Raw genomic sequence first — 121,853 nt, forward strand, 5'->3', positions numbered from 1 at the left:
AGCATTAGCATTTTGGGCCTGAATGAGTCAAGGCCTCTGCCTCACAGCTCAGCCCGAGGGAAAGCAGAGAGCCCAAGCACACAGACACTCAACACAACAAAAGTAGCCCAGAGCCTTTCTTCACTGTGCCAATTAGGGAATGTGGGACCAGGACTCCAGCAAAAATTCAGGCTCTTCCTATGACAAACCACTCTGTGCTGCATGTGACTGGGATTATGCGGCAGACTCCCATGTTAAAAGCAGCTCTTCAAAAATAATCTTCAATTCTCCGGCCTCAAAACACATTCACAGCCAGTTTATGGTGGGGCCAACACCTTCCTTTAATTCAAATTGTTCTTTCATACCTTTATTTCCATCCCTTTGTAAATTTTCTCTCCACCTTCTTTTTTTCCTCCACTCTAAAACATCATGTTTTTTGTTCTGCTATGAAATAGGTTCCCCAAAAGCCTTAGTAGCCTTCGCACTCAAGTGCTCCTGTTAATCTTTCTTGAACATCCTCCTTTTCTCCCCTCATCAGAACTGTACACCCTGCCCCAAGGAAAAGCCTTCCCAAAACAGCTAACACAGAAAAAGCATCAAGCATGTAAAAGAGCATCAAAGCTTCCTTCTGCGAGAAACAATTGGAAGCAGCCCAGTATCCGAGCCAGACTGCTCCCTCTCATCCCACCCCACTCCACACAAAACCATCAGGCCCAAGTTTACGGAGACATCAAGGCTGGGCTAACTCAGCTCCTGCAGGAGCTGCCAAGGCACTAAGGAGCCTCCCACTGCAGCCCACTTTCATGCTTGCTTGTGCAGAGGCCAACGCAACTGCGGGGCTGAAAGACCAGGGCCTTCACAGGCTCCCTCCTCGCAGTCACAAAATTCACGTGGTCCGCATCAGCGTGCCTATCGGCAAAAACCCACACAGATCAGAAGTCCCTTTTCGTTGCCAAAGCACCTAAGACAAAGGAAAAACTGAAACTGCAAAACATTGGGAATCGTTACCACTCATGATAGACCAGCAGCATATATTTTCTTCTCATTATCTTTGCAAGTATATTCTGATTTGGTGGACTAGGACTTGAACTGCAGTTCTGCTCGAATGGGGAACGTTTTCCGATTACGTATTCGCTAGCCAGCTAAATCATGATGACTAGATACAAACTAATATACTACAGAAGACTGGTAAGGCAGCTTTTTGCTTTTGACCCAAAGAGAAGAGCCTGTTCCATACGTTAGGGAAAGGTAAAACATCATCTGAATAGAAACAGGAAAAACATTTAAGGGCCATGTTCTATGCTTTTGAAAATATTACCTCCTTTAACCCTTCACAAAAGGCAGTTTCACCCTACCAAAAGACAGCTGTCCCCTAAAAGGCTTAAAAGGTTACAGAGCTTGATGCAAAATTCCCTGGTTTACGGTCTGCGTTATGCAGGATATCTGTGATCTCTGTGGAGTCATCAGGATTTTGAGTACTTTCAACATTTTCAACATTCTGGTAGCTCGGCTTTTGATTTACATTTGGATTTTGAAGAAAAATCTAATCTCCATACAAGAGGATTCATTTGCTGCCCAGCAAACTACATTAAATAACCAGAGCAATCGCACCATAAATGTCTAGAAGAGCCTGGATAGGCACTGAGAGGACAGAGGGATACACGAACCACCCCCTCCTCTGCCTCACTCTCTGCCAATAACCAACTTCAACAAGTGCACGGGAGACAAGGGCAGTTCTTCCTCTTTAGAGCAGGCTGAAATTCTGTCGTCAGCAGGGGAGCACAGGCACGGCCAAGCTCACGTGCTTCAAAACCTTTCTGCGAGGGCAAGTGAGCTGCACGGCTACCGGCCCCAAAGTGCTGCTGCCCAGGGGCACCCCGAGGTGCTGCTCCTTGCGACGATGGGTCCCCAAGCTCAGAGCGGCTCCCTGGTCCATCCTGCCGTGGCATCGAGTCAGCGCGCTCAGGGCCAGGGCATCGAGCAGTGCAATAGGAGATGGTGAGCAGAGCCCAGCAAGCATCAAAAGCAAAGGAGGAGGAGGACAAAAAACTTGCCTGCTGCCTCTCAGATGAAGTCCTGGAAGACACACGAACAGAGAGATGAGACCATGGGACGATACTCCATTGGGCAGAGGAGATACAGAAAGGGTGTGGGATCAAGTCCTAAAACCCTGTATTAACTTCTCTATTTACAGAAAGGGTGCAAACAAAAGCAGGAGAAAGATGAAGACCCAGGAATCAACAGGATTTTTTGATTTTACTGTTTTTAAATGACTGTGATATACAAGGACCAACATATGGTTGCAAGGGACAGTGTTCAGGTTTACAAAATCTAGCACTAAATTAAGTGGACTAAACTTATCAATAGAAAAACGTCCCGTATCTTAGTGATCCTTGCACTTAAGCATATGAAGGCAGAAACACTCAAAGGAGTGTCTCCATGCAGGAGTTTCAACCAGGCTGCATACGCAATTAAAGTCACACACGTATTTCAACCTCTACAAACAGCCTTATTACAATAAATTGTGGCCTCTTCAGCACACTGTGGATTTCTTAACCGTATTCTCTCTTTCTCTAACTATATTTCCCCACACACAAACCCTATTTTTCATTAAAATGAAAAAACTAAGTAATTGTGAACCACAAAGCCATCATCCACTTAGGACAAGTGGATTATTTACAACCTGCTCCTTACTACTGAAAAGCAACTAGGTTTTGAACACCAACAGGGTAGTACTGCTTTAACGTAATATAGGCCGTATAAGCCTCTACATTTTTCATATCAGAAGTAATGCATAGAAACAGGAGGAGGAGTTGCTTTACTATTTGTCCATGCTCAAGATATTTTGTATCCTCAGTTTAAAAGTTAACAAGTTTCATTTTTAATAGTCTTCTGAGTTGGTGGCAGTGAAGTGTATAATTAAATGCTAGGTGCTAAAATAAAATATGAAACTCTCTCTTAAATAGAAAATTTCTGTTGTCTTTTTCTTTGGTTATCTATTCTGTAAAAGAACACAAGGATATTTTAAATATTCACATTGTTCACATACAAGTAAAAACCTGCAAGGCATGTTCTGTATAAGAATTAACATGACTTTCCCCAAAATTAATTAGCTCCAAATTAAGCATTAATCCAAACACCACAGCAAATTTTGCTAATTTTTCTGGCACAGGTACTTTTTCTTCCAACATTCCCACAGCATAGACTCATATCAAATACTTGCATCGAGAACATGGAGACCCAACAGAAAAGACCAGCAAGTTCACTACCTGTAACTTTACAAGAAATATTGGACAAAAAAAAACCAAAAAAAAAACACGTCAGCAGGTCAAATACTTCCGCTTTGACACTTTTTGCCTTCCAGTTTCTGGGAATTCAAGTCAATTCATCACAAAGAATATATGGATAAACTAACATTAAATAGAATAACATATACAAGTTCAAAACTAAATAAAATGCAGCTAGTCATTACGTGAAAAGTGGCAGCATTACCATGCCATCAGCAGAACTGACTTCACCCATTAACTGAATGAAATAATACTTGCAGGAAAGTGCCCCAGATGATCTTTTGATTCTGCACCTGTTTTATTTAACTGCTCAACTGTTTAGCTGGAAACAAAAATTTAGAAATTGATCATATATTTGAGCACTGCCAGCTGTATCAAGCACCTTGATGAAATATATTTGTGTGTCATTAAAAAGTAGAAACTTAGTTCTCATATTATAAAGCACAATGTTCAGCATGTTGGAATACTTGCACCATAAATTGTACAAAGTAATAACGAGACAAAACATAGCCAGATATATGAGAATGAAACTCAGCTCTAACTTCTTTTTCACATCACTAGTGGTTGACAATATATTTGTGAAATACTTTGCAAAACCGGTAAGCTTGTAACATTATGATGCACAGCAGCACACCATTTTACTTAGCACATTATGTAGCAGGCCGTTTTCAAGCAGTAGTATATAATATTGAAAATGGACACTTTTTTTTTTTTTTAATACAGAAGAGAAACACTTTTGTTTCCCTGCTGATAAAACTTAACCTTTAGTTCACCAACATCTAGAGACCCAGGAATTGCCACACAACCAGGTCTGTCTGCATTATACAAGAAAAAATAGGTTTAAGTGAATACAAAAATCAATCATCTTTTAAGTGTTGGACCTCCACAGCCCCAAGTATCATATCAAGTATACTCTTATGAAGAGATTTATTACTGCAAAAATAAAGAGCAAAGCAAGAGAAAAGCAAGTTCCTTGCAGAAAGTATATCAAAAGACAAGCACAGCACAGGACAACCTCAAGCGTTATTAGAATTGCTCCTGTTTTAATGATCTAAGATCTCATTTACAGGAAGAAAGCTGGAATCGATTTTGAAAACCACAAACAAATTTTAATAATGCTGTCCAGTGAAAGCTCTGCAATACCAAAACACAGATCAATCTGTGACCTTGAAAGCTGGCAGAACTGAAGCTTGCTTCTGAGAAGTTTTTTTTAAATAAAAGCACTCACAAGCATCTATGCGTTCATTAATTCCAAGATGATGATTCACAATGACACTGATTAAGGAAGAAAGTCTTATTACAGCTTCCAAATCAAGTCTCCTAGTTGCATCAAGGGGAAACAAAGTGACATGCCTGTTACCTTTGGATTAGGAGAGAGAAAGGGGGATTGTTTGGGTGAAAGACATAAGAAAAATTTATCCAAAGCATTAGGTGCAAAACAGCTTTCAGATTGCTGTAATGAAATTTTTGAATGGGTGATGTTCTTAGCAAACAACGCCTGCTCTATTTCGATTGAGCCATTTAATTTTACTCTACCACTGGGGGAGATGATAAAAAAGGTTAAAGTATGAACAGCCTCAAAGACAAATTACAAATATAAACTAATCTGACAAACAATATAATTTTAATATTTTTCTATTAAGCTTACCTGTCAAGTTTTGTATGCCAACAACATTTGAAAACTTACTACTGCAAGATTTGTTTCCACTGAAAGCAACAAATTTAAGTATTGAATAATGATGAGTCAACAGCAGTCTAAAAAATACGTGAATTGTATAGCGAGAAACTGATCCTTTATCATAAACTGTTCTCCCACATAAGCCTGGGCCCTGGAGCCATAAATCTTAATTCTCCTCCTGCTGTAGCTAGTTACCTCCCACTCTACAGAGAGCTACGGTCAAATATTATGCAGCACATGCTGACAGATTTCACAATTTTGAGCTACTTAATTAATCACTTAACTCCTGTGAATATCTTATGTCAAAAGGTAAGCAGTGGGGGGAAAAAAAAAAATACAATACACAGATTTCTTCTCATCTCAAGTTGAGAAAGAAATTTTTCAACAGAAAGTAAACTGGGGCCTTGCTTATTACTTAAGGAGAAAGTTTGTGTTAGCCAAGTTGGGTCTCCAGGCCTTTTCCTGTCCTAGAATTGCTTGGTAAATGCCTCCCCCTTCCCCCCGCCCCAAATCTTCTTGGCTATGGTACAAACACCTATAAAACTCTACAGGAAGGTGAGGAAATTTCAAGGTAAAAGCTTAGGGTGTTGTTTGACAACAGACATTTCAACCATCTAGAATCATCCAAGAAATTTTAGCTTCGAGGAGATTCATATAGCAGCAAAGAAAACCCCCACATAACTAAACAAACAAACAAAAAAAAAAAAACAAGAGAAAGTGCTCACAAAAACAATTATATGCTTCCAGGAAAAGAACAGGACTAAAGAAACACATGGCGACAAACTGTGCTAATATATGAAGAATGATCAGGTACCAAAGTTTAAAATATTTTCCAGTAACAGTTCTCATGGTACCCTTAGTAATTCCCAAATGACTAACATTTTTCCAAGCAACCCATGGAATAAAGTTAGACATAACACATAAGTAGTTACCTTCATATAGAGTACTTCATTGGTAATACTGCTAACAGGAATTTTAAGAAAAACTCCAGCAGAAAACATAAACCTCTAGAGCCAATCCTTGTTCTGAACTATAATATCCCCCAAAAAATCTACTAAACCTGATGAATATAAGTTTGCCTGATCAGTAAAAGTATCCTGCTTCAAAAATATTCTGGTAGTTTTAAATTAGTTTTATTTTAAACAGGTAATTCTCAGATCCAACTTTTAAATTCTTCCCTCTCGTTCCAGCACATCTGAGGAAATCAGTTCCTGAACAACTGCATTAAACATACTATTTAATAACACAAAGCTTAAAGGGCTCTTCGGAACAATTGTTCTGCAGATGCAAATAATCTTTTCAGTATGTATTTCCATCATGAATTATCACTGGAGCCCTAAGTATTTTTGTACATACAGGTTCATTTAAAGCGATTTAAAGTATCCACCGCAACGAGGGTTCGGTTGTGAACCTTTACAGGAGTTTCTACTGTTTAAATGTCAGGAGACCGAGAATTTCTGAGAAGCAAGCATGATTTCAGGAGGTAATCCTGAATAATACTGAACACCAAAGGAAACGCCATACTCCACAGAAATACAAGCGGCCAAGACCACGGGCTTCAAATTTACTTGAAAGAAAGCATCACCACTGGCGAAACAGGTAGCTCAAACACTACCTCCAGCATTGTACAGAGTTTGGTCCCACTAACTCCAGCACATCTGCCAAGCAGCAGCATGAAGAGCTGTAAAGTTGCGCTGCTACCACAGTAACCACCATGATTCGGGGGCTTAGATTCTCCCGTCCAGTACTTGCATTGATGCCTTCAATCAATAAATTATTAAGCCTTGATCAACAGTAAAGGCCAAGCATAAAAAGAGCTGTTACGGAGCCTTGGTACTACCCATACCTTATGTATGCTGCAAACTGCACTAAAATTGTATCTAGACTATTCTGGTTTCTCTAGTCGTTTTGCTATGTAACTATACGGGATCTTTTTCCTTTGATTTCATTGCCAATGCTAACACCTTTTCTGCACATGAGTCTGTGTTCCCCCTAAACCAAGTATTTGGAGAAACATGAATGAAACTCATCTTTTGAAACAAACATTATTGTATATTTTCACATGGCTAAGCTCCCAGTAGCTAAATAAATTTAATTTATTTCAATATAATGCAGAGTCCCTTGAACTACAACTGTGCCTGGACTCCTCTATGAAAGGAGAAAGGAAAATTTGGGGTTCTTGCCAAGGTGGTTCTATTTTAGGTCGTTGCAGTCTAGGCCATTTCGTATCTAGAAATGGCAGTTTCTAGATAAGAAGCCTGAACTTTTCTTATCTCTACTAGTGTTCTCAGAAAGGACCAATGAAGGTTAGTTAAGGAGAGAGAGTAAAATAGAGTCACAAAATTAAGTCACTTAAGTTTCTGAGCTCAGACTACAATATAATAGAAATAAGTTTTATTCCAAAATATATTAGGGTACACATTCCCCATTACCACTTTTTTTTTTTTTTTTAAAGCTGCAAGCCTATAGAAGCCAGGGAACATATTTGTATAGAAAAAGGAATAAAGCAGAATAAATATTTGCAAAAATGATGGACCCAGAGCAATTTCTGCAGTGACATATTTTTCAAAAAGCCATTCTCCTACAAATGTGTTTGCATTTCCATTATTTTGTAGAAAGATACATCTTCACACTTACAATTAGCAAAAAAAAAAAAAACCAAAAAAAACTTGCTTCAAAATTCCTCTCAAATCAAGTACCGTCAATTTTGTTTTCTACAGAACTGCTGCTTTGTAAACGTTTTAATGTCAAGTTCTAGCATAACAGCAAAATCAAGAATTGTGAAGTACAGCAATGTTAGCATGTAAATTTACCTTTTTAAAAACAAATTACGTTTCACGCCACAAGCATCACTGAAAGTTAACTGAAGGGAGCTTCAGAGCGCAAGCGTGAGTCTTTCGTGAAAATAAGCATTTTCATAAGATCAAGACTCCTTAAAATTGTACTCATAAATCTCCTAGAGAGGAAGTAAAAGAGTCACATTGGACAGGAATAAAACATATTTATCAAAGGCACTGGGAGTTTTAAAGTCTTAAAATCTGCCTGGACATCTGATACAAAAGAGATCAGATTAAAGGCATCTGAGAATTCAGAGTACTGCAGTGTGGAAGTAATTACATCTACATTTAGTTCTAGAAATAAGTAAACAAAGAGGAAGTTAGCTTGAGATATTAAGGTTACATCTCTGCGGGGAGGAAGATGGGCTTGAAAACGCCCAAATGCAGGTTTCCAGAAAAGCAAAAAAAGAAAGTTTCAAATCACTTTATGACAGAACAGGCAAGCAGAACATTTCACATATTTAGTTTGTGGTTTCTAAAATTACTCTGAGCTCCAAACTGAAGCTCTCTGTGTGCCCCTCTTCGGGCATGTGCCTAAAGTTCAACCTGTGCTGCCAGATTACAAACTAAGCTCCATGGTGTGTGAAACTGATTCAGGCCCTTAAAGATGTCAACTGCGTAGTTTTTACATATTTTTATTTGACAGCAATGAAAAGAAAAAAGGACAGTAAGAGCATACACAAATTATGTACATGGTTACCAGACTAGAAACAATTCCAACACAAGTTACAGAAGACACAAAATAAAATTTAAAACATCACCAAGTAATCTCATGAACAATTAGGCTCCCCCTCCTCCATTAAAAAGTTCAGTTCATTCAAACCGGTAGTCTGAACGCTGTCACCTCAGAGGAACAGCAGCGTGAGATCTCCTTCCCTCTTGGATGCTACATACAATACAGACCAGCTCACCAGCGACTGGGGCTAGTATCATGCAGCTTCTGCTCAGTAGCCAACGCCAAGAGCAAATTCACTTGACTTTTACTGATAGAAACGCACATCATAAAACCCAATACGATTTGCACAAATTGAGCACTTTGTTCAGCAGAGAAGGCAAGCATGAAACGGCTAGCAGGTCTCTCACCTAAGGACAGCCCTTGCTAAATAAACCGCTGAAAGTACTAACAAACAGTGCACCATGAGGAAATTTGCACTGCCACTGCCCATCTTATAATATGATCTGTAAACAAGAGGGTATGAATTTTAAGGACTGTCAGTCTGGCACCTTTCAGCAGTATTCAGCTCAAAGGAAAAAAAATTTAATAAAGCATTTGATACGAGCTTGAAAACATCTGAATTATCACAATCAAATAAATCAATCCTACTGACACTACAAAAAATTTAATTAACAAACAAGTTTTATCTATGCCAATTTCTGAGACCTTTTAAGGCATAATACTGCATGTGAAGTATATGAACTCTAAATTTTCCTAGCTATTTTTAATTAGAAAGTTACTTTAGTTACATAAACCTTCATTTTTTAATTAACATCAACAGCTTGGGTCCTGATCCTGAAAGCAGATCCACTTAAGTGAGATTACTCTCCTAAGCAGTTACTTGTGCAAGTATTTCCAAGATTCAGCCCTGAAGTCACCACATAATGACTGTATTCCTCATTTGTGAATAAATTCATCTTTGCATTCAGTAATACACCATTTTGTCATCTGCCATCACGTTTTCTTAACTTCTGCTAAAACATGCTTAGATATATAACTCACCGGTAAGTGAATATGTCAAGAACAGGAGATGTAGAGCCATTAGAAACTACTGCATCTGTGCAGCAACCAAGGAAACATGCATACTAACTGAACATCTCACAATCAGACGTGGCTGTTGTCAAGAGAGAAATGTAACTAAAAATAAACATTTAGGCAGTTTTCTACAAAATGATTTATATCTGTCAAGACCACTTTGCACTCTACAGCACCTAGCATGTAAGGATCTAAAAGTGCTTATTAAGGGCAAGGGGATAAAATGTCTTCTATATCTACGAGGTCAAGATTTCACCCTAAACACTTAAGTTTGGGTTGAGGTGAATAGAATAGGAGATTGCACTACAGCGAGAAACGATCACTTTGTTCACTTTTTTTTTTTTTTTTGAGAAAGCGACAGCTGTTTCAGAGCAAACCAATTCTGCACACCACTGAGGACAATGAAAATTACGTTACGTAGTTAGAGCATCAGTGTAGCTTATACAGCCAAAAAGTAGCTTGAGTTTTGCAATACCACTAGAACGAATAGCCATATTCCTTAAACTTTTATGTCTAGGAATCTGCTTTAAACATCACCCAAGAGGTAGCACAAACTGCAGAAGGATAAAGACCTTCTCGGTACAATTCTAGATCATCACAGTCAAGTACAGAGGCACGGACTGTGAACCTGAGTTGTAAAACAACACTTGTGTAAGCCTTTCAATATTTTTTGAATAATTATTAGGAAGTGCTGACTCTGAAAGACCCTTTTTAGTCTTAAAGCAAAATCTAGAAGAAACAGGGAGCAGAAATATGTATAAGATTTGGAGAGGCTTCAGTATCTATTAGTATTAAACTACACAGGGCATTAATAATTATATTTAAGACAGATACACCAGAAAATGCACACCAGAAGAAAAAGCTAAACTATTCCGTTTACACTAAGACACACAAAGCGGTTGTAAATTCTCAGGAAGAATCAAGGAGCAAGCATCTCTTGCTCAGATTGTTTCTGTTAATCACTAAGCACAACAGATACAACGCATTTTCACTGAAAACATTTTTTTCTAATTACTGTGTCCTGTAACTCAAGACAAACAGGTTGCGATAACATTAGCAGGCCATACATCCAAAATCCATAACAAAGAAACACATTTTTGTATCATAAAAAGTTTTCAATTCACTGCCCCAAAATACTGAGAGAGTTGCAACAGATTCCAGTCAAAGCCAGAAGTGACCAAAAAAGAGAACAGAATCCGTAGTTAAACCAGTCAGATCAAAAAATGTATCCACCCTCATTTTTCAGGCATACCCATGGGAAAACTCTCTTCTACTCATAGGTCTGTTGCTGTTGGTTCCTAAGACAATTTTCAGATATCCCTGTGTAGGAACATGGCATGAGGACAATGAGTGAGGTACAATTTACAGCAGACCCGAGATTTCTATTAAAACACAGGATGTCTAGACAAGGCTGGAGAGAGAGAGTAAAGTTACTTCTTGCTCACACTCAGCAAAATTCCCAAGGACAGACCTTGAAAAATGGAAAGAAAAATGCATTTCTTGTGCTCTCTCTTCCTTTTCTGAACTGCTTGGTCATGCTCAGGGTTGTTGGAAATAGCTGCCATTTCAGGGGACTCGACTCTTCAAAGTACTAGAGCAGTTCCGTTAGTCCTGAAAGCCCAGTCAGTTGTTTTGGTGGAAAAAGTAGTGAAATGACTAACAATACAATATAATATCCTCTGCAGTATCTTCACTTCTCATTTATTGGTTTCCATGCTTAACATTCACTTAGTGTTCAATATCCCTGCATCCTTTCCATTCCTCCTCCTCTTTTTGTAAGGAGATGGTCAAAAAGAAGCACCAGGTGAGATTTTATTACTTCAAAAATATGACTTCTAACAAAAGCTAAACTTAAGCTTCTTAAACAAATGATCTTATTCTTTGGAACATTTTAGGTAAAGTTCCAGGAAAAACTGACCACACAACCAGAAAAATCATGAATTTCATGTTTCATCATGAACTTCCATTTTTAAGTAAGTTTTCCTCTATTATTTGTAGAAAGCTTGAATTCAAAGAACAGTAGGAAGTTGTGGTGAGGGCAGAAGTTAACTGACTAAATTTTAGTAGATGAGACTTTTAACTGATGTTTCAAGGCAAACCTATTACACTGATTTCTCCACAGCAGCATAGCTGTATCACTTGAATAGCAATTTGCCTACTCTGCAGCAGCGTCTGCAGTCATGGGAAATGCTCTGGAGGATATGCAAGGTACACCTTCCCTGTGCCATGTAAAGATCTCCTCGCTAGGGTTAAACAAGTGTGGCTGGGAAACAGAACAGGACGGTCTCATCAGCATGATCCCTCCTCCAGCCTGCTGACAGAAGGGGCTAAGGAGGGCACTGCTTACCAGCTAACAAGTCAGAAAGCCCTCAGCAGTCACTCTGGTATCTCTGTCTCCAGATAGTGCTGCAGCAGTCTGCATAGATGCATATGAGACGGTGCCCAAACAACTGGGTACTCCAACACCACTTAAGCAAGCAGTGTAGAGAAACCTCAAGCCCCACAAATGCCTGAACTATTCATGTACAAATTCTTGAACTGACCGCAACAGATGAGCGTAAGGGTTTGCAGGATAAGGACTTCAGCTTCTCAGAAATGGGGATATAAGAAACTTATTGCTCAAAACTCTCTGAAACCCTTTGATGAAATGTGCTATGTAAGTGCAAAGTACTATCATTAAAAAGATCTAGAAATTTCTCAGCTTTTCCCTGTTTACCTAACAGACCAGTTCTTTACAAAAATAAATATTCAGGAGGACAAAAGGGATAGTTCCTCCACAGTTCAAGCAAATAGGTTTCATTTTTCCTTGTTAAAATCTGCAGTATCTTTCAAAAAAATATCAAAACACCTAAGAGAAATTGAGGGTGCAGAGCTGCTTACAACTCATGTACCTTTATTCCCGTGGCTAGGATATCACCAGAACTTCTAACCTCATAAATTCTTCTGAAGAGCCATAAGATCAGAAACATTTTTTGGTAGAGACTTAGTGAAGTACAGTTTCCTAACACTCAACAGCAATGCTTACAACAAATTTCAGAGGATGTTAATTATTTAGGTTTTTCCTCTTTGATTTTTTTTTTTTTTTAATCTGGCATCATCTATCTTTTCTTTTCCCTCCCACACATCCAGTTTCAGATATTTAGACCAATGACACTTTCCAAAAGCTGGTGTACAACATCTTTATATACACTACAAATTCAAATTACCAGACTATTGTTAGACATTGAATATATAAATAACTTTGCAAACTATTTACAGGTTTTATACTAATCAGGTTCCAAGTGACCAACATTCTTAAGGCAAATTCATTTGTATGACTGGCTGTCTGGCCTCTCAGCATTTCTTTCCCTTCCCCTCATCCCCACCCCAAAAAACAACAGGCAATGAACATGAAATTTAATCCCCCCTCCCATATTGATGAGAATTCTTGAAAGCACGGAGAGATGATCAAACTGCTTATGATCTTTCCTCAGGACAAGGAAAAATGTTTACAAATGCATAATTAACGTGATTTATCATTTGGCATTCTTGTGCAAGTCAAGAAATTCATTAAGGTGCATACCAAGAAGTGAAAGTCACAATGCCTTTAAGAACATAATTTTTGTATGCACTTGACAAATGGATCTGGAAATTTGGGGAAAGCATCAGTTTAAAGCTGCACAACCCTTTTTAGAACTATGCATTTATAAGCTCATTAAGTATAAGATCAGAAGAGCTCAAAGGGATTTTCCGTAAGAGGTGACACTGTGCAATATCAAATGCAGCAAAGAGTGCATTTTCTAAGCATATGTTTAACTACACTAGAATTTTTCTCTTATGCCATATTGCTGTGTAAGATAGTTTTCATCATTAAAAGGGATTCTGCACATCTTGCCAATTCTTATACTGTAATAAAAATCGGCCATTTCAAATATAACATTGTAATCTTCAGTGCAATCACTGTGCAGTCCCTTCTGTCAACACATGACTGAACCAGCCAAGCATATTCTGGTAAAGCAGACAGAATTCACATACCAAACGCGCTTAGTGCCTTCCTTTAAGTCCCAATCATCACTTTGTTCTTACTATTTTTCAAAGAACTGATTAGGTCTTTGTTTGGAAGTAATTGGCTACTGTGGTTTGAAGGATTTTGGAACAAAGCAGAGACTTTATACTGAACGCAGAGGTCATCTCCAGGAGAGACAAAGGGTGCGAAATTATCGATTAGCTTTGTATTTAGAAGCATCCCTCGGTTCACTGCTAGGATTGCTCCAGTCATCTGCTTCAGGTGTGGTCTTGTAGTGTCGCCATGCTGACTTATTAAAAACAGGAAGTCTTTCAAATGATTCACTTGAAAGGGCCTGTGAAAAAGAGAAAAGCAATGGTAAGATATCATTTAGAAATACCAGCAGCACAAACATACTCTAGGGAGTTTTCGCGTTCTGACTTCTGTATTGAACAAATGCCTCAATTATCCAGGCGTTACATATCACAACACTGTTTTGAAAATACCTTGTCTATGTCCAGTCATTCCTAAAGAATTATAGTATAGTACAAGTTAAAATAAAATAACTTCTTAGAATATTTCCCTTGTTTCCAGGAAACGATGTCTACAAAGACATTAAGAAAAAAAAGTTTTGATCAAAAGTATTTTGGGGAGATTTGTCATCAATATAGGGCAGACAGCTATTTTACTTAGACAATCCAATGAACTTACCCAATAAACTTAGACTCCCTTAGACTATGTCAGAACACTAACACGTGGGGAAAGGGTTTAGATCGCTGGCATGCCTTTTCTCTCTGAGAAAGGCCATACCCAAGTTTTCCTCCACATATTCACACTTAGGATTAAACTCATCAGAAACGGAAGTTAGTGCAGGACTGCACAGCTTGCTCACTATACAGTGAGGCATACTGATAACAAAGTCAACAGCCTGTGCATGAGCTATGTATTTTTAAATTCCCTTGTGTAGTTCAAGCAGCTAGTTTTAAACTTAAACTTCTGAATAGCCGAGGATCTCCTGAGAAACAACAGCAGGATCAATTATCTACTGCACAGAGATCAAGAACTGCATAGAAAAAAAAATGTATTAGTCAGGAGTTATTCAATAGTCTTCTTTCAGTTTTGTTGTGGTGAAAGCTAGCAGAACCAAAAAGTATTAACTAAAATTCTCTCTCATCACACAAATATTCTTTGAAATTTCAGCACTTATGATGGATCAACAAAATGCAAAGATCCAACACTGGGGAATGAAAACACATTGGAAACTAATTAATATTAGCGCTGAGGTTAACATTTATAACCTGTTCTAAGGATTCTGCATATCTGATTTCAATACAATATAACAAAGATAACAATTACAAATTTGAAAACAAATTCAAGAGTGAAAAGAGAAAAAAAATCTAATTAGCAGAACACTTGCCTCTATAAACCACCAAATTACACAGAATTATTAGCTTATAGGAGGGTCAAATTTATACCTTCAAATAAATTACAGCATCTGAACCGACTCCTTCCATTGAGTAGAGTTTAAGGTCACCTTGAAAATATCTGGCATAAAGACGAGAAATTGGCAAGCCATAGCCAAATCCAGCCTACAAAAATATGAAAATAGAAGGAAAAATATGACGGAAAGTTTAAAAAATGCAACACATTACTGTAATTGCTTATAAAACTGAAGACAAAGATATCTACTTATTAGATTTGCCTCCAATTACCCTCCAAACTTTCCTTTACTCCTCCGCCTGCACCCTAAGATAGTATTCAGCCTTTTGAGTCATCTAGTTTTGTCTTGGATGAAATTTTTTAGCTTAAACATAGAAGAGGGAAAAATAAACACCACAAAAAAAACCAAACCTTTTTTTTTTAAGGAATAATTTGGTCATTTTTCATTTTCCCCAAGGAGGCAAGTAGTTGCCACACACAGTACACGCAGTCTCTCAATCAAAGCAAGCTGATACTTTCTATGGCTTCCTCATGATGATTACCATTGCTGTAATATTTCATTTTTTCTTTGCTGGTATCAAGTTCCTGAGAGCACATTTTCCTCCCCCGGTCCTGGGATTATTATTCTCAAAAGTCTCTACACTTAGGAGAACATACAAGAAAACAAGAAACAATAGCTTACTTCATCTAGGTCAGGCTACTATTTGAGTGATTGGCAATGCCATACTGCAAAGGAGTTCAGAAGACTACTGCAGAGAAAATTGACTTTGTTATCAATATGTAAAGCAATATTAAGCAAACAATCTTGGCTATTGCTTAGTCATCTAACAAAAGTCAGGATTCCACAGCACAGTGAATGATCTATTGAAGATTAAAAGCCTGTACAGACCGCACTATTTGTCAAAGCGCAAAAGACTTGACAGCTACAGATTTTAGATTTTAAAATACTGTTATGCATAACCATAGCTGCCAACAAGTCAAGGCTTCACACCTTTTCCAACCCTCTTGGGAGACAAAGTTATCATAACAAAAATAAAATAAAAAGCAAGCACCTCTCACTGCATCCGGCAAGTAAGATTTTCATCTACAAACCCTCTCTTTCAGACAAGTGGGTATTTGCTGAGAACCACTGTTTGATTATCCACTCGAATCAAACTCCCTGAACGATTCAGGACTGTCCAGAGCAATAAAGGAGGGCTTCCGAACATACAAGCATTTGAAAGTAAGGGTATGTAGGGCAACGGAGTAATAAAACTTTTCCGTAAGGATAGATTACGGAAAGAATTAGGCACTTAAAGCTTTCAGAAAAAACAATGAACTCATTCCAATATAATATTTCTATAAAGAAAAACGGAAAAGATACTGGGAGGGGCAAGGGTTCAGACAGAGTAAATGATTTTAGTGGAACTGATTCAACACTTGACTTCCCAGCAAGAATCAGGCACTGAATCTTAAAAACCAAACCCCATAGTGATCTACAAAATACTGCTAAGAACAAGGATGCGTGAGCATTACACACAGTTAATATGTGGTGTCACTTCATAAGTAACAAACCTATCCAAAACCCCTTGGAGGGGGAAAGGGGATATTAAACAACTTTGTACTACAATATCCATCACAAATTTTGTCACCTACAATCTGCACAGTATCTTTTGTCCTCCTTCCTTGTTTTTACAGAAGGCTAAATTTAGTGCTCTCAGATTGATTAGAGTTGCTCACACTGATGACTGTAATGGTTCATCAGAGCAAAAGGAGAAACAGAAATGGCAAGCATAATTGGAAACCGTTTGCCTTTTTGTACTCACACTGCTTGTTACCGTTATTAGTGTCCATTGCCACAGTCAAAACAGCTACTTAGATGCACTCTTGCAAAAAACAGCATACTCAAAAACTTAATTCTCCAAGACACTCATTCCAGTCACAGGCATCACTTTCACACATCTCTTTTCAAGACCAGATGTACCTCTTTGTGAATCTCTAAAGAGGGGAAGGTATCGTGACTGTCTTAGAAAGAACTTCTACAAAAAGGTTCCAAACACTTACTTGCTGCAAACGGGACAACAAATATTCTACTGAAATTACAAGTACACTAACTGCAAGGCAAATTGTAGCTAGTACATACCACCCAGGAAATGCTCAAGTTAAGGGCTATATCAAGCAAATCTTAAAACATGTTACACTTCCCTCTCCCCAGAATTATACTTCCTTAACAGACATTAATGAAATATACAGAAATTATAGACATATAAAGAAATTATGTCCAACTTTCATTTGCTTCCTTCTCCTATCTTTCTTCCAGGAGAATCTTTTTACAAACCATACTGGCCCACATAATTATTTTCCTCTTCCTCTTCCACACATTTCCCATCAGTTCCTTCTCTACATTGTCTTCAGGGTATTTCCCAAACCAGGTAATTGTTAGGAAATGCAAAGACAACAGATCTCAGATATAAGTACCTCATTAAGGTAAGATCTCTATTTTGCAAAATACAAGAAAATTAACACAAACTGATTACTAACGTAGGTCCATGCTTGATCCAGCGTACAGAATACAATCAATGACTGCACAACTGCCTTGAGAAGAGAAAGCTTTTTAGTGCCAATTTCTCATTTAATATTATAGTATGTATTATACAAAGGGGAAATTATGAAATGTGTTTGTTACTGGTGTTGACACATTTACTTAGACCTTAAACAACATTTCTCCCATTATAAGCAAACGCTTTCAACACAGACAGAATTGTTGAATTTCCCCCCTCATCCCCCCAAATCTAATTATCATTAAACATTACCACGTGCCTCTAATGATTCCATCGTGCATATAATGCTACAGATGAACCCGAGACCTGCTGGAATCTGAATGCTGCCATGGTAACAAAGTTTCTCAGCTGATTTTAAAAAATTTGCACTAATACTGAAAAATAATTTTCATCAATCACAGATCCCTCTCTTCCCAACCTCTAAGTCAATGAATGTTTCATAAACTAGAGAGGGGATCCTATAACAAGGGGAGGGAGTTAGAACAGGAAAATAAGTCTTTTTACACTGCACGACAGTTTAGTAAACAAACATATCTAAGTCAAGATACCTACCTATCTTCTAGAGCACTGTAATTCTTTCAAGTGTTTTGGTCTTTAGTACTGAGCAATTAAGAAGCCTTCCTTCTTTATGGACTTTAAAGATGATTCATTTATATGAAATCGTCCTGATGAAGGATTTTTATTTCTGGACTAACATACAAAGAATAGCATAATTGTTTTTATAACTGGATCTGGCCCATAGTATGTGTCAGGGCTCACTGTGAAAGTCCCTTTTGCTCTTAGCGGAAAAATATGCCATAAACTCCCAGTTCTTGTTTTTCTTTTCCCTTCTGAACGCACATGTATAACAACAGAGCTTAACAACTCTTCTCAACATTCAGCGACCTACAGGCAGCAGAAAGTTTTAAAAGAGGCAGAAGCTGTCACGTTCACAAGAGAGGGGATACTTTATAGGTCTGACTACAAAGACATATGGGCTGAAGAGGAAAATGAAGCCTGAAGACAGGGTAGGTTAGAAGAAAACTACATATAAATGCCACAGAATCAAAGTAAGCAGTCTTAAAGATTACAAAATAAACAGAGGAATACACTGCTAAAGGAAAGCAAAGGAAAAAACAAAAAAAAACACCCAGAACAATCTTAATTGAAGACATTTTACAATCAGAGTGCCACAAAGGCAGAGACATTCTAACAGTGAACGTAACTGGTAATCAAGATACAAGGTTTTTTTTTTTTTTTTTTCCCTCCACCAAGAAATAATAACTTTCAGGAAACCTTTGTAAGCTGATAAAGGAAACTGCTGGCCAAAAGTGAGGTAGAATAAAGGCAGATTATGAATCAAGAAAGATTCTACTATTCCTGACCTGAAGAACAAACTTTGTATTTGAATTAACGACTGTTCCACACCACTCATCCCATGCAAGATGATGTTCTATGAAAAAGGCACAGTATTGCCTGAAATACTCGTTACTAACGTTTTGTGGAATTAGGAAGTTAGAAGGATTAATGTCAGGTCAGTGGGTTTCACACCTACTGCAGCGTCAAACACTGGTGAAAATAATGCAATACGCTTACACTCCACACTGCCAAAACTGTGGACTAATATAGTACCATAAAGACTCTCTGCTAAAAATGTAAAAGGAAACTGTTTTTACTCTGTACCACTTTGAGAAGATTTCAAGCTTAAATTCACTTTCAGGTATTTTATATCAGAAATAGCCATATACTCTGCACTACATTTTATTAGCTGCCTGAAGTCTCTTCATCCACAGAACTATCAGAAAAGAAGATCACATAAGAACATATCACATAAGAATGTATTTAAACACGGAGAGCAAATTGCTTAAAGAATGCACTTTTTCTTGGCATGCCTGAAGATAAGGGATCGGATCACAAGCAATACAGAGTAAAGATGAGAGAAAAGCAAGAACACAGTATCACTACTGATTCACTTACTGAATGACAGACAAATGGAACAGTTTATACACACAAAGTGGAACAAGTTTATATCACCGTTAACACAAAGACTCAATAGATAAAGCTTAATAAAACAAACCCACCACCAAAACCCCCATACTTGCTAAAAAAATCAGAGTATACAATGCTGAAGCAGTTCCTTACTTAGAGGAAGCTATGATGAGGCTTTTTTGTTTTCTAGGTCTGACACATCTCAAAAGGGAGTATCATGTGAGATACCTCCAACTGAACAGGAATACATCAAATGTGATCCTATCACACATGCGTTTGGGGATTTTTTTTTTTAAAATATGTTTACACACCATCTATAAAAGTCATTTTCAAAGTTTAGTATAGATGCATGTATTATCAGGAAGTGTCTCTCAACTGCTGTAATACTTACAGTGCGGTTCACCTCTTCAATAAATATTTAATCTAGTAAACTTAGGTAAACAGTAACTTACACACCAAGTAGCAGCTCATTAGGTTATTCACCTTTTCAGTAACAAAGCACTAAGAAATCCTGTCCATCAACCTGTGAAAATGTTGTTCTTATGAAGATGAGCTTCCTTCCAAGAATATGATGTCCATGACAAAGAAAAGCAATTCTCTACTCCAAAGACTAAGAGGCGATAGCAGACTGCATTTTCCCCTGATATGTTATACCTGTACAAAGTTACTAACAATAGCAATTTCTTCAATGGAAAAACTGATCCAGTTGGTTGCAGTGAAAGGAAAGGCATGACTAGAGTAGTGTCAAGGGATACTTAAATATGTATTACAGTCGCTTACCAAAGGCACAGCTCTCGTTGGCTCCAAACTAGGCCTGGGTGCTGTAGAGTACATGTAGTTAAACAACCTGTCTATTTTTCTTAAAGGTACGCCTCCACCTTGATCACTTATCTAGGAAACGAAAAGTTAAAGTGCTAAACATCATGTTCTGAAAAAAACAGTGCAAAACACAAGAAGCATTATCTAAATGACTTAAGAAAAATTCACGAATATGAAATAAATGCCAGAATACACACAGTACTTAACTTTGGAATAATGACTTGTAATATGAAAAGGCATTAACAGGTTCACAAGTTGTATAAGAACTTATTTTTAGGCATTTACCTTAATAGATAGATCTTCTTTCCCCAAAGTGACTAAGGTTTTGATTGATGGATAGCCTTCTCTCTTACCTTCATGCAGTTCCACTGTAGCTCTCATTGAGTTCTGAAGATAAAAGAAGAAAACAGCGTCTTGGATTCTGATAAATGTAGCTTCTGACGTTACCATATATACTTTTTGTGACAACTTACAACTTGCATATGTTTTGTGGACTCTAGATGCCTTGTCCTACATTTCTATGCAAGATAGAAAAGGACACATTTAAAACAAATTGAAGGAGCGCTTTCAGGCAAATCAGCTGCCCAATTAGACTTTTACATCAGAACTCTATCATACATACTCTTCTCTACTTGACAGAAAGCCAGAGAACATAAAGCAGGAAAAAATTTTCTCCTTGCGAAATCCAGCAATTATTAAATAAGACAACATCCTTGCCCTCCACCTTCCAGAACACCAATACTGATGCTCACCACAGAGCAATAGCTTTTATTTTATTGATCTGAGTCACAAAACCGTTACGTTACAGTCCATTATTCTGACTGTATTCTTTTTAATTAAGTTTCCACTGCCAGTCCATCACAGATGTAACATTACTTACAGCTACAATTTAATTTTCATACAGTTTCGTGACTTGTACCAAAGCACACCTACAATCAGTCTTCAAATCCTCTTCTCTGGCCTAGAGCTAACTTTACAAATAACAAGGCAGGGGATGACTAAAATCAATGTCCTCAACAGATGTCAAAAATCAACACCAAAATATATTATTTACGAGAAGATTCTCTCTGACCAAATACATTGTTTTTTCTTGGATTGCTAGTAGGTTCAATTGCACCACCTAGAGACCACCTGTCTTATTCCAAAAACATGCCATTCCTGCAACAGCTCTCCCACGTTCCATTTTCACTGTTGTTCAAACAACTCAGAAAGCAAACAAAAACAGAACAAAACATACCATTTACATTGTTCAACAGACACAGACTGCTTTCACCATAAACAGAAGACACTGATCCTACCCAGTCCTCAAACTGGCAATAAAGCAGCAAGCTGGTGAAAATTATAAGGCTTTATAATGTATCATCACTGCCAAATTAGATTGTTTATACTTGCTTTAAATTGATCAGCTGCAAAAGTGCAAAAGGAGAAATTGGAAAAAACACAGAAACATTTCTAAAGTATACAAGGGCATCATCATACAGGGTCCTGTGCCTAGCTTTCACTACAATTTCAAACAATCTTCACTGGGTTAAGACTACGCTTAAAGAAAGGAAATCTGAAAGAACACTTAAGAGGAACCAAAAAGAATTTTAATTACAACTGTAATGTAAGTTCACCAACCCTTTCCAAATATTAAAAAGTGCTACCTACCTTGAATAATTCAAATAGCATATGAAACAGATGAGATGGTACATAGACTACTTGAATGGGCTTGTTTGGAGCTTTAGCTATAAAAAAAAAAAAAAAAAAAGACACCAAACAATCCCTTGCAGTAATTCTATTTACAGCAACAGTATGAAACTATAGACAATTACGTCTAATTTTCCAAGCGTAAAACATGCTGCATGAAGTGAAAACACAAATTTCAGTTACAGGCATCACCTGAAATGACACATTCTGATGATGATTTTTAAAGTCATCCATGTGAGCAGACTGTGTTTAGATATGAAACATCACTAAGCAGTGGTTAGTACTGACAGTGTTATTTATGATACTTTAAAAATTATTAACTCTATCTAGTGTTTATTTTTTTAAAAACACATGCAATACTTAAGCATAACACAGACTGGACAAAAAACGGTTCTTAAACTAAAAAAATTGTTTAAATATTCTAAAAGCAAATGCACACATTATTTTCCCTTAAGGAAAGCATGCAAAATGAAAGGCATTTTTATAAATCTTCAAAACATATTTCAAAAAGTATCATCATTCCCTTCTTCCAAATCATAACTGAGTTGTTCTTGTCCACTGCTGACCTTCTTATCAACATTTCAGTAGCGTGTGGCATAACTCTGCGTACTAGAGAGTTAATACATTCAGCAGTTACATTTAATACATTCAGTGACAGTTTTGGTGCTGAAGATGCTGTCGTCCCTGAACATTCAAATTTCCACTAGCATTAAGTTATACAGTCATAGCTCGTCAGACTCAGCAGCAGTTCCACACTGAAGAAACTCTAAAGTCTCTAAATTTCTGCTTCCTAACCTGCAGGAGGGTAAAAATATGCCCGCAGAAAGGGGCCAGACTATTTCATTTCGTTGGCCCCAAGGGCTGAAAATCCCAGTTATTACTTTAAGAGACACACAGAGGGTATATAAAAACTCTTGTAATTTCTCTAAGATCTGGTGAAAACTCCTAGAAATAGATGATCAAAACAATGTTCTGTGTAATTATTTGCACAGCAACCTGCTGTTTTACTGATTTTGTCCCACATACTGATTTTGTACTGATTTTTGCTTATGCATCAACAAGTCCACAGCAGTACACAATATACATGCCTCTTCTGTAATGACAAGGACTGATCTGTACTCATTTGAGGAGCACAGTACATGCAGAAAATAGGTTATTTTCAGTCTTGTGAGGTAATCGGAAAAGTTCCTTTCCTCATGTTGATATTTAGTAAGTATGACGGAAACAAGTTATCCTTCCCCTCCTCTCCTTTTTTGATGAGATCGTGATCCTTCATCATCTTGGGACGATGAAATTTGCTCCACCATTGGATCTTTGGGCCTTGTCTTCAAATGAATCCTGTACTGAACGCTCTGCTGCGTCACTTAGTACCTTGTGATAATCTAACCCTAATATCAAACAGTTGGTTTTGAGTGGAGGGAAGGCTGGGTTTTTTGATTTTGGGAGAGGGAGGTGGTAGTAATGCACCAACGTTGGCAAAAGAAGTATTCCTACAATGGTGAATTCTGCTTTGAGCTACGTGTGTTCCCATATATCATTCCTTCTATTTAGAATTTATTTTCAATTTCTGAGACTTTTGTAATCCTTTTCCTTTTTCTGCTGAAGTCTGGAAACCTTGTGTTTGGACAGTTGCCCAAAGTTTGTGAGAATCACTTACGATAATTTATTTTGTAACTTAAATAAATAAATAAAATCTACTTTTACTATTTCATCAGTACAAATGGGGAACAAAATGATCAGTCAACAGACTGGCAACAACTAACTCAGTTTGGTATCATCCAATTTTCTTCTTGACAATCAACTAGAAAAAGATTTTCATGTGAAAAGTTTATGTATAAGACTCCATGCATAGACTATGGGGGCGGAGGGGAAGACTGTTCCACATTTGCCACCTTGCGCAGAAGAGCTAACCGTCTTGACCCACGGACTAAGAGTGGAATTTATAAGCATATTTCAAAATGAAACATAGTTCAGGCCTATTAAAAGATTAGTAGAAGGCAAGCCTGTTTCTTTTCCAGTAAGTAGAATTCTGAACCACCTTCACGTGAGAGTCAATTCAGCAGATGGCACTCTGAATGCAGCATCATGAATTAAGTAAACACGCCAGTGATAAACTAAGATTCAGGTGCCCATGTAGATAAAGTATGAGAGGAGGAAAAGGAACCCTGCACAGAGGACTGCAGGGTTTCAATTAGAACTTACAATTAAACAAACAAAGCTGGAAAACATGTGAGAAGTGTTTTTTTCTGAAATATATCACTTCAGAATTAAATGAATTTCACAATTACCATTGAATTCTTCAACTTCCAGATCTGGTGCAACCAGATAGTACTGCTCACATAACATCTTAGCTGTTTCATAAGCATCTAAAAAACACGAGAACAGAACACTGAACGATGAAAATCAGTTAAGACAGACTAGCAACATTTATCCTGCATCTGAAAGGCCACAAGCAGAACACTCATTTTGGCATTGGTTTACAAACGTGAAACTGGTATCAATTTTAATCCTTTTTTATCTGTATGGTCATAGCCCATTGTCAAGAACGGGCATATTCTTTTTAAAGCTTTATGAACAAAAGCAGATTACTGGAGACAAGCTATTTTTGTCTTTGCTCAGGGCTGGAAAACCAGACAAGGGATCTAATAATAGGTTAACCATAATATCTGCTTATTTATTATGTCCCAATCACAATTTAGTATTTGTACCTCCCATTTCAAATATAAGAGGATGAGAAAGGACGATATGGACAATCACAAGTTCAATTTTTCCAAATATCATGTGTTTATGATACTTTGTTTTTAAAGTTTTTTTGGGGAGAAAAGCTGAAATTTTTTTTTTTTTTTAAGATTCTTCATTCTTTCCCACAGAACCAAAAAAAAAAAACCCAGTCCAAATCAAGCATTATCTATTGTTGAGGTACAGCAAGTTCAAGCTGTGCTCTTGTCTGAATGACTTCTGAATGATTCTTAATATTCACTCTCTCCTTTGCAAAAACATTTCAGAAAAAAAGCAGCAGTTTTTAGCTCAATGAGGAGAAGCTACAGACTCAAACCCGTTCCAGCTATGCTGCTTAAGCTACCTTAATGAAAGTGGTTCAAGCAACTGAATTTTTCCTCACAGTTATGGGTTAAAAGCAAGCACATTAACAGATGTGGCAGTTCTGCAGACTAGCAGTAATTTGCTAAGGTATCGCAACAATTTCAGTTGAACACCACCTATATATATATCTCTTTTCTCCTGTCCAAAGTGACACTACAAAATAAAACAGTCACTGCTAAGAGTCACAGCTATGTGACAGGCACAAGGACAGTAAATTCACTGGCACCCAGAAAGGACTGGTTATTTGCCTATAACTGTTCTCCTTCAAGATGTGTTGCCTACAGACATATCTATGAATATGTCCTGTTATATGGAAAACTTTCTACCGGTTGTTCTGACATCTGCAAGGCTGGACATATTACACAAGGCTGTCAGAGACGCTGCTTGAACTCTAGTAACACGGAACTAATCAACACTGGGAATGTTCTCATAGAGACTCTCTAGAGAGTCTCATAAAATCAGCTATCCAGGAGGAATTCCTTTTGTCAAGACGGTTAACTCCAAAAACCTCCTAAAAGGGCCCCGTCATTAGCACTACAAAACATGCCCTAGGGAAAAGATCAAAACCCCATTTAACATCAAAGCTACGTGGAGAACCTCACCCTGGAGTAAACATAACTGGGCATGGAGGCAAGATGCTGGAATATCTACACTTATGCAGCACTCTCAGATCACCTCAGAACTTCTAATGGCCTTGGGAGTGATCATCTGCTTTAGAAAAAAGGGGCATAAGGAACACAGCCACAAGCTTGACTCAGTCATCAGAAGCTGAAGATGGTAATGTAGCAATTACAACCATTAAGGCCATCCACATGGAGAAAGGAATATGCTAGCATATTTCAAAGAGTTTCCACATCACAGAAGTGGAAATCAGATGTGGATCCATCCAGGGGGCAGAAGTTGGATTCCTTATGGTGGAAGCCTCAAAGCTTCTGAAAAGCCTATCAGTGATAGGCTAGGAATAAACCAAAAGCCCTCCATATATGGATGTAGAGCAAACACAGCCACTACATGAACCTGAGAGAACAAAGGCACTCTGAATAAACATGTACATATTCAACTTGGGGAGGCTAAACCTCTTTCAAGAGGTAGCCACCCTAAAGCCTTTCCTCTTGAGATGAACAGGAAAGCCCCTCATGATCCACCTCTGGGCAAAAAGTGTTTTTGCCCAGACACAAAAAAAGAGCGCAAAGCCAACTCTAAAAGTCAACTCTGTCTTTGGCAAAGGCCTAAGACTGTAAAAGAGACTAGTGTCAAAAGGCTCAAAGCATTCCTCATGTTGCGGCAGGAGGTAAACAGCAAGAGAGTGCATGGTGTCAGTACATCTAAAACTCAGTTCCAGGAACAAGCCTGGAGCTGCTCTAAGGACAAAAATAAGCTTATTGCAAGACAGTCAGTGAGAGATCTAGAGACCCACCTCAGGCAGCTAGAGAGAATCCTTAGTAGAGTTGCCTTGAAGTGAAGCTCTTTTAAACCATTTCTTTCACCCTTGAAGGGCATACAGAACTCGTTGCTACTACACAGACGTCAACTTTGGCACTATAAAGTCTGACAAATTGCTCCGAGTGTCACCTGTGCACCAGAACATTTTGGAATGCAAATTAACCCTTCCATCAACACTAAAAGGAAATGACCCTAATTGCCTTGACTAGATAAGCTCTGTCTTTAAGGTCATTTCATTTCTTTGAAAGGTGACACTGGACACACTGTTCATGATGCCCTCATCTGTTTACAGATATTTCTATAGATGCAGATCTCTTTCAGCTATCGGCTTAAGAAACGGACTGAGCACCTTCTGACACTATGCACTCCTCTGTAAGGTAGATGGAAATTATGAATTTGATGATGAAAATGAATTCAAACATTGCTATTGGAAGGAATATTAACATAAACAACAAATCTGCAGCAGGTTTGAAAAAAGCCAAAGGGCTGGAAACTAAGAAGTCCCAATAATAGCAAAAAGCGTCTACACTACAAAATAAGCTATCATGCAGGTCAAATTCTGCCATAAGAGTGTTCGCTCTTGCTTTACCAAAAGCTGAGAGAAAGCAAGGAGGAGAAAAATTTTTTCCCCTCTCGTAACTGCACAAACAGCAGCGAAGGCTAGAGTGCGATTCACTCCTACAGTAAAAGCTATTTGTAGATAGATATACCTAGAACGTGAATCTTCAAACGAGTTCTTGAAGGGGACAACATTGCCTCATGCACATCTACTAACACTCTGTAAGCATATGAACATTCATAACATTAAGTAAGCAGATTTCAAATGAGCAGGTGTCAGATTATTCAGATACATACATGTCTTCTGTACCGAGAACAGATTGTGATATATTCAGATGCACACAGTCAGGCTACATGATGAAATGTGGTGTTTCATTAAAATATCCATACACCTGAGGACATTTAATAACTCGGGCCTTTAAGGAAAATCAGAAAATTGCCTTTATTCTTAATTTTCTTTAGTACCAATATTAAATAAAAAAGCAGTACCCGAGAACTTGCCCCAAGTATTCTGGAGGAGAAAACACTTAAGATTTAACAAAACATTAAAATACTTAGTCTGATACTTAAGGAGGACAGATTAAAGTTATAAAAAATTAATTTGTCTTCCCAGTTCTGTTAGTACACTGTTAAGTTTCAACCTTCTCAATTATGAGATTAGAAAATCTCAATAAACTCATGAGCTTATTTGAAAGTGACGGAAGATCTTTCATTTATTCTTTTCTTCAGTTTATTAAGTGGACATAAATTTTCAGTCTTTCATATCTGAATAATAAGTGTATGAATATTCTAAGTTCGGGGGGGGGGGGGGGGGAAGAGTCAATCAACAAAAATATAAGCTTGATCTCCTTACCTTTAACCACTTCAGCCACATTACAATTAGGATCAATACTTCCAATATGTTTGGGATGAGCAGGATTAATGTCTCCTCCAAAAAGAAGTGCTAAAAGGAAAAAGAAACGGCAATAAATTGCCTATTACACTTGAAGCAGTGCAGAAGACTTAAATCAGGTGACATATGAAACTTACTGGATAGTACATCATTTTGTAAAAAGATATTCTTCCAAACTCCCAAAATCCTTGTTTTAGGAAGACTGGTTACCTCCTTCCTCTTCTCCCTCCCATTATAGCTAAAACTAGTTAATATAGAAAAAGAGGTGTGGGAGGGTTAAGGGGAAAATCTCCATTTCAAACTGGACTACCAAATTAGATACAACTAAGTTGTAACATGCTTCATTCATATCATTATGTCAGAACAGGAGCAGATGTAATAATGGAAGTGTCAATAAAAAGGACTGAGGAACTGTAAGACAGCATTAAAAGCCTTTTACACTCACCTAAGCTGCAATTTCACAGTCGGCAGAGAGGTCTCTCTCTCAGGTTCCTCCCTGACTCTCAGCAGCACATTCCCCACTCCCTCCTTTGCACAAACTCTGGCACTCACCAGACCCTTCACTGACCCAGCTTAACTCTTAAAAAAGCAGAAATATTTTATACTTTTTTTGCAGGGGTGACTTTCTCCTGTTTTAGCACATTAGTCAACGCTGATAAAGAAACAGATGCAGCAGGAGATAAGTAAACGGCAAGATGGAAGATTTTCCTATTCCAGTGATGGCAAGCTAATGCACTGGCCCACTGCACTTCGTAGAATTGCACCATAAGAAACAAGTTGGTCCATAATGAATCAACCAGAATTACAAAGTACATAAAAGCCTGTTTCCAAACTCCGCCTTCCAATTGCTTTTTCTCTTGTCAGTGTTTCAAGATTAATATTTGCCATCACGGATAAATCGCTATGGTTGGTTAGCATAGAGAAGTTCTACTAGTTCAACTGAACTTTAAGCATCTGTCAGCTGGTCTAAGTTTCAAACAGTTACATACATGAGAATGTCCACAGGGAAAGCAGTTTCCGTGTAGTGAAGTACATTTAATATTTTAGAACCAATGCAAATAATGTTCATACTTGGTCTAGAACTTCTGCCAGGATGTAGCTTTGACTTACTGTTAGCATTCTTCTAAGAGGGTCTTTTGACTTGACTTGTTTTGTTTGTCATTTGTCTACCCAGATATAAGTAAAGCAAGAAGCATGTTTATCTCACCTCTTATGTTTTGCCGCATGCAAGTTATTTGTAGACACATAATATGGCATTTGCTGATCACAGAAAAGGTTATTAGAAAGGCATATAGCTTACAGGAAAATACATTACACTATTCCAGTTTTGTTCCCTATTATCCGTAGCGCACCTCTATTTCTAAGGGCTCATAAAAGCAGAATACCAGGCAGTGAATGAAGCTCTAGAGCTAAAGGTAAAAGACGCGCTATAAGAGATGACAATATTGACCTTAACTTTGTGCAGATCACTTTCTACATAGTGGCACTGTCTAGTTATTAGGAGCTGTGCAAGTAACTCCTTTCCCTCTGTAATACGAATGTATATTAAAAAAAGTAAATTTATTAGTAACAATACCAAGCAATGAAATAGAACCTAATGACAAAGGATGACTAATTTTAGCATTTATTCATAAAATGGCAGTGGGAAGTAGAGGGATATAAAGGTGATAATTCAAAACTTAAGTTAGAAATACTCAACTCAGTCAACTCCTTTAGAAGGCAAGAAAAAAAGCCCAGATAAGTTGCTGAAAAATAAACAGTAAAAATACATATAGCGTACAATCTCTTCAAAATCTTTGGCAACCTTGGGTTTGAGGATGAAACAAACGTCAACTTGACAAACAATGCTGACAGATCCGTGAGTAGAAAGATATAGCTGCTCTACCACTACCTAAAAATAGTTCATGCGTTACTATGCAAGGCGTCTCTGCCAAAGAGATTAAAAAGTGACAGCCACACTGACAAAGCCTGACAATTCTGGAAGAAGAAGTTCTGTTGTTTTGAATTCATTTCTGATAACTGAAAAAAGTACAAAAATAACTAGTTGCCACTATATCCTTTAGCATTATTAGTACAGAATAGTAAGAGTTAGTCATGAGTATGAAAAATACCAAAACAAAGCTGTATCTTCAGGTTTACAGGCGATAACTAATGAGGATCTCAAAGATGAAAAAAGCAATTACTTACTGTGTTGGTTAATAAGCATACGGAAAGAGATGCGGTTGGTGTAGAATCTATCTAGAAAATACTGGATGTTACTGCTAACAAATGGATCAAAGCCATATTTTTCCTTGTATTCAATCACCCCTTGCGCCATGGTGGGAACCACATCATTGTGTCTGTTCCTGACTTTAATTAAAACATCTAAAAAGCTAAAGGAAACAAAATTAGAAACAAAATGTTAAGAGTATAATTAATCTCAACTTCTGTTTTCAACTCCTCACAGTATAAGCATTTTATCTGTTATTTACTATCCCTCCCAATCAACATAAAATTATCAAAAGGAGAAGTCAAAATAAAGCAGTACCTAAAAAAGACTACTTAAAGAGAAATTGAATATCAACCTCTCACGAGGGTGACACATTTAGGGCTTCAAATTCAATTCTTCTTCCCCAAAATATTCCTTTAAATTAAATTTTTCTTCACTATCAACTCAGAACAAGCGATTTGCTTTTTTATATGCACCCTAGTAACTCTCATATCCTTAGCATCCAACAGTGGCTGGCAGACCAGAGATACAACCCAGAGAAAACAGTCTGATTACCTTTCACAATCTCCTGAGAGGTTTTACACTCCATACTTCCCTCTAAACCCCTAACCACCTACAGTTAAATTTTAGAATGTATTTCCTTTACCTGGCCTCTACTCTGGTAAGTTTAAACCCCAAGATAGGTAATTATCTGTGTGACTTGTGTTCAGTTTCCTTTTACACCACTGGGTGGCAGAACTCATACAACAGTGCCTTTTTTGTTTTCTTTTCTTTTCCTAAGGGCTCTTCCCTGCAGTAGGTCCAAAAGTTTTAGGATATAACTTCCGTGGCTTTTAACAGCACCTATTTTGAAATAGCTTGGAGAATTCTTGTTTTTCCTGTCAAGGCAGCGCAACACTTATGATCTTCAAAGTGCTCATCCTTTCTTTTCACGTGCAAACTCACACACACTTTAAACAGCATTTTAATAGCCCTTGAAAGCCTAGACGTGGAAAATCAGCACTACTCAACTCTGCTACGTTCTCCAATATTAACCGATTATGAACACCATAATGATTACATGATCTTCTTAAAAAAATACACACAGAATAAAATGTAGATTTCAAAAGAAAGTAAAATTTGTTAGCCTATGCCTAGATCTGCAAATCTACAGATCTCTTAAAAAAAAAAAAAAACTGCAAAACATTCTCAGCAGATATATAATGAACACAGAAAATATGATAATGTACTATTTTATTAGAAGTACAATATACAACAATTAAGGAAAGCACATTAAGACCAAAGTAAAAGATTACCAATTTGTCACCGGATTTAAAGCTGATCCTTCCTTCCTTCTCACAACCTGTTGTCCTAGGTGACTGTTTGAAAGTAAAACATACCACTCTTAACAAGTGATATGCTTTTAAAATGATTTCTCCCACTCTAAGTTGCCAGCTGCAGAGGAATGTAGGATTCATCTTTAGGATTCATCTTTAACAGCTTTTCTGCCATCCTCTGTCGAATCACCAGTTTTTGCAAGTGTATTAACAAACAACTCATTAGTCTTGCAAAACTGCATTTCATTGCATACAAAAGGGGAAGTCTTAACCGCCTAATTTCCCACTCTGCGGATGTTCACAGTACAGAAAGACTGTTCTTACCTACTTACCAATCTTGCTGACAGGACACGTTAAACTATTTCAATGCTTAAAAGGTTTGCAGACTTCTTTATGAAGTCTTGATTCTGTGTGGTCTGTGACCACCCAAATCAAAGAGTTAAATGATAAGGACACAGATTTCAACAGTTCACTTTTCTCCGTTTCACAGCTGAGACTGGCAAAACAATTTTAGTTGCAGAAGACACAGTAGTATAAAATCTTGTCTTCCCTGCTATTAATGGTTTTTAATATGTCATGTCAATGACCATGCTGGTTTAAAAATTAATTCCTCAAAACAAACCTTTTATTCTATAGTACCAGAGGTCAAGATACACTGGTATGTTCAACCCAGGGAGACTTTCGTCTGCCCCTACGTCCCAGCTGGGGCATTTACCCACTTCCCTCAACTGGAAGGTTTACAGCCTCACTGGAGCCAGTAGCGTTAGCTTTCCAGACAAGACTAGTGCCTAGCTGTATTCAAGCTTTTTCTCTGTTTCAGAGCAAAGAGATTAACTTAAAACAGAGCTGAGAAGCAATATCAACAATCAAAATATCTAAAACCCAATAACTAATAGCCCTGTCTACTGATTTATTTGCTGGCAGCTTTCCTTTTTGTTTTTAAGTAGTCCCACTATCTACAATATACGCATTACTGTGCTTACGCGTTCCAAGAGGGCAAGCTCTTCTCTGATATCCCACTACCAAAACGCTTCAAGGCACAAAGCATGCCAGACAAGCAAACAAAGGGCTAGGACGTTTGCCCAGCACAGAGCAGCAAACTATAGCTCAAGTTCAAACAAGTGCAAATACACACAGTAAAGGAATTCTTCATTATTACAGAGATATGATGGCCTCCTGCTCTGTTTTCAAAGACGACTGATTTCACTCAAACGTTTGCATGAACTAGATGCTTTTCAAGGACCACGCATACGGAAGCATATACGCATATTGCAAAATGGTGAGGCAGGAGTCAGAACTAAATGTCTCCTTAACCTTGCCATTCCTTTCCCCACCTCCTCCACACCCCCCCACATACCCAAAAGGCACCTGAAGCTTCTACTTGCACCCATACTGTGGGAGAAGGCATCAAGGAATTTTTAAAATGCTTTCATGGCATTGGCTAAGAAAAATCAACTGCGGGATAGTTCTGAAAATTTTATTTAACTTTCATTTTAACTTTATTTAATTTGATTTTTCAAAATGTTGTGTATTACATTTACAAAACTACAATGAATAAATAATGCAGTTTGAAAGATGAGAAAGTATTAATATGAAGCTATTTCAGCCGAATGAGCTTCAGGGGGTTCTGTATTAACAGACCAATGTTTGAGGCATTTGCATAGCTACTAAATAAACGAAGCCCACAGATTTCTGTAGAGACAATTAATGAATGTCGCAAGTTATTACCTAACTTGCTAACGACTGTATGTACTACTCTGTTTTGATCTATTGCAGTAGAAGAAAAGGAGATAAAAACATTTTTCAATATAAAAGCAGAAGGAATTTTTCTACGCCCATTTTATGGGCAGAGAGAAAAGAAGTCAGTCATGGGCAGACAGTCAAAAAACCCATTTTAAATGCAACATATCTGCAATGGGTTTTTTGTTTGTTTTGGGGTTGTGTACATAAGGTTTGGTTTGTGTTTTTTGTTTGTTTTTTAAGAAGTGCTAGCTGGTAGTTGAGCATCACCACAAAGACAAGTCCACACTCTGGAAGATTTCTCTAGTAGAAAGTGTAGTTACTTTAAAAGTAATATTAAAAAGCATTATAAAAGTACTATAAAAATAACATTGCACCTTACTTTAAAGTAATATAATGGCATCTTCTTAATCAAATCCACTCCAACACGTACTTATTTCAAACTGCTAACAGAATCACTGCTTTAATCTTAATGCTGCAGAAAGACTATTTCTTTTTCTTTACCAAGCTTCTTCTGAGTATGTTATGTATATACACATTCACACTGCTACCTCTTTAGTTGCTCTCAGTTCCAGAAACCGGCCCTCCAACACACCCCCCTCCCCCAACCACCAGGAAAGAAGGTAGAAGACAGACAAACATCAGCAAAAAAAACCTCACTGGTACAAGGGGGCGGGGGTAAGCTGGTTTTGAATGTACCTGTGAACAACACATTTTACAAAACCTTCAGTTTTCGAAAAACAGTTTCTTCCTTTGTGTGCATTGACACCACGGGAAATTCCAAACACCCCCGTCAGCTTACACACACTACCAAACGTCAGCACCTTATCTTAACAGTTCTGCAATCACGCAGCCGGACAGAACTGTGGAAAGCTTTCCACCTGACTACTCTACAGCTCAAGGAAAAATATTCGTGCTATCAGAAATGCAGAGTTTTTTGAGCTTTTGCCATACGCCCACATGACTGACAGCAACACTGACCTGACAACCGTGTAGCAGCAGAACCACCATAATAAAGAAACCAAAGCACCTCTAAACCTCTGCATCACAGAAATACTGTGACAGGAAGTCCCTTTAAAGGATTCTGTCCAATGTACATGAAAAGGCAAAATTCAGGAATGTACACATATCTTCAAATTCACGTACTGAGAGTTGACATAAATTGAGCTAGCTTGACAAGCAATTTTTCAGCATCAGCATTAGTTTAGTCTCTGCTGACATCTGCTCATCCCCTCCACCGTGCTGGCACCACTGCCTTTGTAAGCCATGTGGTGCAGTAGATCATGGACGAATATGACTGTTTTTCAGCTAAATCAATTTCCCAATTCACTTCACTGCACGGCTTCACAGACAGCTATGTCAGTACATGGACAACATCCATAATCCCAGGACACTGATATGTAAAGTGGTGTCCTCAAGAAGACCACCTTGAATTCTTAGAATATCTGAACAGGTTGCCCAGACAAGCAGACATGTGGCAGAAATAGTCAGAGGACATGTTTATATATACACCACAAAAGAGTGTGTAAAGAGGATCTCTAACAAGAAACAAGCAATGCAAGCAGAGAAAGGCAGAGAAACAGAACGCTCCAGCTCTTGGGAAGCCATGCCTGAGCTCTGAGCATCCAACCTGGCCTGGTTCCAGGCTCAGTGCTCAGCCAAAGAGACAACCCAGGCCCTGTCTTCAAAGACAGCTGGAAAACTTTCAGAGCTCTTTAAGAAGGGTTAGAGTTGACCAAGGAATTCAAAATTCCCCAGTCTGCCGCTAAACAAAACAACAAAACCATAAAAAACACCTTTGCCGTGACAAAAAGAAAGTTTTCCATAGCTGTTGGCAGGGGCTTGAGGCAGCTAAGTATCTGCACTGGAAAGATTCATACTAACAACAATAATCACATCATCAAGTGACTAACACTGGAAAACTGGCACATAACAGGACTACAAGACATCTATCTCTGAATATCTGAATACAATGATATTGGTGACACTACAATATTTTCTTTGCTTCTTGGTAATCAAGGGCAATCACAGAACCAAGGCAGGGTACACCTGTGGATATCAAACCTCCTTACAAAACAGCTTGGGCTCCTTTTCTCTCTTGAGATATTGTTACCTTGACTATCAGTAAGAGAAGCTGAGGTCGACCTCAGCTGACTAGAAGATCAACAGGGTGCTCATTCCACTACCAAAAATCAACTCTAGAAGTCTTCACGTTTTTCGAGAGCCTAAAGTAGACACGGCATTCAGCTCCAACCAATAGCTCTCGGGGCAGAAGAACTTTAATCCAAGGCAGTCTCAGGTTTTCAAATACTAGTTAAGTTAAAGGAAGAACACACGAGCCCATTATGAAACACAAGTCACCTGATACCACACAGGGCACTAACAAGGATGGGCAACACTATGTCTGAAGCCCCAGGGATGGAGGTTTGGGTCTTACGGCTTTTCTTTTATCTAAAGCTAGCAGCTACAGCTCATAGCAGGAGCAAGACTCCAACTGGGAAGAACCAAGAGATGGAGCAGGCTCCAACCCCTCTTTATACATCACTATATACATGGTACACTAAGAGACACATACCACAGATACTGTTAGGATAAGAAAGTTTCTGGTTCAAAGGACTGGGCACACTTCATAGTGTAAACTTCCACATGTCCTTCTCTAAACAAACTGGCCTGGTAAAGAAAAGTACTATTCCTATTCATACATCACTAAAAACACGACCCACAAAGTTGCAGATAATGAGTCAAATTCTGTGATACATGGAATCACAAAAGAACAGAAAAGTAATATGTAAACATAACTGAACTCTTGGAACCCATTTATTTTTCCATTGATAAAAATGCTCATTAACCAGTAGAGTTACCAGTATTCCCAGTTCTCCTCCAACCACAAAGATATAAAAGCAGAACAGGGCTAAACGCCTGCAACATAGAATACTGGTAAAGCAACTGAGTAATTTTTTTGTTAGCTTTATTCTGCTGGGTTATTACAAATGAAATATGGACACAGCTGTTAAAAGTATTTTTAAAAGACTCAGTTTGCCAAGAATATTGAAATAATTGCTAATTACAGCTCAAGATCTAATTAAACAGCATAGCCTTCAGAACATTAGGAAGAGTTGACATGCAAAGAGCAGAAAAATTAGTGCGACTTTCTAATCTTAGGTAGCCTACCCAATATTGTCAATGAGAATAAATTTGATCTTTAATCAGATAAGTTGGGTTTTGTCTCTCTCTTCACGGTCAGAGTCCCTAGCCGGACTTTAGCTCAGTAGGTAGCAAAAAAGTTACCAACATCTTTATTTAATTATAAAGACATATAATACTAAAATGGTAAGGTTTCAAAGATTTTGACAATTATTCTGAATGAGTAAATATTTGGTACATTATACTAATTTAGAGCATCTCAAACAAAATTTCATATTACAGTAAAACAATATCAAGAATGCCCACTGTCCATATGACAAAGTCAGGTAATACATCTAGTAATTATGAACAGATTCCAAAAACAGGTCCCCAAATTGCTCAACTTTCTAAAATATCAAGCATTCTTAAAACAATCAAATATTTTGATCTGCCTTAAACCTCTGAAGTCCACAAAAAGCTGAAATTCAGTTACCTAAATACAGAACATAAACGTTACTAGAAGCTTCATAACCACCTCGTCTCAAGCTACAATTTCAAAACATTCATAAGACCTGTGTTACATTTGCCAAGCTCATTTAGGCGTCTAAGGCAGCTTATGCTTTCTCAAAGGGTAAAAGACATCAAGTTTTGGTAACTTAATCCCACTCAAAACGTTCTTTTAAGTCAAACGGTAGGAAATCTTATTGCTAAACTAGTTGCAAACAGAAATTCTTATCCCATCAGCAAACTCAAGCTGTAAATACAGAATCACAGAAAGTAACAGCTAGAAATGGTGAAAGAGATCGTCTAATTTATCCACTATTGAATAAGCATGCCCTCTTAATGCTTATTAATAAGCATTAAGCATCACGAGAAGATGTCTAATCTATTCTCGGAAGCTTTTAATGCAGGATGCTCTACAGCCTTCTGACACTCTCTTTCAATTTGTTCTCACTAATCTTAGAATTCGTACTTTTTGCCCTGTATACGTTCTCAACTTTAATAAAAAATATCAGCTATTTTATCATTCTTTTTTTCTTTATGTAGAGTAACTGATCGTGCTTTATTACAGTGTATTTTCTCCATACTCGCAGACTGCCAGGGTCCCTCCAATCTCTTCTTTGCCAGTCTGAACAAATCCCTTTGACTTTTCTCAGAGGTGGAATTCTCCACACCTCTAATTCTTGATCCTTTTCCCTTGATACTGTCCACTTGTATTTTAATTCTTTAATAGGTAGCACCCAGAACTGCACGCCAGCTCAGGACTCGCACTGAAAAAATAGTTACTTTTCACTTGTTCAGTAACACTACAGTTGACTCATTCAGCCTAAATTCTTGTGTATCTTTCTGCAGTTCTGCCACCCAGCTAATCTGGCATCTCTGGCACTCGACTTTCTCCTGAATGCACTTTTCACTTAAAAAATAAAGTGAAAAGATCTCAGAGAATACTCCTACAGCCAAAAGAGTACACAGCCTCAAAATAGACTACCTAAAGAAACCTATACTAAAGTTAACATAACATGCCAGCTAATGAATCTAAAGCTAACACTGTTTTTCAGTTACATTAAACTAAGCTGATAAAGACAAAATACCATTTTTGCACAATATAGGCCACATCTTGCACAGAGCGTTTATTGGACTGCAGAACATTTCTATGAACATTACTATAAAAAAATGCCTGTTTTGTCAGACAGTGTTTCCAGAGCATTCAAGTTCAAAAGATAAGTTGCCCTATGAAAACTAAGCAACAGAACAAAAACATCTGCAAGAACTACTCTCCTGAAACGAAGTTGACAGCTGTATGGCAGAAGGTAAGTATAGGCCCTGTATTTTTATTTGGCTGTTACTCCCTGATAGATGCATATATGTATGTATATATACACACACACACACATACACACAGAGAGTAGTGCACCTATCTTCACTTAAACATTCTTTCGAATCTGCTTTCTCTGTATAAATTTCAGAGAAACATTCTGACGGCAATTTTATAAAGAGTTGTTGATAAAGAAAATTTGTTAAGCTTTCCTTTCGTCTCAAAACATAAGCAATCTTATTCAATGAGGTAGCTGAACGTCAGTAAGTAAAATCTATGAAAAAAGGTTTTAGATAAAAAATTGATACATTCAGCGCTTTCAATTTAAAATTTCATAGTATTAATATGGCAATATACATTACATACAATGAGGTACTGAGTTCAATAAATACTATAATGACATTCTAGTAGTAAGTATTTGCTATATGAGTATATTCTTGCAGGCACGTTGTCTTTTTAATATAGCCTCAGAGGAAGCATTGCATTCAATTTCTTAATTTATTAGATTATATATATGCAACACATCGTTTAAATACACTTTGACTTTCCATACTCAGCTCTAATTTACAATTTTGGTCTTCACTGCATGAATTCTACCTTGCAAGCAAGATCACTGTTACGCTATGGTACCAAAAACAAAACAAAAAAACCATACCACCATTTTTGAAATAGATTATTATTTGAAAATAAACTGTCATAGGAAAACAAATTACTCACTCATCCAAAACATGAGGATCCTCAGGACTTTTATTTTCATATTCTAAAAGCTCAAGAAAACTCTGCATGTACCTGAAATGATGATACAGAAAGAGTTAAAATTAAAATACTTAACTCTAAATTACTTTTGAAATTTTTTTTTAAACATTAATACTACAACTTAATCTGAAACAACAAAAGCACAGTACACAGTTCTCTGCAACGGCTAAAATGAGATGGGACACTAACAAAGGGGGGGAAAAAAGCAACTACAGTATATTATATTGAGTCAAAAAACAGTATGTGTGACTCTACACTCCACACTTCAGGAAAACTGCTTTTCAAATCAATCTGAAGTTAACAGCAGCATTCTTCCTCTTCAGTGAGGTCTGTAATTTCAGGCAACTTAGTTCATCCCTGGATCCTGATTTCCTGGTTATCCATTTTAAATAAATGTTAGTTTGCTCCTACATTCTTCACAGAGTGGATCTAGCTCTCCTTCCAAAAAATCCTCAGGCAGAGTTCCGAAGCAAGTGCACTCCAGGAACACCCCCAAGTAGTAGTGTGGACAAGGTTTTATCCAGCTGGTCCTAAAAGAGTATCCCAAAAAACTAGGCACCTTCAGACGCTCCCTATCTCCTCACACTGTACGTCACTCAGGGCATACCACACTACCTTCGATTTTGTAAAAACACTGCTCTAAGGCAGCACAGCTTCTTTAGTTCAGATACTCTGCACATGTAAAACAGTAACTGAGGCTCAGGGCCACAGAGGTACAACGCAGGACCCAAAGGAGACCTAGGGCAAAGCACTACTTCACATGGACTCAGCCAGCCTGTTCTGGAGAAAGAGGGCCCAGCACTAGTATAAACGTCACTGCTGCACACCACTTGGCCCGTAGGCCAGGTATCACTCCCTAAAGCAGGCACATTTGGCAGCAGAGATGTAGCTTTAATGATTACAGAATTTGGCCCCATTTCTTGAAGTACCTCACACAAAGTATCAGCCACAAGCATAAAACCAAAGGTAGGGAGGGTTTCAACACTGAGAAGGAGGAGATGCAATTCCTCTCCTTTTTGCCCTCCCTTTGCTCCTGGTTAAGCACCACCACTTACACTAGGGCAAGAGTAACGCTCACCAACTCTTTGTGTAAACACCCCTAAGTTACTATCGTGGCGTAACAGTCAGCCAGATGGATAGGTTTTTTTGTTGTGGTGGTAGCGCATTAGAAGAACTCATAGAAAGGCCTGACCGTGGCTAAAGCTACCACGAGAGAGATCACCCAGCCCACGTGAGGAAAAAGAGAAACTAAGCAACCAAGCCTTTTCCCTTTCAGTAGCAGCAACCCACTAATCGGCTCAAGTACCTACAGAATTGCCCCCAGGCACTGTCGTGGGCAATTTCACAACTAAATTTTACAACTAAACCTGTTCCAGTAGCAGCTCTATGTTACGACTGGCTTAAGCAGGCTATGAAACATCCTCCTATGTTTTTACGTTAAAGCGAAGCTGAAGACAGCACTGCTGCCCACATGACTCCCTCTAGAACCACATGCTGCCACTCCACCTCCCCATTTCAGTTCCAGCCACTGCAGGACAACAAGATGAACCTGATTGGCATGCTGAAAAATATTTTTCCTTTTGGGGGGCTGGTTAGTTTTGATGTGGGTCAGTAGCTGATCTTATCTCAACTGTCAGACTCAAAACAAAGGAAGCAGTGGAAGCACATGGCTGAAGGCAGAGAGTGAGCAGGACTCCTTCTCACCAGCAGTGCACTTCCTATACCTACCATGTACCTACCCTACACCTATACCTACCGCCATCCAACTTAAGTAGGATGCCTCAGTTTAGTCACAATGACAGGGTATCACAGATGATGAAAGGAACAGGTTTCCCTGAACAGCACACAGTTCTTCCAAAGTGAGCATCACTGTACAAAGCCAAGCATTAAAAAGAATCTAGTAGGACATAGTAACTTCGACCCATTACAAAGCCAACTTCACCAACCTACCGTACTTTGAAAGGAGATCCATGTCACAGATATTCCCAAAAGAATCCCACAAACTTTTGGGAGGTTTTAACCACATCTCTCCACATCCACATGGGAAACTACAATTTATGTAAGTAAGCAAGAAGCAGAAAATACTTTAGGAGACGTGCTAACAAATTGTTAAGAAACTCTTTAGTAGTGAAGTGCCCCAAGATTTGAAGTCAGGTATGAAATGGAGCCAAAATGCTTAAGCACTGCCAGGACCATTACTCTGTATCAGCACTGCTGAAGCCAAGGGAAGGAAAGAACATGAAACGGAGGTGGTCTCAACTGTAAGTGATGAAGAAAGGGACTTAAGACAGGAAACAGAACTGAGACCCGTTCTGCAAACGTTGAAAACTGGACATCACCTAATTCTTCTAGCACAGCACAGGTCCTCTTTGAAAATCCACTTACACACAGTGACTACTGTGTTGCAGGAACCTGTACACAGGGGACAAGAAGTGCTGTGCGGACAACAAGGCTATCAGGCAGAAGAGTACTAGGAAAAGCTTGTCCCTAGAAATAATGTAAAACTTCTGGAATAGTCCAGAATGACTCCAGTGGAGATGAGCCTTCCCTAGGCAAGAGAAAAATCCTCAGATTTTTCCAGACAGATCAACACTTTCAACAGGGTCAGCACGGTAACATTAGCTTCTGTCCTTCTCTTTCGGTCCTACTGCAACTGTTGCAAATGCCTACAGAAATGCTCCAAGGGTTGTTTGTCAGTTACAAATTTGGTAAGTTGCTCATGTCTCCAGCACTGCATTATTTTAAAGCCTAGCCTCTTGCAAAGCTAAAAGACTAGCAACAGTTTAGAACAACCATTACACTATCTTTCCATGAACTCAAGAAATTGTCTAGGGTCACTTCAGGGAACAGGCAGTGATTTAGAGGAGCCATAGCCTACTATCCACCACATACCTGTTCCTGAAAAGTGCAACATTTAGCTATTTGAAAGATAAAGGATTCTCTTTGGAAGGACTGCTTCATTAATAGAAAGGAGAAGGCAGGCAGGGACTTCAGAAATGCACACAATTTAACTGTACAGGGACAGTATATATGATGTGGAAGATGGAGAGGCAGGGGCAGAATCAATTTGGCAGCTCGCTTTGCAAACAAGGGAATGAAAATGAATCTCCTTTGAGAATGAGTCCTTGCATGCACACCCCTTTTAATTCTCAAGGGAAAAAAACTGCTTCACTCTCTAAACTCAGCTGCTTCATCTGTGAGACTGAACACTCAATATAAATCTTTTAGCGTGAGCATTCTCACTCCTTGTTTTGAAGAGCTACGTTTTCTTCAACACCGTTATCCTCACATGAATCGAGGTCAGTCAAGTCAAACAAGGGTAAAGGATGGAAAAAAGGCATAACGATGACAATTAGCAAAGCACAGTATTAAGCAATGGGCAGTGGAAGTCTAAAATGAAAGATGGAAGAAGTGGTGGATGAGAGGGTGCTGCTGTGACACTTTAAGGCCACAGTTCGGCTCTGCAGAAGCAAACGTTTCAGAAGATGATTTTGATTTCTTGCCAGACCAGGCGACCTAACGCAGAAGGAATGCTTAAGACTCATTGCTGTGCCCAATCTTGCTGCAGCCAGAGAGGGACAAACATTGCACTTCCACAGCCTCTAGTGAATTTATGACTCTCAGCAATGAGTTTTCACTACCTCCTTCACTGTTTCTTCAATAAACAACTCTTTCTTACCCAAGACCCTGTCAGTAAAATGAATTTGAGGAAAGAATAAGTCATCCAATCCATATTTGCCTCAAAGACAGAACTGACTTTCCGGACTTTTTCTGGGTAGCCAGAGAAAAGGGTATCATTCATGGAGCGTCCTCTCCTTGAAAATACAGTCAGGAACGAAAAAAGCCACATAAACTTGACACAGTCCAGAAATTCAACACTGTCAGGTTTGACTAGTTTCTTCACACTGTGGGCTGTAATATATCAAACAAGAAATCTAAACTCTCCAGGGCTATAACCTTCCTTTGTAGTTAAATAAATATTTGCTGTCTTAAGTTTGTTTCTGAAATTTGTTTCTGTGTGTTACAAAGGAAAACGGGCAACATACTTATTTGATTCTAAAGAGAAAAGCAATCTACCCAGCAAATAGGTGCCTGATTTCTGGGGAGCAGTCTTATTCTGTTCCTCAAATACAGGCAGATCTCTTGGCGCTTAATGACTGTGTCTACATCAGCATTTCAATTTCCAAATCAAAACTAGCAGCATGGTTTCAAAAGGAATCTCCCAAATAATCTCCACTTAATATTAAAATCCCCACATTTCGATGAGATTTGCCGAGTTGTTTTAGCACTACAAATCTGGATCTTTCAGAAGAACAAATGACAATGGAAGCTTCTGTGGATCAAAACGCTGTGAGGCTCTCTAGCACAGGCAGGGCACAACGCATGCCGGGAGGAACCTCTTGAACTGCCACAAGTTTCCTCCACACTGTAAAGTGCATCTCATGTTATATAAAGGGCCAAATGCTGTATATGTCACCAAGTTTGTCTGTCACTACCCCTCCATTCTTTATGCTCCTTCTTCATCCTTTCAGAACTTTCTCCTAGTTTGAAATCTTTTCCCTTCCAGCTTTAATTTCTGTTGCCATCCTCCCCGCTTCATGGAAGCTTTTCTCTTCCTTGTCCTTTCTTTATTTCCTTCCACACACCTTCTACACATTAGTCCACTCTTCTAATGTCATCTTCACAATGGCAACAGCAGCCCTTTTAGCCCCCTAGAACATTTAAGGGTTGCAACTCGGTCGCAATTTCCAAGGAAACTCAATTTCCAAGGAAATTCAGAAATCTGTGCCATGAGAGAATTGACTACTTCTCCAGTCACAGGTAAGTCAGAGGACATTATCAGGAGGCTGCTGACCCCTGACTGTCATCAAACAGAAACATGAAACTCTTGTTTCTGAAGGTCCAGGAAAACCACTACACTTAAAGCAACACAGCAGATGCTTTTTACTAGTAACGTCCTACTAGAGATCTTGGAACACTGGTAATCCAGTGCTCATCTGAGGATAACGCAGCAATGAATATTCCTGGTACTCAGTGTAGCCAATACCTGATTTTTATGCTGTTTTAATTTGGCTGCCCACTATTATTGGTAAGCTGTATTGAGATTTGTATACTCTGCTTGCTTATTGGGACATTGGTCCTAAAACCGCTAACCCTAGAATAATCAAACATGTCACTAATCCTTTATTGAAGGATCAGCACTTTTACTAGTGCACCAGGCAGAGGCAAGCAAAGTGTTTCTCCCATCTAATGGAGGAAGTAATTGTGCAGAAAACTGTCTTAGTCAGAAAAAGATTAAAGCAGGTTGCAACCAGAAAGAGGCAGACAAACATGGTCAGTCTTCAGTGCAACCCGCAGGCAGAACAGCTTCTGACGTCATCATGGCTATGTTGCAGGTCCAACGTAGAGCACCAGTGAGAAACGGAAAGTTTCTGAAAAAATGAAAGCTACATAAACTAAATGCTCTAAACTAAGGAAATTTATGAGTAGACTATATTCATTTGTTTAGTCTCGGTGGTGATGGAGAAGCCACAGAAACTAAGTAATGCTTTTCCTTTATATACGATTAGCAACAATATCTCAAAGATGTCTCTTCCTGATTTTAGAGTAAATTGGCATTACTTTAGAAATCGACTTTGTAGTTCAAAAGCACTATGACCAGTAAGTTAAAAAGACCAGTTCAAAGAAGAAAGTGTTATCTTCCTTAACTCCAAATCTAAGCCATTCAAATTTCCTTTATCATTCCTACCATCTCTTTCAATCCTTTGACTAATTGCAGCTGGAAACAAGTAACCTTAACTCAAACAAATCTAAGCCACTATCTCATGCTTGCCATTACGCATCGCTCAACCTGGGGTCTTGTATGTAGCTTTTATATTAACCCAGGTCGCTAAATAAAACCCAGAACTGCAAATGCCTTATATCTTTTCATTTTATTCTGTTGTGATTTAGTTTTTCAAATTACTTACAAGATTTATTACCCCAACAAGAACAGCTCAAAATTAAAGAAAAGTAGTAAGAACTTGTTTAAAAGGAAACTTATAACTTTGAACTGTAATAAATAATTCACAAAATTGTCTTAACAACAAGCTATAGCAGATTCTGCCTAATGAAAACAGCACTAGTCAGCAACGTAATTCACTCCTGTAATAGCCAGTGTGCATATGTGCACACGTGTTGATATAGCATCATTCCCCTTTCATCCAATTCATTTATGTCTTTGAATTTCCTTTTGATGTAAAACTGCAGGGGGAGATGTGAATAACTGAAGGTGGTAACTACAGGATTCACTAAGCACTGAAAAGCAACACCTGGTGATGCTTAAAATACACTTCACATGCCATCTACCAGTCAGCTAGAATAAAGGAGAACACTGCTAAAACAATCAATGATTTGCTGTACTACTACTATATGCATACAATTATACAGGACACAGACTTACAGAAAATAGCAGAAACAGAAGAAATGAGAACATCAATTACATTTTGCTATTTGCAGTGAGTCACCGAAGCACAAATCAAAGCCTATGCTCTTCAAATCCGTTGTCTTTTGGCTTTTTTGTTTGGTTGTGGTTTTTTTTTTTTTTTTTTTAAACGCAATACACCTCGATTGCTTGGGTAAGCTGTTTTGGTTTCAAGCACTCTTTGGTTTCAAGCACTTGTTAACCTGCATTGTGGTAACTAACAAAAGAACTTCTTGCTAATTAGTCTTCTAAGTGAAATAATTTCAGTATGGCACATTTTTTACATGAAATCACTGTAAATAGCTGTAATGTCAACTTCAAATTTTTAACTACCTTTTTTCTTCAATTTGTATTTACTCATGCAAGCTACACAAAATGAAAAAGCAAAGGTATTTCATGAAGATTTTCCTTTAGAAACTAACATCCAAGCATTGAAAAAAATGAAACATATCTCCATGGTAACACAACCTTGATATGACTGATTTGCATTTTGTGCAACTTGCACACAAACACTTTTAATATTTTATAAACTCTGATCTTATCCATTCTTAGGTTTAATGCAATAATTTTCCCACATCACATTAGGGATGATATCAGTAATATGCAATTCTGCCACATGTTCAGAATTCTACCTGCAGCGCACTTCAGACCGAGTGTCCTCTCAAAGCTGGTCTAGAAAGGCCCATTTCTTTAGAACTAGGAAGACGGCCACTAATTTCAAAAAGTAAAAAATAAGTTGATGATTCCTAACACATTAGTTGTGGATCTATTATTTGGAATCACTCCAGTTCACAGCCAGAGTGCATAACAACTGTGCTGTCATTACTTCGATCTGCTTTCTTCCTTCCCTTGCTACTTCATGCAGAACATAGGCACGTTAAGTTACAAACTTTAATTCGGACAGAGTTAATGCCTTGGTTCTGTGCAGACTGAGATGCAAAACACCAATGCTGCTTTTTTTTTTTTTTTTCTCTCTCCAGTCTACCGTGTGGGCAATTCCAGCTTTGCTCAGAAGAGCATAGCTGAGTAGCACGAAGGAAGGCCAGCTGTTTCCCTTACCCTCAGTGCTCCACACCAGGCTAGGCAGAACCCCGACTGGAGGGAGGCAGACTGCACCTTTCGGGAGAGCAATCAAGCAATCAGCTGGAAAAACCTCCTGTTATGCAAGCAGCGCGCTCAGAGAGTGTAGTACAGGAAGCAAAGTGCCTGCGGCACTACCCCAAAGACAGATTAGAAAACTCAAGAGGACAAAGGGGCTTGCACCTGCAGCAAGGAGCAGATTCTCAGAAACATCACGAGGAGGCTGCTTTTCAAGGGACCTGTGACAGGCTATGATATTCATGCAATTCATAATGTTACAGATCGGACTGCCAGAGGACTGATGAGAAAGGATCCGTCGCAGGGTTGATTTGCTTTCTGACTGCAGCAAACCTGAGTTTCATCTATTTACAGAGCTACCTTGCTCTAGTTTAAAAGTTTAACAAAATCTACTTTATAGGTTTGGAGCCTTTTGTATTTTTGGCATGCTGACCTTAAAGAATATATAGGGAAACTACATCTTAAAGCTCCAGCTAATTTGGAGTCTCATTATCAGCACAGAAAACAGAGTCCTAGTGCAATGTGGCAGTGTAAATAAGTTATAATTATGCTGGTGACTAGATAAATTACTGGAAATTAGCAAGTAAACAGATTAAAGTGAATAACATGTTACAAGATGTCTTTGCTCACTTGTGACAAATGTACATCGGGTTTACATATTAATAAGCTGTCAAGCTTCCTCAATCTATGATGCATAGCAAAAATGAAGTTTCAGAACTATGAGATATGATCTGAAAAATCTTTCCTAAGTATGAAATACTCAGTGCTTCAGGGAGAGGTATCCTCAATTTACAAGTCTGCTAAACAGCTAAATTCATATTGAGGTTCTATTGCATAAAATTCAGGAATCTCTCCACGTATGTCTAAAAAGTAGATTAAAAAACAATTACAAATATGCTTCAAAAGTTGCTATTAATCATAGCTGCCCAATACTCAAGGTCATTGAAACTGAAGTTAATAGGACAAGCGTTAAAAAAAAGCTAACCGGTAGAGTAAGTTTTGCCAAAGATTCATTACTGGTAAATGTGCAACAGCAGGCCTTATAATTTAAAAGAAAAAAAAAAAATTCTCTGCTCTTGACAGCTTTATTAGGCCCCAATAAAGGCCTATTCCTTCTACAGGCAATATTTTTTAAGAAACAATTAAAAAACTAAACTAAAAAAAAAAGAAATAAGCTCTTTAAAGTCCACATCTATAATCAGGAAAACCAAATACTACTTTTTTTTGGACTTCTGACAAAATATCATGAATATTTTCTTACATAATCTCAGTGAAGATACTCATTTCCACAAAAGCCGTTATTTAATTGAGAAACAAAATCAGAGAAACTCTACAACAAAACATTTTGACTTCAAACTTCTGGTTTTGGGTTGCATGCTCATATGAACCTTCTCATCACGCTAGAGACACTGATGACCATCTGATACGTGGCCCATTTAATGGAAAACTACCTACAGTAACTGTGAAACTTCAGATCACACTATCATATAAAAATACACAATTTGGACAAGTATCTTACAGTCATCATATATTCCAATATGCTCAAAACAGATTTTTTTTAATTAGGAGTATATTTTGTAGCCATAAAATTCATCTCATAGATCTTCAAAGGGAACATCCACTGTAACCACCGATTCACTTCCTTTGCCAGAAGTAATCTCAACATTACCTGACTCTGCATTAGTAGATGCGAGAATATTTCACAGAACATCTATCCGAATCAGAAGTATTATGGTCTAAAGTCATTGCAGAGAAATTATTTCCTTTTCTTCATGTACCTATCTACTTATATTTCACTAAAGACACCTTCACAAACTACCTATTCTCCGAACAGCCTCAAAGGCCTCGATATTATCCACTTTTTCTGTTTGGCATAACAGCTTCCAGTAATATCAGATGCATACAAGTGTTCAGCCCCTGTTAAGCTGCCACTTCACCACAGAGTGATTGCTATTGTGTGGCTCCATCGCATATACATTTATTTGAAGCACTTAATCACTGTTTGAAGTGGTCATCAAGATAGCTAGCATAACCTCTCTTACAAACATGTTTGAACAAAGTTACACAATATTAAATACCCTAATTTACACTTTCCAGGTCTGAAGTTTGACAAACCCAAGACCAAACCCAACAGTCAGTATAGAGCCAACAAGGAGTTCCCTGCCACAAAGGATCTGACTGAAGTTAACACAAAGCCTGTAACATTAGCTGCAACTCCCACACCTAGTAACCAAGACAGTATTAACAAGGGAAGTTTGCTCTGTACCACAAGGATATTTTTATATAAATTCTGTAGATCAGGTATGCATATGTAGAAAGATAATGAACACCCTATGATCAATAGTATTTTTTTTAAAAGAGTTTAATACATGCAAGGCAGCAGTTTACAAACCCTCACTGAACTTGCAAGTAGGCTAGAAACTAATCACTATGGAAAAGACGGCAGGATTTAGCATGAGTTCGAAAATACCCTTGTTAAAGATGGAGAATGTTAATTACTGGAAAACAATAGATTTTTGTCCCGTTCCACAGCTTCCACTGAATACCAGGTTACATTTTTAAAGATTTAGCAACAAGAAGAATAGACAAGGCTTAAATATGTTTTCAGAAGGAAATTAAACTTTACTTGGACAAGAAACATACATTATAAACATTTCAGGACAAAAAACAGGCTGAAGTTTGTTTTCACAAATCTGAATTGCAAGCAGAACAACAGATACAGTGTCAGTTCTAGGCTAATTTCTTAATCTGCTTTTTTACTTACCAACTCTGTACTAGCCCAACTGAAGGCCTGTTAAGCAAGTTATCAGGCAACAAATTAACTTCTCTCATGGTATTAGCTAGTCGCACAGGAAGTTCTTTCCGTAGAAACATGTATGAAGTCTTCTCACATGCATTATCACGACCTGTTAAAGGGCAAGTAAAAGAAGAATTCCATTGCATCAAGCCAAATTTTAGAACTTCCTACTGCTAGGAGAGAAAAAATTGTGGAAATAAAAACACTTGAAAAGAAGTTTGTCAGGTTTCATTTCCCCTGCACTCCCAAGGAGTGTAATATACCTTTACCTTTCCAGAGCTTACACCCCCCTTCATCTGCCAAAGACATTCTTCCCCATTTCACATCTCACAGTTTGTGCCTGCGTCAATCTCATCTCTTCATTCATTCATCCAGACTTCATCCTAACCTACGTTTCACATGTATGTCAAGATAGAGGTATGTTTCTGAGGAGAACAAATTTACTGTCTCCAACTGAGTTTGTTCCCCTTACCCTTTTTTGTTCCTTTTAGATTGCTTTTTATGCCCTCTCCAGCTCACATTTGCAGCATCAGACACCTCCCAGGATTCTCACATCAGACACTTCATTTTTGTTTCTTCCCCTCATTCTTTCAAAGGTACAAGGAAATGGAACCACTGGCTTTGCAAGGAAAAGTTTTGCAATAAGGGAGGCAGCAATGCCAGCAAGACAAAACTTGAGCAATTCCAAGATTCCCAGCAGCCATCTGATATCAAACTCGTGAAGTAATTTGTAGTAACTACAGGAACTCATTTATTATCCTAATCAGGATTCTTTGGGCCTCAGAATTTTCAGATATATTGCTACAGAAGATTCCAACATAATACACCCCTTTTTCTTCCCATTTAGAGGGGAACTGGCAATACTACCATCTCTATTACCCAATGAGCATTTGACTTTAACTGGTCAAAAATAAAGAATTCCTTGCTGCAGTTCTGCCTTCTATGAGGGCATTAAATTGTCTCAAAAATATTAGATACAACAATTACAGCACCATTACAGTAACATTACTGTACATACAAGCTGTATCAAATTGTTTCCTGAAAATGCGACTCCCAAATACTAGCTTTTAGCAGTGTGATTAGTGGGGGGGGGGGGGGGGAAGGGAGAGAGAGAGGAAAACAGTGAGCTTAAGAGGTGCAAGTAGGCATAATGGAGGGCAAGAATGAAAACATAAAAGGCCAAATCAGAATAGCAACAGCTGGCTGATGTTTCATGTCACAGGCTCTTCAAACCTACCAAGTACTTAAACACATTTGAGCAGCTCATGGAAAAAACAACAATGGCCATCATCCCTTCCAAGACTTGCTACGCAGGGAGCTCACCAGCCACCTGGGAAGCAGGTGCACTGCTCTAACCACATTGAAAAGCTACAGCTAAGATTATCTTTCACTTTCATTTTTAAAATACATTTTTCAAAATCTTATACTGGAGAAAAATCTAAAACAGTCCTCAAAAACACATAAAAGGGATCCAGCAAATTGATAATACTTTGCTATGGACCTGCTTGGAACAGGAGTAGTCCCTTGGAGTCACCCTGCAGCTACCAAAACACTGACACATATTTGTTTCTTCTACTGCAGTTTCTTAGTGCTTGTATTCTTAAGCTAAGCCATTTACTGGAGAAGTCTGTAAAATGTTAACTGCAAGTATTTAAAAGTAAGAGATGCTGAAGATTCTTGCCTGTATAGTTCAGCTGGAAGAACACACCTGACTTGATGCACATTCCTATTTTAAAACTTTCACATGACTGAGAACTCCCCCCCCCCACTAATTTCTAAAGAGCCCAGATAAGTTTTAAAAAAAAAATCCATGTTTTACTTGTAATGAACAGTCAGTATTCTACTTTAGTCTAGAAAGACAGCAAATGTCTTTGTGAACACAACCAATGCGACAGCCTGCAAAATTTATGAGTGAAAGTATAATACAAGAGCTACAAATTATGTTCAGGCAAACTAGGAGCTGTTAGAAGCACTGCTAGAATATAATCACTAAGATTTGCAATTTCAAAGCCTCAAGTACAATGCAACTGGCACAATCAAGGTCCTACTTTTTAAGATAGTCCCATTATAATCAGCTGAACAGTGGAGTTTTCACCTGCTTTGCATAGGTGACACGCACTGATGGGTTACCTCCCAATCAAACCGTAACACAAGCTTGGGAGAATAGGCAGGAAGGATTAGGGCTTTCCTTTTTTTCTTGCCCATTTAAGTATCATCAATCAGTGGATCATTACATTCCATTGGTATCAGCAATTCTATTACCTTTCTTCCAGCAAACATTTGCACCTATTTTACTTATTTGCGTTTTCACCTCTTCAATTACAAATGCACACATCCTGTCAAAATTAGACAAAGGAAATATGACATTACATTGTTGCTTTCTGTGAAGCACAGTAACAATTTCAGAGTTCTGTCCTTCAGAGAAGCACTAAGTTTGACACCAAGGCACACGTGACAGAGGCTATAACGATTTGTTCGTTCACGACCTGTTACAGATGGTAAGCTTATTAAGACGACTGTGGCTGGGCAGCAGGAAGTAAGACTCCCCAGCTAGCTCACCTTAGTATCTACACACTGGGGCTCGTGACACCCTCTGGAAGAAAGCTGATGACTGCTTCCTCCCAAGAGCAACTGAGAGCAAGCTTAACTATTTTTTCCACAAGAAAAAGCAAGACGAGTGAAGGACAGCAAAAGCAGCACGTGAGAAAAAGCAAACAAGAACCCATAGGCTGGAACTGTAGAAGGGCGGGCACGGGGGCCTGTTCCTGAAACATTACAGTCCCTGCATTTGTGCAAGGAAGGCAAGAAAAGCTGCTAGGCTGGAAAACAAGACCAGCAGAAAAGTCCGGCTTCCTGCTCTCCCATAAGCAAGGGCATATTTCTATTTTATTTGTCTCATGCCAGCAGGTCTAAACTGTCCCTATTTAAACTGTCCCTTGCTCTATGCATGGCTATGTTTTAGATACAGAGCCTTTTGGGGTCCCTTTGCATGCTCAGCCCAAGAAAAAGGAAAGGGCGTTCTGTCTGAAGACTAACTCGAAGTCTTCTTTCACCATAACTTCAGTGCATCATTTTGTTTCGTGGTATGCTGCCAAAATATTGGCTGCTTGACTGCATGTAATTTATCTGAGAGCTTCCACAGTTTTTTCAGCTTCTAGCACAGAGGTGGTTATCTGCCTGCTAAACAATATGTGCATGGGAAGAGAGGAATGACTATTCACTAGATTAGCAATAATTAGAAATCCTTCACTTTGGGAACAGAAAGTATACCGCGTCCTAATGGTTGCTCCTTGGCTCCTGTTCCTCACAGCAACTCCTGTATGACTATATTTGTCATCATGAAGGAGAGCCTCTTAAGTATAAAAAATAAAATCCAAGTCTAGAAGTTAGGTATTTTCTTAATATAATCATACACAAGAACACCTATCTAAATAAATTTCCAGAAACAATTTCTGACAAGTTTTAATGCCTTTTGCAGGCTCAAGCTACAATCAGATATCATTTTTTTCATAGGCGGTTTTTATTTTTGCTTTATTAGTCATATTTTTATTAAAATATATGGCATTCTTTCTCAATTTTGTTAGCATACCAGCTAGATCAATATACATAGCAAAAACCAGACTTTCACCTTAAACACCATAGGCTAAGTCCAGTTTAATTCCATCAGCTTCAGTTCAACAGAACTGAAGTTATATTGTGCAGGTTAAGATGAAAGTGAAACTTTCACCTTGCTTATATGGCAGCTCCTGACAAGAAGCCACCCAGTAATACAAATATATAAAATAATTATATGCTTATATTTGAATTCATACAAAGGTAAGAAAGAATATAGCGATTCTATGTCCTAGGGCTGACTGCACTGCACTAGCTATCAAGGGCTGTATTTATCTTTATTTCCAAAAAACAGGAGGTGCTGCGTCAGGGAGTTGCTTAATTATGGTGCACTAAAGAGCAACAGCAGCAGCAGATTTTAAGGTAGAGCAGGTTGTAACGACACAGAAGTACTATGCTAGCATGACACTATAATATACTATGAATATACCTTTTGCTATAAATTACTAATAGAAGGCCTGCTGTTTTTATACCTTAAAATATATACCACAAATACAGCTTTATGCTATCCTGTGAAATTATACAAAATTAACATTCATTTTTAACACTGAAGAGGTAGGAATTTTTGCCTATAAATTGCTGAATCACTGAACCATAGGAAACAAAAATGCATTGGGGAAAGGGCTGGTGAGAAGATGCAATCTGAAGATCACCAGCACAAAGAAAAAGCTACATATACATTTGTAATGTATAAGCTACATATACATTTGTAATTCTACTGTCTTGAGTAGTTCCACACACGAGTGGAACTACTGGTTAAATACTGTATATTATTTTTTCCAGAAACAGGTTCTAAAAAGAAAGAGTTCAAGGCTAGAGAGAAAAAAAACTGTGAAGCTATGGGGCTTCATCTCAGAACAGCCCTTCATCAGTGGCCAGCCACAGATACTGAACTCCAAGAAGGGGAAGCTGGACCTCATTGCTCCGATAATTAACGACAAAATAGAATCTATACTGTGAAAGACAAAAATGCTTCAAATGCAGTTATTGAAGTTTTCACAAGTTCTGCTTTGCTTTTGTGAAGGCAAAACTCTGCCAAAGTCCCACAAAAGAATTAGGTAATATTCTGCTTTGTTATCACCTTTGTGAAGAACGAAGAGCAGATACAAAACAGACATTTTGAACGTACCCCTTCCATTACTAAGTATTCAAGTAATTTCTACAATTAATTGTACTTCATTAAAGCGCCTTCTGGACAAACAGCTGAAAAAGAACATTCTGGTTGATGGCATCAGTCTTATTTCACAGATATACATTTACATACACAAAGCCAAGAAGAAAGGACAGTAAGACATCCCATGATATAAGGTATCCACAATTTTACACGCATCTCAATGTTTATTCCCCAAGGTTCCTAACAGAGCAATATTTGATTCCAACTGAACAATACTTCTGTCTTGTTCCTGTATATGAAGAAAAATGTGCAGGCCAAATTCTTAAGTCAGACACTGAAACAGGCTTTCTTTGATGAAGAGTGTCTTATCACGGCAACGTAAAATACAATCTAGATAGATACTATCTCTTTGCTATAGGTCTACCGCACTGTAGAGAACAGAGTAGCCTAGCACTACTCCTCTTTGACCAAAGAAGAGACCATGTCAGAGAGGATGGACTCCCTTTTCCCCTCAGAATACATAAAAAAGACATCAGAAGCCTTTCACCTCACATCTCTGTAAAACAACTTCTATCGCTTTTATCTAGGGCGAAATGAAGGAAGAAAGGAAGGAACCAAAGAGGGATCAATCACCCCTATCTTCTTTTCTCAAACTTTTTTTAATGCCTGAATAGACAAATTTAAAAAAATAATAAGCACAGGGATGAATAAATCTTCAGAAGAAGAGAATACGCAAAGGGATCAAAGCATCAGAGTGGACTGAACAAAGGCTGAATCAACAACTTGCTGCCGAAGCTAGTAAAACAGAACTAAAGAAGGATCTATAATTTTCCACTGCTTGCAGTCCATTTCAGAAGCGCGGACTAGATATTAAAGGCAAACAAACTATGCTTGCACAGCCCCAATAAATCTGCCTATAAAAAAAGACCCCAACACCACCATGAGAAAGTAACTGTGAATTTATCATAGCATACACTGATGCACACAAACTGGAAAGAAAAAAAAAAAGAGGCTACTTACTGAATATCTAGCAGTTCTTTGGAACTATCTGCTAGCTTTTCTCTGAATCACTATTAAACTAGTGTCTGATAAAAGGTTATTGCCCTATTAGAAGATTTTTTCAGATGAATCGGAAAACCACAGTTTTAACTACTTGTAATAATTAAATACATTGCAAATCTTTTGAAAAGACATCTGCTCCCTGGTTTTATAATACCTTAACATCTGGTAGCCTTGGACTCCCAAGAAGGAATCGAGACACTTTCAGCATGCTCTCTAGGCATCTATCTTACCCAGCCTCTAAAAACAGCAATCCCACAAAAAGCACACAGGGTTTGTTAGTTTGCTAAAAGACAGGGGGTTGTAAAACCTAACAATGTTATGCAGCAAAAGGAAAAAAACCCACAGTATAACTGGAGATTCTTACTCTTGCTGACCTGCCGTGTCTACCACAGGCTATCCATCAAAAAAGCGTGTTGAAATCGGGTTCCATTTTCCTAGGTACCGTGTTGTGCCATGGAAAGCAACCACAAACCACAACTGCTCCAACACAGCCAGCCAGCAGATAGCCAAATCGAAGGGTACAGCCCACATTACTGTTAGGTATTTAGCCTCAATTTTTAGACAGTCCAAACATAAGCTTCTGTTCAAGTTCCATCACAGATCTACCTCTAAGGCTACTTTCACGGCCTTCTACAACTTTTCATCAAGTGCCCTGTTTTAAGGGCATGCTTTCACTTGGCACACACATTCAGTATATTAAGAGATTAATTCTATGTTAATGAGGAAACCGGAGCGTCTCTGAGGCTTTAAAAAAATAAAACATGATGAATTTTGTTAAATAACTAGTGCTAGAAAACCAGCTAAAGCTAAAGGAATTAAAGTCTGTAAGTAAGCTTTCTGATATAATTCAGCTTCTGTTCCTCCACCCAATTCCCATCTGAAAGCATTATGAGTTGCACCTTTGATGTTTAATGAAAAGCGCGCTCTGATACAGGTATGCTGGATCTTCTCAATCTAAAATATTTATGCTTATAACTAAGTTTAGTTGTTAACGCTGTATGACCACTGATTTCCACTCTGTGCCAACCAGCAATCAAGCTAACACATTATTTAGCTTTCCAGCTAGATTTTCCAGCAGTCATACGGCACATCACGTGGACAAATTACCAGAGCCGAAGGACCAAAACAATTGTTTGAGTTCAATAAACCATTTCTGATTTATGCAATCCGATTAACAACAGATTCAAGCGCTCTTTGACTGCCAGACCAATTGCAGCATTTACTTTCCATTCTAAAGGAAGATTTCAGGAAACCATTCACTAAAGAGAATACATTAGCCTACATATTGGTATCTCAATGACCACACAATCCAGGTTCCAATCCCGAGACAAACAGGTCCAGTCTTCAATTTAAGACATTCAAAATCATGCAAGTACGATAACTACTCTTCAGTGCGTATACAGAAAAAAAATACCTAATTCTACCTTTTTCCAAAATCCCTGAAAGAGTCAGCTTGTTTATGCCTTACATGTATTAACTACTACAGTGACTTAGCTGTGTACCATCGGTGCCAACAGGCAGCCAGTTCACATTTTTATGTTAAAGCAGGCTAAGAACAAAATGTTTAACCTCAAACAGTTGTCATCAGTGCAACTGGACAGCTCAACAGAGAAAAAATTACATTTATTCAAAATTACTGGATCAGTCAGATACTTGGATATATAACTCCCTCAAACTCTAGTAGGTACGTGTCATGAAAACGGTCCCTCATGAAACTTTGTGGGAAAGAAGCTTAATTTACTCCTGAACTAGCACACATAAATCAAAGGAAAAACAAAAAGACAATACATAGTAGAACAAACCAGGCCTTAGTCAAACTGTAATCACTAACTGTCACTCCTAAAGGTGCAGTCTACCCCTCATAGAAAGCATTCAAGCAAAGATGTCAGCATCTCTCAAAAGAAATTGATCATCGGACAATCTGCTGTAAAAGTTGTAATCCAGTATCACATAAAATAGCAAAAATCAAAACAAAAGGATAAGTATTTTAAAATAAAGGTCTCTGATATAAAACTAATTTTTTGGTTGCTCACAACTAAGTTCTAATAAAATAACTCCTAAAGTATTTTAGTTTTGAAGCACTTGTCAAAAAAAGGCAAAGAAAAAACAGAGGATCAAAACCACCTCTAAGTTTATTACAAAGGCGCTCAAACTACTACCTCAAGTCTGCGTGTTATTTTTTAGAACAATTCGCATAGGCCAAAGGTTGCCTTTCCTTGAGGCAATTTTGGAGTAGGCTGAGTCAGCTGAATCACTTCAGTAGATAAGAATTCTCTTGGCCATATCACAGGCACTCCTCACATTACATGACAGGCAAAGAATCACAATGTCCTTGGGAATAACCATGGCCCAGATCAGGTTCCTGATCCTAGAGATATCTATACAACCTAAAAACTCCTTACCCAAGGCCAAGTAGCCCCCCAGGAAAAAAGGTGGCTCTTCAGTATCTCCTCTTCCACTAGCACTCCCAAGACCTGCCTGGAAAGCAGCCCAAGAGCAGAAAAGGAGTGGGTGGATCTGGCAACACATCAAACAAAGTTTCACTATATATAAGCACACCTGTTGTATTGTACATTCACAGGAAAACTAGTAAAGCATGCAACCCTTGCCTACACTGGGAAGATCTGTTGCTTCCAAGATAGAGGTTGGGCAACGCACATTGAGTGTATTTGAAATAAAACTTTGGGTCTGATCAAAACAGATTAAAAAAAAAAAACCTATGTAGATAAGGCTAAAAAAACACCAGGCCAAAAAAACTTTGTCCGTTGTTCCCTTATTAGATTCTATCACAATAAACTGACTCCGGAAAGGACTGAATTTTGCCGTCTTCCAAGCTTATAATCAGCTTTTCCTCTCATAACAAGTAAAAATTTAATTCACATTGAAGGCTAGAGTATTCCACAGTTTTAACACAGTCCCTAAGCTCACAGTTTTGAGAACGTTCTCCCAAAGTCCGACTGAAAATAACTATTCTCTTACTGACAAACTAAATACAATATCCACCCCTGCTTTGCTTATCAGTCTGTAACAATTCTGATTTTAAGTCAGTGTATTGAACAAGACTCACAATCCCACCAGATTAATGTGTTCCTTAATGTGTTCACCATTAAGGAATAAATTGGTTGTATGAAGCACACACACCCTTTTCTACATTCATAATTCCCACTCACCACTTAAGAAAAATACAAATCTCTGCTTTACCCTCTAGTCTCGGACAACATGCTGAACAAAAAGTTACTCCGTATCTCCATAAAATTAATGGATAAAATTAACGTATATGAGCAAAGACACACACAGCTAATCCCACATACATAAAAATATTGCTGATACCACATGGCTTCCGTGTCAGCAAGGTGAAATGTACTAGAATATTATCTATCTCCTTACAAAAGGCTTTCAATGCTTAACAAGACATATCTAAAATACATTAGAGGATGCATCTATACCGTTGTTAGTTAGTAAGGTCTAAGCATGCACTCATCCAATCTATAAAATATTAAAGAAAAACGTCAAAAGGGCTAATACAAAGAAGTAGCAGTCACAACAGAGATTACATTTTCTAGCAATAAGACATTTTGTAGCTTTTTACACTTTGCTTCTTTCTATTTGCACATAATGTCAAACCTAATTCGGGGGGGGGGGGGACCTCCAAACTTGCGTGATTTTAAGGAGTTAAGTCAGTGAAACTATTTACAGTACTATGATATTCACTTAACATTGCCTACAAGCTAATGTTATATGAATTGCATGTCGTCTATACAGTAAGTAACAACTTCTATACTTTATAAACTATACTTTAAACAAACAAGGCAAACAGAAGAAAATGTTATAGTTGACATAGAAAGATTTGGAGAAAAAAGAAAAAATAAAACAAATTTAACACTCTCTTAAAACACACAAAACAGTATCAGAAAAAGGAGATAAATCAAATTTCAGAGTCCAAATGCAGTGGTCCAATAAAATAATCTGCCATTTTGGCATATTATTCAAAGAAGAAAAATCACACAGATGACTCCAGGAACACTGTCAAAATCATAAGCATATTTTAAAAGGGTAAGAACTAGCCTATAAAAACACCTTGAAACTTTTGGGAAAAATATCACTTTTGAAAAATATTACTATTTTTAGGATATCAGGTAACCAGAAAAGCTATTTCAACACAGCAAGTATTGAATCAGGATACAAAAATTCCTAGGTCCTAAACCTAATTCTATTTCAGATTATGTTGCTATGAACTGTAGGGAACTGGAGAAATACTATTCACCATCCACAAAGGAGTACCGCTGCTAAAACGTTGAGCATATACAGAGGGTTCTTCATAAAGCTGTACTGCTACTATATGGCAATTTCATCTTAATGCTATTCTATGATTTGTTTATTAAGAATTTCACATGGAACCACGCCAAGAATTTTTAAAAAGCAAGGTATACAGCATCTACTGCTTTCCTCTAAACAAGCATCAAATTAACCCGGAAATTAAACTGCCTCAACACAATTTATTGACTATTTACCACCTCCTTATCGCTAGGTGCTTATCTATGTATTAATTACTTAATTACTAGCTCTATCATTTTTTCAGCTATTTAAGTCAATCTGACTGATCTAATGCCTGACTGATTCTAATGCCCTCCTCTTCCTTTTCTTTGAAAAGCAACTGCTGTATTTGCCTACTTCCACAACCTTGGGCCCATCGCAGCTGGTTACTTCCATGAATCCCATAAACAACAGATAGGCTGCACCAGGCCGCTCACATTTACAGAAGAAAGTGTTCAGGTATTCACAAAACACAGAATTTGCATACTTCTGGTGGTATTCACTGAACCAATAGGATGTTAAACGTATTTGAACTTATTCAAAATTTTCTTCCAACTCTGTCCCCTTTGTATCAGAGGCAGCAGGGAGTTGCTCTTTTTCTTTTCTTTTTCATACAATTTATCTTCTTCCGAAGAGCAAAGCAAAAATAATTTCAGTATTTACTTATTTTTTACTTACTTTCACCAAGTAGACCCTATACTTCACCCTTCTCTCCAACTACTATAAATTATTCCAGCATCTTTTTCATTGCTTTTCTATCCCCTGACTTTTCACCTTAGCTGTTATTTGTGTTGCAACCTGAGACATATGTCCTTGTTTCCAGTTTCCATGAGATTACTTTCAAATGAACAGTATTTCAAGAATTCCCAACATTGCTCTACTACTTTCTTATCTTTTGCCTGCATCAGAGTAATTTCCCTTTCAGAAACTGACAGGTTTTATATTCCTTATATTTTAGGAGAGATCCTATCTACCCGTTTCCTTAGCTTGTAAAAGGTATACTATTTAAAAATCAACTGCTTTCATTTCTTCCTTTCCTAAGGAGAAGGAATGACATCAATTCACGATTATTTTCATCAAAATTTAAGTTTCAAATTTTCAGCACCTCATCACTCAAAGTCTAGTTTGAAGTAGCCACTTTGACAACTTTTTCCATTTTCTAAAAGAAAAAGTTGTCTCAAACATTCCTAGATCTTCAAAAACAGAACATCCTGTCTTTTGCCCTTCCAGCAAGTATTTCTGTAAAGCTCGCAGTTTCTGTCAAGCCCTATTCTCTATCACTTCTGTTACTTGCTAAAACAGAAGAAAAGAGCAGTCTAACGCGTCATGCAAATTAGACATTCCTCTCCTTTTTCTTTCACAAAAAATTCAACTGCCTGCTTCAACTCTGTATTACCTTCAGCAAAAAAATGCATGAACATGCGTACAAGCACGTATGCAGTGCAACACTCACTCTTTTTCTGAGCACCTGAAGGCAGAGGACCGCAGCAGCACCTCTAGTCAGTCCAAAAACCCGAAGATATTTTCAGCCACTTAGAGGGTACGGGAACAAAACAAAACCAGTCACACTAGTTGGAGACCGACAGCATATGTAAGCAGGCAACAACACGGACAGTCAATTCATCCACTGAAAGCAGAGTTTTCTGTGCTTAGCCTTTATCACACAAAAAAGTCTATCACTCACACAGGCCAGTTCCATCATCCGTACCAACTCACAGAACCTGTACAGGAGGTACAATAAAACACTGAATTCAGAATCAGTGGAGTCTTACATGCTTAGAAAAATGAAGTACTCCTTTGTTACATAATCAAAATAGTCAAAAACTTAAACTAACACTTGCATTTATTTTAAGAACTTTGCAGAACTGTTCTAAGATTGAACCAACAGCAGGAAATTAATGAAAACAAACATTTTCTGGAAAACACAGATCACAGTCAAATGACCGTCCTTCGTTCTCTGAACAGCCTGCAAAAGCAATTGATACAGACAATTCTATAAATTAAATGCACCTTGGTCTAGTTCTGCATACTACTCTTACAAAAAACAATCTCTCTACCACATTATTGTTGAATAGTGACTGCTGGAGAAAGTCATCCAAAAGCAATATCTCCTACGGACCTTCACAACACCAGGCAGTATAAAAAACCTGCAATATTATATATGCAGTGGAGTACCAATGCACATCAGAGACTGGCAGAGCTGTAAACAACAACAGATTATAAATAGTAATAGTTGCATCACTCGAAAGCTTCCAACCACTTGAAAAGAACATAGAGAATAAAGAATGTATTTAGCATTACAAAGTCAGGACAAAACATTCCATTAGAACGTCTAAATATCTCGCAGTGAAAAAATTCCAGGTATCAAAGGATCCTAACCTACCAAAAAAAGCCACAACTGTTGGTTGGGAGTTGAAGCCAATCAGATTAAAACAACAACAGTAATGTCTGACTAGCAGTCGTCTTCCTGATCTGTTTCAGTGGTTAGCATTCCAGTAGTTAGCATCCTCATGAAGAGCAATTTTTTTTTTTTTTGAAGATACAATTAACCAAACATAAGTTTTTAGGGTCAATATATAAACAGCTGCAGAAAAATGCAGTTGCATGCAATAAGTGGCAGGTAGTGGGTTTTTTTAGTACCTTTTAGCCTTAAACTTTGCGAGACTTGCACTGACACACAGTCTCCCCATTCAAGTTCTGTAAAAAACCTGTCCCCTAAAACAATTACCTTCTATCTGAAGAATAACAATTCTGTTCAAAAAAATAAGACTGCTTTCAATTTTCACTTTCCTACCCCCACATCTTGTTGTTTAAACTGTATCTGTTAATTACCTTTTCAACTTTCTTGTTCCTAAGCACGTTTTCAGTTACAATGCTGATGCACTCCTGCAGCCAACAAGACAACATCAAGTGTAAACACTCTCATAGAAATCTGATCTAATCCTGCATGTATAACTAACAGCAATGCCAGTGCTGGTTTACTCTTAACAGCAGTATCAAAAGAGGCCTACGAGCTTCCGGATGGACAAGTTTTAATAGGCATCACATGAGCTACTCCATTCAACACCCAAAATCATATTTTAAAATGGGGGAAAAGTATCCGTTGCTCACTTTTCCGTTCAGATAACAACAGTTTCCAAACCGCATGAACTCACTGTGATTATTTCTGCTGCATGTTCAGCTGTTCACAGTACAGCAAGATTGCTAAATTACAACTTTTGTGATATTTTTCAATGCCAGTAACTGCAGCAGTTGCCACAGATATTTTGATTATAACCTATGAAATCAGCATCTCCTAAGCCATATTCCTTAACAATTCATTCAGCCTGTGATTCACTATCTTCTTTACCAAGTACATGCTTGACCATTCTTGTTCAAACTCATTAGCAAGTATGTGGTACATGAACACTATCATAGGACAAGCAAGTAGGAATAGATGCTATTTTGTTAAATTTTACCTACACATATAAAGAGCTAACCAAAAGCAAAGTTTAACCTCCTACTACAAAATTCATCTAAAACCCTTGTATTGAGGCTTAAGCAGCAAATGCTAGGATATAGTCAAGTTCAGCTGGCCAAGATAGCTTCAGTAGTAAATAACTCCAAAAGCATGCAGTACATTATTCTAATTAAAGGAACCATGGACTCACAAATACCTCGGGTACTTCATAAGCTGAGCTGTATCTAAAAAGTGACTAAACACCAGTAAACCATACTACTGTAATACAAAAAACAGTTGTGACAAATCTCAGTTTTGGCAAAACTCAGAAAGATTATTTTGTGCATACTCAAAGCACTACACAGTTTATATTTCAGATGTCGTTTTGTGCTTAATTATTTTATACGGAAATTTTTCAGTACAACCATGGATTTCATGAAGCTTTCATTAATTCCCTTACTGTCAAGTGAGGTACCCAACGTGGCTCAAACTATGCAATTCTGCACGATTTACTAGTTCAGGTACCGTTCTGCATTAGTACGGCTGCGTGTTTTTTGGCCAAAGCTAGCCCTTATCAAGCCAGCTGGTAACACAGGCTCAATATGATAAGTCTTTTCACATCTTTTTTTAAACGATAGGAACACAGCTAGACGTAGAAATTTTACTTTCACGAAGCAGACACGACTGGTTGGTTATCCACATATGTCGTGGCTGATCAAGACTGCTGGCTATTTTAGATTAACCTGCAGACCTCTAACCTAAAGTTCTTTGGACAACTGAAGCAAATCTAAAATGAGCTGCTGTATCAACACTGACAAAATGTGAATCTCCAATACAGGTATTTTGGCAAACAGCCTAGCCCCAAATGTGTACAAAGACTAATACACCTGAATGATAAGAATATGCCTCTACCTGGAAGTTTATTTCAGAAAGCTATTTTAGCAGTTATAGCAACTGGGTCATTTAGGAATGCCTGCACTTGGAAATCTACCAAAATAACTTCCAGATTAACTAGTTTGGAAGTACACAGCTGAACCTAGGGTTTTTTTTTTTCAGATCAAAGTAATTATGAAGGCTGGATAAACCTAGAATGACACACTAACATTCAACAAGGTCAAAACTTGTTCATAGTAAAACACATTCATGGAAGGTCATTCTTTGACCAAGGAGAGAGTACACAGGAATCTTTGGAAATTCACTTTATAAGAAAGAAGCTGAAAGAACAGTATTCAGGAAGAGCATACAAACAGAAAATGAGCACACAGAAAAAAAGCTGCACAGATAATTTGTGCTCTCATAGTTTGGAGCACAGAGGTGCCAGCCCATGAGCCTGTAACCTCTCACACAGTTCTGGCAGCTACAAGGATGGCTGCAAGCTTGACAGAGAGTAAATCACACATGTGGGAATATGGTACGGAGACAGAAATATGACTCCTAACTAGAGAAAGAAACTGAGAACCACTGCTTTAAGTCTTGCTTTCTGCTGTTTTTCACAGGTTTTCAGTATCTCTTATAACCCGGAATTAGTTTAAATAGCCAAGCTGTCTTTACAGTAGTTTAATTAACTGAATTAAGCTATGTGCACAAATTCAAAATAAATAAAATCATGAATTTCTACCATTGCAGAAGAAGGGGGACTGCAGCTTTGGTATGTCCACAACTGCATTTCATACAACCCATACTGTTTTTCAGTAATTAAAAAAGGCTAAACTGTTTGTTGATATCATTGCCACCAACTGTGTTTGAAGAGTCTCTTCAGCCATCAAGAAACACAAAGTTTCTCTCCCCCTACTCAGCAGGATTTTGTAGAGAGATCAATTTAGAAGCCAATTTAATCTAAAACAATATAACTCCGAATAAAGAGAGGACATAAAGCAGAAACACCATATTGCAGACTTCCATTCTTGCCAGAATGGAAGTCAAAATTCTTCTCAATGTATTTGGATTACAGTAATTCCAAGTCCACTTTTCACATGAAACGTTCACATATACACAGGACAACAACATCTCACACTGCCATGCAAGGTGCTATTCACTAGTTTCCTTTGGGCCTACTCTTCTTCAAAAGCTGGTTCAAAGTCTTAGTCATGATTTTCTAACACAAGCACCACATTTACATATCTCAACAAAAATACAATTTATATGTGAGCCACTCACATATATGAGTGACAATTTATACAATTTATATGTGAGCCACATATGTGAGCTTTTATTAGCCGACTACAAAAACAGAATACCTTCTTCCTGTCAAGCATTCAGGCTAGGTAAACAAAACCGAACTGCACCTTTCATGTTGCACTCCTTATTATTGACATTATTTGCTCTCTGGAGGACTTCTGTGAGGCCTATGCCATCAGCAAATTCTTTTTCAGGTAATTCAGATAGAAGTAACAGAGCTCCCTCATATAGTACATACTGTTCAGGCCTCCTATGCATAGAGTGGTAAAATTCCTGCACCAGCATCTTAAGGTCTGTTGCCAATTTAGTTCTCCTCTAGTCCCCTGAAGTCTCCAAATTACCCAAAGCCAGCAACTGCCTGGGACCACACAAGTAAGTACATTATCTTACACCAGTTTGATTAAGCTGGTGTAATCTTCCTAACTCAGGGTTTCCTAGGTAAACACACGCACTAAAAGAGAGCAAGTGGAAAAGCTAAGAGATACATAAGGCTTATCAAGATCAGGCTGATAGTTTTAGTGAGATTGATAAGACTACTGCTCTTATAAACACCTGAACATGCTCCAGGGTGATCTCAGAAGCCTAAATCGTAGGCGTTTCTTCTTCAGAGGTTTTAAAGAGCAAAGGTTATATATTTTCCTATCAATCTTAAGACATGAATACATTTAGCTAAATACATGGCAAAAACACAAACAAGATCCAACAGAGAAATCCAACCACAACAGACCAGAGCATACCCAAAGAACAGCACTATTACGCTGCAACACGCAGTTCTTACTCTGTTCACTCTGACTAATATAAACCAGGCTTAAATCATATAATTAGGCTTTTTCATTCCTGGAGAATCAAAAACTTTTCAAATCATAAAGCAATGCAGACTCCATATGGCAAAAAACAGGATTATTAAAAGACTGCCATACAAGATGTTCAAAAAAATTCATCAGGGACAACTCAGAACAGTAGAGACACCCCTACCAAAAAGCAGAATTTTGCCAAAACACCTAAGTCACTAAAACAAGGACTGAAGTCTTCACATCTCCCTAGTGACAACTTAAAAGCCTCAAGAATAGTAATATGCTCTTCTAACAATGATTTACAAACTGAAGTTTCAAATAGACAGCAGTGAAATAACTTATTTAGTACTAGGACTGAAATAAAGGTATTCTAAGTTCTCAACTACTGTTCTTGGTAGTACAGAAAAGCATGGAGTAAGGAGCATAGGGGAAGCATAGCAGCAAAGGAATGAGTGGGGAAGTGAGAACAGACTCACATCAGCAGGCAGAGACCAGAAAAAGGCAGGCACGGACTCTAGTCAGGTTATAGTTTTAATTTAAGCTAAGGCAAAGTGATCTGTTTTTGGAGGATATGGGTGTGGGGGGGGAGAGAAGAGGAAAGCCCTGTCTCATTAAAGTGTGGTAGCAAGAACAATTCCAGTGCTGCCTCTTCGTACCTGCCGTGTTCTTCCACTAATACCATTACCCTAAGAGTCCAACTGCTTGCCATCTTAATCGTGCTTTTTGCTTAACACTACTACCTCATTTATGTCTTCTAGTACCTTTAGTGTAAGAGTAGAACAACGAAACACTGCAGTAAGTTACATGGTGTTATGCATGGCCTTTATTTACCTTACCAGCAACATTCACAGGATAACAAAATCTAAGCAGGTCTTGTGTCAGTGCGCAAAAACCAATGAATAAAATATTTACAGGAAAAAAACTCCGATACAGATATAAAAAAAATTTATCATCATCTAGATGAAACGGTCGACTTTTTGACAGCAATGCAAGTCATTCTCATGTCTCAGTCCAATGCTTCTGAACAGCAAATGCAGCTTATTCATCACCAAAGCTTCCTAAAGCACGTGAGTTTTCCACGAGGAGGTCTTCCCCACAAGCACTGCCGAAGTTCATGCCCGAGGTTTAACAAAACCAAGTGACGCATGGCAGAATCTCTCTCTTTTTTTTTTTTTTTTTGGTTACACTGGAGATCAGTAACTTACTCTCCCTGTGACTCGCGAAGCTCGCAAAATTCCAGGCGAGAAATGACCTTTTTCCGTCCCCCCCCCCCCCCGGCCCAGCCAACACAGCGCTTGCTTTCTGGGAAGAGGGCAAGCCAAGGGAAACAACTCTCCGCCCAGCCGGGCAGCCCCTCACCTCTCGGCACGACGCGGAGGCGCCACCAGCCGCTCGCGAGCCCCTCGGGCCGCTGCGGGGGCACGAAGCCCCCCCCACCGGGCACAGCTCGCACGACGGCGCCCCCCCCCCCGCCCTCAACCCCGCGCTGGGCCCGGCGAGGCGAGGCCTAAGCGCCGGCCTGCGAGGCCGCTGCCGCCCGAGGCCCCCCGGCGGTGGGGAGAAGGAGGGAGTGGGGGGGGGGGGAAAGAAGCCACTCACCGAAGTCCAGGAACTGCTTGATGGAGAGCGGCGAGGGGGAGAAGCGCGAGTAGTACTCGATCTGCTTGGGGATGGGGCTCTTCAGCAGCGCCCCGCACAGCCGCATGGCGCGGCCCCCCACTGCCGCCGCTACCTCTGCGGCACCCGGCCCCGCGCCGCCTCCGGCCCGCCCGCCCACCTGCCCGCCGCTCCGCTCCCGGCCCGGGCGGCGGCAGGAGGAGCACTAGCGCGCTGGGGGCTGGGGCGGCCGCGCAGCGAGCCCCGCGCCGCCCGTCGCCCTGCGCAACCCGGCGGCGGCGGCGGCGGCAGGGGGAGGGGCGAGCACAGGGCGCCGCCTGCCGCTCCCCCCGCCCCAGCCCGAGCCCCAGCCGTGCAGAGGGAGGGGGGATGAGCGAGGACAGCGGCGCACGCGCCAACGGCTCGGGGGAGGGGCGGCGGGAGTAAGCGGCGCGTTCCCCAACGGTGGCGGGGAGCCGTTGCGCGCAGGCGTGTGGCCGTGAGGCGCCGCCGCCCGCCGGCTGCTGGCCTGGAGGCGGCGGGAGCGGGAAGAGGCGCCGCGGGTGGAGGCGGGGGAGCCCCGCGTTAAAAATAAGGGGCGCGGTGGTGCGTCTGCATCGCTGCGCTCCCTCAGCGTCTTGGTGGCACGTAGCTCTCGGCGCTCCGTGAAATTTCGGTTAGCGCCTCGTTTGCTCTTTCAAGGCTGGTGTAATAACGGTTTTATTGCCGTTCCGGTGCATCTCTGTTTCAACCGGGCCGGAAAACGTTACGTGTACAATTAGCTTCAGCTTGGAATGTAGCCGTAATGGCATCAGTATTCAACGGTCTTTAACAGTCCAAGACAGCGCAAGGAAGGCATTCCTCACTGCCTTTGGTGTAAGAAAGCAGTTTTTAGGAAATGGGGAGAACAAGCCTTAAAGGTAGAAGGTCGGGCGATTTCATAGCAAGACTTAACGATGATTGTGTGTAACACTCTGCTGAATCTCTTAGAGCCCTGTATTCCTCATAAAGACAATCTATATCCAGTCAGGTTTCAGCTCTTTGCTAATACTTAAAATTTCCTGAAAAGTCCATTTTTCTATTCGAGAAAGTGCCTGAATCAAATTAAAATAATGTGGATTGCTAGAATCAAAGGTGAAGTCAGGTATTTGAGGGCCAGAATGTACCACTGAAGGAAATCCCTGTCTATTTTTTTCTGCTTTCCTATGACGTGTTTTTAGATGCGCTTATGACAATTGTATCTAATGACAAATAACTTGTCACAAATTCTTTTTTTATTGTTTCTCCAATGAAATCAATGTAAACTTCAGCACATACACGATGATACTACTCTATAACTCAACCGCAGAAGGTGAGGTACTGTTCAGTTACTGGAAGTCTCTCTCCATCCTTCCTATCGTGATTGTCCTTACAGAATTTGAGACTGAGAAATCCTGGCCTAACGTACAAAATAACTTCTAATAGCTGGAAAATGTTTTAAAATCACTTCAACTGCAGGTTATAGAAATAACTGTCTTGAAGAGACATGCCATGTAATCAAGGCTGACAAAATGGAACATCTGTAATTCTGAAGTTCTTTTGGCAGATGAGGAAAAGTGCTTCAAAACTCTTGTTACAGACTCTGCCAGATCTGATTTTGATTTATCTGTAGCATAACTTTGAAATGAGTTGCAGAATTATCTGGCAAGCAAATACTATGCTTTTTCCATAACAGACAGACAAATACCTTACAAAATTAACATGAATGTTATTACCTTCACAGGGTGAAACATGGTCAAAATGTAAGCGACTTGATTATATTATACCTTTCACATGTTCAAATAATCCTAGTGTGACTTCACTTCTGTCTTGAAAATAACGAGGCGACAGTGAACTATGCAGTTGTCTTTCTCAATGCAGAACGCTTTTTGCAATGTAAACAGTATCACAGCATCACCTGGTTGGGATTTCTGTAATGCTGTATTAAAGAGCCCATGTGAAAATTGGTATTGTTTTGGTCTAAGCATAGACCAGAAACCTTTTTAATAATGAAGATTTGGGCAAAGTCACTGGAGAGCAGAGGTCTGCTGTTGCTCATCAAATGGACTGTGGATAGGTAGGCTGTACTGGAGAAATAGACTGACTTCTCTGTAAACCATCATACACACTCATGCTCAGAAGTAACAAACTGACCCAACTACTCTGCCTAATCCCATGCAGATGAAGATTGCAAAATGCATGTAGCGGAATCTATGATTGTTTCACCAATGAAAGACAGCAACAAGCGTACATATAAACCTAGTTCTTAAACAGTCAGCCTGAATAAAGAGAAGTTAGGGGCATAAACCATGTTGAACAGGAAATGCCACAGGGATCAATAGGCTTAAAATAAAAGCTCCTGGTTTTGTCTCCTCAAGAGAATTTGCACATGTATTGAAATGCATGAGAAGTGAGTAACCATGCAAGACGCTATAGTGAATTGGAAGAAAAGAGTTCTGAAATAGCAACTGGATTATTTTACTTCCTTGTATCACCAATATCCCTGTTTAAATTGAGATAACCTTTCCAGAACATAATGAGGTAATCAGAAGTCTCTAGGGTCATTTAGAAAGTAATGAGGCAACATAATGACTAATTAAGCTTTGACTTAATAACTATTACACTTCATGAAAAGTAGTGAAAAAGCTAGAGGAAAATTCATAGAACGAATAACAAACTGGTTCAGTTGTACCACTGGCTTTCACCCATACCTGAAATTCAGAAAATCAAGAACGTAATAGAATCTATACAGAGTATACTTTGAGCAGGTGTAAGAAGCTCAACTTGAAGAGGAACATGTTTCAGTTTATAATTCACCATCGTTATTTGTTAGATCATTCATACTGTTTGTCCAGATAAACTCTTTGAAGTGTCTTCTTTGGAGCTTTTGCTGCCTGCGCGATCACTGAAGTCAACACCAAAGTTCACAGTGATGGACACGATCTTATGGTAGTTCATGTTTGACTGAGAATAGTTTTCAAGGTCATATTTGTTTCAAACGCAACTCTAACCACTGGAGAAGCTTTAAAGGCTTCTTTAGCTTTTTCAGCATTTTCATTCATCCTATTCTTGTGGAAACTGGTAGCAAAATTTCATCTAGGCAGTTTGGTAGTCACGTGTTTGTGACATTTTCAAATCTGGTTCTTTGAGGGCCTTTCTATTACATGCGCTTCAGTTTTCAGGGATCAAAGTTTTTGCAATGAATGTTTTGTGCAATTAGGATTTATTCTCAGTGAACATTTCAGATTGTTAAAACCCCAGGCCATAATCTCCTTAACAAAGCTTGTTTTTCTTCAGTGTAGAATACTTGGTAGTTCTGTAAACTAGCGGCAGGGCATTCAGCATAATGAACTTCATTGTATAGATGTCAGAGGAGGGAAAAGGAATGTTAAACTATAAACCAAGAAAACAGGCTTATTAGTGTATTCCAGACACACTGACTTTATGGAATTCGTAGTACTTAACTGAAAAAAAAGCTATATTGAAGTTGTTGTAACCCCTGTATCTTAAAGTTCAGAAGTACTCATTGAGTGTGGGTATAATACAGTTGAAAAGCTAACAATAACAGTAACCAATAACAGTTATTTTGGGGAAATTCACACAGAGAATTACAGTCCCAAAGTACATTTTACAAAATGACTGAAAAAAACAGCACAGAACAGAAAAACTGGCATAGTATAGTGTGATGTTTGATACAAATTACTTCTGTTCATAGCGCTAATTTTTCTCAATAACCCTGCTGGACTTTCCCACCTGCCGTTATATGCTTTCAAGCCTAGATTAAGGTAGTGGATCGTGTAAAGGCACGCTGGGAATACACAGAGTTAGACAGGGATAAGGGTTCTCAGTGAAGCTCTCCTAAACTTCCAAAAAATGGCTTGTTTTTATTTTTTAGTAATTTATCTTTTCCTTGCATTTGTGCACTCCGATGGGTTAGTTTGGTAAGGCTCTTATGCATAATGGTCAGAAGTTTGATAGAAGTCAAAGGCATGAGTTTAAAGTAAATATCGTAGTTATGTTTGGAAACGCACATGTAGTGTTAGATTCTATTACTGTCATAGTCTACATTTGCAGCCATTCTTCTCTGCTACCTGAGAAAACAGTGTTTCTTTACCAGCTTTCTCTACCAGCAAAAGCTGGTAGCCTTTGCATCCAGTTCCTCATCCTATCTAATCCACCAGCAAAGTTCAGCAATCTTTCCAAAGGAGCCACCGGGACTATTAAAAATTATATCCAACAAATCTAAGAATTAGGAAATTAAAGAAATTCTTTACTCTCTTTGTAAATACAAGTTCCGTGGCTTGTGAAAGTAGTTACAATTAGCTGGCTCAGAATTATTAGTGTTTTTTAGAGTATGAACTCCATTACTCCATTATTTACGTAGCTATCCTTAGTAATTTGCTTCAGAGGCAATAGGGCTGGCTGCCACTGTGGTGGTGATGTCAGAGCTCTCTGCCGGATGACATCATCTGTGTCCTTCACCTGGCAATATTAATGGACAGAGCTACATTATTCTGTGATGCTCCATAGAAGTTCCATCTATGGGAAGAAGAAAACAGGTGATTTTATTTTGAAATTATTTAGAGGATCAGGAGACAAAACCTTTGCAATGTAAGTAAGTAAGTAAATGCACAGAAAAGGAATTTACTCACTTCTCTCAGTTTAGTGAGAAAAGCTCACTTTGAGTATATGTGCTTACCTGCTTTTTTTTGACCTTGCAGTCACTGAATGATATCACCTGGCTAGGGAACCTCCTAGAGAAAAAAAATCAAAAAATGTTTTCAGTTTGAGTGGATGTAACTACACCCTGGGGATACCTTTATCTTTTGGGAAAATCATTCCTGCACCTTTTTTAACTTTTTTTTACCATTGAAGCTTCTGGGAGCCTTGCAAGGGAAAAAAATGAAACAGAGCCAGATCTTGCTACATGGAATTTACCATGTTCAGCAGTAGGAGGAGTTCTGGTAGTTTTCCTCCAGGTGCTCTCAACTGCGGAGACAGGCACTTTTCATTCATTCTGCAGAGAACGTTTGTTTTCCACGCAATCAATTCTTCAAAAAGACATCAGGTTTACCTGAATATTTGTCATACTCTCACAGGAAGTTGTTCCCATCTATGTTGGCACTCCCACTGCTTGACATCCTGTGGAGCAGGCTGCTGGGGGACTGGAGAAGTGTGTTTCCCAAGGCTTTCATGCCTCTGCCTCCACAGCTCTGCTGTGTGGGCTGCTGTGAACCTGGAGCTTTTGAGGTTGCTGGTTCCAGTTCAACCCCTGAGGTGAGGAACTAAAGATACCAGTAAACATCACTGTTTTTCTAGAAACACTAGAACATTCTTGTTTGAGAATCCACCCATTTCATGAGATTCCTTTAAGTGAAGTAGTATACAATTGCAGCTCCACAAACGACTGGGAAGGAGGAGCTGCTGTGCTTGTCATTGCAGAACTGTCTGAATGTTAAAAATCTTTCAGATAATTATTCCCGTTCCTGAGCTGCGCTTTCCAGGGGTACCTCTGTGCCAAGAGACCAAAAAAAAAAAAAAAAAAGGATTCTGAGTCCAAATACACCCTTTTTGATAAATCATCAGCCATTTTTGTCTGAAAGAAAAAAGATTTTAGGCAAGCATGAGCGTGTTTTCTGATTACCTCCTCTCCCAGATCTTGGCAATAGAAAGTGAGATGAGAAGAGGCTCTATTCCAGTTGCAGCTCTGCCCACTGAGGATGCAGTGGTACAAAGCTTTGCTCCTCTTCATCAATCAGTCTCCTTTTCATCCCATTATAATATGTCCCTGTATCTTGTGCATTGAATGTTAAAAGTTTCATAACTCAGTGTTGTATCAAGTTCTTTTCTGTAATCAATAGCCATTACTTCCACTAGAATACCTTTGTATAACAGATATAATTACAGTGTTTGGGTTTATCAGGTTTATCTGACCTGATATGTTCTATTAGCCCATGGTTCTTATTGCTCATCACACTTCTTTGCTCTGTATATTGACACATAGTTAGCTTATTTCTTCATCCTAACTTGAACCCATGGAGAGTTTAAAGTAACAGTTGTAGTTTCCCCAGTTTCTCTATTGAAAACAGTTTCCTGTGTTTATTTGACTAATAAGCTTTTATTTTTCCTATTTTCTTATATTTGTTCTATCTTAGAGATTTGCAAGCACACACTAGAGAAACTGGCTTGGTTTACGTAACACAAGTTAAATATGATCTTTAACCTTTTTGTGACATCTTGAACTTCAAATAGACTTTTGCACCTTTTGCTGATACTGCTTTTCACCAGCTTCTGGCATTTCCCTTCACTGTAGAGTAAACAGCAGGACACATTTTGTTTGATTTTCTGTAGAGTTCTCAAATTGTATCTTGTAGATTGGTCTAGATTAGAAACCCTTGCTGGGTTTATAATATAACTAGTTTTTAGATAAGCTTTTCTTGCGTGTATTGTACAGCTTTTCTTGCATCATAATCCTAGTTTCCAATACCCTTTAACAGCAGGGAATCACATCAGAATGTAAAGGTAGTTGCTTAGGTCCGTGCCTGTAATGGGACTCAAGACCAATGCCAAATAAGAGTCCTACAACATTTCTATTCTTTATATACATAGTCCAAGGAGTAAGAAAATACATTATCTTCATTCGGTATATCCATGCATTCGATCTTAGTAAATGCATTAGGCTTCAATTTAGACCTGAAGGCCTGCTGACAGCTTCTCTAGGAGAATCATTTGGCAAAATTTCATGGGTCTCTGTACAGAGCTTCCTAGAAGATGACTGGGAAATACTGTAATTTAACAAGAGCAACAAACATATTATTTCTTTAAATATTTCTACCTACCAAGCATACTATTCATTGCATTTTTGCAAAGTATTCTGATGATCAGCAGGAAGGCATAGCCGGAGAGCTTCATTGGTGGGAGAAAACTTGGTTCAGTGTTTGCATGTGGGCGTTTGCTTTGAGATAACAGAAGTAATAAAATGCCGTGCTTCAGGATAAAAATGGATCCTCTGCAAAGACCCAACAGCAAGAAAGTCTTACTGCCTCCACGTGCACCATCACTCAGGTCAACAGGAGTGTTGTGGGATGGATTAGCTTTGAAAGACTGGATGTGGATATGGACAGCAGCAGAATTACTGATGGACTGAGTTCATCTTTGCACTTCACTAAGCAACCAAATACTAAACAAGAGGCTCGTTCTTGTCACTGTCCCGGTCTCACTCAAACATTTCCACATGCATGTAGTTCCAATGTTTCTCTGCTGAACCTGGAAGTGGTATGTGATGGGCACCCTGAAAAGCAGAATGAAGAGCACAGGCCATTTTCTGTTATAAAGGTTGCTGAACTCTTGCCTTTAGAAGCCATTGCCAGTTCTGTTCAGCAGAAGTTCGCCGGCCCTTCACTGCTTGACCAGTATTATGCATGCATAATAAATAAGACACCAATACAACAGGCCTTATTCTAAGTCGGAGGAGAGAAAAAAATGGTTCGTCAGGTGCACTTGCAACAGTAAAGCTATAGCATAAACAGGCCTAGACATCTATAACCTACAGCTCAAAGGGACCATGTCTTGTTTATACTAAGCTATTACCCTTGGAGAACAATCAGTAAATCTTATGTTTCCAGAGAAGATACAGATACAGAAAGCGGCCAGGCAGCGTGGGCAGGAACAGACACCTGGGACAGAGCAGCACTGGAGCAAGCTCTTCTCAGAAATTGTCCTTCACTCATACACTCATCATTCAAAGATTCATACTTTTTTAAAGTATGTAAGTGAAAAGTGGCGTTCCAGCTCTGCTAACATGAGACGCAATCTTTTTGAGCCAGTCTCAGTCATGGAAGGGATGACAATAGTAGGTGTAAGGCTACAGCTTTCAGGTGTTTTGGTTTTGTCTCCTGACTCATGTTTCTAACGGTATTTACCATCTTGTCATACTTGCATCTGTTTTATCATTTTCCACCTATTAAAATAAGACTTTGATTATTTGATGGCACTGTATTTTTTACATGAAAAATGTATAAATTGCTATTTACTGACATCTGAAAAATTAAAGTAATGCCATGAGAGTATTGAGTGTTGTTCCCCTCAAATAAAAGCTTTATTACACAAGTGAAACTGAGCCCATTTCCTTCTCACAGACATGTTACAAGTGACACGAACTGATTACAAGACTACCGTGTGTGTGAAATAGTTTAGAAATGCTGCAGCGATGGTCACTAGGGTGCTTTTGTTCTGACTGTGGAGACATTAGGTAATGCATCATTTCTAAGATATTTTCCTATACTTTTTCATTCAAGCTAAGTCTCCCTTCCAAATCACATCTTATTTATTCATGACTGATATAGTTGGCAATTCTGAGTTGACAGGTTTGAGTTCACTAAGTTATCAGAAAACCTAAGTATGAAATCTTTTTCTTGGAAATTATTTAGTACCAACCTTCTAAATATCTTTTTAAATGAAAACAAATGAAATATTTCAATTTTATGATTATGGAATAAACAGGAGTTATGAAATTGATTTTCATAGTTATTGTTACTCAGCAGTAACATTCAGAATAAGAATTATGAAAAGTTCCTACACATATTTATTGTTTCAACCTCTTTCCCCCCGCAGGGAGTTTGTTTAAAACAAGCAAATCAAAAGCAACCAAAGATGTTGCTTTCAACATCTTGCTGTTTGACAAATACCTTTTCTTAAAATGTTTTGACAGAAAGTCTCCTGGCCGTATATTATATTATCAGCGAAGCTTATTTTATAAAATATCTGTGTGATCTGATGCAGGCTCATTTGGAGACAATATGTGAGGCATATCTGCATGAGCACGTGTGCTTGCAGAACACGGGAGAAAAGTGCGCTAAAAATGATCAGCTCAATAAAACACAGCCCAGCGTTCTGCTTTATCACACTGAGCAAATCCAAAAGCAATATTCGTGATACTGCAAAATGACCTAAGATCTCTTGGTAGACAATTTCAAGGAAGGTGAGAAGACTCTACAGTCTGGCCGGAGCCGAAAGCTGCTCAGGCAGCTGGCTAATGCCTGGCTGAAGGAGCAGAGGGCATTCGGTGCTTAGCAGCTCTCACTAGATAGCCGGCATGGAGTCGTCAGGGAGTGCAGTCCATGAACAGCTGGACTTCGCAGCACTGTCTAGGCTTGATGCTCTCAGCATAACCCGTGAGAGTGCAGCCTGGGGCTGCCCCAGGCTCACCCCAGGGTGCTGGCACCCAGCCATAGCCTGCCCCGGAGAGCTGCCTCCCACCACGCTCTTCCCTGCCTGGGACAACCTTCCTTCCCGGCAGCTGCCACAACCCCAGCTTCAGAGCATACCAGTTTGGGGAGGCAGATCTCCCAAAGCACAAAACTACCCCTCTTTGCCCACTCTTCCACCCCAAAACAGCGAGGGGAAGAGGTTATGGAGCCTCTCTAGAGATGTGAAGGGACCAGGCTACCAGTGGAACCCTTCCTTGCAGCATCCGATTTGTTCAGTCATGTCATAGTATCTCATCTTTAGGCACAACCTGACTGTAACCATAACAGCATCTTTCTGATTCTCCACTTCAGACATCGGGTGGGGGTTCATTTAAATCAAGCAAAAAGTAAAGGAGACTTAGGAACGTGACACCAGTTACTGCCTTCAGGAGAAGGTTAGGGCAGGGAGAACGGAAAAGTGCCATGCTCTCTCCCAGCCATTACCACCCAAATTGCCTTCCAGTGAGAGGATTGCAGATCTCTTGCCATAAATCCGTTTGGGAGACGCTAGCTCTTGTTTAAAGGAAGTGATGGTGTTGGTCCCATACCAATCAAGATTTTCCCTGAACTAATTGGAGAATGTTTATTGCCCAGTAAGGCAATCAAGACAAGTACACATCTCACCCATTTAGAAAACAAACAAAAACAAACAACCTTTGTAATCTTCTGCCTATAAACACTCATTTGATTGACTTACATTTCCCCTTAGGAGCAAAGCAGCTCTCACATCCAAAAAAGCAGTCATTTAGTCAAAAAGGCAAATATTGGCATTGCTGTAGAAAGAAGAGCTTTATAACGTTTAAAGCTGCATAATCTAACTGCAGCTCCTGCCGCCTTTCCAACTGGCAGTGCAGCCTAAGTGAGCTTCAGTCACTGCTCTCTGATATCGAAGCTGGAAGGGCTGGTCGCTACGAAGCTCAAAATACTTTTACTTCATCAGAAGAGCGAAGCCTGCCATAATCACCCCAAACAAAGACAAGGACTAAAACTGAAAAAACTCCATGCTATTGTCAAAAACCATCTTGTTTCCAAAATAACATGAATGTATTTGCAGACAAAAGCAGCCTGAGTGGGGCAGAGATTACATTTACAAAACTCAGCTCTACAGCTCAACTTTATATTTCAATGTGGCACAGATCCAGTACTCCAGAGGCAGAAATAGCCGTGCTACCAAAGCAGGCTTACTGCTAGTTCTATCCTCACTGTTAAAGGATGCGCTTAAAAATAGGCACAATGGTTCTGTTCTGTTTTAATCATTAATCAAATGCAAATAAAATGCACTGAAGGAAAGCAAACACATACATCATGGCACAAATGCAAACGGGCTTGTTAAATGCAGGTCAGCTTACCATGATTAATGTGGAGGAACTAGCGGTGGGGAAAAGAGAAGCCATGAAATTGGAAGGCAAAAACTTCCTTTCATTGTGGAGTTGCGTTCACTGTGGAGATCCCTGAGCACGTGGGATTCCTTTATCTCACATGAGCAAAGAGTGTCACAGAGTGTCACAGCCTCTGCTGCGGCTGGTTTCACGTGTTAGAGTTATGTGGCTGTGCTTTTTGAGCTATGCGTTTTCAGACATGGGCCTGTGTAGCTATGAAGAGCTGCTTGTGCTGGAAACGTTCCTCAAACTACGATACACTATCTTCACAAGTCTTTTCCCTTCGGTAGGCACTAATTCTCCTGCAGTCGAGCTAACTCGGCAACATACCGCTGCCAGATTGGTTTGTCTGTAAGGAATCCATCAGCATCGAACGCAAACCTCTTTGGCGAGGCTGGCAGCGCCCTCGTCTAAATAAAGGCATGGGCAAGAGGCGGGAGGGATTCTAGGCTGTCTCCCAAACTGCTACTTTGTAAGTATTTCCGGAATTATCAGTCCCAAATATTGAAGCTGAGAGCCAAGAGAACAATTAGGGAAGAGGAGAGGGAGAAGGGGTTGGTTATTAGATTTGTAGATTATGACTGTTAATTAAAATTACAGAAGCTCTAGCCCCATTGGGTACAGGCTCAAAGGCTGTTAATGCACCAGAAGTAACCTACAATGTGGGGATATGGAAAGAGAAAAATCATAGTGTAAGATTTAAATCCTAGTTTCTATTTTGAAAGCTGACTGTTCAGGAGGGAGAAGTCCAGAGCTTTCTATTCCCACACAAATGTCCTTGTCTGACGAGAGTGATATTCTCCTCATCTATTTACATTAGCATAACATCAGGAGCTTGAATCTGCAATTTTTCATAGGCTTCAAAAGACAGTTGGGTTTCAAAATTTCTGAAATGGAACCACTCAGTGATAGTTCATGCACACAAAACACTAAAGTGTTGTAAATGATACATTCTGGATGCAAGAGATAAATGAGTAATTTCCATTCTTATTTTAATCACTAGCGATCCATTGTTCCAAATTTCTTAAAATAAATGTCCCCCGCTGCTTCCTGTAGCTTCTGTAGAAACAGTGGTGAATATTTTGCAGGCAAAAATAGCAGGAGTATTGAAATTCATAGCATTCCTCTCTAGAGCAGATGACTGATGAAATGCACATTTCAAAACCAGTGAAAATACGAGCCAGAAAAAGACAGCAAATGAGATTATCTTTGTATTGATTTCTCTGCAGTACGTTCTGATTAACTGGCAAATCAAAGAGGGTGCTTCCAGTGCCCCTATCAAGATCACATTCTCAATTCGCTGTACATGTGGCTTCTCGTAAGTTTTAGTTATTGGGTACCTAGCAGCTTTGCTGCTCTGCCCTCCCAGGAAGCTTGGTCTCTTTCTGTATGTCTGAGCTTCCAGAAGGTGGGTTTGAATATTCTCTTTGTCCTCTGCAAAAGAATCCCCTGCAAAATCTGTTGTTTAGACCTTTTACAGCCTACTTCAAAACCAACACTTCTCACTGAAATCTTTCTGGTGCAGCTGGTCCTTCTTATGGTGTTGAAGCAACCGCAAGGACAAGCTACGCGAGCCAGTGGGGGATTTTTTTAAAAATCAAAATCAGTATATTTATCTAGAAGACTTTCTGTAATGTAATAAATGATTTGCTCAGGGACTCTGTTGCTGGTGTTGTGATGAGCTGTCTAGCATGAAATTCTTCATAACAGTACCAAATATCTTAGGAGCTAGTAGTCTAACCTGCCCTAATCATAATTAAAGAGCAGTCTTAATGATCAGTGTGACAGCAGTCTAGATGTCAGGACCGAGAGCAGTGCTATGCATTTATCTACTGCTGGGAATATGCAGCTGATTTCACACACCAAACTGCAGCCCAGATGTTCAGCAGCCTGTGAGCCCCGGCTGCTCTCAGTGCGGCACAGCTGCGACACCTGGGCTTCCTTTTACTTAGAAAGCTGTTGTCAGGCTGCAAGAAAGAGCATGAGCCAAAGCCATGTGAAAGTAAGTACGCAGACAGACATGAAATTGCGGGGACAGTAATAGCAGCTCAGGGGCTCAGGAGCAAAAATACTGAAAAGATGCCAAACCCCAAGGAAAAGGCAGAGAACGGGAAGGCAGCAGCTCAGCCAGATGGGGATCAGCACTTGCTCGAAAGAGTGAGGCAAACCAAACCTCCCCCCCCAACACTGACCACTGCCTGCCCAGCAAACATGCCTAAGATGTCCCACCAACCTGATAAGCACAGTTAATATGCAGCCTAGTAGCATGTCCTACCTACGTACCATGTGCTTCAGACAACAAATAGGTGCTGCATGTTTTAAACCTTGCGGACTCTTTTGGCACAGTACAAGGTGCCTGGGCAAAAATCACCCTGCGAGAAAAGGCCGCAACACTTTGTTTGCTCCTTGTTTGACCTTCCTTACTGGTGGTACCCAACACCTCTCATACTGCTGGTAAGGCATTATCTTTCACTATATTATTCTCTACCCAAGCATTAGTAGAAATGGATGAGATACCATCCTCACTAAAGAAAAACTGTAGAACTTTATTCCACGCATATCTGCTGAAATTCCTCTAGCAGCCATCAAAGAAACTGAACACATTTGAAGGTGGGGCGCACACATTTTTAAAAAGTTAAGCGTTTCAAAATTCCTGTCTTTAGGAACGATCTTCAGCCGCACGTTCTGCATTAGGCAAACCTAACCAACCAGTGCATTTTTACCGCTGGAAAGCTGGAAAACACAGTGGGAAAGTGATGGTGTAGCCAGGAGTGGAAGACACGTCTCCATTCCCAGGCCTGGGCTTTTTTCCCCAATCCCGATGTCTTTCTGGAGTGCCCAAGAGCGTGTATGAATGTTAACAGGCCTGTTTCTCTTCCCCTTCTCCCTCCCTCCACACTGCCTTTTTCTTCCAGCCACACAGCATCAAGTCAAGGCTGGAAGTCACCAGATACCACCAACGAAACTGGAGGTAGATAAAATGACTGCGTCACTAGATCATATTAATGCTATTTATAGAATAACAGAAGGAGTTGCTGTGAACCAGTGAAGCATTTTTTTCCATTAGTAAGCGGTATCAGCAGGCTCTGTCTAGCTATCCATAAGGAAGAAGAGACTAGGACATTATACAAATTCTGACAGAGCCTCTTTATCCATGAGGGGAAGGAAGGAATAGGCTCTCCCTAAAGAGCACATCAGCTTGGGTTTTTATACAGCTTATTCCAAAAAAGAATGATAAGGGGAAATATAACAAGGCTGGAAACAGCTTCCCTGCATGACTGAATCCTCCTAGATGGCAAATTATAGCATGGCTTTAAAATGCTCCAACTTCCAGGCACCACAGACTATGGGGGTAGGGCAATGAGTTAGGTTACTTCTCCGTACGCAATGACATAGAATTTTTTGCACTTCTGTTACTATGTCCATCAACATTTCGGGAGAACAAATCTCTGGGACAGTCAGGACTGACACCGCTTATAGGGGCAAGGAGAAGGGAGGAAAGAAAAATATCACATAGTAGGCATGTTCTCCCTAATTGATGGCAAAATTTGTCTGAAAGCTTCAGTTTGAAGGAACGAACAGCCTGTATGTAGATCAGTGAGAGACAGATGTAAGGGCTGCTACTAGAAAAAAAATGAAGATTGAGGGAAATTTTACATTAAGCGTCAGGAACAGTGACTCCACGTACGTTTGGCAAGCAGTGTGGCGCAATGGAAGTAAATCTGTAAAGCACGATGGTTTGCTCTAAGGGCTCAGTATCTACATTACCCACATTTAGGGGAGCTGACTTTGGCTGGGCTCTCGGCTGGCCCCATGGCCTGAGCTTGTCAGCAGCAGAGGAGCACTGCGTGCCCTCCTGGAGCTCACCTGCCTCTCGAGCTTCACCCAAAGGTGTCCTGCTGCAGCCCTCCGAGCCCAGTCCACAGCGCAACCCAAAGCAGTGCAGGGATCACTCGGGAGACTTGCTTCAGAAGCTGTAATCCAACTTAAAACGTTAACGTAGGCACATGCAGTCTCACCAGCAGTAAAAACGCATCCCTGAGGAGCTTCTTCCTTTCTCCAGGCTGAGGATGGACTTCAGCACAAGGCAGAAAACCCATTCAAGGTTCATGCACCAGTGCTGCCACTTAGAGGGCAGGGTGCAGAGCATGAATAACTCACTGTATCTATCGTCATGTCCCACAAACAGTCTCACACTGACAAGGCTGGAAGTCAGAGCTAAAGTTGCAATTGTAGTAACTTCACTGAATTTGTGGGTCTTGCAACGCCAAGGTGTACCGTACGGTAGGGGAGATTTAGTCCCTGCCTGGCAGGGTTAATACAACAAGACCTGAGCCAGAACAACTGAAACTGCCATCCACCACAGGGTATGATTCACATTTTTTCTCCTCAATAGCTGCAAGAAGATTGGATGGTTAGAAGATACACAAGTTTTGATTCCTACTGCCACAGTACTTGTGGCAGTGACAACAGCAGTGACTCCTGTTAAATATTTTTGAGATTTCAAGTAAAATGATGGAAGGAATACAAATATCCTATAGAAATTGTTCTTTCAAAATAGTATCAGTATCCAGGGAAGGTTGCACCACTCATTATTTCCCCTGGAATGAACCTCGAATCACCCTAATCTTACAGCTGTGTGACAGCAGCTGGAGTGATAAGCCTGGGACATATCACTTTTTGCAGACATTTGTCAAAGCAGCTGAAATGAGCTGTTCTCCAAAATTTAAGCCAACGAGGCTAATTTAAATATAACTGAAGGCAAAGAAGTTGAGCTTTGTGTGCGGATAATAAACTCTAAGCTTATCAATTAAGGCAGGAAACTGAAACAGAAATACAATTGTACGGCATACGTAGAACAAGACTGCGCTTCAAAGAATCTCTTGTCCCTCATGGCAAGACCTCTCAGCTGGTCCTCCTGTACACCTGCAAAGCAAGGTAAGAAATCACGGTGAGTTGTTCAAGTGTGCCATCTAGTGACTGGCATATGTTTTACTGAGTACTACCTATGGGCAAATCACAGCTTGTGAGGAAACCTACATTTATGCCTTGCTGGTATTTATGTTTTTCAGAACATCTGCATGTCCCACGATGCAGCAGAAGTTAAACTGGATGCTTCAGACTGCAGGAATTGTCACAGCTGCTGGTAATCTGCTATGAGAGAAAGTGAGACTGAGTAGATTCTGTCTTTATAGGGGATTTATTCTGAGGCAGAGTCACTGAGCATTCAAAAGTTATCATTGCTCTGTAGAGAAGGAAACATTTTACAGGTCCATAAAATACCAGCTTACCCTGTGGACACTATACTCATTTCCTGATCTGCCAAGAACTGTGAAAGTGGGTGTGGGGGGCAATTATTCTATCATATCCCATTATTTTCTTTCTCCCCAGACTGATGAATTGTCTCAAATATTGTGATTTTGACTTCAGAAGTGGAATGACCAAAAATAGTTGAAGTTTGCTCTCCACGCATAGTACGAAAGCCCCTAGAGAGAATGCAGAATGAAATAAATTAAGTGGGGGGTGAAACACCTTTCCCATCATGGCTCAGATATAAACTCCAGCCTCTTTTATTATCCCGGTGGCGGCACGCTGGGTACCTCTGTACCGTGGCTGCTGTGGCATTACAGCCCTTAGCCTTGATGACAGGCCCTCCCTCAAGGCCATTTCACTGGTAGTTTCCCCTTCGCTTGCTCTATTAGGCACTTCTGCACATGCAAGTTTAAGAGCTAATTTTGTTAACTCTACAACTAATCAAGTTAATTGAGTTCTTCCTGACATACAGAACCACCAAAGACAAGACCAAACAGCCTTTGCTCCAGGACATGCAGAGTGGAGCTAGCTCAGATGTTACACATCAGGAACAAACTGAGGTGTTTTTCTCATCGAAAGCCTCATGGGGGATGCTTAACACTTTTTTTCCCCATGAGATATATTTTAATTTTCAGAGAATTATTTTCAAAGTGTAAAATTTTACCATCTAGTATAACGTGTCCTCTACCTTTACTAGAAAAGCAAAAACAAACAAAAAAACCAACAAAAGCTGTTTCATGTTTACAAATACTTGAGAGGCAGGACAATGTAGAGTTCCAAAACAAGTGTTCTTCTACCTGTAGTAAAGGAGATGCAAGAGGCAGGGGAATACTACATTGCACATGCTTGCCATTTTCAACTTTCCCCAGTAGTCAGAAAAGAGAGGAAAAAGCCTTGAGTGTCTTAGGGATGGGAATGGCTGTTGCACATTTCTGAGTAGTTAACCTGTACCTTTCTCAGAATACAGGAATTTTTACAGTGGGCAAAAAAAGGTGGTAAGTCAGACTTTACTAGTTGTCTTTCACTGCAGAGTTCACAGTGCGACACAATCATATGGGTTCTTCACCCAGCTTCAGGCGACGGAATAATACAGACAAAAGAAAGGTAAGAAAAATTAAATTATTAAGAACATTATTTTAAAGAAAAAAACAGCCCAACCAAACAACTTTCACTTAGTCAAACTTTTCTCACCTCTCCTTATGAGAAGGCTTCAATGGAGATTGCATATTAGTCTGGCGAGAAAGCCCCAGCAGCAAGTCTTGTCTCAGACGGATACAACTGTTTGCCCAGAGGATTTTGCTTAGTGTCAGTGAAATCTGTTTAAGACTGTCAGTGGAAATTGGCTTGCAGATGGGATAAGGTCAGTAATCTTAGCTAAATCCCATTATACTAATGAAAGTATTCAGGACACTTCCTCAAAAAAAACCCAAAAAAAGCCATTCAAAGGGTGGGTTTGAGGCTAGAATATTAAAAAACATAAATCCAAATTCAATCCTTTTTATTTCTCTCCATTTATCAGTGTTCTTTTCCTTGAGAGAGAGACAGGCCAAGTGTTGGAGGGTGGTAGTAAGAAACTAGCAGTCTCTTCTGTTTAAAGTTACAAATGCTATTCATGATCCCACTAAAAGCATGACAAGAAAAATTGTAATTAATTCATTTGCAGGGATTTGCTAACGCAGTTTTACTCAAGAAGCTGTAGTTGAAGGCATCATATTGCAGAAGCAAGGCTAACTTGGGAGCTGACTTCTTACACCACATAGTTGCTAGTGCTTGCTCCCTTGTAGTGTGAACACGATGGACTGTGTTGCGTGCTCTAGAGCTGAAGGATATGAAGAAAGCATATGCCTGCCTGCTTCTTCGGTTCAAAGAGATTTTGTATGCTATGGCAGCATTTAACAAATTAGAACCCATAGGTCAATTTACATTAAAAATAGAAATAGGCTTGACAGACCGGATGGTAATTTGGAAATACTGTTGTGAAAATTATGGTCAAATGGTTTTTATGTTGGGTTGTACACAAATACCCCCCAAAATACTTCATCTAGCATTGTCTGCCTAGCGCACAGATGTGTTTTACTTCATGTGGCATTCATATTGGTTTCCTGTGTAACTCGGTTAAATCTGTGCGAGTGGTTAAAAATAGAGAAATTATAGAAGGGAGTTGTGAGTGCGTGTACATTGGGAGAAGCATCAAAAGTTAATCAGTTTTTTTATGTTTCTAGTATTGCTATGTAGCAAAGTAATTTACCATCTGACATTTGCAATTTGCTGGTAAAAGATCAACTAGCATTTAACTCATTACTTTGTTCTTACTATTTTTAAAAGACTGATAGTAGCTTCCAGAAGCTGGTTGAGCTTATGGTGCATAATTATACTGACAACAAAAACCAGTTATAACCTCACAGTCAGTTACCTAAGGATAAGACTGAAGTATGAAGGACATTAAGGATCTGTAGGCTTCAAAAGAAGAGAATTTAAAAGAGAGAAGGTGGAGGAAAAAGCATGAAAGAAGGGGGTTCCTAGTAAAAAGTAACATGTAACCATAAAGATACCAGGGGAAGAAGAAAACAGAACAGGCAGTTGGTTTAGCTTTATATTCTTAATGTTGTCCAAAGGCAGACACCAGCCAGGACTCTGACAGATGACCTAATGGCATTGCTCTTCCTTGCCCATGCAGCACAGATTCTCTGTCAACTCCCGAGGCAGCCGGCCCTGAGGAAAAACGCATACCCAAGTTGCCAGGCATGGGTTTTGTAACACAAAAACTGCTCAGTAAGAACCAGAGTGAAAGGGCCTATGTGTTTCTTATGAAATAAGGGCTACTTGACCATCAAGTTTGAAACTTGATCCTTTTTTGAAGTAGAAGATAATGCACACGAGGAAAATAAACAGCCTGAGAAAAATAACTCAAGCGTCTCCAACCAGAAATGAGAATTTTAAAGTATTAGCCCCTTAGGCTTGTTTGCTCACGCTCTCTTTTTCCCATTATATATGATCAGTGAGGAGGGATGTTCCATAGGAGAGCAAAAAGAAGATGCCCTCATTTACAGCTCCTGGGGATATGACATATGAATTACTGCCTATAACCAAAGCAACCAATTGAGATGCGAACAATTTATACGGAAGCACAGAGGTAGCAGCAGCTGATGTCATTGACGAAAGCAGGTAGATGCAGAGAAACAGAGCAATAGAAAAATGAATATGAGAACTGCAATCCCGAATTTGAGAAGAAACAGTAATTCATAAGCAGAGCGCTATAAAAAAAAGCAAAACTGTCTGGGAAATGGAGTCATTGTTGGCTTGCATGAAAATGCAAATGTGTACCACTTGTGCGTAGCGTTTCTGGTAGTATGAATGGTACTCAACAGGCATGCAAGCAAATCACAAATGCTTCCTCTGTGAAAGAAGAAATTCAGGCTCTTTACAATCATCCAGATACGCATTGAAAAGAACAAGCTGCAAACCAATAAGATACTGGAAGTGTTCAAAACAGGTTACCTAAGTTAGAGATACTAATCCAGCAGCAAAATTCCCCTGTGCTGAGTCACATATAGCTGAAATACAACGCATATCTCAGGGCAAACAGTTGCCACAGATATCAGTGGATGTGGAAGAAGATGGGAGTGGGCAGAAGGAGCTGCTCTCCAGCCACTTTCCCTTCCTGGGGTGGCTGCTCTACCTTGAGGGCGCTGTTTGGCACCATGAAGTCTCTCGGTAGATGTGATGCCATTTAAAACCATCCTACGCAGCTTTCTTGCTGGCTTGTTTTTTTGTGTGAGGCTTTGCCTGGAGGCTTTAAGTGTTTATTTTAAAGGCAACACAGTGACTAAAGGAGGTGAAAAGCACCATGTGCTGAGGGCAAGCAAGAAAAGTTTACATAGCACACTCTGAGTCACTGAGCTTATATCAAGAACCAGACTAGTTCTAGACTAGACATTAGTCTGGACAGTATACCTGCCGCGAGCTGCCTGCTCGTAGGGAATTGGCTGTTCTCCTTGTTTCTGGCTGTCAAGTCACACCCTTCACCCCAATACGCTGCAGTATATTCATGGTAGCAGGACTAATGAAACCCTTGGGTGGAGTTGACCCAGCTACTGGAGGTTAAATCACTCTTCTCCCTTGCAGGCTTCATGGAGAGAGGCAACGAATGCACCAAGTTGTAGTGGTGTAATACTGTGAGGATAGCATCATTTATTATCTAATAATATATAAAAGTGGTGATGGTCAGGGTTATTTCAGCAGCTGGAACTTTACAATAGAAAATTAGTTTCTGTTTTCCAACTACATTTCTTACTCCTGTCTGCAAGGCTTCCTAATCAGCAGTCCTAACCTGGGCATCCTTTCCTCTCTAAATATTAGAGTGCATTCATGTTCCAGGAAGGCTTTTAAGAATCTGAACATGGTTCTCCTGGGAATGCTTATCTTAAAGCTTGCAGAACTCAGACTAAAGACCTAGTCTGAGATGATGGTTTATCCCCACTGATCTATTTTTAGAGATGATGAAAGCTGGTAATTCTGGAAAATCCTGTATTGACAAGAAATGGAGAAATATAAATAACTTCTTTCAAAATAATAACTTCTTTCAAAAATAATGCCAAGCTTTGAAAAATAAAGGTTTGATTTTTCAAAATTAACACAAAAAATACAATGCTAGAGAGGATCAAACTACATAAATAATAGAACACCTTACACACTAGACACTTCTACTGAAAGGATAGCAATAGAGCTCTGGAACAACTAAGCACACCATTTTCATGCCAAGGAAATTAGTCCTTCTACCATTAGCCTTTACATAGGTTTTGATGTTATACCATGTGTTAATTATTTCCAAATCACAAGTGCAAACACTCACCCTGATTGGAAAATTAGCAGATTTCAAACTCAGGTAATTTCCCCCTAATGAGGAACTTGTTGAACTGAATTTAACAATTAGCTCACACCCTTTGCTGGCTGTGTATGGCAAGGCTACAGGGAGACGCAGAAACTCACCTTTCTCAGTGGTTTACGCTGGATGATGAATGCTAACTCAGCACTCATTTTTGTGCCTCTAGCCCTTAGAGCAGTGATTCTCAAATTATGATGTAAGCAGAGGTGCCTGCCCGCACCATATAGTTCTCCCTTATTTTGCAGCCCTCCCTTTCTGGATCAATTTGTTTGGATGCCTTTTGCTATGGACCAAGGGCCTCTGCAAGCAGGATATTCACAGCTTGAAAGGTTAAAGTTTATTCAAGTTATTTATTGGTCAATATACACATAGGTAGGTGGACTAACAAGCTCACCACCCCAACCCACAGAGTTATGGCTGGCCAGGCAGCCCTCGGCCAGCTGGGGAAGAGCTGACTTTTGCTGCTGCTTGGAGCAAGGTGGTCATCAAAGCTGCAGAACTGGCATCCTGGGACTACTTGTTTTTTTCTGTAGGATTTTGTGCTTTTTCATGTTGGTTTTTCTCCTTGTGGAGCTGTGAGCTGCCAATTATCCCTGTGTCAACACGCTCACCTTTGCTGGCGATTTTACCTTTCTTATCTTGCATGGCTTTACTCTGCTGACTGTCTTGCAGCGCTTTCTCACCAACTTAGCAATTTTCTCAGAAGTCTGAACCAAGTTCAGCCTGTATGTTAAAGTTGTGCCTTAGATCTCAAAAAGCTGAACCTCTAGACGGGAAGGTTACACTTTCCAGCTGCTAAATTGCATTAAAGTAATTGTTCCCCTGCCATTAGCTTTGTATATAAGCAGTGACTGTATCTGCCTAATGGACGTTGGGCAGTCAGGTCTTAAAGATGGTGGCCTCTGAGTAGTTGTCAAAGGAAGGGACACCCACAAATGAAAGGGAAATTGCCCTTGGAAAATTTTTTTTCTCTCCCTAGATCTGACCAAGAATGCCCAAAATCTTAGGTCTGGTTTCTCCCATAAATGCATGTAAAAATTCTTCAGTAAAAGCTTCATGCTGTTTTTCAATTAACTTTCTGTAGTAGCATTTTTTTGTTCTTGTTTGAACAGCCAAATAAAGAATTTTTGGTGAGTTCAAGCTGCCCTAGACTTGTCTATAAGCACCTGTGTCTTCCTGTGCTGCACTGGCACACCAAATGCCTTATTATTTGGCAGTTAAGTGGCATCAGTGTAGGCCTAATAAGCTTTTTTGAAGGTAAAGAATTGAGGAAAAAGCCAAGAGAAAATCTTCCACAAAGAGTTCTCATCTCTTTAAATCTGCTGCTTTTATTACCTTTAGGTAGAGACATTTTAATAGTAACTGCGATTTTGAGAAGTGAGGAAAGTGAAGAGTTTGTGGAAGGAGCTCAGTGTATCTACTAATGAGGCTGCACTATGATCTGTCAGGAGTTATATTAAGGTGTGACTTAGCAGAGAAAAAAATAGCCTAAGAAGATTTTGCCTATTTTCTCTTGCCAGACAACAATACAGAGGCCAGCCGGGGAGCGCTCCTGCTTTTCTCTTGAGCAGGGAGAACGAGGCATGGACAAGTATGAGGAACAGCAACAGAAAGGACAACTGGAGGGGGGATATAGGAAGAGAAAGGTCTACAGTCATCAGAATACCCTCTTAGCACCAGGAACAGATCCCCTGAGTAGCCAGTCATAATTCCTTTGCTGCTGGCAAGGCATGTGAAACACAAAGGGACGCACTTAAATACATGCTTAATTGCCCCCTCTTAGCTAGGGCTACAGAGGGAATGACAACTTGCCACTGCAAGGAGGGCTGTGGGAGGGAGTTCAAGGTTCATGGGGGAGTTCACAGCCTTCTGGAGCAGGAGGGATTCACTTAGTTTTGTCAAACAAACAACAAACAAAAACACTCCAGCTTGAATGATAGATGCAAAACAGATGCACTGTGCAATTGTTCTTTTTTTTCTTTTTTGGCAAAGCCAGTCATGCAAAATTACAAAGTGCTAGCATTAATTTTGCCCTCTCCTGTATATGCTGTTCTTATTACATAACTGCATGTTATACTCTGGAACATTTCATTGTCAGTGTTTGCTTTTGTTCTCATATTTTTACTGCTTGGCCACCTAAAACACATAGCTAATTTTTTTCTCTATGTTCTCATCAGTCTCTCCAAATGCTCTTTTAACCTTTGATTACATATCTCTCTGCATCTATTCCTGTCATTCTATTTAATGGTGTTGGTGCCTTTTATCATCACAAAAGACATCAATAAAAATACCTTTATTCTTCCTCACATTCTAATCTAAAGCAAACATTGCTTAAAGGTTATAGGTTCACCTTAAGACTTACTACTTTACAGCAGCTGTATAAAATATGAGTTGTGAAACTTGTTATCTCCTAGCTTTTGTTAAATGTTCTCAAATGCTTTCATCGCCATTATCACATAATTGAAAGCAATCTTTCTTGCTGGTGAGAAAGGGATCCTTATCAGAATTGAGATTGGAGGAATTTTCTGCGTTCTGTTTTTTCCATGCTCAGATTTCCTAAGGTACAACTTGGATGTTAGGATTTCCAACATTTTAATTTCAAGAGCACCTAAATGACGGTACTGCAATACAGCCCACCTGCTGCCCCTGGCTGCTTGCTCCCAGGCTCCTACCCAGTTAGGGAGGGACACCCAGATTACGCGGGTTAAAGCTATAGGTTTGAGCCAGAGAAGAGGGAGGAATTCTTCCTTTAAAAAGCTCAAAAATAAGAAATTTGTAGTAAAATCTATACATTCTTCTGCATTCACATGAGCTGTGATTCAAGAAAGCTCTTAGGCACATATTTAAGATTTAGTATCTCTAATTTTGCTCTGAAAAGGGTTCTATGTAAGCAAGTGTTTTCTGGAATTAGACCTCCATGACCATACGTAGTAAAAAGAAATGTCCTTGCTGCCAACTCTGCTTGGCATTCATCACCTGACAGTATATTTTATTGCTCAAATGTCAGAAAAACAGCAGGAAACATTTAATATCTACCCAAAAATACAAGAGAGAGTGATCCTTGTGGCTAAATTAGGCTCACATTGCTGTTTAAAAGATATATTTTAATGGGTGGTTTAGAGACATGACAAATACCAGGCCAACAGCGATAGAAGATCTTGTCCCCTGAACAAGTGCTTCAAAGGCAGCATATGAGGAGGTGAAGACCCTCCTGTGCCTGGGCAGCCACCTTCACCGGGCGTACAGAGACCACTCCCAGCTTCTCCATACGCTCCATTCGTTTCCAAATAGAGTGTCCGCGTGGCGGTGTGGGTCCGCCGTGCCACGCAACAGATCCTGCTCGCCAAGGCACACCACTTACAGAACTACTATAAAAAGCCTCTTCCAGTAACGCTCTTTTGTCCCATTCGCTCTAATAATTAAACTGTTTTCAGAGATATTTTACTGGCTTCCAATATTTTCCAATTTTGAAGCTTCTTGAAGTCACAGCCAGCCATTCCCTATGCCATTATGAAATTAAGAACTCTTATAATATGCTAATAGCTATAACATTAAAATACTTTAACAAAGCTTGTCATGTTAAGAATATATAAGCTCGTCCCCAGTTAACTCTACTGGCATGCTCTAGGGTGAAAATTTTCACCCATATGGTTTTTCAAATAAAAATGCAAATTCTAGCACTTTATTGTGGATCAAGAATCTGTGTCAATTTCCCAGATTGCCTGCTCAGAAAGAAATTAAGAATACACATTTTTCAACCTTTTCAAAACAAAAATAATTTTTCTAGTAAAATGGAATCATTCTATCGTTAATGAAAATACTATTTCTGACCTCAGTCTAAAGGAAGAAAACATTTTGTTTAATTCAACCTCCCAACTTGTTGAGGTTTACAAAATACTTCATTTTCCACCCCCAGCTCCCAAACTGAAAGTATTTTTGGAATTCCTTGTAAACTAAATATAACCCCACTATTTGCCAAGCTCCGCTTTGATGGCAAATTGTATTTGACATAATATAGGTAAAAGATGATAATAACACACTTTCTAACATGAAACATTTTCCTAGTCTACATATAGAATAAGCATCCATGCTGCATGGATTAGGCATTAGGCATTTAGGAATCAGACTAGATGTGGAGAGAGACAAATGCTAGCATAAGGTACTGCAAGTCCTTTCTCAGCAAACACAATATCCACATGCTTATTAAACACAGTAAACGCAATATCATATTACAAATTATGGAGAACTAAATCAAACAGTTAGGGTCATCCAAGAATGTCAGGACCATTTGCAAAAAGCAGAAGCGGATTTAAGCAAAACAGACTAATGGATGAGAAGTCAAAAGGTCTAATAATACTTGAAGTTCTACTGGATGCCTGGGCAGGACAGATGTGGGGTGATAAGCTCGGGAGATGAGAATTTTCTGGAGAAGATTCCTTTCAACAATACTTATCTTCATAGATACCTTTTGCACAAGGATCCCTTGTATCATTATTCCAAGCAGAGAACTGAAGAACCACATAACGTCACAGAGTAGTGACATAACACACCTTGGACTATAACCCTTACTTGCTTTTTCCAGACCAGTGACTGAGAATTTGCCTCTCCTAGGAAGAACATCTGCCAATGTTGATTATATGTTTACAAACAGCAACTGCGTATTTATTGAGTTAGGAGGTGAGTTGCCAGGGAATGCTGAAGTCTTGCCCTGAGGAGATCATCGTTTATGTAGGTGGAGTACACGGGCAGGTTTGGGGATTTCAGAACGAACATGTGCAGATATATCTACTGACCCAAATTAGGTACAATGAGCTTGTGGCACAGAGTGAAAGCTGATAAATTCTAACGGAGGATGGATGGGAAAATGCTGTGTTAGACCTGCGATCCAGCCTACCTGAAATAGGTTTAAAACAAAACTCAAAAAGATGAAAAGAGAATGACTCTGGATTAACTCTAAATCCCAGCCTTTCGAATAGCTGGGGAAAAAAAAAATCATATTTGTGAGACTGTTTGGCCACCATTAAGTGTTTGACAACAGGATAAAATTACATGGTATGAAATCTTACTAAATTACATAGTATGAAAATGCTCACACCACATATATATCACTGGAGAAAAAAAAGGGTTACCCTTCTACTCATTGGTCTTTTCAGTACAGCTCACAGGTATTTATGTCAGAAGCTGTTCTGACATGGGCAGTGGTTATTTCTGGTGCAAGGATATAAAAGCTCCTAAAGCTGAGTTTCCAGCTCCTGCAGAGCAGGAGCACAGGGATCTTTCTAAACCCCCAGCAATCTGTCTTCACTAACTGCACCATTCAGGATAATCTTAGGAGCCTCCTTGTTGTCCCTGCCTTCTTCAGGGGTACTCTCTGGAGGTCCTAGGTCATCATATCTTCTCCGATAGACCACCCTTGAGATTAGAGTTATCAGAAACATCTCCATGATGAGGAGCTGTTGGGTCATATCTGCCAAAAAGAAGGAAAAGAAAAGCGAAAAAACCAGGAACATGAGGATCAGGCAAGAAAGGAATAGCTTATTCATTCCTGTCTGTGCAAAAGGAACAAACTTTGCTATCCTACTCCCATAATGGAGCATATCTCACAATCAGCAATAATACCAGTTACGGAATTAAAGTATTGTCCATCCATCTATAAGCATGCAGTAAGATCTGCATCCAAATCCCATGAGATTTAACAACAATTATACTTGTTGGTTTCTTGTCCTCTGAGTTCCGATTCTAACTCTTCTCGCTATCAAGTTTTCCTCTGCAACTAGGACAGCTAGAAAAGTTTTGTTACTGTTCTTAAATAAAAGCTGAGATTCTCAAAAGACTAGACAATCCCAGGAAATTACTATTTCAGGAAAACGCCAGATACTGCAGTTAGCAACAGTGAACCTCTGTAAGTAAATGAAGAACACCCCCTCTCAAAAGGACTTACATGCTCCTCTTGCTGAAGAGGAGAGCGGTGGAGCACAGGGAATAATTCTTTGCATAGCCAAGATGTTGATAATAGCTGCCTGCAGCTGGCTCAGGATGAGGATAAACTGCACCAGGAAGAGAAAACAGATGCTTTAGCTGCCATCACGATTGTAGTTCACACACCAATTCTGCTTTCATAATAGACCCTGTTTCACCTCATTTTTCCCTTCTTGCCCTCCTCTCCTCCCATCTACCAGCAGGCTGCCTGCCATTCTGCATCCTTTGGTCAGGACGACATTGTTATGCATATGATTATTAAATTAAATCTCTCTGTTCTAAAAGGGATTCTTCTCAGCCCTTCATTCTGGAAGTGCAATCAATATACACAGAGCTCCCAGCTGGGATTTTAACCAATACTGAGCTCTGATATATTAGATAAAAAGGTTTAAAACGCTTCTCACCCCTGCTCTCCTTTAGTGGGAGGAAATATTCAAGGAACACTTCTTCTACTGGCTCATCTGTTTGCCGCCACAGCAGGGAGATATGGTTCTCCCTGAGCTATATAGGAGTGGCTTCCTTTTTCTTTCTTCAGGGTGATGTGGGAGAGGGTGGTCCCATCCCTGCACTTTTTCAGCCCAACTTATCTAGTTCTGTTCTTTATTGTTTAGTGATTCCCAGTCAGTACTTTCATTATTATCTAACTCTGAAATGCAGAATGGCCAAGAAAATACTTTCAAAATGGAACATAGTGGCATGCTAAAACAGTTCAAACAAAAGCCACCCACACAATGCTCCACATCCTCTCCTAGTTTTTAAGTACACACCAGCATTTTAACACTGCGTTTCAAGATACCGCATCTCTAAAGCTTCCTTCTAGCCTTGCAGAAGGTGGTGTTTTGATTTCCACAGACTAAAGATGAATGGATTTTACATAGCTCAAATCTCTAGGACTTTGGAGAGACTAGACGTTAAGTTAGCTCAAGCTAAACTGAACAGCAGCAAGGAGAATGCTCCAAAGGGATACAAGACAGCTTTAATCAGGTAAAAACATGCCTTTGTACAGTATGTTTTATGGCAAGAAATACCATAACCTTTAAACAAAGGACCAAGGACCCGAGAGGCAGCGTTATATCAACAGTAATAGAAATTGGTAACAAAAATGTTAAATTTCTCACCTGATAAAGAGCAAACTTAGGGATGATCTTCTTACAGTTAAGGAGAGTCCTAACTTGTTGAAACATGATTCCAATTGGCCACAGAGCAATAATGGTAAGGACACCAATGAAGCAGCTAATCCATATTGCAGCTCCTTCAAGAGATAACTGAGAAGCAAAGCAAACAAACACACTTATGAAACTTAAGAGTGTCAGTGTTGCTATTTCAAGGTAGATGTTCTGAACAGATATTAAAATGCTGATATTATATGGAGACATTAAAATGCTTGTTTCTATCTCCACAAAAGCTGAAGTTAGCAGGAGGTGCTGGGATTTGCACTGGAAACAGCACAGTACAAACTGGAGCGGTGCCAAAGCACTCCCATCCCCTGGGCTGAATCTGTTCAGTTCTACGTAGGCAGCAAGTGACACCACCCCTCACCCTGACCCCAGCAGCACCTAAGAATGCTCAGCAGCTCGTTAGGGGTCCTTTATTTCACTACCATGAAAAAACACAAAAAAATTATTGCTTTTAGTCTGAGTTATCCCAGAGGTGCAAAGTTCTTAGCAGTTACAGACTTTCTTCAGCTTTTGTGATCATGAAGCCTTTCAACCACAGTAAGGCACAAAGGGAGCATAGCCTTCTCATGTGTTCCACGGTCCTTGTTTTAAAGTTTGCAAAGAATCCTTAATGCCATGGGACAGTCCTGTTTGTACAGCACTCCCCTCTGGATTCATTGACTCTTTAAAGGCTAAAAGAAGAACATGTCTGCATGAGCCACATCACGATAAAGGTTCGAAATGCCTATTTGTAAGGCACTGCTACTGGAAAGACTGACAGCAAGAGAAATGTTACAGCTTATTCAGCTGTAGCAAGGATCCTAAATATTGACTCAAAGCACTTGTTGCAAACCAATGAGAGTCCACTTCTCCCTCATCTTGCGGCTTACACAATACAAAGTAGAAGCACAGTACTACCTTTACTACCTTTTCTACCTTGCAAGGTTATAAAAACCGCCAGTTTGCAGAAAAATATTAGGTTTCCTGTTTACGCACAGTACATGTTTCTTAAGGCTGCACCTTACAAAACATAGGGCAGGTACATCTCACAGGCCATCTTGCAGTCCTGACCTTCAGATTGTACGGACTGGATCATGTGTTGGAAAATAACCTGATGCCCAAACCACCCTGACACCCAGTTTCTTTCCAAGAGAAGCCAGCCAATCAAGAGTCTGGAGGAAGAGGGAAACGATACACTTTAGCATCTCTTCTTAACAGAACACAGCCAGGACATGCCTGGAAGTGTTCCCAGATCCCAGAGTTTAGGTGTTGGCTAAGATACTAACATCAACCCTACAACTATGGATTTTATGGGCTGCTGCTCATTACAGTATTTACTTACATTATAAGGGCTGTAATTGCCATTGGTCCAAAGCACTATTGATAGAAACATGAGCACAGGTCGAAAGAAAGCAAACTGAAAGGTGCCCAACTTCAGCCAAAGGAGGGTTCGCCTGACAAATAAATAAATTAAAAAAAAAAAAAGCCAATTAACAGCCTTAATAACATTTTTTGAATACTCCCGAAACGCAAAACGTATCCACTCCTACAGCACGTGGCTAATATCTCGGGAGGAACAGCTTCAAGATTCAAAAATCTTTCCAAGAATTACCCAGATACTTGTTTAGTAGAGCGTCTACAAAAATAGAATTCTTATTCTGCACCAATCACCTACTAACCAAAGCTGGGCAAAATGTGATGTCTTTCTCTGCTGCAGAGCTAACAAGGGAGCCTGTAGCAGCATAATGGGTCTCTGAACAATAATGCCACTTACTCTGTCTTGTTGCCTTACTATTTCACTTCTCGGACAAAACTGAACAATCCAGCCTTCATGGCTGAATGGCAAATTACTACAGAGCTTCAACCCCTATCATGTGCAGTGCAGATAACAGATAATATCTGTTATCCTGTTGCATCTATCTGACTCTACCTTCCCGTTCAGCCAACTCCTAGTCCTCTGGCAGATCAAGAAAAGGAATTACACAGACTTAGGTGAAAGGACTGGTAATCTTTCAATGCATCATGAATACTACCGCATAAGCATCTGGTTTTGCTTCTCTGTATACTAACAGGAGAAAGGAACTATCTTTCCCTTGGGAAACTGTACATGGCCAGCAGAATAGCTCAGGATTTCCTTTCTCTTATCTGTCAGTATAATCTTGATTCAGAACATAGCCCATATACAATAACCTGGCCAACCAATATTAAACATCATCAGAAAAGGGGCAGATGCACATGCAGACAACAGACATGAAAGCTGACTAACTTTAACTCACCTTCAGTCTTCACAGGACAAGCTTTGGCTGCTACAGCTGGCTCACGTCTTAGTCTACTACTGTGTATTTCCCATACTCTTTTATATTATTGTATTCGCTGCAGCCTCTCGATCCCTTGAGACTCCCATCACAGATGCCTTAGCAGACCACAGCCTGCCATTTAATACGTGTTACAGCATATAACCGTGAAGCAGGAATTACTTGAATTGCTCAATTAAGATAGCTAATAACTACTGCAGTATGAACATAACAAAGACTTGTGGAACGGCCTACAACAGGTCAGCCATTTAGTGCATATGCCTTTTCAAAGGTTCATTATTCCCACAGGGCTTTAAAGAATAACAGGACACACAGTGCAGTCACCACAACACCGGGTGTTTTTTTCCTTGTCGACACAGGTCTACCATTCTTTACCCTCAGATTTCTCCTGTCACATCTCTCCATTGTACGACTTATTACCCTGCCTCATCCGTCCCCTGTACCTTGTTACCCTTCCCAGACTGCTTGATAGCATACCACTTTTTTTAAAGAACAAGTTCCTTCCTTGGAGTAGCTCCCTGCATCCCCAGAAGATATCTGTGGAAGGAATCCGAGACTGATCTTTCTCTGGCATACCTTGCCCATTTTTCAAAAATATTGTTATCTGTAATAGGAAGAGGCTGGAAGTCAGAAGACAGCAAATAAGTTTCCCAGTATTACAGAATGAAGAGAAGGAGCCCTAAGCTCTTCTGCAGAGCAAAAAGACTTTTGTTTTTTTTTTTAATGGACAGCTACAAGCTTATATCACCAGCCCTCTCAAATTCCTGGATAAGCTCTCACTGGACTGGCAGTGACGTAAGTTGCATTCTCCTTGCTGCTTTCTCTTCACTAGACCATAAAGTCCCTAAGGTCCCTCTGGCATTAATGTCCAGGCCCTCATAAAAACTTCTCTTATCTTGCACTTTGAAGCCTTAAGCTTTTTGCTCTTAATGTGAGAAACATTCCCATACTCTGTGCCAGCAGAAAAGCCCTGGGAAATCCATGAGCCTTTCAGGCTGCAAATATTGTGGAGAAGCATGTAAATGACAGCCTGATACTAGCTGGAGGAGGGGCCCTACCAGGAAACGCCGGAAAGACGCAAGGTTTTTGGTACAGTATATTGGCTCCCATCCGTAGGTGCAGCTCTCCATCCTTACCACTCTTCTCCAAAGTGCCTTATTAGTTTAGTAGAAGAAAATATTTGGTATTATCTCACTAGACAATGCCATTTCATGGAGATCAAAACTTTCCAGGAATTACCCCTTTTTTGTTCTAAACATTATTTTAATCTGAAGTACTTTTAAAGTTAAAATCAGAATAAAGCATTTCCATTTTATCAAAGTAAGAGAAATTTTCTTCCAAGTCCACCTCAATTTGAAAATTCTGTTTGTGAAAAGTATTCCGTTTGGAGACAATTGTTCCCTTCTGGTATGAAAAGAAACTGCAATTGGTATGAAAAGAAACTGCAGTCTCAGTTATAATTGTTTCTAGAATGGAAATTCCCCCTCCCACACACTACTGCTTAGTACACAAATGGTTTCTTGGAAAAGAATGGGACTAGTTGGGGGGATAACACATTGCTCAACATGACTACGAGTGGGAACACTGCACTGAGTTAAAAATGAGTTATCTCATGCTCTCTACTTTTAAGCAAAATTCTGTATTAATAACAATGAAATAAATTAGCCGCGTTGTACAGCCCCAGAAGAGACAACTTGAGACTGACAGAGGTGATGTCTATCACAAGAGCCAAGAGAGTGTTTTTCAGGAAGCAAGGAGGCCCTTTGCTGTAAATGTGGCCTTGCCAAGATGGCTGGATTCCAGCAGCAGTTTTCCGGCGGGGAAATCTTAAAGGGCAACTCACCTAGTGATGCGCACACCAGGGAGGCAAAGGCAGCAACAACAGCAGGGGCCTGTACTGATCTTGAAGCGACCATTTTCAAACCTCCTGAGGAACAGCTTTTGACCGCCGCACTCTTTAATCATCATCAGCAGGAACTTGTGGATAACTATGGCAAAAAATCTAGGAGAGGAAGAAAATGCCAGCTTGAACTTCTCCTGCATGTCTCTCATATGCCTGCATAGGCCAGTACCTTCTGCTCTTGAGGGTTTTTCAAGCTTGCGCTTTGCAATCAACAGAAATTCTAGCATCAGCTGTAAAAAATCATCAGCTTCCCATCACCCTGGAGAGCCAGAACTGCTGTAACCCCATTGAAGGAGGAATAAACTGAGACACAAAGCAGTTGTGGAATTGCCCAAAGCCACCCCGGCAGAGTCAGTACTTAAGCTCAGGAATTTCTAACCCAAGTTACTAGGGCCATGTTTTTCTAGCAGTCAGCTAGTCCTGACTGCTCCAAACTTTTCAGAACAAGTCCTATTTCTCCTTAAAAAAAAAAACATTCGTGGCTACATTCATATATACATTTAGCTAACATCATATGTGCTGATGTCAGGGTGTGGTTCCGCTGCAGCCGAAGCAGATCCAGGCACTGACTGCTACAACTCCACCTCTCCCTCCTTCATCAGCTGCACGTTCTCAACCCTTCCCAGGAACAACAGATTGTGCAGCCACCCTTTCCTCCCTGCCCCAAACTGATTTAGAGAACTGATCCACTGAAACCCAACAAACAGAAATCCACAAAATAGAAGAGGTCCTCTTCAACTGCACTGGCTCCTTGAACAAGCTCACTGTGCAGTTGGAGAAGTGTGAACGGTGGTGCAAGGGAGGGGACAGGAACCTGCATCTGGAGCAAGGGAGGAGGGGGAGATTAAGATAGGCTTAAAGTACCATAGGACTGGCTCCTTGCAACTCTCTGGCAACCTGCAATTTGCTGCACAAATTGCTATGTGTTAACAGTGCTCCCCGTTACTGCGTTTTCCCTCTTTTTTACTCTGCTCTCTTAGTAAATGCAGTGTGTTATGGGGTAAGGCTAATCATGAGAGTTTGCGACACTGTCCTGCAGTGGGTTCCAAAATCAGCACAGCGCTCCCGGAGCGCACACCGCCACACAGCGTCCCCCTAACAGGCTTTGCCTACAAGGGCTACACTATCACCCCCAGGAACCTGGGACCACGTTTCTCTGTACTTCCCTGTTCATGTCAGAACTGTCATGCTCGTACAGAAAGTGCTTTTATCAGGACAACTGCAGAACATTTTTACATTCATATACTTATCGGAGATTCACTTGCCACCATCAATAATAGACTTATACAGCTCATCACTAATAAAAGCACAGGGAAGAAGTCACAGGTCAGAATCTCATTCTACACGACATTCACAGGGAGAAAGGAAAGAGCACTACTTTAAAGCTACTGTCAATCAAAGGGATCAATTACATTTAAGTCCCAGTTCTTTCATACTAGCGTTCCCACACTAGGGGGCTGCAGCACTGGGAACTACTTCAGCATTTTCCACCTCCCATAAAAGAGCTGCCAAGAGATTTCAACTCAAACTAAAAATTACTCAATTGTTAAATTTACAAAATGACTGTGTTTACCAAGAGTGGCAGATGTTTAAAGGGAAGAAATTCTGGGTTCGGGGCAATGCCTAGAAACAAGTAGAATACTCACACTGCTGCTGTGAAATCCGTAAACATTGTTGAGCGAGGAATCCACATCCCAATGCAGGAGGTAGTAGCAATCACCTATACAGAAAGAGAGAAAGGTTGTAGTAAGGGCAGAGGCAAAGCAGGTTCATGAAATAAATACAGATTTTCCCAGGAAATGGCATTTTCAAACGTTCAATTCTATCTCTTTTCCACAACACTTACCGGAGCTGCGGCATTTATCCAAATTAAGATTGATCTTTTGGAGGAGGGGATTTTTCTATAGATATAGACAACTTCCTCCACAAACACCAGATTGGCAATGAGCGTCATCAGAGTCAAGATTGCAAAGAGAAATATACCTGCCAGGTCAAGACCTGCAGAACGAAAAAGGAAAACAAAAAGCTGTATTCCATTCCATAAGCATTCCAAACATTAAACGTAAAGACAGCATCTTGGAGGGACGACTTAGTCGCATTCCTGTAAAGACTTGCACTCGTCCTCAGCTACAAACATGGATCATTGACTTGACAGGAGGATTCAAGTACCTAAACTTAAGTTCATAAATAAATCTTTTTAGGATCCACAGATGGCATGTGTGAAGGATAAGCATCCATGTTCCCCTGGCATTGTGCAAAAGTTCCCTTCAGAAAGGTGGAGTTCTAGGACAAACATTCTTAGATGAGTGTAAATTAACGACAGAAGCTATTCTGGGAACTTTGCCAAGCAGACTACAAGCAAAATTGTATTTACTCAGTATTAGTTCTTTGCTTCCCTCATATGTCCAAATGTGTGTTTGTACATGCCTTCCTTGGGTATGCAAACTTTTTAGAGGCTCAGTGGAAGTTTATGGGGTACCTGAGTGTATTCAACCCAGGTGTATTCATCCTGGGATAAAACTTGCCTCCCACAAATTCTTTTTCCCTCTCCCTTAACACTGGGTAGCGACATGAACATTTACCTACAGCTGACGGTTGAGGTGGGTTTTCTCCTACGCAAGGTGCTTCCGGGGACAGAAGCAAGCACTGCAGTGAAATTGTACCTTACTTAGGAAGCGTACATGGTCATCACTGGCACTAACCTTAGCCCATCTTGGCAGTGGCATATCTAAGACATAGCAAACTGTTCCTGCACAGGTAAGCAAGGGTCTTCCCAGCATTTTAACCCAACGCGCTTCAAGAAAAAACAAAACAAAGCAGCACAGTAACACTTCTTTCTAGACTTGGTGGCAGTCCAGATCTCACTGGACAGATCTTAAACCTCACCAGTGGAGCTGAGAGCAGACGGTGGGTTTAGCGCTCCGTGCGGCGTTGACCAGGAAGCCCTGGCGCTCTCTGCCACGCACCTTCCCCCATCCACACAGTTTTCTAACGGCCTCCACAGCTCTGCACTGAGCAGCCGCGCTGCCCTGTCCCTTCTCCGAAGCCAGAGGCGGCAAAGCCAGCGCCATGGCAACCCGTTTCCCCAAGACCTCGGTCCCCTGCCAGGCCTTCAGCCAGCACAGAAAAGGCGGCTGGCTGCCTTTGGCAGAGGGGGCGGCCGCCTTTCTCTGCCTCTGTGCCCGCGCAGAGCGAAGGGTGCCCCCCCTTTCCCCTCAGCGCCCCCCGGGGCGCGGGCACGGCGGGGCTTCCCCCCCGCTGGGAAGTACCGCGGCCGTCGCGGCGGGGGGGGCGGGGGGGGGGGTAGGGCGCAGCCGGCCAACCGCCACCAGTGGCGGGTGAGCGCGGCGCCGGCAGCCGTTAACGGCTCCGCGAACGGGGCGGGGGGGGAGCGGCCGCCAGGCTCGTTCCTCTCGCCGGCGGGGAAAGAGCCGCCTGGCAGAGGGCAGCCGCTCTGGCCCAAGGGCTTCGCCGCCGCCCTGGGCACTTACTCTGCAGGAGCTCCCGCGAGTAGGGCGGCTCGCTGGCGCCGCAGGACGGCTGGAGGGTCCCGTTCGCCTCGCCCTCCATGGCCGACCCCGGCCGCCGTTTGCCCTGGCAGCGCCGACGGGAAGCGGGGAAAGGCAGGCGGCGGCGGCGGCGGCGGCGGAGCCGGTCCCTGCCGGCCGGCCGGCCCTTCGGGAGCTGTCGGGCCGCGGTGCGCGCACACGGGTCGCTCGGGGCTGGCCCAGGGGCGGTTAATCATTAGCCCGGGGAGCCGGCGGCGCGCACAGCTTCCTGGCACCACACGGCCCCGGGCACCGGCGGGTTGGCGAGTGCCGAGCCCCGGGGGAGGAGCCGCTCCCGTCGGGCACCTGCCGGCAGCATCTCGCCCCCGACTTCGTTTGCCAGGGAGTTAGGGAGCTTTTTGCTCGGCTTTCATGGGGTGGCTGCTTGCGAAGCCACCGGATCCCTCTGTGCCCCTTCTTCACAAGCCTACATACAACCACAGAAGAAAAAAGGTGAACAAACAGCCTCTGTGGACATGCATGGGGTCAGGTCTTGCCCGGGGCCACAGCCTGGGGGCCGAGGAGGAAAGGGAAATCAGCCCAGGGGCCGGCTGGATTCCCCTGTACTGTGTCCAGCTTCACCCCCCAGCCTTGTCAGAGCAGCCTTCAGCACCGCGCTCTCCGCAGGACTGTGTGGAGACGGTCAGCTGCTTGGTCAGTAGAGCAGACTTTCAACAGACTTTCAACAGACTTTCCGTTAGTCCTCAGCAGCTATCCTGGCTGCCATGAGGTGAAAAGCAGCACCCGCTTGCGAGCTAACAGCTGGCTGAAGGAGAGCAAACAGAGGGTGGGAATATGCAAAGGGATTCTCCACCCCCCCCCCCATTTGTTTCATCTGCTGATAGGATGCCGGTGGGACCTTTCCCCAGCCTGTGCAATGCCACATATTCAGGCTGCTGGAAAAGGGAATGATGAATAATGAACTGGTGGAGTTTGGTGACGCCTTGGCACCAAACCACCAAGCTGTTCTGGAGAGTCAGACCAAATGCAGCAAGGAGGAGCAGGATTGTTATAGCGCTGGGTGACAAAAGAGCAGGTGAAATTCAGTGTACAGGGGAATACAGTGTACAGGATACCCCTAACTGCCTACACAGTTATTAACTGTTACCACTCAGGAAAAAGGTCTTGGAGTCTTCAGAAATGGCAGCTCAAGAATCAGCGTGGCAAAAAAAAGTGCAAAGGCGTGTCAGTAAGGAAATGAGCACGCAAAGCACCTTAAATATGTATGGAGGCCTCCCTGCATCAAGGTAGTATTCCAGAATCTTGAACAAATTGGAAGAAATTCAGGGAGTGTGGGATTTTCATAGGCACCACAGGCCTTTTGCAGTAAAACTTGTCATCTTGGAGTTTTCACAGGATTCCCAGAGGTTTCAGAGGAAGGAGAGGCTGGACACCGAAATGCTGCCAACAAGAACACAGGGATGCACAGAAGAACTGAGCTGCTCAGTGGCTAAACGTTAGCAAGTACTCATTTAAGAAGAGGCAGACTCCTACCAGCATGGCAGGTTTGGGGACTGAGACAGAGGAGGCTATCAGTACCCTACTGATAGCCTGTTCTGCTGCCATCAGGGGGGCTGTACATGGAGTTGTAGACCTAAGCCATTTATTGTGAGTCCTCCCTAGCATTCCTCTCATCGTTTTCACTACACTGAAACACAAAGAGGAGAGCTTTATAGTTTCATGGAGAGGCTTGTAGAGTAACTGACTTCACAGGCTTCACAGGCCTCCCAGAGCATCCAACATCAGGAATACCTTCTGCTCCCCCAGTTACAGGAAAGACACAGGCAAAATTCTTGAAACATAATTCCAGCGTGTTTTCTATTTGGAAATCTGTTTACTCATCTGAAAGATGAGTTGCTAACTTGAATAAGTTGCTAGTTGAAGATGAAGTTGCTAGCTGCGGGGGAAATAGCCATTAATAACCTTAACGCACCATACTTTTTCTCCCAAGTTTACGGGATTTTTTAATCAAAATAGTTGAAGATGATATCACCTATTCTGAAAAGTGACTGAAAGCTCAAGTCAGGATTTGCTGAGGTGGAAAGATGGCCTAAGGCCTTTGAGGGTTCTTCCTGAGCAGAGGCAACAGGATTCCCACCTGCTGCTATGTTGGTTGCCAGCTTCTTGCGTTCTCTGAAAGCTAGAAATAAAAATTCCTTTCATGTGAATCCCTTTTTTGAATGAAGCAGCTTTATCAATGCTTTTGCTACAGAAATTCACGCAGTAAGCATGGGAGTGACAGAACTGATGGCTACTTTATCATATTAAAAATAAAGCCGGAGTCTGCTTTGATTTAACAGTTCCTAGAAGAATCCACGTAGTAACGATTCTGGGTTTGGCTGTGATGTCTTAGTCATTCAGCAGTACTAGAAACAAACTTTGTAGCATACACTGAACATAGCATTAGAAAATTTCCTGTCTCATGAACCTGGACAAGTTTAATTGGCTGAAGTTGAAAGGTTAAGGATTAGTTCCCAGCTGCTGTTGTAGCAGTGATTAATGCTACTCTCTCTTCTGCTGGAGTTCCTTGCACAGAATAAAATCTAAAAACAAAATGCCACAAATCTACCGCAATTTCTCCTTGTTAGCAACACCAGTTTGTCTTCTTTGGGTCACACATTAGATCCACTTCCTTAATAAGTTGCCATAAATATGGAGCATGGCATCATCTCTTGCTCACACTCTGGGCTAGTACTTTCTGCGTTCTGGGGCCAGCCAGAGTTGGTCTGACTGACAGTCCTTAAACTCCCTTGCAGATCAGTGTAGCCAAAAGGAAACAATAAAGAAATCACACTGAAGAACATACCATGACCCCTCAACTACCACAGCCTGAGGTCTGCTGCTCTGCACATACCTACTCAGCACAGGCTTTTCAGCACTTCCCTCTGGGCGCTAGCCTCTAAGCCAAATTCCAGGCCCCTAGACCAATGCCAAGCCCTTCAAATCCCCATGCACTTAAGTATATCTCCCCTCCAGTTTCACTACTCCAATTTTGAGTTTAATCCTTTAGTTTGACGCACAATATTTGACACAAAAAACAACTACAGCAGTGGAAAAGTGTTTATAATTGGACAGGTCAAGAAATATACCCAGTAAGTCAGAATAAAAAATGCCTGTGAACACAATTCCCTGCCTCTGTTTCCTGGGGGGCTTTAGAGCACTTTGTGGTTCAGCCTCCTTCCAACTGCTGTGCTGTTCAGATTTCTTTCTTTTCAAGGAACATGCCCCCTTTTTATTGGCAGTACGCTCTTCTAAAGCTCGACACAGTCACCTTTATCTTTTTTCTCCTCTTGCAATGACTTTTACTAGCCTGTCTCACTGGAATAACTGCATTCTCTTAGCTCCATTGAACACGGTGCCTGTTGTGATCATTCCCCTCCCAGAGCGCAGTCAGTGGGAGCTAATGCCACCCGGGGTGCCTCCCCGAAGGAGGCATACTGGCCTTCAGAAGGTGACACAGCCCCTTTGTCACATATCGGTGGACCAAGCCTACACACAGAAGTCCTGATGTCAATCCTGGCCCATAAAAGAAACAGTAGGAGATTCTGCAGGCTATCACAAGGCAACCTCTAAGCTCCGTAGTACAGGAAATATAGAATAGGCTAAAGCATATTGGTTGTAGGGAAATCTAGCAGAGCATCACTGTCATCGCTGCAGATCGGAAACAGTCAAAATTGTTTCACAGAAGAAAACACATGTTCAGCTGAGTTCAAGCTAACAAGGAAAGTTTATATTAGAAACATAAATCAACATTTTTCAATGTCGTAGGACTGTATATCAGATTTTGCCCAAGTTTGAATGCCCAACCAGCCAAGGAAAGTTGGCTAAAATTGTCCAGCTTCTACAAGCATGTGCAGGTTTAATAATGCAATTAAACCCTGCTTCTCGGCTGTATCATACTATACAGTTGAACATAGGTGTAACTTGGCCTTTTTCCACTATAAAGCTGTTGACTTTTCACTTACTGTCAGTAATAAATTGCTATTTTCAGAAAGGGTGACTCACTCGTTAATGTAACATAAGGAACACTTATATCACTGATAAATTAATAATGGAATTTGCTTGTTGTTTGGATCCTGATAGCAACTGTAAAAATAAAGAAATACAATGACTGCAATGAAATAAATTAGTGTAACAAAGCTGAATTGTAATTTTCATATCTATTCAGATGGGCAAATTTCTACACACAAGAAAAAGAATATTAGGTTTGCCAAAAGCTTCACATCTGTGCTTTTGAGAGGAACATTTAGATAAAGACTCCTGGTCTGCTTCAATATAGATACAATAAAAGAGAAGAGACAGAGGCTTTCATTAAAGCTGAAGATGAATATGAGTTCGATTTTATCTCACTTTCAAAATAGCAAATCACTTTCTGGCAGTCAATATGGGGGAGAAATATAAAGAAGCAGAATCAAACTAAATATCATTTTTACAATACTTTGTTACGCTTTCATCTAGATATGAGTAATTATCTGCCTTGTCTTACCTTTCTAAAGTAACGCATGAGTGACTGAATGCAGTAGTGGAACAACACTAAGGAAACGTACAGTATTTCACAGTAGAACAAAGAGCTGAAAGAACCTTATAAAATTAGGACTCAAAATTGATGTTAAGAGGGGTAGCCAACAATCAGCAACCTGAGGTGGAAGAGAGGCAGGTAGTGCATTTTCTCTGCCATTGCTGTGATAAAGTACGTATATTTGATTGCAGAGCTTTTCAGCAATGGGAGAAGTTTTTCCCCAAAGGAGTGGTGATGAGCAGTAAGACAAATATGTCTAAAGGACCACGTAAGTGCCACGTTGTGACCATCTCATATGTGTCCATGGGCACTGATGGGCAAAGACAAACCTCACAGATCTTAGGCATCAAAATGAATATATTAGGATTAAGATTTCATTTCTAGGGGTAAATTTCTATAGATTTTTCCTTGCCCAGCCTTGATTTATAATCCGCAACTTCTAGATGACAGCTGACAGGAATTTTGAGAATTTTTTGTGTCAAAAAGCCAGTTCATCTGAACTGAAGCTTCTAGTTAGAGGGCAACTTTTAACAGATTTCTTAACCTGAAACTAGTTTTAAACTTTGCTTTGTGTGGAAACATTTCAATCTGACATTTCCTACGCGAGCAATTCTGCATCTGCTGTTCAAAAACAAATTTTGACATCTGAAACATTTTGCAACTGATTAAAATAAAAAATAAGAATGCTGGAAATCAAAACGCAGTGTTTCACAATGAGGAAACTGCACACTAAAACTGATTTATTCATTTTTTGTTTATAAAAATTTCTGCTTTTCATCTTAATTCAGGACAGCAGACATGAACAAAAACTAAGGACCTCTCTATGGGATAGCTTATCTGGCGTGAACACAGCTATGCTGCTTCCTAGAGAGGAGAGTAGGGGGTCTCTTCAGAGGTTACTAATGTTACTCTGACAGGAAGGTGTCATCTCAGGCACACTGCAGTTAAAGACTAGTCTGCTTTTTCCACAGCAGTCAGGTGCTAGGCAAAATATGCCATGCATTTCTTCCCGCAGGTTATAACATGACGGCAATGCTTTTTGCTCCTTCTGTATTGCTATTACAAAAAAAAAAAAACCCACCCCAAACCATGCACACACAGCAGTGAAACTATAGTGCAATGAAAGCAGAACACCCTCCCAAACCAGAGGTATGTTGTTTTCTGTAGCAACCAGACCACACACTAGCAAACAAGCAGCAAAGAACGCACCTGTGCATGCAAGACCTTGTCAGTATGGGGTTTAGTCACTGGAGCAGTGAGACTGAGCACAGGCAGAAGCCTGAAGTGTGTATGTACAAAATCAATGCTACATCCTGAAACGGTAGTTATCACCTTTATATAAATACAACCTGCGAAATTCTGAGGCTCTGGGGTTCCAATCTGCAAATACCTTACAAGAAAAGCTGAGGAACTTAGACTGTGTGTGTCTGTATTATTTGTTTAGTCTTCCTCTAAAATGAACCTTAATTTTGGCTTTCAAAGTAACCCCGGAGATGAGCTCCTAAAGTTTTTTCCTGTTAGAAATTAATAGAAATTCGATTAACAAAGTGACAATCAGAAGAAAATTGTTGTTTTCAATGTGATGTTATTTGAAGGCTACCTCATTTTTGCAGCTGTCCCTATGTGCATGGGAAATTCATGGTTTTAGAAACATTTTGAAAACCTGTGGGCAATGTCTGAGTTTGCACTGAAGAAGGTGAAAGAAGAGCACAAACATATTTCAGCACAAATAGCATTCAAACGTAAAGTTATGTCTTGCAGTTCATACACAGCTGAGCCAACAGGAATAGTGGAGGGGTTTGGGAGAGAGAAGCAAGACTGTGTGGAAGGCAGCTTGGCCGGAAGGGAGAACCAGAACTATGAAAACATTAGGCATACGTTTGTGATAGCTGAAAGATTTGCTGTTTCCAGATCAAAGCCAGAAGTTACACTTTAGTCAAATACCGAAACTGGATAGGAATAACTGAATGGCCTGAGGGGATATGAAATGATATATAGGCCACAGAAAAATAAGTAAAACCTATGAAACTGTTAGCAAACAGAGAGTGAGAGACTGTTGAGGCACAACTCCACTTGTCTGTGCAAATAGTGTCTGCACCTCTGACCTGTGTGTGTTGGGCAAGCGTGGTCTCCGAAGAAAACTCTCAGGGAGAGGGGCAGCTCTTCTTTTGAGGCTGGGGTGGAGGGAAGCCATACCCACCAGGACTTTATGAACTTGTTTGAAGTCTTTGTGGTTCTACAACGCAGAAAAAAAGAAAGCCATTAGATTGCAACATGTGAAGGGTTTCACCTTACAGAGTCAACGTGCTTGGCTGTGCCTGCGCAGTCACCCTCCTCGGGGTTTCACTCTCTGTCCCCAAGCTTGCAGAGATGGACAGTGGCAGCCCAGTGGAAAGGGATGTGTAGGAGAGAGCTACGAGGTCCTTCACAAGGGGCTGGCCATTTTTCTGATTTCCAGTGTGTCACAGCTAAATAGTCACATCTTGTTAGTGTTGCCTTGATAATGATTAACCTATACTGTTCTGCTTTTTTATGATACCTGTTTCTTAACATGTTTCACAGAAGTCTACAACAAATTTTCTGTTGAGATCCACCTAAGGAAAAAACAGTAGAGCTTTCAGCACGCTGAGCTCTGTAAGTAATCTGCCTTTAAGGACAAAGGGTTAGACAGTTAATGTATATCTTGCAGGTAGGAAATAAGTTTAAATGCTTTGTTTCCACTGTATCTGCAAGTACTGGGACAGAAATACGGGTCTTATGAATACAACAGACACAATTCTCAGTAGCCGTGGTGTCCTTCTGATTTTGGCAAAGATTTCTTCCATCCTATTGCACGAGTCACACAACCAATCTGAGCCTCAGCTTTTCCGTCTGTGCAATGGCAATAACTGTACTCACCTAAGAGCAGATCAGAGGAAGGTTTCCTTTGTACATGTTTGCAATGATTTTCAAAAAGACAGGAAACACTACAATGTTGCTCGATCACCATACAAGTAGACAGGTGAATTCTTTTATTACTGTTCATATCTGTAAGCTTATAATCTTTCAAGGGTTCTTTAAATAGTAGTCACTGAACTCAAATATGTTTAGATTTGCGGGGCAGAGCTGTTGTAATTTATTCCAAAGTATAGGGTTCAAGACATTATTTACAGAGAGATACGTTGCATAATTACATTACATGATATTTATTTTAGCCAAAGGATGGATTCGCATCAGGTTACTTCTTGCACCTGTGAACCAGAAATGACTATATCGCTTATCAGCTGTCAGGGGATACAGCTAGAAATCTGTGATTGTCCAAAGGGCAAAATGGAGTCTGAAGTAATATGGAAATTTATCACCAAATAATTGAAAGACTAGGTTCCTACCAGGCCGAAGAAGAAAATAAATAGCATCACTGCAGTGAGCATATATTTATATTTAGAAGTTTCATTTTCAGTGTGCTTCTGCCCTCTCAAACCTATAAATGGAATTTAATAGCCATGATTTTATTTCTGGTGCTTTAAATAAATATGCCACAAAAATACTACCGTCTAATGCAGCTCTGCCTAAGCAACACTGACATACTCCTGACAAAATTAACTCTCATTATCCGTTGATACAGAAGATTATGCATTAAGCAAATTAGCGAAGACCTGCCAGAAATGAAAAGCAATAAGAAGTGGAATAGGTGGAATGAGTATTGTCCTCTACTTGAGCGTCTATGTTACTGCATTTTATCTGAATCCATCTTTCTTCCACTTCTCAGACACAGTTAGCCAACTTAGTTCAAAATGTTAATTCATCTTCTTTCATTCTGAATGAATACACACATAGGACATAGGCACACGCCCTGGTCACCCTGAACTGAGACACAGGCCCCTGAGTGATCATGAACTAAGGCTCTGATTTGCAGGGCCGGAGCTAAGCAGGACTTGCAAGATGTTACATCTGGCCTAACCCAGAAGGGGTTTCTTGAACAAATGGTCAGCACTTGTTCAATTAGGTGAAACTTGGACTCTGTCTTTCCGTAAGGAAACAGGAGTAGTATCTGCCGGTAGACAGCTCAGGATGTCCCGGTCACATCTTCCTAGCTATGATAGAAACTCCTACTCCAAACGTCAGGGGTTTGGTACACCTGCATTTCCAGAACCTCCACATCTCACCTGGTGGGATCTTGGGACAAGGACATATTGAGGCAGCTTGGCTCTGGATAGGACACGCATTGCAAATTGTACCTTCCACAGGCGTGCTCACGTGCCCCAGCTGCTCCCTGGCAGCCCGACCTGGCCCTGCTCTGCTGGTGGAACAAATTGCCAGCCAGCCACGGCAGCAAACCCGCAGGAGGCGGCCAAAGGCAGCCCTGTTACCTAGGAGGAGGAGGTCACCTCCACGCTGGGCCAAGGCCCAGGAGGAGAGGTGCGTGCCTGCGAGGCCGCCGGTGAGGGCTGGCACCCAGGCCAGGGGGAGCTGGTGCTGCCCCGTGCTTGGCCCCATGGCTGGGGGCGCAGGGCTTTCCTCACTCGGCCAACAGCCAGCGGCTGAGATTTAGCAGAAGACCACCCACATCTCTCCAAACCTCTCCTGCTTTCAGGTTGCTCTGAAGCTAGCAAGTTGGTTTCTGTGGGTTTTCTGCATGACTGAGGGCAGTCACAGTAGCACATCCCAGATGTACAACTTGAGTTATCAGCAAAGACAGTTTTAATGCCTATTCAAGGACACTCTTCCCCAGACAAAGCTGTATGTGTATGTGTATATACACCCATACACCCTATCGAGGTGAATTTCATCTGTTTCAGGAAGGAAAGAGATGCTTTAGAGCAACTAGAAACGTTACTGCTGGCCACTTTTATTTCTTGAACGATTCTCAGAACAGCTGCTACATCTTCCTCTTGCATTTCATCATCTCCTCTCAGAACATGTAACAGACACTTCTTCCTGTGTTGCTACCAGAGGTCCTGAGGGAAAAAAGATCATTATAAAAAGATCATTAAAAATTGAAAAAAAAAATTGTAAGAGGGAAAGAGAAAGAAAAGCAGATGTTCTGCATGCTAGTGAGGCAAAGTTTGCAGGGAGAGATGATTTATTTGCCCAACTGGGGAAGCTAGAAAAAAACAGGAAAGCTTTCAGATGTGAAAGACCTTCAGATCTGAGACATTAGCCTGTCAGTGACATTTTAATAGATACATTCGTTTTCCTGAGAAAATTTGTGGCTCAAATACAGCAACTTTAGACAGCTTTTTAACAGCAGTTAGGCTCAAAAAGGCAGAAGTAATTTTAACATGTTATGAGGCAGCCATTACAGAGACCTTTTCTGTACATCTTTCTCTTCAGTTTGATGAATTCACTAAATATTTTCACATACTGCTTACATTCCTAATAGTCTCCTTCTCTCTTCCCCTCATCCTTTTCTTATTTTATTAGAGTAGCTTTTTGTTCCAGGAGAAACTTGTTTCTGTTAATGTTTTAAGTTTCAGGATGTGGGGTATATCTGAGACCCAGGTAAGTTTTCTCTTGTTTGCCAGTTCCCATGGCAGCATCTGTTAGCTCCCACTTACTGTAACATCTTTCTGATTTACCTCTACTTGCCTCTTATATTATCTCCTCTTGCCACCAATTACCTCTTTCCTTCCTGTGACAAGTTATCTAGCAGCTTCATATAGCTCCCAGCATCTTTCAGCCCTTGCTGACAGCTGGCTGATATGGTATCCATCTCCTTTCAGAAACGTCACTCCCACATAATAATTTGCAAAGAATAAATTATCAGATGCCCTTTGTTTCTTTTCCCTCTGTCCTCCAATTTTACATATTCAGTTTACAGTTCCTTCAATATTTACTTTTCAGCAATTCATTCTGACTTTGTAGGTGGAAGCAAGAAGCTGAATAAGTTCCACTTGAACACTGTGTATTGCAAGCTGGAGGGCGGTCAAATCTCACAGTAGAAAATTATTAGCTCGTCTGATTGGCAGATAATACTTAAGGTCAGATTTCTGCAATGCAAATATACTTGCATGTCCTGAAAGTAATTCATGTAAACATTTGACAGTATTTGCTTTGAATTTACTATGGCTGAAAACCTTCCTATCAATAAAACTCATTCAGTGAAACGCTTGCAAAAAGCCACATTTTTATCTCTCAAGACGGCATGGAAACTTCGTAATACTTGGTATTTTTCTTGAAGACTCATTTTCTGCAAGAATTTCAGCTTTTGCTTAAAATAGAAGTCTGTTTCTTTAGACATTTTTATCAGAAGAAAACGACTAAAAATATGAACTATATACTAAAGACTTTTTAAAAACAGAAAACAAGAAAAGGTATGTATTTATCTAAATCTCACAGTTCTGTGAGCCAGACTTGCAACCTCTTAATCCAATAAATTAGAGTGCTGATGAAAATGTAGTCATACTGAATTCCTGGGTTTTAATCATTCTTGAGATATTTTTGCAACACCTGACAAACTTGTTCCCTTTCTAAAAGTCAGGAATAATGTATCATCTGGTGTTTAAAATCAGATAGACCGAAAGCGCAGTGTTGCTATATACTTAGCAGCGTTCCCAAATGCATTAGCGTGCCTCTGTTTCTCTTGCAATTCCGGAAAGAGAAGTCAAAATAGGCGTGTTTCCCCACCATTATTTGCTTTCCCACTGCCTATAGTAGCCTTTGTGGAAGCCATTTCTATCCCACTGGGAAGTTATTGACATGTGTGAAAACGTGTGAAGCCAGCTGAGAGGGTCTCTGTTAAGCCATCATGCAGCAAAGCCAACACCCAGTCCAGGAGCTTAAAGAGATGCCAGTGCTTAAGCAACTCGCTGAATTTGTGAGTCAGCGGCTGGCCTCTATTACAGTTGTCTTCCAGTACCAGTTCTTCTCCATCCACTCCTGTCACCCCTGCACTGGACACCCGTAAAACAGCAAGTGATGTTGTCCTAGAGAAACTGCATGCTGTCGCACTGTGTCGCACACAGTCACGGAATATCTGGGGTCGGAAGGCACCTCTGGAGATCGTCCAGCCCAACCCCCTGCTTGGAGCAGGCTCAGCCAGAGCAGGTGGCTCAGGGCCATGTCCAGTCGGGTTTTGAATACCTCTGGGGATGGAGACTCCACAATCTCCCTGGGCAACCTGTGCCAGTCTTCAACCACCCTCATAGTAAAGAAGTGTTTTCTTGTGTTCAGGTGGAATTTCTTGTGTTACACTTTGTGCCCACTGCCTCTTGTCCTGTCACTGGGCACCACTTGAGAAGAGTCTGGCTCTGTCTTCTTTTCTTCCCTCATCAGGTATTTATACACATTGGTCAGATTCCCCCCTGAGCTTCCTCTTCTTCAGGCTGAGCAGTCCCACCTTTCTCAGCCTCTCCTCCTATATGTACACCCACCAATCATTTTACATACTCAGCTGCATCCCTGGGATGTTCTGATTTATAGATGCTTATTTATAGAACGTGGATACTTCTGCAATCCTTCTGTGATTCATGGACATACCTGCGTATGATTTGTATACCAAATAATTTTAAAATACCATCATATTTTTACATGAACTTCTATATCAGATTCATACTGGTTCACAAGAAATAAACTGCACTAGCAGCATCTTTCCATATACTTGGAAAAAGTCATGGAAAATGGCTCACATCATTATCTTTCATCTATTTGATACAACCCACTGAACTGGCAAAAGTTTAAAGCAAAAGTAAACCCTGACCCCAACCCCATTCCTTGCCAGGATTTCAGAGGAGAAGGGGGACCTAAAAATAAAAAAGAAGGGGTCTCTACAGATATCCCGTGGAAAGGAAGGGAGATAGAAAGAAAGGACCAACGGACAGGCCTGAGACATGTTAATGTTGCTCTTGTTTTATTCAGGCTGAGAAATGTTTCTGTTAAGAGTCATAGCTGAAAGTGAAGCAGAGCTGCTCCTTGCAGCCTGGCCTAGCAGCCTGGGCCAGCTGACCTGCCTGCGTGTCTGGCGATAAATGGGGAAGGGGTTGACAAACCCAAGACTGGGGCACAGGATTCACCGCCTAGCCCAAGGAAGGAAGAGTCGGGGAAGCCATGGGTGCCCCTGCCAGCTGTGGGAAAACGGCTGCTAAAGCTGTTTCCAGTGATCTGAGAAACAAGAGGAGTTGCAGGGTTTCCTGTCTTGGGGCAAGCATGGGGCATAGCGCAGCTAAAGGCACAAGAGCAGAGGGAAGGACCCCATGCTGCCCTGGCAGCAGCCTAAGCCTTGAGACCTAACAGTCCCAAATGCGTGGGGTAGTGTTTTTGTGGAGGATGCAGTGACGGTTGCCCCACCAGAGGGAAAAAGAGGGTAAAATAGCTATAGATGAGCTTAGGGATGAGGAACTGTATGTTATCCTCCATATCTCCCTTGCAAACATTTTCTTTTCTACCCTCAGTTAAAACAATGTTTGTTAAGGCAATTGATTCATGTTTGAGAATGAGCTGGAAAAATGAACTCACTGAGTGAAGTGTAATTTTCTCATGTTTTGGAGGATGAGAAGGGGAGGAAAGGAGCCGAGTGACCCAGTTTAAATATGGCCCTTTTTCCCTCCCCAGTCAATTCCTGATAGAAGGGCTGGATGAGCAAAAGAGATGCACTTTAGATTGCATATCTTCAGCTATTAGCTTGGTTTAACTTTGGCAGGCTCCTTCGCTGTTATAGGATAGAACCACTCCCTGCAATCAGAGTTCTGACAAAATCATCATAAAGCCATTAATTGTACAGTCCAGTCTATCTGTCTACTTCGTTGCGAGTATTATTTTGTTGCAGTGAGAACACATGAACAAATATTACCTATGAGTTGCGTAACCTGGCTAAAGTCTCAAAATGAAAGGCACTCTGCTTTTGAGCTGAGAGAATCAAAATCAAAGCAAGCTATTGGCCAGTTACACCTGAATATGTGCCTGCCCCAGTGAGAATTACACCTTGGCTAAGGGAAAGTCCATCCTGATGTACCTGGCTGAGTAGAGATGGAGTTACCTTCATGCTTAAGCGTATGCCCGGACTGTAGGACTTTGAGGGCCATGTGGGCACAGCAGAGTGGATCTGCCACGGTCCCTCAGCTGAAGGAAATATGCCAGCAGGTCAACGCCATGCGATGGGTACATTTCTGCCCCAGAGGTGGGCTGCTGACCCGTAGCAGAGGCAGCGCAAAGAAGCCTGCACGCCCAGACAGTACACCATGGCAGCGACCAAATCCACGCAGGCAAGGCCGGACTGCCTCCCACAAAGGGCCTCCATCATGGTGATCATCATCCTGGTTGTGGTGATTATCCTCCTGGTCATTGTGATCATCATCCATCATGGTGAGCCATCATCACCACAGGCATCGTCACCCATCGTCAGTGGGACTGGCATGGGGTGGGATGGAGTTGGAGAATTTGTCATCTTGCCATTCCTGGCTTGTTCACACACACACACGCACACACACACACGCACGCACACACACGCACACACACGCACACACACACACGCACACACACATGCACTGCCAGGAATTCCCTTCTCCTCCTCTGCTTCCTCTTCTAGCCTACAAAACCTGCAGCTCCCAGGGTTCAGCAGCTCCTGAGACGAGGAGCAGCAGCCTTGGGAGGAGCTTGTGCAAGTGTGGTTGGGAGACTGAGCCCAGCCCCCTGGACTGTCTCCCCAAAACACTTCCAAGGACAGAAGTGAAGCCAGTCAGGCCAGGCCACAGCGGTGGGGGCGTGAGTGGGGCACAGGAGCACTGGCCTCATGTATGTTTTGCTGATAGAGAAGCCCCAGAGGCTCTTCCATGGAACAGCGATGCAGACAGGGGAGGCCCTACTCCACCTACCCACAGCAAAGCTCAAAAAAGAGACGCACAGACCTTGTTACTAACAGGTTACTTCCACATAGAAGATCTCCCTGGGGAACTTGGCCCAGTTTTCTTGTCTGCTACCTTCTCTGTAAAAATTGAAGTACCCTCGAACCTACACAGGGCTTCCATGAAGCGCTATTCATTAGCAAAAAGATAATGCCTCGTGCTCTTGAGGCACTGTCAAAGGCAGTGCTCCCTTATTGACACCACGTACTCTCAGACTGGGCAACCAGTTTATGATCCCATGTGGACGTCTGCAGAGGGAAGAGTGCAACTTACTATTTGCATATCTTGCATTTTCCCTCTCCTGCTTTGACTACTGTTTGAGCACGCTGGCATTTCACACACCCATAGCCATACTGCATGCAGTCTTTGTCCTTGATGATTGCCTCTATCTAATCTCATTTCCAGGATCTCTGTCTTTTCTAATACAGAACTAGACCAGGATAGGAAATGCTTTTTCTTCTGTCTTATAAAAATCTTTTAGTATTTCAAGAAAAAAAATGTTTTCTCAAGCATTGGAAAATAAAGGTCTTTGAAAGTCACTTGGAGACAGAAAATTTAGCTAGAAGACAAATTTTGGGGAGAGGGAGTATGCAGGCTTTGCACAGAGAAAGCTCCACTGAAACCGGAAAACTGGGGTGTTCGCATGAAAAGTTTTGATTTAATAAGTTTACCGCTTCTGTGATGACAAAATTATTAAACAAAAAATCCTAACCAGATGTACCCCAGCCTCCCTTGCTCCATAGCTGTGCAGTACCTTCCTTTAATTTGTCCTCAGAATACCAGCGAATTTGCTTGCTCTCCTTTTCTTAAAAAAATGCAGCAGAAAAATATTAATAATTCTGTAAAGAAAATGACTTTCAAATGTTGTCCTTTGCATATTGTTTTTTAAGGGTCAGACATAAATCAATCTCCATTGCTGCATTTTTTTCTTTGCAGTAAAGCGGTAAAATGTGGAGTGCTTTGGAGCTAGAAATGTAATCGTGTAGACATAAAAATCATATCCATAACCCTCATATAGATACTTATCTCAGGATGACTGTCTCTGGGCCCTTCAGAGCAATAACTGTAGCAACTGAGAATGGGACAGAGGGAGCTTAAATGTTACGACTCATTTATTTCTAGCACATCCAACACACTTCAGAGAAATCATACTGGACATAACGTAAGGGACACTGATGCAGTGAAGAAGCTTTATGGCCATTAAAATAAAATACAAACCATTAAAGCTAATCAGATATTCTTCAGATTCTCATCTAAGATACAGACACCAAAGATGTCTGTAGCAGTCTGATGTCCAGTAACTGCTTAAAAAAAAAAAAGGCCATGTTGTCAGGCTGTCTGCGCTACAGGAATAAAGGAATAAAGGAAATAACAAAGTTGAGCAAACGTATTATTTTTGTGTTGTAATTTATAATATTAACATTTAGTAGTTCCTTTAGGATGTCACTTTTTGCGCTTAAAATAGTAGTAAGTTCTTCCCTCATACAGCAAAAGGATTTTATTTTATTCTAGAAGATAAGCAGCGCAACATGCATGGTAGCGTTGAAGATGAGTCATCAGGAAGCCAGGGGTGTTTGCTGAAGGAGCATCGACCTCTGCCTGGAGCCAAGGAAAAGGCCTGAGCCAGAGGGATGGAGATGTGGAGGCTGAGCAGGCAGGGAGGAAGCTGCCTGGCCAGCCAGACAGGCCCACCGCAGCTGCTGCGTGGCGCTCGCAAAAGGTGCTTTTTTTCCAGTCAGTTGAGCAATTCGATGGGATTTTGACTGGAGATCTGTAACACAGATGGAGTCTCTTTTCCTGCAGAATAAGATGCTTTAAAAAGGACTTCAGAGCCTTAAATAAAAGGAACGTGAGACTTGAGAAGAGCACCATATGTGGTATGTTTCTTAAAAGGTAACTGATAAAGCCATAGACAAAGGGTCAGATGTACGCCCAATAAAACAAATTGTTCTTGCAAGCTGTCTCGAGGCAAGCAATACCGTGAGTTCAATGAATATCTTTTGCAGGGTATATGCTGAGAAATAATGGCTTGTTCTTATGCCATGGTTTTCTTATCCATGTTTATAGTGAAGAAAAGAAGTCTTCAAAGACTGCCGGACTGCTTTGGCGCACATTGCTTTAACAATGATAATGAAACCTGTCACAGCATGGACAAAATCCCTGAATCAGGTATTCTTCTTCTTCAGAAAGCTATACTGTAGTTTAAATTAGCAAGATACTCCTGAACCCTTATTAAACATGAGTTTGCACCGACATCCCAAGAAAAGAGTTTCTTTATTTAATTGCACTGTCAGTGACGGTGCTTTCAGCTAAAACCATTTGGAGTTAGACCTTTTAATAGAAAGTGACAATTTAAATTGCCACAATAGCAGCATAAATGGTGCTTAAAGTCATTAATAAGCTGATGTTGCAGTTGGCTGCAGACCAGTTTATTAAAGCAGAAGAAAAGTGGAGGGAGTAAGGGAAGAGGAAATTAAGTGGTGAATCATTAATTCCTTTGGTACTCGCTATAACGGCATTAGCTGTGAGGAACGTATTTGCCTGTACCATGGAGACAGCATATAACTGCATCCTCACTTTACCTTAGCCAACATGCTTCGCTAATGAATCGGCGCCACTGATTTGTGCTGATTTAGGCCCAAGCTACCTGTGACATTTCTGTGGTGTTGCTCGCCGAGAGCCTGAGCAAGAGGTTTGGGGAGAGGACTGTTCCCCTTTGCTGCCTTTGGGGGGGCACGTGTTTAACTTCTTGGGACTCAAAGCAGCTATTGCCTGTAGGGGCCACTACTTGTGCCGATTTCCTGAGGGGTGATTACCTCCATAGGGAAATTCTCACCTCCATGACTGTTAAAATGAGCCAGCAATGAGCCCTTGTGGCCAAGAAGGCCAATGGTCTCCTGGGGTGCATTAGGCAGAGTGTTGCCAGCAGGTGGAGGGAGGTGATCCTGCCCCTCTCCTCAGCCCTGGGGAGGCCTCACCTGCAGTACTGTGTCCAGGTCTGGGCTCCCCAGTACAAGAGAGCCCTGGCCCTACTGGAGAGAGTCCAGCGGAGGGCTACAAAGATGATTAGGAGACTGGAGCATCTCTCCTCTGAAGAAAGGCTGAGAGAGCTGGGCCTGTTCAGCCTGGAGAAGAGAAGACGGAGAGGGGATCTCATCAATGTGTACGAGCATCTGAAGGGAGGGTGTCGAGAAGATGGGGCCAGACTCTTCTCCGTGGTGCCCAGGGACAGGGCAAGAGGCAACGGGCACAAACTGAACCACAGGCAGTTTTGCCTGAACGTGAGGAAAAACAACTTTCCTGTGAGGGTGAGTGAGCACTGGCACAGGTCGCCCAGAGAGGTAGTGGAGTCTCCTTCCCTGGAGATATTCAAAACCTGCCTGGATGCGATCCTGGGCAATGTGCTCTAGAGGACCCTGCTTGAGCAGAGGGGGTTGGACTAGATGATCTCCAGAGGTCCCTCCAACCATTCTGTGATTCTGTAAAATATTATCCATAAAAATAACATATACTTCTGCTGCTGATGCACAGTGTGGTCCTTTCCTAGTGACTGGCCCAAGTCTACCCGCTTCATGCCAGTAACCCCACTGACTTCAATGAAACTATTCACAGTGCAGCAGGCTTGGCCCTTCGTCCCCAACGCACTAGGCACCTCCATGCCAGGAGCTGCTCCGCCCAGCTCGGTGCGGGGCAGGAGGCAGCTCGCAGACACCTGAGGGCTGTGGCCATGAGGCAGGGTTGGTGGCGGCAATGAGGGCTGCTGGGGCCAGAGATACTGGCAGCGGTGCTGAGGAGGCAGGAAGTATTGGGGAGCACTTCTCATCCACAGAGATACTCAATCAAACCAGGTTTAGTTGCAACCTGTACAGCACTGCCCCGGCTCCTGGGGATTGCCTCCAGGTACTTGGCAGGGGCACAATCTCCTGCCTATTCCTGCAACCTGGGGAGCGTTGCTTGCGTTGGAAGAGGTGGTGGGAACTGAGCGAGGTGCCAAGGCCACCAAGCAAGCTTCCAGCTGAGCTTCAGCTCCCCGCAGCACCGTCACCTCCCTGGAGCGGAGAAAGCTGTCTAAAAACGTTTGCTGGAGGCGAGAGAGATTAAGCACGTGGTTGTTGCTGGGGCTCCAAGGAGCATGCAGTGAACCACACCCCTCCTTGAGCAAACCGAGCGCCCAAATCCACCTCCTTACAGGGCCGTGTTGCAGAGGCATCCGGCTGCCTGCCCAGGACATACCTACCTGCCCTGCCAGCCTCAGGCCAGGACCTGCTGGCCGTGCCTGGCCTTATCTGGTATTGCCACCTAGCGACCAGGGCTCCCGGCCTCAGCTGCCTCCGGGTATGCTGGGGGCCCTGGTCCTGCTGGGGGTCCTGGTCCCCA

At 40.5% G+C, this 121,853-nt stretch overlaps 2 protein-coding genes and 1 long non-coding RNA gene across 7 annotated transcripts; all 3 read right to left on the reverse strand.

The window, feature by feature from the left end:
* Nucleotides 1–8,400: 8,400 nt before the first annotated feature.
* On the reverse strand, nucleotides 8,401–67,686 carry PDK3 (pyruvate dehydrogenase kinase 3). 2 transcript variants are annotated; one of them, XM_068917414.1, is made up of 11 exons: nucleotides 67,398–67,686; nucleotides 49,253–49,394; nucleotides 38,889–38,960; nucleotides 30,155–30,339; nucleotides 27,929–28,018; nucleotides 24,261–24,338; nucleotides 21,934–22,010; nucleotides 20,569–20,670; nucleotides 20,245–20,355; nucleotides 14,992–15,105; nucleotides 8,401–13,871 (listed from the first exon to the last, which is right to left on the reverse strand). In XM_068917414.1, the coding sequence occupies exons 1-11, from the start codon at nucleotides 67,501–67,503 to the stop codon at nucleotides 13,728–13,730; spliced, it is 1,221 nt and encodes a 406-aa protein (XP_068773515.1). In that variant the 5' UTR covers nucleotides 67,504–67,686; the 3' UTR covers nucleotides 8,401–13,727. The 2 variants fall into 2 exon arrangements, with proteins under 2 accessions (XP_068773515.1, XP_068773524.1); XM_068917423.1 differs by lacking the exon at nucleotides 49,253–49,394 and having other exon boundaries at nucleotides 67,398–67,668.
* A 4,060-nt stretch (nucleotides 67,687–71,746) lies between these two features.
* On the reverse strand, nucleotides 71,747–72,692 carry LOC138062033 (uncharacterized). Its single transcript, XR_011136011.1, has 3 exons — nucleotides 72,487–72,692; nucleotides 72,112–72,166; nucleotides 71,747–71,951 (listed from the first exon to the last, which is right to left on the reverse strand). It is a non-coding gene; the product is annotated as an uncharacterized lncRNA (long non-coding RNA).
* A 15,857-nt stretch (nucleotides 72,693–88,549) lies between these two features.
* Nucleotides 88,550–103,598, reverse strand: LOC104137995 (organic solute transporter subunit alpha). Of its 4 annotated transcripts, none has more exons than XM_068917526.1 (8): nucleotides 102,478–102,595; nucleotides 101,438–101,589; nucleotides 101,238–101,311; nucleotides 99,532–99,690; nucleotides 96,716–96,827; nucleotides 95,335–95,481; nucleotides 94,179–94,284; nucleotides 88,550–93,704 (listed from the first exon to the last, which is right to left on the reverse strand). In XM_068917526.1, the coding sequence occupies exons 2-8, from the start codon at nucleotides 101,543–101,545 to the stop codon at nucleotides 93,517–93,519; spliced, it is 894 nt and encodes a 297-aa protein (XP_068773627.1). In that variant the 5' UTR covers nucleotides 101,546–101,589; nucleotides 102,478–102,595; the 3' UTR covers nucleotides 88,550–93,516. The 4 variants fall into 4 exon arrangements, with proteins under 4 accessions (XP_068773627.1, XP_068773610.1, XP_068773600.1 ...); XM_068917509.1 differs by lacking the exon at nucleotides 102,478–102,595 and adding an exon at nucleotides 101,761–101,791; XM_068917499.1 differs by lacking the exon at nucleotides 102,478–102,595 and adding an exon at nucleotides 103,083–103,598 and having other exon boundaries at nucleotides 88,551–93,704.
* Nucleotides 103,599–121,853: the final 18,255 nt, after the last annotated feature.

Source organism: Struthio camelus, chromosome 1 (genome assembly GCF_040807025.1).
Source record: "Struthio camelus isolate bStrCam1 chromosome 1, bStrCam1.hap1, whole genome shotgun sequence".
Taxonomy (NCBI): domain Eukaryota; kingdom Metazoa; phylum Chordata; class Aves; order Struthioniformes; family Struthionidae; genus Struthio; species Struthio camelus.

Coding starts and splice junctions, on each gene's coding strand:
- LOC104137995 (XM_068917499.1), bottom strand. CDS start 103,161: ATGGAGGGCGAGGCGAACGGGACCCTCCAGCCGTCCTGCGGCGCCAGC. Junction 101,312..101,437: donor GGATAAATGCCGCAGCTCCG/GTAAGTGTTGTG, acceptor CTTTCTGTATAG/GTGATTGCTACTACCTCCTG. Junction 95,482..96,715: donor GCAATTACAGCCCTTATAAT/GTAAGTAAATAC, acceptor TTTGCTTCTCAG/TTATCTCTTGAAGGAGCTGC.
- PDK3 (XM_068917414.1), bottom strand. CDS start 67,503: ATGCGGCTGTGCGGGGCGCTGCTGAAGAGCCCCATCCCCAAGCAGATC. Junction 30,340..38,888: donor GATCCTCATGTTTTGGATGA/GTGAGTAATTTG, acceptor TGTTTCCTTTAG/CTTTTTAGATGTTTTAATTA. Junction 22,011..24,260: donor GGAAGTTGAAGAATTCAATG/GTAATTGTGAAA, acceptor TTTTTTTTATAG/CTAAAGCTCCAAACAAGCCC.